Source organism: Pteronotus mesoamericanus, unplaced genomic scaffold, assembly GCF_021234165.1.
Source record: "Pteronotus mesoamericanus isolate MK-2021 breed Mesoamerican mustached bat unplaced genomic scaffold, CSHL_Meso_final contig_291, whole genome shotgun sequence".
In the NCBI taxonomy this organism is placed as follows: Eukaryota; Metazoa; Chordata; class Mammalia; order Chiroptera; family Mormoopidae; genus Pteronotus; species Pteronotus mesoamericanus.
The window spans coordinates 6103288-6247466 of record NW_026555124.1 but is presented as its reverse complement, the minus strand read 5'-3'; the positions used below and the strand labels follow the sequence as shown (position 1 = coordinate 6247466).

Sequence of the window (144179 nt, the reverse complement as noted above, 5' to 3'; positions counted from 1 at the left end):
GCTTTGCGCTTATTTCTTTCCTCTGGAATGCTCTCAGGCTGACACATAACAGCTCAGCACCTCACTTATTTCCTGTAGAATAATCATTTTATTAATTTGTTTATTTGTTGTGGTCTGGCATAGCCATCAGTGAATACAAAAGTATTAAGCAGATGAAATATTTAAGAAATTGTAAATTCATGAAACACTTGCATAAGTAAACAAATAGCTTAAGGCAAGTTCAGATTTAAGCTTATAATTATCTACCAAAATAGAACTAGCCCCTTTCAGGGTTACAATTTCTACTTTTTCATTGCATTACAAATTACAATGTGTTAGCAATTTTTTGTTTCTTATCTGCTTAAAGACACTACTAAAGAAGAAATTCATGCTACTAATTAACACATGCAATTTTTTTGGCCTCTTTTATATTGAACATTTCAGAATATAAATTTACACATGAATTTCACCAGAGATAGTCATTTAAAAAGCTGATTGTCTTATCTTTTGGTAATCTTATATGACTTGCCTGAAATAGTCCCATTAGGTAAATATTAGACATTTTGAACACTAAAGGATGAAATCAAGGAGTTTATCCATAACACCCACCAACTAATCCTACATAGGTTTGCCATTCTTAGAAACTGACATGTAAAGAAGTATAAAATAGAGTTGCACCTAAATGAATCTTCCAATCCATTCTTGAGACAAAACAAAGATGGGAGAAGGATGGATGAAGGAAAGAGTAGGGCCTCCAAAGGAGGAGAAGTCACCCTGGAGGGACTAGGTCAAAGCAGCCTTGGGTTGTATTTGGCTGAATGGGAAGGACTCAGGAGAAGAGGGAAAATGTTCTAAGGAGGGGAAATGGGGTGATCACAGGCGCTAAACACATGTGAGCACCATAAGCAGCTTAGTAGGACTGGAGCAGAGTTAAAACTAGAGAGAAATAGGAAGTCAAGAGAAGCTCAAGAGTATTTAGGGATGAAAAGTCAGATTTAGATGGCAACAGCTTACCGTGTTTTGGCCCTACAATATTGAAGAATTATGGAGGATTTTGGCAAAAAGAACAAATTAATGAGAAATGAAAGCTTCCATGTGTGAAGAGCTGCATTTACATAGTGGAAGAATGTTTCTTATTAAATCAGTAATCAGAATAAGTACATACCCTTTAACCTTCAAGCCAACTACAGTGCACTCATGCACATTCTTTATGAAATCTTTAATTTGCAAAATAAGAATTTTAGAAAATTGGCATGAAGCTTCATTCAGAATGAAGAAAAGTAGCCCAGAGAAAGCTGTACAATCATGTTGTGAAATAACAATCATATATGACTGAGTTCTGAAATAAACATGTATACATACGTGCTTCATCATTTATCTAACACTTCATTTTTCAACATAATTTATGGTTATTTAAACTTCAACATCTCCTGTCAAGCACAACTTCAGATTTTTAAATGAGAAAGAGGAATTAAGTGACGTGTTTAAGGTTACAAAAACAATGTAAACAAAGAGTGAGGACAAGAACTTTCTGAATTCCTGCTACTTGCTTTAGTCTCTGAACCATTTTACAAACAGTTGTTACAATCAGTGGTTATATGTGCAATGCAGAGACAAGTTTCTGGCCATATAACTACTAAACTTCTTAGATAAAGACAAAGGCCGAGAACATTCACAAGAGTAGGAACCCTAAACCAGCCCTCAGATGTGGGCCCTGGAGTAGATTTATACCTGTTCCATATCTCATAACCATCCTAGTTACTATATTTGTAACCAAAAGAAATGTAACCTTGATAGATCACATTTAATGTCTTGTTAAGATATCAAGACCTCAAAACTTTAATGTTATCTTTTGTGAAATGTAACCAGTAATCTCAAACATACTAATTGGTTGTCATGGGAAACTCTATTCAATGTAGTGTCTATAATGCCACAGAATATTCTTTTATTCCTTTGTTAGTTAGGAAGAGCCTCAAGTCTCTCTGCCTCATGTTTCCCTGCAGGCCTGATTGAAGTAAATAAATCAGTAGCTCTAATGCATGATTTTTAAGTAATGGCATATTAAAGATTTTACTTTTGTTAGTACATACACACAACCAGGCAGCTGAACAGAGGGTAGCAGAACAGAGTATTTTATTAGCTCTAGTTGATGTAACAAAAATACATAATTTGTGTGGCTGAAGCAATAGTTTTTTCTCATAGTTCTTGAGGCTGGGAAGTCCAAGGTCAAGGTGCCAGGAGATTCAAATCTTAGTAAGGGTTTTCTCCCTGGCTCTCTTGCTTTGTCCTCACATGGGGAAAAGAAAGTGTGTCTCCTCCTTTTCTTTTTTTAAGGGTACTCATCTCACCCTCATGACATTATCTAAACCTAATTATCTCCCAAAGGCCCAGCCTCCAAATACCGTCACATTGGGGATTAGGACTTCAACACATGAATTGGGGTCCAGGGGACACGGTCAGTCCTCACCAGCTAGCTAACCTCTGATAAATCACTTGCACTCTTCCAGTTCAGTCTCTGATTACCCAGCAGGTTCCCATCTCCTGGAGACCAAAGTGGGCAATTTACTAATACACACCCATCTTGTGCTGTAGTAGAAAGACCCTGGCCCCTCCCCACTGAGGACAGATTTAACAGTGGGGTTGGCCAGGTTCTATATGATGCACACTCTGTAAGCAGAGACAAAGAGCATTCATCGAGCTTGAAACAGGGAAAGGTATTCCCACAAAAGGTAATAAGGCCAGCACAGGATCCTTACCTCTTAGTAAGGAAGTGTTCTAAGCACAAGGCCAATCCTTATGCAACTGAATGCCCAAAAATGCATGCACAAGACTGCCTTCCCCAACACAGATCTTTGTCCACCCTGGTCTCTTGTGTACCTGCATAACAGATGTACCTATGTATAACATCCATGCCACTTTTATTGTACAAAGAAATGTCCCTAGGGAACAACATTCAAGTACTTTCAACATACATATATTTAAAAATACTATAAGTAGTTTCACAAGAAAAAGAAACACTTTATAAAAATACAGTATATTTTATATTAGAGTACTGAAAAGAGTATAAATTGGCCAATGGAAATTTATTGGTATCAGCAAATATTTAAGTAGAAAATTTTAGTAGAATAATCTACATGACCTTAATCAGTTAGCTATGTGGCCCTGAAGACTTGTTAATTTCTAGTGTATTTATCTGGTTTGGGAATCAGGATAATGCTGGCCTTGAAAAATAAGCTTGGTGTCTTCCCTTCCTCCCTCTTGAATCTTTTAGAACAGTGTGAGACGGAGAGGTGTTAGTTCTCCTTTGAATGCTTGTGAAATTCACCTGTGAAGGCATCCAGTGCAGAGCTTTTGTTTGTTAGGAGTTTTTTGATTACTGCTTCAATTTCATGGTTATAATTTGTCTGTTCAGATTTTCTGTTTCTTCTTGGTTCAGTCTTGGCAGATCGTATGTTTTTAGAAATGTATGCATTTCCTCCAGATTGTCCAATTTGTTGGCATATAATTGCTCACAACATTTTCTTGCAATCCTTTGAATTTCTGTGGTGTCAGTTGTCACTTCTGCTCTTTCATTTTTGATTTTATTGATTTGGGTCCTCTCTGGTTTTTTCTTGACAAGTCTAGTTAAAGGTTTATCAGTGCTGTTTTATCTTTTCAAAGAACCTGCTCTTGGTTTCATTGATCTTTTGTATTGTTTTTTTAGATTCTTTTTTCTTTTATTTCAGCTTCGATATTTCTTATTTCCTTTCTTCTACTCACTTTGGGAGTTGTCTCTTGTTCTTTTTCTCATTCACTTAGGTGTTAGTTTAGATTGTTTATGTAAGATTTTCCTTTTTTCTTCAGGTAGGCCTGTAGTGCTAGGAATTTTCTTAGGACTGCTTTCACAGTGTCCCATAGATTTTAGGTTATTGTGTTCCTATTTTCATTTGCCTCAAGAAATGTTTTGATTTCTTTGTTTATCTCATTGTTAACTCATTCATTATTTAGTAACATGTGTTTTAGCCTCTGGTGTTTGTATGTTTTCCAGTTTATTTTCCTTGTAATTAATTTCTAGTTTCATACCATTGTGGTCCAAGAAGATGCTTGATATGATTTCAGTCCTCTTAAATGTATTGATATTTGTTTTGTGGCCTAATATGTGGTCAATCCTGGAAAATGTTTCATGTGCACTTAAGAAGGATGTATATTCTACTGCTTTGGGATGAAATTTTCTGAAAATATCAATTAAATTCATATGATCTAATATATGATTAAAGGCACAGTTTCCTGGTTGATTTTCTGTCTAGAAGATCTATTTATTGATGTCAATGGGGTATTAAACTCTTCTACTATAACTGTATTACTGTTGTTCTCTCCCTTTATATCCATCAGTATTTGTTTCATATATTTAGGTGCTCTTATTTGAGGTATATAAATGTTTACAAGGGTTATATCTTCTTGTTGGATTGATCCCTTTATCATTATGTAATATCTTTTTCTCTCTCTTATTATAGCCTTTGTTTTAAAATCTATTTTGCATGATATAAGTATTGCTACCCCAGTTTTTTGTTCCATTTGCATGAAATATCTTTTCCCATCCTTTTACTTTCAGTGTGTGACCTTCAATCTGAATGGGTCTCTTGCAGACAGCACATATATGTCTCCTTTTCTTTTCCATTTAGCTACCCTATGTCTTTTGACAGGAGCTATGTCTTTTTCTTTTTTTTTTACCTATTGATAGGTACATAGTTATTGCCATTTTATTATTCAAATTTATGTTCTTTTTTTTTTTCTTCTTAAAGAAGTCCCTTTAACATTTCTTGTAATACTGGTTTCGTGGTAAACTCCTGTAGCTTTTTCTTATCTTTATTTCACCTTCAATTTTAAATGATAGCCTTGTGGGGTAGAGTAGTCACAGTAGTTGGTCCTTGCTTCTCATCACTTTGAATATTTTGTGTCAATTCCTTTTAGCCTAAATGTTTTTGTTGAGAAATCAGCCTTATGGGTGCTTCCTTTCTCTTGTTATTTTTAAGATTCTCTCTTTGTCTTTAACCTTTGCCATTTTAATTATGATGTGTCTTGGTGAGGGCTTCTTGGGGTTTATTTTGTTTGTAACTCTCTGCATTTCCTAGACGTGTGCGTCTCTTTCCTTCATCAGGTTAGGGACTTTTCAGTCATTATATCTTTAAACAGGTTCTCAGTATCTTGCTCTTTTTGTTCTCATTTCAACACCCCTATGATGTTGCTGTTGTTATACATGATGTTGTCCCACAGGTCCCTTAAACTATAGTCATTTTTTTAGAATTCTTTTTTTTTTTTTTTTTTGCTGCTGTTATTTGTTTTCTGCTACCTTGTCTTCCAAATAGCTGATTTGACTCTCTGCTCCATCTAATCTACTGTTAATTCCTCCTAGTGCATTTGTTATTTCAGTTATTGTGTTGTTCTTTTCTGACTAGTGTTTCACGGTTTCTATGTCCATTTTTAAGTTATTGAAGTTCTAAGTTCCTTTAGCATCCTTAAAACCATTGTTTTGAACTCTATATCTGGTAGATTGCTTGCCTTCATTTCATTCAGTTCTTCTTCTAGAGATTTCTCCTGTTTTTTTATTTGGGGCATGTTTCCTTTACCCTCCATTTTGGCTGCTTCTCTGTGTTTGTTTCTGTGTACCACGTGTAGGTAGATTGTTATGTCTCCCAGTCTTGGTAGGATGGCCTTATTTAGTAGATGTCCAGCAGGCCCAGTGGCACAGTATCCCTGACCACCTGAGCCAGGTGGTCCAGGAGTATCCCTTGTGTGGGCTATGTATGCTCTCCTAATGTAGGAGAGCCTTAATTGCTGTTGGCACAACCATGGGTGCTGTTGACCTTTAGACTGGCTGAGTGTGAGGCTTGGCCACAAAGACAGTGCACAAGGTGCTATGTGGGAGCTAACCCCATGAAATGGGATTTGCCCCAGTAGAGCTTAGGTGTGCCACTTGTGGAGCTAATTGGATCCTGCCCTGATGTTGTCTGTAGCTGGCCACTAGGTCTGTTGTTTCTGGGACCTCTTGGGAGGGACTCTGGTGTAGGTCAATATCAGGTGCTACCTGTGACTTGCCTTGGGTTACTGATTAGGAGCTACAAAATGATCCATAATTGGTAGCTGCCTGGACTGGGCCTCGGTGCACATGGGAGAGGCCAAGTTGTTTACCAAAGTCAGCCACCACTGGTATCTTGCTTGGGGCAGGTCAGCAAAAGACCCAGGGTACCTCAAGATCCATTGCTGCCAGACAGCTGCCTATTAGGATCAGCCACTGAAAGATCGTCAGGTGGTACAGAAGCTGTTTGAGACAGGTTCCCAGGGAAGTTGCCAGGTAAGGGCAAGCAGTGTTCACCAGGTTACAGACTCAAACTAGCTTCAGTTCTGGGTCTGAGGCCACTCAGCAAAAGTCTTAAAGTAACTAAGGCCAGCCACCAGCTGCCACCCACCTGGGGCCTGCAGAGTTTTCAGGGAGTAGGGTCTCGGAAAGTCGTCGGGGTGGAACTAGTAAGTTCATCATGTTAATGCAGACTAAGATTTGGCCACGTGGAGGAAGGGCACAGCACAGGAACAGTGGCACCTGTTGGGCCTATTGGAAGATGGCTCTCAACCTAAAGCCACACAACTCAGTTTACCCCTGTGTGTCTCTGCCACCACTCAACCTTGTCTAGATTTCCTTGAGAGTTTTTCAAGAAAGACTGCAGTGCACACCAAGGCTGACCAAGGGCAGAACCTACAGTCTGTGTGTTAGTTGAGTAGGGTGGGGCTCAGGGAGTCATCAAGGTGGCGCTAGTGTAGCTCCCCAGGCTAATGCTGTATGCGGAGAGTGCTCAACCCAGGAAAGACAATATCTATGTGCAGTGCAGGAGACAGACTCAACACAGGGACTTTGGTGACTCTTCCTTCAGCCCTCGCCCAGAAGCCACACAATTTAGTCTCTCCCTGTATGACTCCAGCACCCTCCAAGGCACTGCCCCTCTGGTGGAGCCAAGTGAGATTTTTTGTGTTGTCTCTTTAAGAGGGCACCGGGGTTTCTAGCAGCCTACTGTCTAACTGAGGCAGATGAAATCCTGGTTGATTTTCACTGCCAGATGTTATATGGCCTCCCTTTCTTGGCACTGGTGCTCTGGGCTGGGGAGCTCAGTGTGGGACCCCTTGCTCCTCACAGAGGCCTCTGCAGCTCAGATATGCCTCTGGATTCCCAACTGCCACACGTAGTTGTGGGGCTAGCAGTTTCGCATCTCTACCTTTCCTCCCAGAGTTGGTGTGGCTTCTCCCACATGACCTTAGTCATAAGACTTCTTTCCAGCTAGTCTTCAGATGGTTATCCAGTTGATTGTTCAATAATTTAATTGTAATTTTGATGGGACTGTGAAAGGAGGTGCGTGCAGCTTTCACCTGCTCTGCCGCCTTCGTCTCTCCCCTCAGGTTCCCACACTCTACACAAAATGTTTAATGACCAAGGCTCCAGAGCACTCAAGTACTATGCTGCTTTCCAAAGTGACTCTAAATGTGAGAAACAAATGGTACATCACTAAGTAAAGATGTTTGCTTCATGTGGACCAGGATAAGATTACATCCTTGCCAACAAATTAATTTGCAGTTTTTCCCTTCCTTCTGGCAGTTGTTTTTCTTAAAGGCTGTCCAATTCCTAACATAGGCACTTCCTCCTGCCACCCGCACAGTTCAGCTCTTCTCATCCTGCTCACTTGTGTCCTTGTCTGATTTCTTTGGCACACTGAAAATTCTTGGTGAAGTTGCTGCCCTCCAGGACCTTTAAACAGCCCACTGTGCAACTTATCACCAGGGAGAAATTATAGATATGTTCAATACACACAAGTATTCAATACAAATGGTGTTTTTCCGTAATTGTACTGGGTCATATGCTTTCTCCCTCCCAAACGAAGTTAAACTTTGGATATATTCAACATTCTGTGAATTACAATTCCCTGCTACCAAGTACTTTTACTTCCTATCCTATCCAATATCATATTTACCATGAATGTTCTTATATCTGCTTAATGTATCTACATTTCAATGTGTCTACAGATTCATTTGATCCGTCCTGAGGCTAAGCAAACTCACAATGTGCCTTTTGAATCATTCAAAATTAAAGCATATTCAATATTGTGTGATTTATTGTCTGATAAAAAAAACAGAAAACACAAATGGTTAAATTGAGCTTTTTCCATTAGGTATATTGGGTATATTTGGGTATATTGAGATATTTAGTTATAAAACTAAATATTAAAAAGTAAGTTAACTTTAACATGAATCATATTCTGATCAACTTTAAAATAAATATATCTCATATAATATATATACTAACCCAATGTTGGAATAAACAGAACATTTCTCTCCCAACTATACCCAATAGTAATTTATGGTACTACACCGTCAGTTAAGCAAAAAATATCATGGAAGTAAATACACAGTAATCATTTATTGAATGATCATTACAACTATCCTGTTACCTGGATCATAAATTATCTTTCAAGTGTGGCTCTCATCTACCCTTCCTAACAGTAACTTCTGGAAATAAGGAGCAATTGCCTCTTAACTCTCGATATCTTTCTCAAATCCCTCTGCCCTCATTATCTTCAATGTTGCTTTGAATTCACAACCCTCTTTCCAGACAAGCAGAGACCCAAGGGACTGAGGTCTGGCCCAGGAGAAAGAACCCAGGAGCTCGGGCAAGAGAGGTCTATCACTTACCCGTAGGCTACTGTGAGAGGCAGCATCTTGAAAAGGAGCTAAACCAAAATCCAGGCAGATAATCCACCTGATAGACCACTTTATTACAACATAAACAAAAATAAACTCCGAATAGATTAAAGACTCAAAAGACAGACCTGAAACCATAAAAAAGAATGAAATTTTTCTATTTTTGACAACAGGGATGGACTTAAGTGAAATCCAAAGAAGCTAAGTGTATAGACCAAGTGCCGGGGTGAAAAACAACAGAGCCAAATGAAATCTAAGGTCCTAACTGGGCAATGACGAGGACTACACCTGGAAAAATCTACTTATAAGAATACTACTGCTATGCCTATCTTTTTACAGGGTGCCAGTAGCTTTAGCTATGGAGGGAGATGAGAAAGTTACCAGCCTCACAAGGGTACTTTTCTTGCAATAAATGAAAGAAAAAGGAGGAGGGATTATTAGTTCTAGTTCTGTGAGAATACAAATGTCAGTTCTCACAGAACTAGAATAAATAATTCAAAAATTTTATGGAACTACAAAAGACCCCAAAGAGCCAAAGCAAACTTGAGAAAACAGAACAAAAAGGAGGTATCACACTCCCTGATTCTAAACTATACTACAAAGCTATAGTAATCAAAACAGTATGGTACAGGCACAAAAAAAGAAACATAGATCAATGGAACAGAATAGAGAGCCCAGAAAAAAATGCATGTTTATGTAGTCAATTAATCTGTAACAAAGGGGGCAAGAAAATACAATAGGGTAAAGTCAGTCTTTTCAATAACTGATGTTGGAAAAACTAGACAGACACATGCAAAAATGAAACTAGACCATTTTATTATGCTATAAACAAAAATAAAGTAAAAATGGATAAATGAATTAAATTTAAGGTCTGAAACCATAAAAAAGCATAAAACCTTGTTTTTGACAACATGGATGAACTTAGAGGGTACTATGCTAAATGAAATAAGTCAAAGAAAGACAAATTCTATATGATTTCACTTATATGTGGATTCTAAAAACCAAACAAAACAGAAACAAACTCATAGATACAGAGAATAGACTGATGGTTGCCAGATGGGAGGGAGAGTGGATGAAAAAGTTAAAGGATATTAAAAAGTATAATCTGTCATTATTCATAGAAACCAAGACATGAATACAACCTGTGTCCTTCAGTAGATGATTGGATACAGAAAATGTGGTACATACACAGATGACCAAAAGTAGGTTTACAGTTGTGAGTTTAAAAAAAGTTTATTACTGTATTTTTATTTATATTTGTATTTACTTATATTATTTGTCATTATTACTGTTATTATTTCATATTTTTACTTATCACTTATCTTTAGATAATGACAGCTGATGATTTAAACCTACTTTTGACCTACTTTTGAGCCTACTCTTGACAGAGGCTCAGGCCTCTGTGGAACAGGGGTCCCCCGCGGTGGCGGCAGCCTGGGGACTGCAAGAGCCTCTGCTCTCCGCAGACCTGGACTGGCAAGGAGACATTTCTAAGAGACCCAGACCAGCAAAGCCTTGTAGTCCTCGAGAATCGGAGTCAGTGGAAACTGCCAAAGACTACTTTTTTCCTTTTATCACTATTTATTAAAAGCTCCTTCCCAGCTCCCATGCCCCACAGCAGAAAAGACACCAACCCAGTGTGCAAACCTGAGCTCCGGCTGCAGGTGGACAGGGGCGGACACCTTCCTACAGGGATGGCGTGGGGAGAAGGCCCACACTGGCCAATGCCGGAGAGAGGAAAGGGGAGGAAAACGACAAGAGACCGAAGGAAAAAAATAAACTGAAAACAAGTCCCTACTACACACCACAACAGTTTTCCATACCCCAGTCGCTAGACTTGGAAGGACACCAGTCCCTCTAGCAAGAAACAATTCCTAAAACCGCCCCAACATGGCAACTCTAACTGTTCATAGAACCACACGCATATATGCCTGAAAGGAGCAATCCAGCAGAGAGCGGTACTCTTGGCAAGAGGCCAGGACCCCTGCAACCAGCCCCTGAGCAGCCGGGGACCTGCGGGCAGAGCAGGCTGCTGGGCACGGAGGACGCCCGGGGCCCCGCCAAGGAGCCCTGGGGTGCAGGGGCTGGCGTTCTTTAAGCCCCTGCCTAGTCGTCCCAAATGACTCCGCCACAGGAGGAAAAGGGTGTTTGCGTGACGTTCCCGAGCCTGGAGAGCAGGTGACAGGTGGAAGGACGGCAGATACAATGGATTACTATTCAGACATAAGAACAAATGAAATACTGCCATTTGCTACAACATAAATGGATTAGAGGGTATCATGCTAAGCAAAATTAAGTCAGATGGAAAAGAACAAGAACCATATGATTTCACTCGCATGTAGGATATAAAACAGAAAGCAACAAATCAACAAACTCATAGACAACAGTATGGAGGCAACTGGAAGGGAAGAGGAGTAGAGGGAGAAAAAAGAGGGTTAATGGAGCCATATATATGGTGACAGAGGGAGACTAGACTATGGGTGGTGAGCACACAATGCTCACAATTTATAGAATCGTGCACCTGAAACTTATATAATGTTATTAACTAGCATCACCCCAATATATTTAATTGAAAAATACAAACTAGCAGTTATAAAATGAGTCATGAGGATATAAGGTACAGTATAGGAAATACAGTCAGTATAATGTACAGTATAGGACATTATAATATCCTAATAACTATGTATAGTGATTAGACTTATCATGATGAGCATTGCATAAGGTATATAAATGTCTAATCACTATGTTGTACACCAGAAACTAATATACTGCACGTGAAGTATAATTTTAAAATAAACTTTTAAAAAAGAGGACAGAGAGCAAAACTTGAAATGCATTCTTTGCTTATGTACGTTTAGTGACAAAGAATAATGAATGAACCATACACTTTTGCATAGTTTGGTTGGTTGAAAAAAAATAAACACGATTATAGTTCCTCTTCCAGGTTTTTCTGAACTAAGTGGAAACTGGAATTTCCAGCTTAGTTTGCATATGAGCCTCTTGATGGACATCCTGGGTAGAACTCAGTGTAAGAAAATGATTGGAAGTGACAAGGCCCTTTGTGCAATTCTTTTTAAGGGACCATCCTTTTCCTGGTAGGAAGGGGAGTCAGCAACCAGCAATGCTGTACCAACTATTTAAATTAGGGTCTTCTAATAAGGAGCCTCAGGTTTATGAGTTTAGAATGGCTCTTCAAATGCCAAGCATCGCCACTGGCAACCTCATACACTGTGCTGCACTGGCACCTTCAACAGAGCTCCTAGTTAGTTTATGTACAACAGCAGGGATTCAGGATTCCCAGTACTTGATATAGCCATATTATTCTCCCTAATAAACTTAGGCGCTCCTTCAGCTTCTAAATCATTTCCTCTAAGCCAGAGGGGGAAAAGTTATTGAGAAGGGAGCTGTTCCTGCCACTTCTTTTGTACAGGTGTAGTGATGTTGGCTTATTGCTTAAGTCATTAATTCCCCATCATTTTCCAATGAGACTTTCATTTCATTAAAGATAATAATAGTTGAAATCCCTTATGCCCTGGATTATTATTGCTATATTTTTCTATGGAGTATAAAAATAAAATATATACACTGCCATCCATCATCAACTCAAAGCGAGCTGCTCAAGAATTTTATTATCCAATGGAATAATCTGTAGGGAGCTGTATTTCCCTTTTTGGGCATTCTAATGCTTCAAGTGCCCAGGAGAGGAGAATCAGCAGCATGTTGTTCCAAAGTTCACCCCTATTACTTCAAACAAATGGAGTGCTGGTGCAGTTGGAACTCATAAAGCTCCAAGTCAGAGCAGAGGAAACATCTTTTCTCTGAGATCCTGCTGGACCCTGTTAGATAGAACAGTCAATTGAGGGCCTCACAGTAGCAGAGAATAAATCAAATTCTTTTAGGGCAGTGAGGCCAGGAGGGGAGTAACTGCTTATTTGTTGATCCTGGGCAAGCTACTTACATTCTCTGAACCTGTTTTCCCGATTAAAAATAGTAAAGATTACAATACCTACCTCCAACCACTTACCCCATTATCTGGTATATAGTTCAAGGCTTAATAAACACTAGTTGCTATTATTGTTTATTATTATTTCCTGTAAAAGAGGATTGCATGAGATTAAATTAGCTCAGGACTCAGAACTCCAAATTTTTCAGGTGGCAATGTGTCTATCCCCAGGTGACAAATAATATTCTAAAAAAAAAAAAGATAGGGACAAATCTCATTGAATCCTGAATACCATGCTGAGGAGTCTGATTTCAGATGTCAAGAAGAAATCAGAAAATACTTTAATAGCAGGAGTGACATGATCATATCTGAGTATTAAAATAAAACAGAATCAAATCCTGATAAAGATTAATATAAATATGGATATAGATTAAAATTGTTTAATTTCTATTTTGTCCTTTTCTCAAATGGCTCAAAGCCATTTGATTATATCCTTCATTGATGTAATCAACTCTTTGCCTTAAATACCACAAAATGTCAATATTGCCAACTTATTTTTTCTGGTAATATAATGCTAATGGCCCGAACAGGCAGGGGTTTTATCAGTCAGTCTTTTAATCAAAAATCTCCTGTAACAGGTATTAGACAATATTATTAATTCTTAATAATTAATTCTCAATAATCAAGTGGCTCTAAACCTGACTGTATTTGCATGTCTTTTCAACTGGGTAAGTTATCTTAGAACACCTAGATCTACAGTAGGGAAAAAAACCCCCCACAAATTTGCAATAAATTTTTTAAATGTTAATTTAATATATAACATAAGCTGTTTTCAAAAAGGGAAACCTTTAATATTTTTAAAACTACCATATTGGCAAAGATTCCTAAAAAGATAATATGCACTGTTGAAGAGAATACACATACACAAAAATCACATCCCTCTACTATGATAGAAGTATAAACTTGACATCACCTTTGTGGAAGATAATTTACCAATAAGTATAAAGTTTTACATGAATAACCTTTGCTCCAATACTTTTATTTTTAAGAATTTGTCCTCAACAGTGATCTTAAGTAGGTACATAGATTTAGTTACCAAGATGTTAATCTAAGCATTAATTAAAATACTAAAAATATGGAACTATCTGCATGTCTTTCTAGAAATAACAATAAACTAAACTACAGCCCACAGACCAAATCTAGCCTATCACCTTTTTCATATCCAGCCTGCAAGCTAAGAATAGTTTCAACATTTTTAAATGATTGAAATACATCAAAAGAATATTTTATGACAGAAGAACTATATGAAATTCAAGTTTCAGTGCCCGTTAACAAAATTTACTGTGATACAGCCACACCCACACTCAGTGACATTATTTATGGCAGCTTTCACACTGTGATGGCAAAGGTGGATAGTGGCAACAGACTGTATGGCTCCCAATCCTAAACATTTACAATTTTTCTTTTTACATAAAACGTTTGTAATTCTCTGGATTAAATAAACCATGGCCTTAATCATAGCATAAATTTATGCAGCCATTTAAAGCAGTATAGAAGATTATGTACCATCTTGAAAGAAGGCCCAAGAAATTAAATGAGGTAGTTTATAAAAGAGTGTATCAAGCTATGACCACATTTTTGTTAATTTTCATAATATGTAAAAAACAGACTGGAAGAATCTGTACTAAAATATTAATAGTTTTTATTCCTGGGTAGTAGGATTGTGGGGGGTTTAAAACTTATCCATACTGCTTACATTATCTGAAAGAACATATCTTTCAATATTCATAAAATAATATTGTAGCAGACACTCTAAAATAGCCTCAAATTGTATTCACCTCCTGGTAGTCACACTTTGTGTAATCTTCTCCCATTTAGTATGGATATAAACTGTGACTTGCTTCTAGAAAACAGAAGATGGCAAAGGTTGTCACTCCCATGACTAAGTTACATAATAGTGACTTTCACCTTGCTAGAAGACTCTCTCTATTGCTTTCTTGCCTTGCACACTTTGATGAAGTCAGCAACCATGTTAGAGACACCATGTGGCAAGGAACTCAGTGTGGCCTCTGGCCAATAGCAAGAAACTGAGGCTCTCAGCCCAATAGGCTGCAAGGAACTAGTGCTTGCCAACAACCACGTGCAGTTGGAAACATATCCTTCTCTAGTCAAGCTACCAGATGAGACCCTAGTCCTCACTGACACCTTAATTGCAAACTCACTGAAAACTCTGAAGCAAAAGACCCAGCTAATCTGTGTCCAGATTTCGGACAAACAAAAATTTGAGATAATAAATGTGTATTGTTTTAAGGTACTAAATTTGTAGCACTTTGTTATGCAGCAATAACTAACACAAATATAAATGTTGCTTACATTGAACAATATATAAAGAAAAAATAACAACTGTGAATAGCTAAGCAATTTCAATTTGGGGGGTGGGGACATGTGTTGTGGATAAGGCATTAGAAAAGTGAACAGAACAAACTAATGCGTCAGCCAAATTCTGCCCTGTGGATAAACTTAAGGTGCCCTCCAGCAAGTGCGTGGGTTGCCCCAGATTCTCTAGGGATTCACATTTGAACTCAAAAGATTCTGGAAAGAAGTTTCTACTATTCAACTCATCCCTGGATACGCTATTACTTAGGTTTGACAAGAAATGGTAATTTGACTCCCCATTCTCTGGAATTCTGCACCCACTGCCTCCACACCAACCCCGTCTAAAGCACCCTACTTGAACAATATGCAAAGAGAAGCTTTACCATAAATAACTGCTCTGAAATTGCAGCCACCACCAATATCTAAAACTTCCCAAGGCTCATAATATATAAAAAGAATAATATAGGCATGCCCTCTTACAGTTTTTATTAAAAACAAGTTATTCATTTTAACTTGATCAACAGAAATAATTACATGTGTAAACCTCCCATTCTAACTCCAAAATTGTCTTTAAATAAATTTCATGCCATTTTTATGTCTAACAAGACATTACTTTTTATTACTAAAGCAGTAATAGCAGTTTATTAGATTTTTTTAAATGCCTTATTGGTCATTGAAGGTCTTTCTCCCTCCTCAAGTAGCTCTTAAATGACAAAAGTCATTGTCCATCATGATTACTAAGTATTAGTCACAGGTCATAAATATCCCCTATTTCATGCAGTGCATCTTTAGGGGATTAAAATAGAAGAAAATGAATAAACTGCCCTCTGAACCAGTTAAAAGCATCTTGTTTCGATTTCTAAATATTCTGGATAGTCAAAGGATTAAGAAGGATATTATTTGCATTTTTTGCAAACAGGGACCAAAAAAAGCTTAGTTCTGATCTTATGTGGCCAAAAAAATTGCACCACTAATACTGAATGGGCAAAAATTCCTCCTGCTGAGGTTTCCTCCTCTCTGCCTGAATTACAAACATATTTATGGTTACTCTCTTATACTTAAACTGCTCCTCAGTGGTTTTTGAGTTTGTGCGGCAAATTATCTTAGGAGCCTTAGTAGATGAAGAACTAAAGACTGTAAGAATGAAAGTTCGAATTGGCAGCAAGGATTAATGCTAACCTCAGATTGGTTGTTCTAAGGGAAATCATGAAAAACGCAGATATTTTATTCCTTTGGCTCAGTAGCCTTGCGATCAGTGAAGTCCTTTGGAACCTGGTGGAGGTTTCCTTCTTTGTCTGTCTGCTTCCTGCCCTGCGTAGCCCTCTCTGTACACCGCAGCCATTGTGACCTGAAGATGATAAAAGTATCCTTTTCTTTTGCTCAAATCTCCCAACAATTTATTCACCTAACTTTTATCACATCATACGTTTATAGTCTTTGTGTATGCATAGCTTTCTCCTACTAAGTAATTTAAGGCTATCTTCCTTTACAAACTTCATAGCCCTTGTACAAAGTAGGTCCTTTAAAATGTTGGGAAGGCCTATAGATTTCTTTTTTTTTTTTTGTCCTATAGATTTTTAAAGAGACTAAGAGACACATTAACTCATTGCAATATGTGAAATTTAATCAGACCCTGATTGAAACAAAATAACTTGTTTAAAAATTGACAAAATAAGGGCAACTTGAATGTTAATTAGATATTTGATAATATTAAGGAATTGTTAAGTGTAATAAAGGCATTGTGTTTATGTTGTTTTTAAAAAGTGTTTGTGTATATATGTACATAAGAGAAGAAATGGTATGAGGGCTAGAGTCTGCTTAATATTAGTTGGGAAGTGGATGAAGTTATAACTGAAAAAATATTACGTGTAAATTGAATGAGGTGATGGGCACTTCCTAATGTTAGGTATTATCATTTTAAAAATCACCCCAATTTAGTAGATTAAAAAGAATGACAGCATTTATTTTGCTCACAAATTTGCAATTTGAGTAGGTTTTAGTGAGGATAACTGAAATCTATTCCACTTGTCACCAGCAAGAATACCACAAAAGTTGAATCAGTTGTATGCCCAGGAGTATGGATTCTTTCCTCTATAAAGGAAACAAGGAAAAAACTGATAAAAGTAGTCAGAATTAAGTTTTTTTTTTCAAAACTGTGGAGATTAACCAAAAGCTTATAGGAAACTGGGGTGCATTTACTCAAGAAAAATGGATGAATCTCAGCAAGATCAGCTTGCTTTATGGCATTTTGGTTTGCCCTAACCACATCCCACCCTCCGGCTCTGCTGTAACCCTGAAAAATAGAGGAGTCCACACTCCTGGAAACACCCACCAGGCTGGCAAGAACCAGAAGGAGCAGAACATGAGCTTTATTCCAAAATTGTCATTGTTTGACTAATCTCATGGTTCCCTGAAACACCTCACTTGCAAGGATGTCTGTATTTGACCTGACTCAGAGCTCTTCCATTGTGAAAGCCTTTTTAGCAGGGGGTGGCTTGTCAATAACAACAAAAAAATTACAGGCAAGTATTTAACTCTGAAGCTGTCTGAGGTGGTGGATAAAAGTTGGGCTAATAATAGACTAACCAAAAAGCTTCAAAGGAAATTCTGGGGAATAACATACACACAGAGACTTTTTAAAAGCTCTGACATATACCTGGCCGTTTAGGAAGTCACATATATGTATAGCTTGTGCGCATGCCCAGGGTTGTGTACATGCTCAGAAAAGACCAGAAAGGCTCTAATCTCTCATCTCAGCTGACACTCTATACAACAGGAAGTGAAGGCTAATCTGGAGTTGTCAATGCATGTATGCGTGTTGAAAGAATGTCCCAACATGCTCACGGTGCCTATCAGAAAAGACCAGGAAGCTTATTGGTTCCATGTGGATTAAAAAAAAAAAAATCTCTGTTCAATCATTAGCTGATCACTAAGCTAACCAAACAGACTTCAGTGGCCACGCACAACAAAAAATACAGACTTTACAAAATTAGATAAGAAAAGTCACTAAACAAATAATTACAAAAAGCAGCAACAAAATCTTTGGGGAAGGTGGAGAATTTAATCTCCAGAGCCACATTATATTATCTAAATGTCTAGTTTTCAACAAAAATTGAGATTGACAAAGAAGACAGAAAGTATGGCCTAAAACAGGGGGGAAAAAAACTATAGAAATCATCCCAAATACAGATGTCGATGTTAACCTTATTAGATAAAGACTTATTGTTTTAAATTGGTCAAAAAACTAAAAGAAACCATGGCTGAAGAACTAAAAGAAAGTATGAGAATGTCTCACCAAATAGGGAATACCGTTAAAGAGGAAGGTATCTAAAATAGAACCAAACAGAAATTCTGAGTTTAAAAGCATAGAAACAAAATGAAAAATTCACTAGAAGTGTTCAATAGCAGATTTGAGCGGGCAGAGAAAAGAATTGGCAAGGGGCTGTGGGGGAAGAATCGGTGAATTGAAATTGGCTAGTCTGAAGAACAGAAAGAAAAAAAGGAATGAAGACAGATAAACAGAGCCTCAGTGACATGTGGGACACCATTAAACATGCCACCATACATTTATATTAGCTTGCTGCTGTAACAAAGTACCACAAACTGAGTGGTTTAGACAACAGAAATGTATCGTCTTACAGTTCTGAAGTTGGAAGTCTGAGATTAAGGTGTCTGTAGGATATGTTCTGTCTGAGGAGAGTGAGGGCAGGCTCTGTTTGAGGTCTCTCTCCTGGACTTGTAAATGGCTGTGTTCTATCTCATCACATTGCCTTCCCTATGTGTCTGCCTCTATAACCTAATTTCCTCCTTTTTATAAGGACCCCAGTTGAATTAAATTATGGCCCTCCCTAGTGATCTCACCTTAACTAATTACATCTGCAACTGAGGCCTTCCAAATGAGGCCATATTCTGAGGTACTGGGAGCTGGAATTTCAACATATGAATTTTGGGGGAATGCAATTCAACCCATAACATGTATAATGAGTCTCAGAAAGAGTGGAACAGAGGGAAGACCAAATATTTTAAGAAATAAGCCCTGGCTGGTGTGGCTCAGTGGATTGAGTGCCAGCCTGCGAACCAGAGGGTCACTGGTTCGATTCCCAGTCAGGGCACATGCCTGGGTTGCAGGCCAGAACCCGAGCAGGGGGCGCACAAGAGGCAACCACACATTGATGTTCCGCTCCCTCTCTTTCTCTGCCCCTTCTCCTCTAAAAATAAATAAAATCTTTAAGAAAAAAGAAATAAAAGCCAAAATGTTTCCAATTAAAAAAAATAATCTACACACCCAGGAAGCTCAACAAACTCATAAACTTAGAGATCCACACCTTTACACATTATGATCAAACTGTTGAAAGATGAAGATAAAGAGAGAATCTTGAAAGCAGCAAGAGAAGGAACTCATCACATACAAAGAATCCTCAATATCAACAGCTGATTTCCCATCAGAAACCATGGAGCCAGAAGGCAGTGTGATGACTTATTCAAATTACTGAAGATGAAAAACAAACAAACAAACATATAAACCCAGAATTTAATCTGGCCAAACTATTCTTCAAAAATGAAGGAGAAATTTAAGTCATTCCCAGATAAACAAATACTGCAAGAAACAGTTGTTAAGCTTTGCTCTACAGGAAATACCAAAGGGAATCCTTCAAGCTGAAATGAATCCTCACAAACAGATGAGGGGAGACAAGATGGCAGAGGAGTGAATGGAAGTCACACTAACCTCCTCCCAGGATCAATCTGAAATTACAACTAAATTGTGGAGAAATCACCTGGAACAAACAACTGAACATTAGCAAGAGAGGAGCCTTATTACTTCAGACAGACAGAACAATCAGCTTTAGCACAACCTAGCTGGTAAGGAGTGCGGTACTCAAGAGGGTGGGCAGGGCACCCATGGGCAGCAGCATCAGAAACATATTGAAACAGCCAGCTGGATCCCCTAGAGAAGAGTGGGGTCTAAACCATAAGTGCGGATCTCCACCCTATAGCAATGGAGCTCAAAAAGTACATGGAGAGCAGCCAACTGCAAAAAGCGGCAGGGTTGCTTTCTGCCAGAGACAGGTGGCTGGAGGTGCAAAGAGCCATTTTTTAGGGCCAATACATAAATTTTTATTTGCAGCCACTTACCCTGGTCTCTGGCAAAGGCAGGGGCAGAGTGAGCTAGAGACACCTGAGAGACTGGGGACAGAGACTTTGGGGAGAGAACTGAGAGTAGCCAGCAGGATCCCAGTGCTGACTCCTCCCCTATGAGGCAGCAGCCATCTTGCTCAGGGAGACCACTCCCTGGAGCAGCAGAAGTGTGAGAAGACACAATAGCCCCGCCGCCAGGAGGGATTCTGCCCCGGCCTGGTGGTGCTTAAGCCTGACTGCTGAGCACAGAGTGGCAGCCACAGATAGTAGATCCCTGGTTAAAGGGGGCTCAGAATGGGCTAGAGGAACTTGAGGAGAGACTGGGGACAGAGGCTTTGGGGAGAGAACTGAGTGGCCAGCGGGATCCCGGTGCTGACTCCTCCCCCATACAGCAGCAGCCATCTGGCTCAGGCAGACAACTCCCCTCTGAGCAGCCTGAGGGGAAAACGATAGCACCAAACCCAGGAGGCATCCTGCCCTGCCCTGTGGTGCCTAAGCCTGAGACTGCTGAGTGCAGAGTGACTAGATTAACTGAAGGAGACAGCCATAGACAGTAGATTCCTGGAAGTCTCAGACTGCCTATATCAGACAGGGTCAACGTCTGACATCACTAGAAGCAGATCCAGAAAGAAAAAACAGTGGTAAATACTAGAGAATACCAAGATGAAATCCACTGTGGTCTTCTCCACGATTTGCATTATTTTCTTTACTACATAGCTTTTTAATGTTCATTTCAGGTCCTTCAAGTTTGTGCATATTAATTCATTAGTTTTTATACTAATAGTTTATTTCTCTTTCTTATAATAGTCTTAATCTCTTTATAGCCTTACTAATACTTGTTCATTTGATGTTGATAGTGGAGGAAGTTATTTTTGCAGATGTAGGTTTGTTTCCCCGGCTTTGTGTTTTTGTTTTGGCAGCACCTGCACAAAAACACCTAAGACATGGTGGGCAGAGTGAACTTCAGCCAACCAGCTGGAGGGTAGGACCCACCAAAGAACGACCAAACAAGAAATTAAAACCCAATTACCTTCAGAAAGCCAACATAAATGGCATAAAAGGCATCCAAAGAACATCAAGTTCAGGAGATAAGGGAGACTGTACCACTGAACCTCACAGGTCTCTTACCATAGAAGTTCACACCACAAAGTCAGGAAGTCAAAAAAGATCAACTTAAGAAGCAGAAGCAAAAAAGAGTCTCACAAATAATAGGAAGACAAAGAAACAACCCCCAATAGAAACAAAAGGAGGAATCCCCAGAAAGAGAACTAAATGAAATAGAGGCAAATAAACCATCAGATGTTGAGTTCAAAGTACTGGTTATAAGGAAGCTCAGTGAGCTCAGTGAGCTCAGAGAGAATTACAAAAAACTACAGGGAAACTATGAGGAACTTACTGCAAACTATATCAGCAGGAAAAAGGACATAGACCCTATCAACAAGAGGCAAGAGGAAATGAAGAATACAATTCTGAATTGAAGAACACAGTAGAAGGAATCAAAAGCTGGCTAGGTAAAGCAGAGGATCAAATCAGTGAGGTGGAGAACAAGGTAGAAAAAAAGCTCCCAGAAAGAGCAAGAAAATGAAAAAAGACTCAAAAAGAATGAAGAGGTATTTAGGGAAATGCAGGACACTCTGAAATGTAATATCTGTATAACAGGGATACCAGAAGGAGAAGAGGAGGAGGAAGGGATAGGAAACCTATTTGAAAAAGTAATGATGGAAAACTTCTCTAATTTGAGGAGAGAAAAAGTCACACAAGTCCAGGAATCCCAGAGGGTCCCATCAAGAGGAATCCAGTAAGGTCCACTCTAAGACACATCATAATTAAAATGGCAAATATCAAAGACAAACAGAATCCTAAAGGCAGCAAGGGAGAAACAGGTAGTAACATACAAGGGAGCACCGATACAGCTAGCAGCTAACTTCTCAACAGAAACACTACAAGCCAGAATGAAATCGCAAGAAATATTCCAAGTACTGAAAAGCAAAGGCCTGCAGCCAAGACTGCTCTACCCAGCAAGGCTCTCAATTAAAATGGAAGGCGAAATAAGGAGTTTCCCAAACAAAAGGTTAAAAGAATACACCTCCACCAAACCAGCACTGCAAGATATGCTAAAGGGACTGCTTTAAGATGAAGAAAAAGAGTCAGAAAGAGAGGAACACAGGTACAAAGGGAAAAAATGAGTAAGTACCTATCAATAATTTTAAATGTAAATGTAATTGATTTACAATCAATTATGTCTTTTGATTGTAAATGCTCCAATTAAAACACATAATTGAATGGATAAGAAAACATGACCCGCACATATGCTACCTACAAGAGACCCCCCTCAGAACAAAGGACCTACACAGATTGAAAGTAAAATTCAAAGAAACAGTGTTCAGGTTACCACTACTACATCAAATGATCACCGAAAGATATCCTGACATGAAATGGTCACAAAAAGATATCCTGAACAGGAAGGATAAGCAGGAAATATAATTAAAAGATAATATCCAATTCAAGGAATGGTGAACTCTTGGCAACTGTCATTATATCTGATTTGTGACCTGCTCTGGTAAAATGTTCCACCATTAGAGAATTACTGTATGGGGTTCTTCATTGGGCTCACTGTTAACTTTAAACAGTAGTAAAGTACCACTGTGCATGTAAGGCAGAGCCTAAAGGTCGTACAAACTAGATGTATCACTTTGATCATAAACTGTAACTAAAACTCACCAACCTTTAGGTACTTTTAGATTAGATTTCTCACTGACTCCTTGCTACAGGTCATAAAACTCATAAATATTTTATTATAAAATTATCTAAAAGGTATATTATACATAGTAAGTAAAATCATTTGTTTCCTACCAAGGGCTTTTAAATATCCCTGAAATATTAATTTTCAGATTTTTAAGAATGACTCCAATGTTAAGTTATGGATAGTTGAATTTTTATTATATATTTGAACATGAACAAAAACACATGAAAAGACTCACACTCAAATATTAACATTTTATGTACATTTGACCCTAACAAAAAACTGATTATGCTAAAAATCACAGACTTAGGGTTTGGGAAAATAAAGATTAGGACATTTTGAAAATACTACATAGTACATACATTCTTGGAATTTTACTAAGTATCAGAATTTCCATCTGGTTTTCCATATCTACTTTATTTCTGCCTGCGTACCCACATTCAGACTCTATCTCTCCTCCACAGGCAGTAACTACAGCTCTAACTAGCTCTGAGTTCAGTCCAGGCCTTTAACAATGCCTCCATCATTTGGTCTGCCTTCATTATTGCGTTCATCAAACAGCCAAGGACTATCGGAGATGGACCTGGCTGACGCACTCCATCTGTTTTAAGCCACAGGATCCCAATAAGACAGAAGACATGCCCTCCTTTGGACCCTATCTCTAGGTGTCTATCATGACAGTGATGGTTCTGTAACTTTTCTTTCAAGGTTGGTCTCCAGAGCCTCTTATCATAGCTCATTTGATCCAGTGTTTAGTCCTCTCTGACTCTAGATTCAGACTGAGCAATTGTAAAATCAATGAGGCGGTGTCTCATTAACCTAGGACTCTGAGGTCTCAATTTCATGGACTATTTGATAACCTATGTAGATAATAAAAAAGAAAAACACTATAATATTAATAGAAATAGCAATCTTGCTTCATAGGATCAAAGCTGCCCTCTGATTTGGAGGCGGAATGGAGCTTGAATGTTTGTTTTTGATATTAAGTACCTCAGGAATACATACCTTTTTGCCCCTTCCAAGTCTCCCGATTAGTATTCTAAATGGGACAAAATGTTCATTTATCCCAATACCAACCTAATTTTTTTTCAACTGAGAATACCTTTGAGATTAGGTCTGTTCTTGCCTTTTCAGAAACATGGTCTTTTTTAGCCAAAGAGAATATCAAGGAACTGAAAAAGAAACAACAGCAAAACAATTCATTTTCTATATTCTTTTTTTAAAGGAATTCTCCTGAGTTTACCCATGAAAAGCCAATGAATGCCAATTCTTCATAAAAGTGACTAAATTAAGAAATAAGAACAAAATATAAAATAATTCTTTTACAAACATAAAGATATTCAACCTCAAATGAAATAATGATAATAATAGATTTAACCCCACTGTGTGTCCACTTCCAGTCAAGTTTTATGTGGTCCGCCCTAAGCCCCCCCTAGATAAACACAGAGTCATAGGTGGAAATATGCCATGTGCAGCACTAGAAGCAGCACCATAGTTCATTAATAGAATAAAGAAAAATTGTTAGGTAAATAAATATCACAACAAAAAGTGTACTGATGATGAAACTGTAATAAAGTAATGTAAGTTGGGTTTACAGTATTTTTATCAGGAAGTCTCCAGTTGCATTAAACTAATGCCTCCCAAAAAACACCTAACCAACCACTCAAACAAAAATCATCTTTTGTAACTATAAAATCATGAAGACTCTGTACTCCATGGCTCTTAGTCTTGGTGGTTTTCAGAGTAAGACACAAGGTGCATTAAGCAGTATCACTGATTTCTCCATCTTGAATAACTGCCAGTTCGGGAACTTCATTCATCCTCAGAACCTCTGAATAGAGCAAATAATTATGTAGGCTTCTGGGAAGCGGCAACTGGCAGATAAAACTGTCAGATCGTAGGTGTTCCGGTTTTAGACTGGACCGAATTTCCAAGCGACAAAGGTGGGTCAGGGATGGAACAGCAGCTGGAGAAACAAACCAGAAAAAGATGAAAAATTTTAAACATTGAGGTAAATGCCTTTTTATCCCCATCTCTATGTAGTAAAAGAGAAGTGGTATGTTACTTAGACTTACTTTTGAAAGACTACTTGGGCCAGGATGACCCTCAATAAACTTTATTTGTTCTATAGCCTTCATCTGGTTCCTCTCCCTCCCCTTGCTGGTCACACATGCAAAGTCAATACCCAGGACCATGTAAAATTAAATGTTCAAATTCTAAAGATCTGGAAATACCAGTTGTTGCTTAAGAAATGGATGAGCTAACATTAGAAATGATAGCTCACAGTAACATATGTTACATCCCTCTTTTCTCTGTTTCTTTGCCAATGGTCTCCAGACCTACCACATTAAGTAAATAAATGTGTAGCTTACAAAAGTTTTCTTCTTCTTATCCATGACATAAAATAAAATTTTAAAATTAACACAGAAAGGAAAGTGACTACCATGCCATATGCCCATACACTTCACATACATTCTCTTTTCAACCTCATTACCCTATGACGTATATATTGCCATGCTCTTATAGAGATAAGGAAACAGAGGTTTAAAAACAGGCTTAAGTAACTTTCCAAAAGTCATACATCTAGTACGTGGTAAAGCCAGGACTCAAACTCAAGTGCCTCTGACCCCAAAGCATATGTGTGTGCTTGCACACCCTAAAATAACTGCTGCCAAAAGCTAATTACCAATTAAAGGACAGTCCGCATACACTTAATTAAGAATCATGCAATAGTAGTTTCATTTTCCACCATGAAAAGTGTTAACTAAAGAAGTTAATGTCCATGGAAATTGAGACTACTCAAAACAGCTAGTGATTTTATATGAATGAAATGTAACGCCTTTTCTTAGTCCAAGAAATCTTGTATAAATCCCCATGAAATGTAACATAATTAACAGACCAGGATCACAGCAACAAAGACAAACAGTATGAAGAGCCCAACTGATACCGTATCAGCCAGTCTGACCCCAAGTCTAGGATTCCTAAACTTTAATACCTCATAACGCTTGAGACATACTAATTCTCTAACATCTTGAACACCTTCTAAATCACTGAAGTTAATCCATCATCTTACAATTTAGTTTAAGCATACTGGCTTAAGTTTAGTTTATTCAGAGTCTGAAAAGCTCCTCAAACCACAGTTTTCAAAATTCCAGATAAGGAAGGCATAAGAATTGTCTGATTTCGTACAGAAACCTGAGTCTAACAAAAGATAAGTATTCTCTTAAACCATGACTCCCCAAAGTAAACAACACTACAGCATCTATAATGGATAGCACATTTTTCAATGTTTTCATATTCATATGTTTAAATTTTACCGTTCTGTAAACTTAAAAGAATCATCATTCTCGCTTCTAAGATGGGAAAACACAGGTAAAGGGAGCTCCGGAGGGATTAGCAGGAACACACATGGCGAGCACACCCGGACTGCAATGCCCCCACCTCCAGTTTTCCAAAGGAGTAAGCAGGTTCAACTTCAACAAGCAGGTCGACTAGGTTCAACTAATACATATAAAGAAGCCTTCTTACCCAATATGATCAGGAACAATAACTGGCCCTAATGTCACTGAGTATGCACAAATGTAATAAAAATTTTGGAATGAGCATAACTGATTCTTGATAAGTATACAACTAAATTGGTAGGGGAGAAGAGTATGTTGTCATAGGAGAAGGTAGCCTATCAGCTGCAAACACTAGCATGTCAAGGGCACGGCCAAGTGGAACTGATAGAGGAACTGACAAGACAAGTGCATGGGTGAAAGTGAGGCTGGCTAACAGAATTTTTACTTATGTTCAAGTGGAGTTTAATAGGCATCTCGTTCAACTGACATCTTCTCATTCTGCACATTCTTGTTAATAAAAGAATTATTAGACGGCTATGCAACCCAGGGAAGAGCTGCTCACTCAGGAATAAGGGGTCCTTAATGGTCCTCTGGCTTCTCCAATTTGACAGACTATGCTGACTTACAAACTCCTCAGGCTGACTAAGGAGAGTTCCTACGGCTGCCCCACAGCCTTCCAAAGTGCTGACAAGCCTTTCCAGGCTATCTGACTACACCACTGTAGCCTTATCTTTAAAGCTAAATAAACCATTTGTTTGTTTGCTAATACACGTGCAGAAGCTTAATCATTTGCAATCAAGCCAAACTGGACCAGTACACATTTGTTATGGGAAGCTTAAGTGACCAGCCCATGTTGACACTGTCCATCACAACGTAACTGATACCAGATCTAAGTGATCTGACTCCAAGTCTTAGGTTCTTTAAACCATGGGTCCCCAACCTCTGGGCCTGTTAGGAACCAGGTTGCACAGCAGGAGGTGAGCTTGAATGCAGGGTACTTGAATCATCCCAAAACCATCCTCCCTCTTTCCCTGTCTGTGGAAAAACTGTCTTCCATGAAACCAGTCCCTGATGCCAGAAAGGTTGGTGACTGCTGCTTTAAACTGTGATAAGCCAAAATAATTCTCTAACATCTGAAACGCTGAAACTTTCAGATCTTTCCATTTAATAATAATAATAAAGAAAGAGTACAGTTATTTCAGACATTGGTTTCAACTTTAATCGCACCATTTTTATTTCCTCCCAAGCACAACAGATCACTGGACTGATGAATAATTACAGGTAAGAAACTTACTCATTTGAACTGAAGAAGTCTTTCATCTGTAGATTAACACAGACAACAATATACCCATCAGCACCATCTTAGTTTATTATGCTAGTGAATCTAAGAGAATTTTATAAGCATATATGCAGTATTTCAAAGCATACAAAATCCCCATGAAAGTTTTAGTGCTGCGCAGGTAGTATTTCCAGATGTGTTGCCACGAGGCTAAGAGAAGATCAAGCCATGCCCTGAATTTAGAATATGAAAAAGCCCAGAAGCCGTGGGTAAAACACTTTCATGGAAACCTGTTAAAACCAGATTTCAATTTGTTAAATAAATCTCTCTTCTTGGATTGTAGCACTGATCATAGCTTAGAAAATGATGTCTGAAACCATGCTATACTTTTAAGTTACCTTCTGACCCAATCATTTTCAATTGAGTATGTTACACCTGCCTGTTTTATCTATAGATCTATTAGCAGACAAGCAATCTTTAACTCTCATTCTTATATAGAGCTCTTCAATTTTGTTCACTCTGTTGTATGTACTGACAGAACAATCCAAATAGGCTACTTGTTATAGGAAGTTTTATTGAAGCCAAAACAATAACCCCTCAATTTTTTTGGAAATTAAACTCCTTTATCATATTTTTTTCCCATTATCATTTAGTTTCCTTATAACACTCTCCAACCGCTTACCAGCACTCACCACACTGCTGTCCATTTAACTCCAACTTCAGTGCAGCACAGAACTCCAGGTCCATCACACACACCCACCGTGTATATTTTCCACAACCAGGCATTTCTAGCCCGCCCTCCTGCCAACATTCAAATGATCTATCTGCCTGAACTGTATTACTATGATTCCTTTGCATGGCTTTCCACATCAAATTTATTCATTTGGATTATGGGCCATCTACTGCAATTGATATCTTAATCATTAATATACTGTCTTTCTGGCCAGCTTCCATCCTTTTGTTCCTAACCTTTCTTAATTTACTTGTGCAGCCTCTCTCTCCAACTGATTGCAAGTAGAAACTCTAGACAAAATACAAAAAGCAACTACCTGAGGACTCAAAACTATATAATAGGTTAGAGCAAGAAATCAAAAGCTGAAGAATGATGGTAGAACAGCAGCAAATGGAATATATGGAAAGAACACCACCCAGTAATAAGACCTGTGCTGGAGTTGAGGAGCCACTACTAGCTAATTGTGTGACATTGGGCAAGTCGCTTAAATACGCTGACCCTCGGTTCCTCCGCTGTAGGACGGGCATGACTCCCCTCTGCAGCAAAAGGTTCTTGATGAGGTTCAAGCTAGAATACATTAACAAAAGCATTTTATAAACTATAAAATATCATACAGAATTAAATCATTAGATAATGCAGTGATCTCTGAATGTTTTGACAGCATATGCAATTAGTGAAAAGTCTTTGAGTACAAAATCCAATGTGTAAATAACTTCACTAATTTATTAAAGGTATAAAAAGCCCTTTTTGCTTTTAGTAAAAATATTAATAATATCTTAACAAGAGCAAGGTGATTGAATAAAGCTTTATTAATTTAAATCTCAGTGATCTGGCAATTCCAAGATTTGGTTCGAGGTCCAGTTCATTTTGATACTTGGTTATAAGGACTGATACAGTTGAAAAAAATATCTTACAAAGGCATTTAGATCCAAATGGGAGGAGTATATCATGGCTTAGCTGAACTAAGCAGGATACTATCCTATCCCATCTATCAATTATGCAAAAGTTTTCATCAAAATTCATCTGATAAATTTCTATTTTTCCTGCTATCAATAAGCTTATAAGCTATTAAGAAAGTTTATCTGTTTAGATTTTTAAGAAAAGCATTCAAAACCTATAAACTGTTCCCAAGTGTTTTAAATGTGTCAATATGAGAGTTTTTCTAGGTGACACACATTGTTTTTGGCAAGAGAATAACAGTAACAGTAGAAATATTTCCCAGCGCCTGATTTCAAAATCATATCCTCATAGCAAAGCTGTTTTCCAAAATCAGTTAAAATATCATCCTTACCTTGAATCAACAAAATCTTTCGAAAATATTTACTAGGTTTCTTATTACTGATAGTTGTTCAGCACCAAGCAAGAAAAGGTTAAGATAATTGAAACGACTGTATTTTCATAAAAGAAAAGTACATAATCCATCTTTTTAAGTTCAAGGACTCTTTTATATATTATATCACAAGATAATGAGCAAGCCTCTGTATGTATGTATAAACAGTCACTCCCATCTGATTATAAAGTACTCCAAAGACTAATATATTTTAAAGGTCATGTTTTTATAAAATTATTTACAGCATTATTATTTCATGCAATTCTGGTTTTAACTCCTCTGGTTTCCTGTATTAGCCTATTAATGATGCAATAAACTCATTTGATGCATGATGTTATAGCCATTTCCTTACATTTCTGAAGTGTCATTCTTACACAGCTTTTCCAAAAAACATTCTTCTATGAAGTTGTAACTGTAGCAAATGTATCTTTTCTAATACATATTTCCTTTAGTAGCCCTCAGAAAAGTAACTATTTTCTTATTGAAACAGAATCTTAATACCCTAACCTGAGATGTTATAAGTATTACATCTTCTTCCAAATTAGTATACCATAATTTCTACCTGCAGAGTTTTTTTTAACTGTTTTATTTAACTCTTCAGCAATGTTTTCCATGCTTCTTTCAACAATTATTTGCTTACAAGCAAGTTATTTTACCTTGCCCTCATATTATTTCAGCCAGTTTTACTGCTGCAGCAAAAATATGTTTCCCCAATGGTACCTGACTTTTTGTCTTTTCACTATTGAATAAAAAAAACTTATGAATTCTTGAGTTCTAAGCACTTATCATTACACTTAGGAAATTTTGTAAAAATAATGAATTGTGCATCATATGACTTAAATATTGATGGAAAAGTCACAGAGTTTGTTTTCATGTTCTGGATGCTTAGATTACAGTGTTTGCTGATTATGATTTTTTTCATTACCGGATATCTCAAGACACACCACATCTTGAGGTCAGGTTCACTGTTAACACCAGTAAAGGTGAACTATATTTTAAATATTTTTCTCAATACTTTTAAACTTCTTGTCTGCTCAGATTAGTTGGTTGTCATTTTTAGCACATAACGTGGCTATCTGATAAAGAACAGGAGTGCAGCTCTATGACTATTTTGTTGGTTCAGCTGTACTTGTACCCTAAGTATTATCTGCACAAAACACTATTTCTTTGCAGAAATCTTTTTCAGCCACTTTACCAATTTTTGAGAATTACTTAAGATAAAACTGGGTGACAGAATCATAGGTCCACTGAACAATCACACTGAATTTCAAGACACTAAAGCACACCACAAGTGCGACTGTATGATCAACTTCCATGCACCCCACTTTGGGAAGCACTGACCTAACCCATATGGACACGTAGGTACAAGGTATGTTTGTTACATGGTGGTGAGAAAGGAAGAAAGCGCAATTCTTAAAACTACAGCCTCACTGTTAAAGAGAGATCAAATGAAAGGTAACTTAATCACTGATAAGTAATATCATCTTCCTCTCTCCCACCTTTAGGATGCCTCTCTAAAGTCTGGAATATTTAAAAATTATGTAAAATCATCTAGCATAAGCATTTCCTGTGATTATCAAATGAAATAATAAATCATGGTCTCAGAATCTCTCAGAAAATAAAAATCTATTTTTCATTTTCCTAACTTGTTTAGGGAACTAAAGCATGGCAGTCTGATAGGAAAAAATCAAGTTCAGTATTATAAAACAAATTTAACTCCCTCTAAAACCTTTCCATAAAGTTCTCAAAAACCCCTACTCTACCATTAACAAATTTGCCTACATACAGAGCACTGTACAGAACGCACTCTCTCCACCTCTTATCCTCACAGAAGCCTGATCTTCCCAAGGAAACTACTTCCCTGACGAATTATTAAATAAAATTTCTCATCCTCCCCCACATTTCCATACCTCTCACAGGTCTAAGGCGGCAATTTCAGTGTTCTCAGAGACCTTGTGCACCACCTTCGGACCCATGTTTTTCTGTCTTTAAATTCCAACATATATTACTTCCTATCCTGCCAGACTCTGCCCTCCTTTACTGCCACTACACACAATCTTTAACCTCATTTAGACCTCAGGCTCCCTGACTCCTCCTGCCATCCGGTCTATCAGATGCCTTTCCTTTCTCATGTCTTTTCCTAACCAGATGGAACTCTATGGGCCCATGATTTCTGTTGTTTTGCTTTATCATCTCAATTCTGCACCTGCTCTGACAACCCCCAGAATCAACCTAACCATTTTCCTTCTGCACCCCAATACAGAGAAAGCAAAGGAATGCTGGGGAAAAAAGTGACCATATAACCACATAAACCAGTACCACTTACCATCTCTACCAGGCCCACAGGGTTGCTCAGCAAATCTTTTCACTGGTTCCCAATTCATTTCCCAAAACGACCACTCTAAATCACCAAGGCCCTCACCCAACTCTCATTTCAACCTCCTTCTAAGCAAGATTTTACCTCCTACTTCAAAGTAAAAACTGAAGGTATTCTGGGATCTTTCTCTGAGCTTCAAATTCTCAAACTATAAACCTACCTATACCCACTCATCCTCACCTCTCTTCTCCTTCTAAAAGGAATGGACCTATTTGAGGTTATTCACATCTCCCTCTGACCTGTCTGAAGTTTCATGGCATGAATTATTGCTTTTATCTCCAAATCTTTTTTCATTTTTTTTTTCTTTTATTGATGCTAGAGAGAGGGGAAGGGAGGAAGAAAGAGAGGGAGAAAAAACATCAGTATGAGAGAGAAATACCAATTGGATGCCTCTTGCACACACCCTGGCTGGGGGCCAAACCTGCAACCCAGCCATGCGATCTGACCAGGAAAGAACCTGGGACTTTGGATTTGCAGAATTATGCCCAACCAACTGAGCCACACTGGCTAGGGTTATCTCCAAATCTTTTCTTTTCCTTTTTTTTTTTTTTTTTTGGTAAAGATTCCATTTTATTTGTTTTTAGAGAGAGGGGAAGGAAGAAAAACATCAACCAAATGCCTCTCAGAGCACGCCCCAACCAAGGACCACCACAACCCAGGCATGTGCCCTGAGTGAAAATCGAACCCAGTGACCTTTTGATTAGCAGGCCAACGCCCAACCCACCGAGCCATGCCAGTCAGGGCCTAGCTCCAAATATGTAATCTAATGTTTGTGTGTGTGTGTTGGGTTATTTATTTATTTATTTATTTACTTATTTATTTACAAACTGAGGCTCTTTGATCTATGACACATGTTCAGCCTCCCTTATCCTAAAAAGAAAAAGAAATTTCTGCCCTAACGCTGCATCATTCCCTTTTAGCCACTGCACTGGTTAAAGAGCTACATACACTTTTTCACTCATAGACTCTAAATCAGTATCTGATACATAGCTGACATGTAATTAAAGAATCTACTCACTGAAAAATTTATGGATATAAACATCTAGATTAATAAATGCCCACCTACAGAAATACTTACATGATAGCTTCTGTTTACTGAAACTTCAGCCTGTGGTCTACATTTAGAACTAAAATTTTAGACTGTGGGTTAAATGTCCTCAAATAAAGTTCTCAGAAGCCAATGCTCTGTCCTCATTGCCTTCCCACCTTAAAATAGATATTTAGGATACGGAAAATAGTTGTCTTTTGTTTTGATTGGGATATAGCTGTCCCAGGGGTCTGCCAGAACACATATCCAATACAGTACATATCTGGGAAGAATAAGACGTGCTTTCAAATAATATTGGCAACCTAATAGTTAGGAGACTTTTAAAAATTGTTTTAATTTCTAGGGCAACAAACTCTCCTCTCTTAGCTTACCAACAGACTGCTGACAACATAAAAACAGTTTGAACTGCAAAATGTCCTAGCAAATGTGCATGCAACCTACCAGTTCCTAGATTAGTACTGATTTCCCCACCACCACCACAATCACCAAAAAACCAAACAAAGAAACAAACAAACAGAAACAGGATAAGTAAGAGACTGTGTGAAGCTAAAATTACAAATGGGCAGATGAAACCTTAATAAAATGTTAAGTATAAATTTTTCATTAAAAAAATAAAACTAAGTCTGGCTCTTTAATAATAAGGGCAGTCTACAGGACTCTATTAATGAGAGCATGATTCTGCTGAAGTTGTGAAAGCCTAGAGCATGACTGGCATCTGAGAGGTCAAAAGCTTCCTCCTTGCTCTGACTGGCATTGCTCACTTGGTAGAGTGTCATCCTGCAAAGAAAAAGGTCGCTGGTTCAATTCCTATTGAGGCAGGCACCTGGATTGAGGCACGCACCTGGACTGAGGCATGTGTGAGAAGCAAGCAATTGATATTTTTTTTCTTTTCTTTTTTAAAGTAGGTTTGCTTATTTATTTACTTAAAAATTTTATTTATTTACTTTTAGAGAGAGGGAAAGGGAGGGAGAAAGAGGAAGAAAAACATCAATGTATGGTTGTCTCTCACACACCACCACCCCCACACCGGGAACCTGGTCCGCAACCCAGGCATGCGCTCTGACTGGGAACAGAACCAGCAACCTTTTGATTCACAGGCCAGTGCTCAATCCGCTGAGCCACATCATCCAGGGCTACCAGAAATTATTATAGATCAACTACTCCTAAACCTAAATTTATTTCCTGGTAGGTATTCCCTAATCATCAACTATAAATATAACAATCTCATAAAGTAAGTTGCCATGTGAAGTTAGCTTCGTGTACTTACCAAAACAGGTTTATCTTGGAGAGTACTTGAGGGAGGAGCATTGCTCAAAACTAGGAGCACTACTCAAAATTTCAAAGGAAACCATGGTTCAAACTGTGGATACTTGCTCGGTCCATCAAATTTAAAGAGTCCTTGTAATGTTCCTTAGGTTTCACAACAGAATATTCAGCCTAAGACAGATAAACCTCTATTTTTCACTTTTATTTTGCTTCTACTTTTAAAATCAACTATCTCTTAAAAATATGTTCTCAACTCAATCTGCAACACAAAATAGCTGCACTCTGAACCATTTCCGGTAGTATAATTCTGAACTCACTTCTTGACTACCATTGTTAAAAATTGAGTTGAGATAGACAGTCTTAGAGAGAACTGCTCAGAAGGCACACAAGCTATCCGTTCCTCCCAGTGTTATAAATCTAGCCCTGGTAAAGCTGGAGCCACAGAGTCCTGAGTACCTGGACCACACTGTACTGACCGCTTAAGAACGGTTTTTACTGAATTATACACTTTGATATGACAGCAACACTCCACATACACTGAAAATGGGTGAAATAAAGCCCCAAGAACCATGGCCACTACCAAAATATTATGTAGGAAATTGTTCTTTACAACATCCAAGAATATCCTTACTTCTGAGCAATGACATTGTTTTATCTCATGAACTCTGTAACCTACTATCAATGACTAGAGAGCTCACTTAGAGCCAAACTTACAGCCTAACAAGTTTCAGATTAACATGCTATGCTTTCTCTGACCCCATTTTATGTCAATCCCCACCTTTATTTTTCATTTGCTTCCACTTTTAACTTGTTTTACTTTTTTATGATAGTCTACATTACAAACTGTCTTAAATTCTTTTTAGAACAAAGCAGAGGAACGCTGATATGAATAGATCAAGAGTTTCCTAGGGCACTTTTAGGGTCCTTTGTAGAATCCACAGCCATATAATACTACTGATAGAATTGTACATAGTTGATCATTAAAGATTCAAGATGAATTAAAGCCCAGTGTTTTTATCCATAAGAATTAAATTATTCAGACTTGATCTTGGATAAGCAAGTTGCTTGGATAAGCAACTGGCAAGATTTTTTTTTTTTATTAAGTCAACTACTATGTGGTAGTTAAACTGATGTTTTTAAGAGGTATACACAAGGCACATGATAAAAAAAAAATGTAATTAAATATGCTGTGTACCAGAAACTATTACAAAAAAATCTGAATGTCAAGCGAATTGGGAAAAAAAATTGCTATTAAAGCTGTAACCAGTCAATATATTTTACCTGGTACACATTTCCTTTCTGATGCAAGAAAAGTTTTTGAAGGAAAAAGGACTCATGGACACAGACAGCAGTGTGGTGATTTGGGGGGAGGGGGGTCGTAAAGGGGACTAAATGGTAATGGAAAAAATACAATAAAGATTAATTTTTTTTTAAAAAGAAAATTTAAGTTTCTTTTAAGTTAAAAATTAAGTTTGTTTTTGAAGACAAACTTGATTCCTCCCATCCTTACTAAAATCCAACACTGTAATTGCTCCCATAATCTGCAAAAGAGGAGCCACTAAAGGATACCCTGAAACACCAATATAAGTAGGAAGAAAGCACACACTTTTCCTAAGTAATTGGCAGTAAGAACACAGCTAAAAAGTCTTTCCAGGGTAGGAATAAGAGACCTCGAGACTGGACAAGTGTGGATCAGGATTTCTCAACCTTGACACTATTGACATTTGAAGCCGGATAATTCGTTGTTGTCAAGGGCTGTTTGGCAGCATGTCTGGCCTCCACACTCTAGACAACAATAGCACCACTACCAATTGTGACACCAAAAAATGTTTGCAGACATTGTTAAATATCAATTTTGGGGAGGGGATCAAGTCACCCTTGTTGAACACCACTGCTATGGATAAAACAAATAGACAGCTGCCAGGGATAACTCACTTTCTTAGTAAATAGCACCCCCAAGTCATCTCACCTCCTGAACCAGAAAACAGAAGTATGAGCAGGCATCGTAGGAAAAAGGACAAGTTCAAATTTTGGATATATCAAAATGTGGGAAATACTAAGCGGAAGTATCCAAAAGCCAGTTGGATATGTGGGACTGGAACCAAGAAGAGAAGTCTTGGTTAGAGAAATAGACCAGAAAAGCACTGGCTACATTAAGACCTCTGAGAAAGGCTTTTGCAAATCTTCAGCCAAAATAAAATTCTCTTTATGATGTCCAGCCAAGATGGAGGCGTAGGTAGATACACTTTACTTCCTCTCACAACAAAAGAAGGAAAACAACATATTTAAAAACAAAAAAACAGAACTGCCAGAAAATTGAACTGTATAGAAGTCCGACAACCAAGGAGTTAAAGAAAAAACATTCATCCAGACTGGTAGGAAAGGTGGAGATGGGCAACCAGGGCGCAGAAGACCTCTGACAAGGTGGCGGACCAGGCTGTTCAGGCAGCAGCTGGCAGAAAAGGCGGTCCCACATTTGCATGCAGATAAGCCGAGAGGAACAACTAACTGGGGATCGAGACAGACGGAGCAACCCAAGGTTCCAGTGAGGGGAAAGAAAGCCTCAAAACCTCCAGCTATAAAAACTGGTGGGGGTTGCAGCAGCAGGGGAAACTCCCCTCCTCACAGGAGAGTTCGTTGGAGAGATCCACGGGGTCCTAGAATGTACACAGGCCTACCCACCTGGGAATCAGCACAAGGAGGGCACAATTTGTTTGTGGATAGTGGGGGAAGTGACTGAAAGCAGGGTAAGAGCTGAGCAAGCAGCACTGTTCCCTCTTTGACCTCTCCCCTCACACAGCATCACAACCCAGTGACCCGGGTTGCCCCTGCCCTGGCAAATACCTAATGCTCCACCCCTTACAACGTAACAGGCCTGCCTAGACAAAGAAATATGGCCCAAATGAAAGAACAGATCAAAGCTCCAGAAAATGAACTAAGCAATAAGGAGATAGCCAACCTATCAGATGCAGAGTTCAAAACACTGGTAATAAGGATGCTCAGAGAAATGGTTGAGTGCAGTTACAAAATAGAGGAAGAAGTGAAGACTATGCAAAGTGAAATAAAGGAAAATATACAGGGAACCAACAGTAAAGGGAAGGAAACCAGGACTCAGATCAACGATTTGGAGCAGAAGGAAGACATATACATCCAACCGGAACAGAATGAAGAAACAAGAATTCAAAAAAATGAGGAGAGGCTCAGGAGCCTTTGGGACAACTTTAATCACTGCAACATCTGAATCACAGGGGTGCCAGAAGAAGAAGAAGAGGAAGAGCAAGGAATTGAAAACTTATTTGAAAAAATAATGAAGGAAAACTTCCCCAATCTGGCCAAGGAAAGAGACTTCCAGGAAGTCCAGGAAGCTCAGAGAGTCCCAAAGAAACTGGACCCAAGAAGCAACACACCAAGGCACATCATAATTAAGTTACCCAAGATTAAAGATAAGGAGAGAATCTTAAAAGCATCAGGAGAAACGGAGACAGCTATCTACAAAGGAGTTCCCATAAGACCCTCAGCTGATTTCTCAAAAGAAATCAAATCTTGCCAGCCCATTTGAAGGCAAGAAGGGGCTGGAAAGAAGTATTCAAAGGCATAAAAGCTAAGGATCTTCATCCAAGATTACTCTATCCAGCAAAGCTATCATTTAGAATGGAAGGGCAGATAAAGTGCTTCCCAGATAAGGTAAAGTTGAAGGAGTTCACCATCTCCAAGCCCTTATTTTATGAAATGTTAAAGGGACTTATCTAAGAAAAAGATCAAACTATGAAGAGTAAAATGACAACAAACTCATGACTATCAATCACTGAACCTAAAAAACAAAAACAAAAACTAAGCAAACTAGAACAGAAGCAGAATCACAGAAATGGAGATCACATGGAGGGTTATCGGCAGGGAGGGGAAGCGAGGAGAATGGGGGGAAAAGTACAGGGAATAAGAAGCATAATTGGTAGGTACAAAATAGACAGGGAGAAGTTAAGAATAGCATAGGGAAAGGAGCAGCCAAAGAACTTACTATGTATGACCCATGGACATGAACTAAAGGGGGGTGAATGCTGGTGGGAGGGAGGGTGCAGGGCAGAGGGGGATAAAAGGTGGAAACAAAATGGAACAACTGTAAAAGCATAATCAATAAAATATACTTAAAGAAAAGAGAGATGATAATTATCACCCTACACAAGCTCTACCTAGTGACTAATTAAACAAGAAGCCCCTGATGGAGTCAGTCTGTTGCAGGGTAATGCACTCGTGCACAATTTTTACCTTCATCTGGACAAATCTGCTGTATGTTATAAGTCTTCAGAGTAAATTCTCACATGTCTTTTACTAATTGATACTCTGCAGTAATTTTTCCATTTGGCATATGCTCCCTCTTCTGACTTTTTGCTCCCAAGCCCACTGTCCCATATTCTATCTGTTCTGAATAGAAAATCATTCTCTACTGCTGCAGATACATGATTAGTAAAAACAGGTGCAATTCTCAACGTTAAGAATTACATGTAAGTGAGTTTTCCAACAAAATTCTATACTAAAAGGCTCGGAGACTCCAAGTTATTCTTTTCTTCAATATTAACCTCTCTAACCGTTTGCATAAGCATCAGTTCAAGAGCATACTTTCCTTAATGCCTGCTTTTGATTGAGAAAATTTACTTAAATGTAATTTTCCTAGAAGTAAGACATTTCTACATATGCATAAATATACTTGTTAAAAGCTTATTCAACATGTATTATGCAGAGTTACATTTAATGTAAAAGTAGCAGTGAAGAAACAATTTTCTTAAGACACGTAATCTGGTTAACAAAATGTAGTTAAAAATAAATCTGAATAACACAATAGGAATACTTTGCATATATTTAGTTTAAACTAGTTTTCCTGTGTAAAACCTTCGACTGAATGCTCTTTAATTTTTTTAATTAGCTTAAAAGCTTTTTAGTGAGAGTAAGTTGAGAATTTGTTTTAAAATAGTCATATATAATATCAATCAATTCACAGAATTTCCACCCAGCTCACCTCCAGAGATATATTATACCAACACATCAGCACACATTCAGTAAGCACAGGTAAAATAAAGCATGGTAATACTTCCCTTTAGAACTGATAAAATACTTAAGAGAGAACACAAATACAAACACACCATGAAAAGGAAAATTAAGTTTAGCATTCTTCTGACAAACTAAATATTCACTAACAAGATTTTTAGAACTCAGTTTTGTTTATATAATAGTTACTAAAAATAAAAGGATATCATTAAATAAAAATATCAGCAAATACATCCTTTTCTTTATATGGTCCTTGGGCTAAACTTATAAAATCAGATATGATTTTTGTGGCAGGAAATTACTGTGATCCCTCTTCAGAGTCCCATCCTTTTTCCACACAGAGAAAATGCAAATGATGCCCAATTCAGTACATTTGCTGACAACTCTTATACTTAAAATTACAACATAGCTAGAGAAGGAAGAGAAGAAAAAGTAGTGAAGTGTGTTTAAAAATTGTACTTTCTTACCAATATGCTGCTGTAGGGCCCAAGAGGAGTTTGAGGCCCGAGCAGAGAGCATCTTGTCAACAGCTGGAGGAAGTCTCCTCCAATTAGTAAACTCCAAAGTGAAGATAAGGGTGTCATCACTGACGGCTTCAATCCTGTATTAGCAAGATGTTAACACATCATTAGACACAATATACATCGGGATTTGTCCTAAAAACAAACACTACATATCTATTCTGACAACACCTTAATATGGAAGGCAGACAAAAACCTGGCACATAGAAAATATTCATGTTACTGGAGACAAGCTCAGGGGATATGAATAATCATCTACAGGTTCCTACAGGAAACTGAACTGACTCTGTGTGTAGCTGTCCCATAAATGACAAGAGGAGTCTCTACCCTTAAAAAGGGTAGGAACTTTCCTTGCCATTCCCCACCAGCATAGTCAAGAAAAGACAGAGACAGCACCAGTGTCATCAGTGAATTCACCATTATCTCCTCCCAACTGGACAATCTTGCTTGAACAGTCCCAAAAGGATAAAGTCTAACTACCCCAATCCATCCCTAAAATAAATATATGGGAGAGGTGGCTTGTTTCTGCTCAACTCCCAGGAATGTACAACTGTTCTCCTCTAAGAACCTTCTGCATTATAGAGTCAGCTCTAAACGATGTACCAGAATCAGTTTCGTCTCTAAGGTCTGAAAGGAGGTGTTCAAGCCAAACAGTTCTCCCTCTATTTTTACAAAATAATTTCAGATTTCCTACCAATCTACCCAAAAGAGACCTCCCCAAACTGTATAAGCACTTGAATCCTCATGAAAAACACTAGTTAAAGAAAAGTTCTGATTTCTAATACTACCTCCTCTTACAAACATGTTGCTGAAATTCTTTAAGCCCTTGATCCTGGTCCTCTAAACTGAGAATAATACTTAACCAGCCAATTTCAGGGGACTAACTGTAAAAACAATATGAAAAAAATATAGTAAACATACTTTAAAACTATAAAGTATTATATAAATGTTTGGTATTACTACAACTGGTTTGGAATTTTCAGCGGGCCTGATGACATGGCTTAAAGAAAACAACACATTCTAACAAGATTACCCATCTTGTGCTCAATTAGATGCTCCCTACCATCACATTATCTGAAAAAGAAAACGACTACAGCCTCTAGTAATTACTACAAAAAAAAATTCTTTCCAAGGTTGTTTTTGTTTGTTTGTTTGTTTGTTTGTTTTTTGGACACATTAATGAGCAAGGACAAAAGATGGGTAAAAAAAACAGAAGGGAAAAAAAGAAACTGAATAATATTCATCTCAAAGACAAATTACTTTTTGTAATTCAGGGTCAAAAAATTCTTGAAATGATTGATTAGCATATAAAAATTATTTCCCAAATTCTTAATTCTCTAATATGCAAACTTCTATGTAACAAATGAACTTGGTGTTGCACAATGCCTTAAGAAAACATTTTACTTCTCAAGAAGCTTCTGATGAAATTGCAACTTATCAGGAAATACTGAGAACAAATGAAATGATAAAGTATATTCAAAAACAAAAAAAATCTCCTTGACTTTCTAGGAAGCCACACCCAAGGTTATTTGGTTCTGATCCTTATTTCTTTTTTAATGGTTTCATTTTTCTGCATTAGTGTGCTTTAGATCTCACTGAAACCAAATACAAAGTCATTTTTATGCAGTTATCTAAACACACACACAAGAAATAAATCTGTTTACACTATTTTATATAACTAATTTTACCAATGCTGATAATAATGCCACTAAAAATGTATTGTTATTGTACTACATTGACCATTATGTTGTACAGAGCAGTTGCAGAATCATAAATGAGAGACAGTTAATCAATTAAGTGAACAGATGACACTTACTTTCTATTGCTTATCTGGATTTTGCCATGTATAATGCGCACTTTTTTTGCCCAAATTTTTGAGGGAAAAATAAGGATGTGCATTATACACAGCTAGCAACTGAAATACCTTGTATCTGTTCTTGTGTTTTGTAATTATTTGTTACATAAATTTTCTTGTACCATAATATGTTCAAAAATAAATGCTAAAATCCCTTTATAATACAAAAAACAAGTATGTAATTATAAATAAGTAAAAAATTGAAATAAAAGATTTTCTCCTGAAAGTTTGAGCCAAAAACATAGGTGTGCATTATACACAGCAGAACACTACTCATTACATTCAGTAGGGGCACCTAGCCTTGCATTTAAAGTTGAAAAAGCGTTTCAGCTCTGTAGATTATACTGTGATAGGCAAATTATTCAGCCTGATATATTTTTAAAGAACATTCAAGACCAAAAAAGCAGTGAAAGACATTTATAATTTACATGACAAAGATTAAGCAACAGACTTACATGTGATATAAATAAGATATAACCAAAACCCACTTTAACAGGACATTGCATTTTTATGGGAGAATTTTTCTTATAACAGCTCTATGAATGTAAATTTGATCAAAAAAATCATATTCGGTGTAAACAGTGGCTTTGTCCATTCAATAAAAGAACAGTGAACAAAAATTTGACCATGTTAAGCATATTGCTAAAGTGAAATTTTCTAGTGTATTTTTCTAATGAATATAAAGTGACTAAAGTTACCCCTTCTGAATAAACTATATACAGTTGGCATTCTCAATCCAGGGAGCTGTAAGTTTTACAATTTACTTCAAAATAATTTGTAGTTTATTGGTTCTTAACTCTCTTCTACCCTAATCCATCCAATAAATATAGCTCACACTATATTTAGTGGCTTATGACCACAAAAAATTCTCAAATGAGCTACTCACATTGGGGGAGGAAGGTCTCTATCAGAACTTGTATGGGAGAGTAAATTTTCCAAAGCCTTCTAGGAGAATAAAGCTAAATAATTCCCCTTATTTCCAGCAATCTATATAATTGGCTGAAGAGGAATGGAAAAAAGGCAATGTTTAATTTTTTTCCCTGCATAGGTTCTTCATTTAAGAGTAGAAAAGAGCAAGGTAAATTGGCACAGATCATCAGGTTAGGCAAGGGATTAAGATACCCAAAATTAAGTGATACAACTATATAGCACAGTGGTTAGAAAGATAGATTTGAGCCACACTACAGGATAACTTGTGTTCAAATTTAAGTTCCAGTATTAACTGTGTGAGCTTGGGCAAGTATGTTAATCACTATGCCTCAATTTCCTCTTCTGTAAAATAAAAATAATAGTATCTAGTGTATTTTTTAGTAAATAAATTAATACAGTAAAGAACTTAAAATATCGCCTAACATATGTCAGGTAGGATTCTAAGTGTTGGTTAAAGAAATAAACTAGAAACCAGAAATAGATATACTTGAAACCAAAAAACTGAAAGCAATGGGCCAGTAATATGGAGCTGAGTGAGTAGCTTCAACAGAGGAACACAAAGAGTGAGGCTGAGAAGAAAGTGGCTTGAGGACAAGCACCAAGCGAGGTAACAGAGGGAAGGGAACACACTGTCAAGGCTGCCACCAGCGACCCAACGCGTTGGGCTGGATTTCCAGCTGCAGTCAGTGAGTGAATCCTAGAACGGTGAGGAGCAACTGCTGCTAGCTGTCAGGAGCCCAGACACAACAATAAAATTCACTAAGGAAAACATTAGGGGAATTACATAGCTTTATTAATAGCTAGATGTGGCATTCATTAGTGAGTGTTTATATCTCAGTTGTGTGTGTGTATCTGTTAAGATGAATATACATATACAAATAACTTTTAAAAATCAGAGATTTCTCAATAAACTGTCAATAATCTTTACATTTCATTCAATTATCTTGAAAATACAATGTTTTTGTCAAAACTTATTAAAAAGGTATAGAGGAAATGGCAACAATGAGCATTTAACAGATAACTATGTATTAATCAGCTTCCAGAGAAATGGGTAAATATAATCAGGGACTCACCCTGTTGTACACACACACAAAAAACTGAAGTGGAAATGAGACAGTGTATCTAAACTTTGCCTTTACTTCTATACTCCTCAAATCACCTACCACAGCCCTAAGTATAAAACCTCTGCTTAGTGAAAATTGCTCAATTATTTATAACAGCAGACATGATAAAAAGGTGAAATGCTGGGACACTGCCAAATAAAGACTGTTCTTCACATACAGACGGAGAGGCCACCAGGTGGAAATGGCGTCTCCAGCAACCCAAACTGAATTCACAAGCAGGGACCATCCTGTCACCTGCACGAACCCCAAGAGGATCTCATTTGAAAAAATAAATAACGTACCAAAGCACTTTTCTGCTGACACACAAAATCTCAGTATTTGTCTAAATATTATTTTAGTAAATGGTAGATTTTGAGGCACAAAAATTAAGCCTTCTATAATGACTTACTGAAATTTTATAAAATACCCTGTCCTCTATTTTCCTGGAGACTTTTATTCTATTTTCTCACTTACTTGAATTATCTAGCCAACAGAGTTCTCTTACTGCTACAATTACCTTCTCAGCCCCAACTAGACACTAACAACTTTTGCAAAGGCCTGGGACTATAGAAACAGTTTTCCTCTTCTTGCCCCCCCCCAAAAAAAATCCTAACGCAGCTTTCAATATAATCACTCATAGAGGTTACCCTTCTAAGAAACTATGTGAAGTAAACAAGTTATATCCTCAGCCACTTCAGAAATTAGTATTTGTTAAGGGAGACAAAGTTCAAATAAACAAAATGCTGTAGAACAGAAGTGCTCAATCTAATTGACTAAGGGATAACAGAAATCTCCAAAGCAGCTACCACCATTCTGTCAGAGACATTTTAACAGGAGCATGACAGATGGCGTAAGTAAAAGATACACCTCTCAGAAGAGTTTATGAGCATCTATCCCTTTCTACTTCCTTCCAGTTACCTCATGCCTTTTGGCAAGAATCTGTCCTTATATTCAATTTCACTATTAGCAGTCCCCAATCCAGCCATCACAGTCTAATACACACACACACACACAAACACACACACACACTCACTCACTCTCTCTCCCCCCGCCCCCATCCCAAAATGAGGTCTCAAGAAATTGGGGGAACTTAAAGGTACTAGTATATTCACTTAAAAAGGTAAGGTCCACTATTGTAGCATTTCTTACCAGGAATTGCATAGAAGATTCAGTGGGTCAAATCCAGCAAGTAGGAGAGATGGCAACCATTCCTTATATTTTCCCTGTGCTTTAACTGCATGATTTATAAATTCAGATATATGGTTCCATGACGCCAATGGACAGCCTTTCTTCAAAAAGTATCGAAATACTGAAAACTTCTCATACTTCAGGCAGTATGCCAAATGAAGTTCATTTAGCTGGACTCCATATTTCAAAAGAATATTCACAATTCCAAAGAATTCACAGCTGCACCACAAAAAAAAAAAAACGTTAGACTTTTACATAAAGAATAAATATTACAAATAATTAATAGCAGTTACAGCTGGAAAATAAGAACAGCAAATGGGACAGTGGATGGTTTTTACATTTCTAGTGGATTTGAAATCAGGGGACGAGGAGAAAGGGAGGGTTTTACTTTTTTTCTTTTTTTCTTTTTTTTTTTTGACTTTCAGAAAGAGAGAAACAGCAACATCAGTATGTTGCTCCACTTATTTATGCATTCACTGGCTGACTCTTGCACATGCCCGTAGCGGGGTGAGGGTGGGGATCAATCACAACCTTAGCACACCAAACACCACTCCAACCAACCGAGCTCCCGCCAGGGCAGCGGGTTTTGCTTTTTAATTTACACTCTCCAGCATGGTTTTTAATTTTCAACTATGAACGGGGAGGGCCCTTAGAATTCTAAACATTTATCCTAAGTAATTTTTAAAATTATCATTGACATAGAAAACTCTTCTCAAAATTGTCATATTTTTGTACAATCAAGTGTCTCTACTAAGTTATTAAACAATGTGATTTGTCTGCAAAGACAGATGACTCATTCTAGGAATCTCCAAAATCTCCTTTAGTAATAACCTTAGTCAATATCCCCTTTACTTTCAAATTTCTAATGGTAAAAAATAATCATATAGAAAAGCTTTTTAAAAAAAAATTAGCTAATAGCTTTATTTCTAAATTAATCTACTTTCTCAAGTACTTTTATAGTATAAAAGTATATCATTTATAACTATTAAACTATTTTTTTAATATTTTATCATTCAATATTGGTAAATTGTGGTTAAACTGGTTAAAAAAAATGCAATCCTTTTTTGAGAGAGCTAACTGGCAAGATGTTTCAAAAAAAGTATCACCACAAAGCTGTGAGAGCACAAGCCCTGGAGCCGGCCTGCTCAGCCACTTACTAGCTATGTGACCCGACAAGTTAGTTCACCTTGGCCAGTTACCCCATGAGTAACTGGCACGCAGAATTAGCACTCTGTAAGTTCTTGTAAAATAAATGGTATGAGAAGTAAAGTACTACATAAACTACAATAAAATATAAACATAAACCATGGGACTTTATCCAGGAGAAAAAATTTTTGTAAATTATATTTTATTTGCGCCAATGTTAATCACAGTATTATCTGTAACGAACTTTAAAAAGAAATTGCCCAAATATTCAATAATAGAAGAGCAGATAAGTACAAAATATGATATACTCATCAAAAATTGCAATTATGATGGCCATATGACCATTTTTAAAAAATTATTTATGATATTTTAACAGTAACAAAGCCCAATAAATACATGTTTACTATATACACAACGGTGAAAGAAATATATAAGAATAAAATTATTCTCCTTTTGAAACTGACATGAATGCTATTTTAAACAAAAATATTTAATTGACCATAATGTTAGAGAATCTAAATAAAAGGCACTATAGATAAAACCAATGTAACATGTTTAAACCATTCTCAAGTGAGACCAGCTACTTCTAAGGACTTACTAAAGAACTTTAAACAAAGGTTTTGAAGCAGTTAAAACACTGTATACATTAGTAAAATCTCGCTTAACCCATACATATTTTTATAAATCTATTTCATTTATATGCTGATTTGTGATTCTTTAGTTAAAAGATTAAACAATATTTTCTTTACCTTTATCTTCACAGCAATTTAAAAATTTATATTCTAAAACTTCTTTATAAAAAGTAATAACTTTGATGTCTGTCTACTATCTTACTATTTGCCCCTGATAAGAAATCCATCATTCAGATCACTGTTCTTGAAAACAGCCCTGTACGTTTTTATTTTCTTTCCTCTGGCTGTTTTCAGACACTGGAAAGCTGAGGGAATTTGTTGCCAGCAGTCCTGCACTGCAAGAAATGTTAAAGGATATACTTCTGACTTACGGTTCTAAACAGTTATCACCAATTTATTTCAACCATTTCAACCCTATTTAACTAGGTTCTCATTATTTTGCCTACAGTTATTATTACATGCTGGATCCACTAGAGAACAGAGAAGCTACATATGGACTGTTGAACATGTTTCAAAAAATATGCAGGCAAACCATGAGAAAAGCTAAAGTTACCTCATTACAAATGTGATATATAATTCTCAAGAAGCCTGGCAATTTTCAAGGCATGTGTGTTTACATGTACAGTTCAGGGACTGGCTAAATTCTTCCCCCTGAAGCCATCTGCAGCACCTTGAAACCATCAAGAGCTCTTAAAGAGAGCATACTTTTGCTACAGAATACAAAGGTAAAGGTGAGCCATAAATACACCCTGTCAGATTAAGTGCTACAGATTTTCTGTTTAGGAAAAAACCTACAAAACCAAGAGCCTTTCTTATGAAAATTTTAATATAGCATCCAGACATGTAGCTCATGCTAACAAAATTTTAAGAACAAGGCCAAAAGATAAACCATCCATCTCTAAAATGTGAGAGGAACATATACAAATATAATTCCCTAAAACAAACTTTCAGTATTTATTCTGTACCAGGCACCATGTTGAATCTTTTACATAGAAGATGTGCCTTAATCCTCACAATAACCCTAAGAATTAAGTCTTATTATTATCTCCATTCTAGATGCAAACATTAAAGAAAGCTTAGTTACAATATTAGCAACTAGTAGATTTGTAATAATAATAATGTCAAACCAAAATCTAACTGAATATAACACATCAAATATGTGAAATATTTCCCCTCGTTATGAAAACTGAACACTTTCATGAAGTAGTCAAATTGAGGAATATTTTAAAGCCAGACCTATGTTTCCCAAAGTATGTAGCATGAAACACTAGTCCCTGAAAATGATCCATATAAAAAAGGTTCCAAAGTGAAAATATTTGAGAAACCCTGTAGTATAGAGTCTGAAAAAGAAAATATAGGATAAACATATTTTTAAACAGTATGCTAGTACATATTCAAATTATATGCTAAAACATTTTTCTTCAACCTCCAGACACCTCTGAGAAGTAGGTTTAAAATTAAAGCAAAGAATCCAATCATTAACCTGAAATAAGCATAATATAGAGTGTAAAATGCCCAAAAAGTCTACAAGCATGGGAACAAATAGTTTAAATATAGTAAACGTAAGTTCATCCTATGTTCCCAAACTTCTCAAACTTTTGTAGATTATTTCCTTCTTAGTAATTCATAAACCACCACCATTAAAAAAATTCTTAGAAGCCCTTCAAGAAGAAACCTATTTAACATTACTTAACACTATGCTTTCCAAACTTAATTAACTATTTCATCCCATGTAATATCTATTAACAATCTACAGAGTTAGTATTCTATAAAAACACACTTTGGAAAACCCAGCTGTAAACTTCTTCCAATTAGCCCTATGTTAGAAAAGATAAAAGCACTCTCCTAAAAGACTTTAAAACTGCCTAGTGCTATAATATTAATCCATTTCCAACAAAACGACCTATTATATGGTGAATAATAAACATAAAATAAACTAGAGAATCATAAAACTCTGTTGGCATGCCCTGAACTTATGGGAAGGCTGAAGGTACATGTGCAAGCTCCAAAAACACAAGCAGCTTCAGTGCTCTATATGATAATGCATGTTATTGAGCAATAGTAGACCCTCGGGCTTAGATAACCTTTGGTTAAATGATAAATTGCATGAACATATGTATGCATTTCTCCTAAGACTTAAAACAAATTCTCTCCTCAAGAAACAAATTTTCTTTTATACCATGATGAAGAACTGAAAAAAATCTTCAAGTCCCAAAGTTAAAAAAGAAACAGTGCATCCTATTTAACCAGTGCAGGACATTTGGTCCTGTCCAAAACATTCAGAGAGACGCATGATCCTTGATATTCGGTCCTGTACCAAAACATCCAACAAGCCCTGGCTGGTGTGGCTCAGTGGATTGAGCACTGGCCTGTGAACCAACAGGTCGCTGGTTCAATTCCCAGTCAAGGCCTGGGCTGTGGGCCAAGGTCCCCAGTGGGAGGAGTGTGAAAAGCAACCACACATTCGTGTTCATCTCCCTGTCCTTTACCCTCTCTTCCCTTCTGTCTAAAAATACGTAAATAAAAATAAGATATAAAAGTCTTAGGAAAAAAAATCCAAAGACATATTTGGTCCATGCCAAAAGGTCCTTGATATAATTGGACCTGTACCAAAATGCCCAAAGAGATATTTGACCCACGCCCACCTATCTACCAAACCCCATGAGCCATTACCAGCTAGGTTACCAGGGTTAATATGGACAATACCACCACAACACAGTAAAACATGGTAGTATTTTTTATGTCTGAAACCTAAAGTAAAAATAAACATTATGGGCTAGCTGAACCCACCGATGTTTTCTAATTATGGACATTTTGGACAGGACCAAAAGTCTGCTGACCTATTTAATGTAATATCAATAACTAAATGTGACACATTAGAGACTGAATGCTATATAAACAGTGAAAATCACCAGATACTGAGAAAGGGGAAAGGTTTAAAACCTAAAAAACATGTCTAGACTTTATCTTTGGGCCTGTACATTTTTCCTTACTCTGCTCTTTTAAGTTTAAAAAAGTGCACAGAAACAGTGTTCAGATTAAAAGAGGCACAGTAAAAGAAAATCCAACAAGATTTATCAAATGTAACAAGATTTATTTTAAATAAATAGAAATGGGCAAACATCTGGAGCATTTGTGTTTAATTAGCGAATAAAATACCTAACCAATCTATTAGTTGAATGATCAAAGGCCATATACTAAGTTTTACTGAATGGCTTTCAGCCATTTGTTGAAAACAAATAAAGACATTAGGTCTTACCAGATGTACCAATGTGTGATATGATGAGAAGAAAAAACACAACAATTTCTACAAAACTAATATGCTAACAATGATTGGTATCAATTCAAAATACAAAATCAGGTCAGTTAAGCCACGAGCTCTTTCTGCAGTCATATATAAAAGGCATTAATATTTGTTCAAGTTGTCCTGAAATTTCTCATCTTCCCTCCTCTTTCACATATTTCAGTTAAAGGAGTCTTTTTCTTGTATTTTCTCATTTCAGTTGAATTACTCAACTGTGCCCCTGAAAGACTGGCTTTCACATCATGGTAGCTGTTAACTTTTTAGCCTCAAGGGAAAGACTGCTTTTGTCCAGTGGTGAAGGAGACACCTTTCCGTCACGCCTCCGAGTGGTGAGAGGAGCTGAAGGTCTCTGCTTCAAATGGAAGCTCATCCTCTCAAAGGGATACCCAGCAAAAATGGTTTAGAATGCCAGTTCTGAGTTAAAAAGTTAAATCAGCTCAATAAAACAATGAAGAAGGAAAAGTGTAAAACCCAGAGCCATTATTTATACTAATTATTTTTATTACTGTTTGATATTAATTGTAGCATTTATAAAAGCAGATAAGAAGTTCACTAGAACACAACAGGCCAATAGCGCAAGAAGAACCATAAATATTAAAAATCTAGGTCTCAGAGAAGCACTGAAAAACACAAATGAGAAAACAAAAGTTTTTAACTCATTAACACCTAAAGTCAGATAAATGTTGATTAAATCATTTAATACAACAATCTCATACCAAAATAAAATTACTGTAATAACATGCTGTTATAAAAATAACATACTGTTGCTATAAAAATTTCAACATTTGTATCACTAAACTTATCTCATCTATTACCGATTCTCTAATTTGACTAATAATTAATTTTGAAAACTGGCATCTTTCAATTTCCCCAGTACCATTATTATGACCAAGACTCAATTCCTCATTAAAAATTACTAAATGGAATATAGAAAATTCATACACTGTTTCATTAAGGAGCAATAGCACATGATAGTTATTTTAAATAAAAGTTATATTAAATTATCCTTGCTTTTTTTAAAAGATTTTATTTATTTATTTTTAGACAGAGGGGAAGGGAGGAAGAAAGAGAGGGAGAGAAACTTAATGTGTGGTTGCTTCTCATGCGCCCCCTACTGGGGGGACCTGGCCGGCAACTCAGACATGTGCCCTGACTGGGAATCAAACCGGCAACCCTTCAGTCTGCATGCCGGGGTTCAATCCACTGAGCCACAACAGCCAGGGCTATCCTTGCTTTTCAAATGGGATCTAGTTAATTTAATTAATTTAGGTATGTCACTGTTGAGCAGCAATTTTCAACCAGTGTGAAACAAGAATTTTTAAAACATGCAATACCTGACTATTTAATCAGGGGCACTGACCGCTTTTCCCTTAGATTGTCAAATAAAAAAAAAAAAAATGACAACAGCCAAGACAACAACAGCCATCTGATGTGAATGAACCAAAATTATACTTAATTTTTTTGTCAGATCAGCAAAAAATAGAATATATTTTTCAGTAAGCTGCAGAATTTTATTAATTAGTTTATGTGTGCCATTAGATGAAAAGGTTGAAAATCACTGCTGTAAAGAATTCAAAACTTAAGAGACACACTTATTTTTAAAAAAAACAAAAATTTAATAAACTTTTCAATTTTGATTTTTTTCCCCAGACACCCAGCTATATTACCCTCTTGGTATACTGAACAAAACCTTGAAAGAGACTGTCAGTTTTCTCCCTTGACCAGCAAAGTTTTATACAGAGTCCCAAAAATAATCAAATTATTTTTACATTGCACATACAGTGACCCAATGCAAATAGCCAGACATTAGTTAATATGAATATAGTATAGACACTAAAATTTTAATTTATAGTTTCCTAGATAAACAAAGGATGGTAGAAAGAATAAAATTAACCTTGATATTTTTCTACTATGTGTCGGAAATTGTGCCATGTACTATACTTATGTCAACTCCTTTATATATACACATGAAATGCAAGCACATGTGATTATGATACTACCATCTTTTAGATTTAGCCCTTGGGAAAGATTTCTCTTCAATTAAATTCCCACAAAGTAGGTAACAAATGGCAAAGATGTATAAAAATTAAGTCTACTGCCATGGGTCCCAGGCAAATGAAAAGTCAATTAGAAAGACTAGGAGAAGGTATCCTCAGGAAACAGGTATTTTGATGTTTTAGCTTTTCCCCCACAGGCTAACAAATAATATCTTCCAATGATTTCTGAAAAACTGAAAAACTACCTTACTAATTAAGAATACATTTGGTCCAATTACAAGTTCCCACAAGGAAGAAAAGAGCTGATAAGCCCTTTTAAAGCCAACAAACCAGATTTCAATTATGTTCTATAGGGCCACTTCACAGAGCAAAATTTCCAAGAACAGCAAAAAACAAAGCTTGTTAGCTCCTGTCCATGACCAAGGACTGCTATATACCACATTGCTGCTTCTTTACTTTTGGTTTTCAAGAGTTTGATTATTTTGAACATCTTTTCTTTGGCTTCATCCTGCATTAGTCTGGCAAGCTTCCTCAATCTGTAAGTTTATGTCTTCATTCAGTGTTGGGAAGTTTTTGGACATTAGTAGTTCACATAATTTTTCTGTGCCAGTCTTTCTCTTCTCCTTCTGGACTTGAATGACATTAATGTCAACCCATTCATATTGTCCCTCAGATCTCTAAGGCCTCTTTCTGTTTTTGTTTTGGTTTGTTTTTCCAATATTTTTTTCTCTCTGTTCTCCAGTTTGGATAATTTTATTGGTCTATCTTCAAGTTAACTGATTGTCAATTCTACTGTGGTATGGAGCTAATGCAAAAAACTTTACGTTTTAGTTATTTTTCATTTGTAAAACTGTTGTTTGATTCTTTTTTTATAGTTTTTATTTCTCAGCTGAGAATTTCTATCTTCCTATTTCAAATGTGTTTACATCATAAAGCACAATTTTAATAGTTGTTTTCAATATTTGATATTTCCAACATCCAGATCATCTCAGGATTGGCACCTACTAATTGTCTCATCCCTTGGGAACTGGTCATATTTTACTAGTTCTTCATACATCAAGTAATTTTAGAATGTATCCTGGACATTGTGAATGTTGATGTTGTACAGACTCTGGGTCCTGTTATAACCCTTTGAAGAATATTGATTTTTGTTGGTTTATTTATTTGAGCAGGCATATAACTTAGTTAGGTTCACACTGCAATTATCTTTTATAGAAACCACTTTATTTCCATCAACTTTACTTCCATTTTGTTTATGAGTTTATGGAAGCACAGCTAGACCACTCAGTGGTTATCCGTACCCATTCAGTGGCATGATCATGGAGTGGGGGCGACAACTAGTCTTCAGTGGCAGGCTGAGCACTCTAGTGTTCAGTAGGAAACTGCTGAATAGGCAGAGGGCATCTGCAAGCCTTCTGACCAGTCTGAGAACTCAGGTTGAATAGCAATAAATGCAGAAGCTGGAGCTGTCCATTCACCCTGAAATTCCTCCTTGGTCACAGCCTTGTCAGCATCAGCCTGCTGTTATTTTTCGATCTCTTCAGGATCTCTATAGAAGCAGAGATCAGGCATGACCTCCCATGGGTGCTCATAGATGATACCATGCATGCACAGAACTTCCTGAGCCAGCATCCCTTGAGAAACCCACTGAGTGAGCCCCTCATTGTTGCATGGGATGGCAGTGTCCACACAGAGCAGAGGAGAGTCTGTGTCACACAGAGAAGAGTAGGCAGATCAACATTTAATGTCTCTGTGAGAGGGTGGTGATCAGCCCTGGGATCAGTAACCACCAGAAGTCTCGGCTCCCAGAAGGCTGCCTGGATCTGGTTAGGGAAGGTTCCAGAAGCAAAACAGTGGCTCCAGTGACAGCAGCAAACTTCAGCACAGTTTTCACTGATAAGTTCTTCTGGATGATTAGGCACTGACATATGCCAGATTTTCAATGGCAACAATGGCACAGCCTGCCTGCAGAAGCTTCTCCCAGATTCTCTTAAAATCTATGATACAGATGCCATCACTTTTCCTTTGGTAAATGTACTGTTCCATTTTTAAGTCCAGGTTCATGCCACCTAAGTCGGCTCCCAAACCAAGGAATTTGAGGACACCCTGCCTTCTTCAGTTGCAGGATATTAAGGGCTCCGGACATGGTGAAGTTTCCCTCTAAGTTATGACAGGAACCCACAACAATGTTCTGTGGACCCCACTGTAGGTAGCGCAGAAAGGCCAGACTGCAGTTTCTGTTTCACCTTCTGTAGACAGTGATTCCAATGTCAGTTCGGTTCTTATAAAGACTTTGCTATGCTGTCCTGGATCTGGTCCCAAGAAGTATGCCACTCAGAGGGTTAACCTGAGACTTGGGTGGCAGTTTAAAACTTGTTTGCAACAATTTGGGTCTGTGCATTCAAAGCTTGGCATGAGCTTGGGACATATGCAGGTTCTTACACAGAATCAGAGGATGACTTCCTCCAGCCCTCTTCTTCTCCCGGGTCCCCTGCACATTCTCTGCCCCACGTGGTTGTCTTCACCTGATTCCTCAGGCCAGAAAAACATTAATTTTAAGGTGCTTCAGGGTTAACAGGAGCACTGTATTATATGTTATCTTATACTCTAGTAAAATGATGAGGCATGAGATTAGCTGCTGTGACCAGAAAGACTAATAATATCATTCCTCCAAAAGGTAAGATGAAGGTCAAAAAAAAAAACCCAAAAACCAAACTATCATTACATTGCACACACACACAAACTATCCAAAATCATTATGTTTTTACCTAACTTTTAAAAGTTCAGTTCAACTGACCAAATAATAAACTATAAGGGGAATTAGATATGAATGGAGAAAAACAACTGAAACAACTAAAGTCATCAATGCAGCCTTACCGAAGATAAACTAAAGTGTTTAGAAAGACAAAACTTGCAACAAACTTCTATGAAATCATGAAAGTTATGCACAGAGTAGGTCTCAGAGACTCAGATTAAGCAAAACCCCAAATATTCAGACTAAAAAATATACTTAGAAACTTAAATTCAAACTATTTTACATAGCAAATTGTTAAAAGACGGTAGACTCAAAAGCTTGGTAAGTTTCTGTTAAATATTTAAATTAAATCATGGATAACAAATAGTGATTTCAGGGAAGCCAATGAAATCTGAGGTATGACTGTAACCTCTTTTGTGTCATTAAAAACAATAGTGTCTATCTGCACAACTTATTGGATGAACCATAGATATTATTTGACATTACACATAGATATTATTTTCTTACACATAGCCTTATTCTTACTGTATATTTTAAAACTTCAGGAGTCTTAATATACAAGCATTGGCCAGAAGCTAATAAAACAGCAATAATTCATTTCTTCTACTTCATAGAATCATGGCAGGTCGTCAAATATTTTTAAGAACTTTTAATTATTTTGATTCACATAGAAAATGTTCCATAACAAATAATATCTACAAAAGCTATTTTTAGGTTTATAGCAAGTCTTATAAATATAAATTTCAGTTAGTAAATAATCTGAAATATAGTCAATGCCTTATTTAATAAAGTCACTTTCAATTCTTTTCCCCCCCAGCTTTATCTGGAGTATAATTGAAAAATAAGACTGACAGATATTTAAAGTATATAAAATGATGATTTCATAATGTATACATTGTGAAAAAATTCCCTCCACTGAATTAACACATACATCGCCTCACATATTATTTACTTTTGGGGGCAAGGGGAGAGAACTTAAGTTCTAGTCTCTTAGCAAATTTCAGTTTTACAATACAGTGTTATCACCTATAAGTCACCATGTTATACATTAGGCCCTCAGACCTTATTCATCACACAACTGGAAGTTTGTTTTAATTCATAAATTGCTTTGGAGACCAAGGATATCAGCGAATTCCTGCATTTATTAAATACAGTGAAAGTATCCTTTAAAATTGCTACACTAAAAATATTATCCAGCCCTGGCTGGTGTGGCTCAGTGGACTGAGCGCTGGCCTGCAAACCGAAGGGTCACCAGTTTGATCCCCAGTCAGGGCAGATGCCCGAGTTGTGGGCCAGGTCCCCAGACTGGAGTGTGAAAGAGACAACAAACTGATGTGTCCTTCCCTCTCTTTCTCCCTCCCTTTCCCTCTTGCTAAAAATAAATAAATAAAACTCGGGGGCGGGTATGTGTGTGTGAAGGGAAAAACTCGGGGGCGGGGGTGGGTGGGGGTGTGTGTGTGTGTGTGTGTGTGTGTGTAAAAAATCTGACATTATCACCTCATTTTTACTGTACTTTGACTGAACAAAGTACATCATAGAGGGTTTCTTTTGTCTGTTTTTTGTTTTTAAGTTAACAGTTTAGCACTAAGAGACATTAAGCTCCATCATCATAAAAGGAAGTCAGGGATGGAAATATATCTCCATATAGAAAAAAAGAGTAAAAATACAGCAAATATACATACTCCTTTTGGAAAGCCATGCACAGCGGAGAACTAAATCCAAAGACTAGGCACATCTGGGCATCTGGGCTGTAGCCATGCCGGAGTAACATTTCCAGGCAGTCTTCATGTCCTCCAAACACTGCTGAGTAGACAGGGCTCACTTTGTCTGGCCCAGTGTCACAGATCCGGTTAGTAAGTGGTATTAGCAAGTCCAAGATTCTGCAAGTACACGAATATAAAAGCACTTAATGTGTTTATATGCACATAAGTATAGACAACATTTCTACAGCATACATTTAAAGAGTCACCTATTGATATATGCATAATAAAAGTCTGTCTTCAGCATAGCTTCTACAGGCTCTGTACTCCAAAATGTTACACTTATTACTGTTGCTCAAAAAGATCTTTAAATTGATCCTAAACAGAATTAAATAGTGTTCTTATAAATAAATAGGTAACAGGGTGTTCTTTCTTATTTTTTTAGTAATTATTTACCTTATCATCATGACCCTACTCCCCAAGATTCAAATTTTATGTTAGATATTTTAGGATCTAATCAATTATTTCAAACTTCATTGTAGTAAATACAAACTTGTATCAAGAAGTAAGTTATTTTCCTTCTTACAGTACAAACTAAAGTGTTACTTTTCTAATTAATAAGAATTTTTTTAAATGGTAAGTAACATGAAATGAATAGTATTTTCATCAGGAAGAAATCAGAAATTCTGCTTAAATATTCTGTTCCCTCAAAAAGAATATGAGCTCTTTAAACACTGAGGGAGATTTACAAAGAAGTTGACTGGTAAGCAGAGAAAGTTCTTAAGAAAATCACTAAAACAGAAGTCCTTCTATTATTTGTGAACTTACCTCCAGCACTCAGCTGGAGAAAAAGGACGAGTCTACATTTCTAAAATTAAAAATAAAACTAGAAATAATGAAAGCTAGGAAATCCTCCCTTTCTGGGAAAAGAAAGGCAGGACTACTCCAAAGCACATTCTTTCTCTCTGATACTTGTCCTTATATAAGGCAGGCCTAAGATGATAACAGTATTAAAGCAGAGTTTACACTGACAAAACTTACCTTAGAAGTAGTATATGAAAGAAATCATCAGTGACAAACAGAATTCTCAAAATTGAGAATGAATGAGGACAAATTCCCAAGAGCTCAGAGTATAATTCCTAAGATTTATATTTAAATAAACAATTAAGAATTAAGGAAAATACTAAATTTTAAAGCCCAAATACTGTGTTAAAATAATTTGTTTAAACGTCTTAAACTTAACAAAGGTGTTTAATTTTTTTAAATTTTATTTATTTATTTTTAGAAAGGGGGAGGGAGGGAGAAAGAGAAGGAGAGAAACATCAGTGTGTGGTTGCCTCTCCCACACCCCCTACTGGGTACCTGGCCGGCAACCCAGGCATGTGCCTTGACTGGGAATCGAACTAGCGACCCTTTGATTCACAGGCCGGCACTCAGTCCACTGAGCCACACCAAACAGGGCTAATTTTTTTTAACGGTTTAGAGAAATACTCTTCCAGGAAGCAAAAACAGGCTTATACAAGTATCTTTACAAAAATAGTAAAATACCATGCCACCTAGTGGCATAGTAACCAAATTGCAGAGTCTGCTTTCCTACTAAGCACACTGACAATTTCACTATAATTTTTTAATAAAATAGCTATAAAGTTATTATTGTAAAATTGTGACTCTAAAGACTTTAATCATACATTTTAAAAACCCACTCACTGCCAATTTATGTTACGATAAACCACTGTATTCTTATAGGTATAACCAAATTAGCTTCCAAGATTCCTGGAACACCCAATTTCAAGGAGTTTCCAACCATCTTCTCTCTCTCTCTCTCTCTCTCTCTCTCACGCACACACATGCGCACATGCACATGCACACGCACAATACCAAAAATTTCATAAGAACTTTTGGCTAAGGAAAAAGAAAGAGTAATATAAGCAGGGTCAAGCACTGGTTTGGACTTGAGATTAGATAGATAAACAGAAGTGTAATCAAAGGGTTCAAAATGGCAGAACTACACAGACCACACAAAAGAAAGACTGGACTCCAACAAGGATCACACTCAAAAGCTTTCTGGATCACGGAGATAAGGTAAATAAGCAATAAGGTCATCAGATAGCTAACTAGAGATGCCTGGGATAAAACTGGAGAATGGTCTAAGAGTATGGCCATAGCTTGGGAAACGAGGGGAAAGACCTAACACCCTGAGAAAGCCCCTGGGGTTGTCGCATTCCCAGACGCTGCACCTGCCTTACACTAGAGCAGTGCATGACTAAGAGGATGTGGGGATAGCATCGGGGACAGATCTACTGTGGAGGTGGATCTACTCACTCAGCAATTTGGTAGAGGGGGCAATATCAAGGATTTTCTCTGGAAGTAATAGGTCTGGCCCAGAAGACTTATTCCTCATTACTTTCCAATTATGAGACTATTTTTACTTTCCATTTTTAACACTTACTCTGTATGGCCCATCTGTGCAGCTGCATGAATAGGTAACTGCCAATTGTCCTCATTACAGTAGAGATTAGGATCTGCCCCACTGGACAGCAAAAGCTCCACACATTCTGTGTGGCCCTCTTGAGCAGCAATGAACAAGGGAGTAGCTTTGTCCAAGGCTTGACAATTGACATTTGCACCTAATACAAAATAAAACATTTAACAGATGACTCTTATGTATGGGGTTTAAAAAAACATAATAATGAACATAAATTTCAAAGCAACTCCCTTAAAAGGGTTTCATAGTACAGGTGACCCTTGAACAATACGGGTTTGAACTGCATGGATCCAATTATATGTGGATTTTTTTCCATCTTGTAAACAGATGACATGAAGTTACAATATCAATAAATACCCAGGATGGTCAATATATTTTCTCTTTTGATTTTCTTAATAACCTTTCTTTTCTCTAGCTTAGTTTATTGTAAGAATACAGTGTATAATACATAAAACAAAAAACATATTAATTGACTTAATGTTATCAGAAGGCTGTCGGCCAATAATAGGCTATTAGGAGTTAAGTTTTGCGGGAGTTAAAGTTAAATGCAAATTTTCAACTCTGTGTGGAGGAGGCTGGTGTTAGAGCCCCTAATCCCCACATTGTTCAAGGGTCAACTGTGCAAAAGTTTCCTCTCCTCAGTGGATACTGTTGTATAAACATATTGATTTACCTAACTTGCTGGTAATTATTTAAATTGTTTTTGCTTTTTTGTTGGCAAGAAAACAAGTTATTAATATTTGAGAAATCATTTTTAAGTTAAAACAAACATCTTAGCCAATGAAGGATTCATTTCATTCTAATCCCTCCTCCAACAAGCATTCTGTGGTTCCAATAAATAATCGTTTAAAAAGGTAAAAAGCAAACCATCAAATATGGATAACATTTCTGATAATTACTGAAAAAGATAAGAAAAAACTTAAATTATGAATCTTCGTAGATGCCACTAATCAATTCAGGCTAAGTTTTATGAAAAAAATCCAGTAGATATGACATACATGGGGGCTGTGCCTTAAAACTACTATTGACTATTACATTCTTTTCTTTATGGCCAATGCATGATAAAGCCTACAATAAAAGGAAAAAAAGTCTACTTAAATGGGGTCTGAGCTGATTTTTTAAAGCACAAATTGAATCAATTATTTAGATATCAGTATATAAATTATTTAGACACCAGTATATAAAGATATGAAGAAATTGAAAGTGACCTCAATATTTGTAAAAGCTTTCAAAATAGCAGAAAGACTTGCCCAAACTTTTCTGACAATTAATGTGTTAAATATGCTAACTATGATGATATTACACAATAGTGAGAATTTTAAAATTTCTGAAATATATCTTAGTGGGAAAATCACTGTTATCAAGGGGGAAAAAATGATTTTTTATTTAAAAGGATGTTCCATAAAAACCTTTAACAAGCCAAAGCCATGAGATGGGTAAAAACTATGCAAAACATAAATGTGTTTATGGACCCTTCAGGTTCTCTAACTGGACATTCAACATGTCTAGATGGACAGAATCTTAATATAAAGTGGATGCTTCACCTACTACCAGCCTCAGAAAGAAGTAGACACTATTACTGAGGAAAGATTGAGTCAAGAAAAAAGCCTATTTAACTTTCTTTTTGAAGAAATGTTTCATTTTAATTGACAATTTCAAAGTCTCAGAGAATAAGGAACCAGTCCCTATAAGATTACAGGTAGAAAAGTTGGGAAAAATGACAGATAATTCACTGACAGTAAAGTCATTTTAAGGGGTGAGAAACATTAAAATTCACATTATAAACATACTTACATATCTTTTTTCAACTTGCTGTTCATAACTATTCAGAGAGAAGGGGGGAAAAAAAAAAAGAACAAAGCAAAACAATAGGTGCTTAACATCCCAGGAGGCAGGCTTGGCATGAGGAGAGCCACCAAGGTGCAGTTTAACCTATTTTCTTCTAAATATTAGTTACACACTAATAATTGGAATTGTGGCACTGGAAGCCATAAAATGAATTAGCATAGTCCTCAGGAAGGTATAATGGAGGAGAAGGAAGATGAAGAGTTGGAAGGCCTGGGTCCAAGTCCTGATTCTGCCAAGAGATATTTTTCAGATCTTTGGCAAGACACTTAAACACTCAGAACCTGGGATTCCTAATATAAAAACACATGTTTAAATAAGTGATTTTGAAGATTCCTCTCAAAAAAAGATATACAGGCTCATCTCTTTAACAGAAATCTTAATTTGACACTTAATGACCAGTTGTTTCTTTTGCTTCCTACTTCAACTTGAGTATTTGAAGGTTTGTAAAGAGAAATTAAAAATAAGGAAATACATGCCCTGCTGTGTAAATACTTTCTTTTATGTATTTAGAGGTAATTTAGTAAAAGCCTAGGTATTACAGGAGGTATATGAAAAGCATAGGTATTTAAAAATTTTATACTGAATGTAATTGAAAAAAATTTTTTTAATTTGTCTGATGGTAAAGCTGGTGTATTTCCCTTCTGCTCTTAACTACCCATGCTTCATCAGGTTAGCACTCATGAGGGCATATGAGGTGTTTGGACAAATTTAAAAGCCCTTACGTAACAAATGTTCTGGTCCCAAATGTCACACAGTATAAGAATGCCACCTCAATTCCATTTTCTCTGAAAATGCTGAAGGGATAATGGTTGTCATGAAGAAACCTTTAGCAGGTTTATGCTGCTATTAACATAAAAAGGTATAAACATTCTTTGAAATAAACCCATTTAAACAATCATACAATCGATCAAAACATATAACTCAAAGGCTTATCTAATAAATTAATCAATCCTAAAATAGCTTTCTGCCGTACAAAATTGGAACTACTCAGGTCCCTCTAAGAAAAGACAGCCCCATCATTCAGCCTCAAACAAATATGCTTTAGTGATACACCATTATGTTTCTCTTCAGATAAATTAGCAGCTGTACATTGCATTATGCTAGTAATAGACACTTTGTAACCAGACTTATAAATTAACTTGTATGTACTCTTATTTACCACCAACATAAAACCATAAATTTCACAACCTGATTTACATCTGGTCAAGAATTCTTCCTCCAAGGAGGATACACAGTTAACATTCATGATCTTAACAGTGCAAAGGCTAATGGATTAATCTTACCCGATGAAATAAGTATGCTCAAACTTTCTAGTTTGCCATACTGAGCAGCCACAAATAAAGGTGTGATTCCGAAGTCATCCTGGCATTCCTTGTTTGCTCCTCTTTTAAGGAGCAACTTTATGATTTCAGCATTTTCCTAAAGCACAGATTCATGTTTTAATAAGAGAAAATAGAAGGTATCTCTTTTCTTATCACTGTGTTTTGTTTTGTTTTTCATCCTCACTAAAGGAAAACCTTTTTTAAAAAGTTGACGGGTTGGAAGTATTGGATTGGCCAAAAAGTCCATTACATTTTTTTCCATACATGGCTCTAGTAGCACTTAGTTGTCTTTAACTTCATTTGAAACAATTTTGTTAAATTGTATTGTGACAGCTGTCATATCAGCATCCATTTAAAAAAACTTTTCAAAATTGGTGAATTTTTTGCAGCTATTTTAATATTGAAGATGGAAAAAAATACACAAGATTTTTGATGTATTATGCTTCATTATTTCAAGAAAGGTAAAAACACAACTGAAATGCAAAAAAAGACTTGTGCAGTGTATGCAGAACATACTGTGACTAACTGAATGTATCAAAAATGGTATGAGAAGTTTCTTGGTACTACTGACCAAGAATTATTTTGGCCAAATAATTCTTTGCTGCGGGGCTGTCTTATGCATGGGAAGATGTTTAGCAACACCCCTGGCCTTTACCCACCAGAAGCCAATAGCAGGAGATAAATGACATACTCATAATATCCAAATCAATAAAGTTATTGGTGAAATTGAATAATGTGTCTTTTAAGGAAAAAACTAAATGAACTTTTTGGCCAATCTAATATTAAACGATCAGATTATTATACACCTTTAGCAAGCCCATTAAACAGATCTCTAGGAAATATAATCCTTATAAAATCCTGTAAAATTAGCTTGCTAGCCCAAGCACTAAAAGTTATCACAGTTTCTAAACACACTGTTCTATTTAAAATAAGCCAGTGCTCCTTATCAATTTATATCCCAAGGGTTCTGATGGTCTCTTAACTATGCTATCAACATTTGAAAAACTTAGATAATCTGTGTCCCAAAGCTGCTGAAACTACTAGAGCAGTTGGCTTATTCAGAATGATCATTAGCATTTAGACTGCCTTTTCTGCACTGTAGTAACCATCATAAATCACAGGCAAGTAGGAAGCAAAAACTGTATAGAACTGTCATTTTAAAAGGGTAAAACACACAATTTACAGGAAGATGAAATAATAAATTCTGAAGTTACCTGAAAAGTAGCCTGGTGCAAGGCATTCCATCCACACATAGAATGGGACCCATTAACATTTGCTCCATGTCGAAGCAACAGCCTTAACACATCTATCCGTCCATTTTCAACAGCTGCAACACAGCAGTCAAAAAAAATTATTGTCAGTAGAAAGGCATATTTGTAGGACTAGATACTTTGGTGATGTTCTCATCACTTACTCACCTTGAAATTCACAATGCTGTGATCATTCCTATCAACAAATCAAAACACATACTCCCTATGCAATGCCAAAACATTTATCACAATTTTCTTAGCCCAAACCCATTAATATATACATCCTTTCTGTGCACATGCAGGTTATTTACAATTGTGTTTTAAAAGATAGAGGAAACAAAAGCAAGAAGCAAACATTTATTCTCTCTGATAATGGAGACAATATGTTTCTATTTCGTTAAAAATGCAATTGAGAGGAGAATGGGGCAAACAGGTTAGAAGAAAGTCTCCAAATGATTGAAAGGTTTCCTATCGTTATCATTCGATCAAAAATGACAATAGTCACTGGCAACTGAATGAGAAATAACTGAAAGTTCTGCACATTGGGTATTTTTTGCCATCATACACAGCAATCATTGTTAAAAATAAAAATAAAGCTTTTTCGCATCAGGTTTACCACCAGAACACAGGTGTCGCAAAAACTGCCACTAAATCAAAGCCAAAATGGGAAAGGAGAAGACTCAAATCAACACTGTGGTCACTGGACACATAGATTCTGGCAAGTCTACCGCTACTGGCCGTCTGATCTACAAATGTGGTGGGTCCAACAACAGAACCATTGAAAAATGTGAGAAGGCTGCTGAGATGGGGAAGGGCTCCCTCAAGCACACCTGGATCTTGGATAAACTGAAAGCTGAACACGAGTGTGGTATCACCATTGATATCTCCCTGTGGAAATTTAAGACCAGCATTATGTGACCATCATAGATGCCCCAGGACATGGAGGCTTTATCAAAAACATGATTACAGGCACATCTCAGGCTGACTGTGCTGTCCCGATTGTTGCTGCTGGTATTGGTGAATTTGAAGCAGGGATTTCCAAGAATGGGGAGGCCCAAAAGCATGTCCTTTTGGCTTACACACTGGGTGTGAAATAGCTGATTGTTACCAAAATGGATTCCCCTGAGCTGCCCTGCAGCCAGAAGAGAATGAGGAAATTGTTAAAGAAATCAGCACCTACATTAACGAAATTAGCTAGAACCCTGACACAGTAGCATTTGTGCCAATTTTTGGTTGGAATGGCAACAACACGCTGAAGCCAATTGCAAACATGCCTTGGTTCAAGGGATGGAAAGTCACCCATAAAGATGACAATGCCAGTGGAACCACACTGCTTGACACTAATTGCATCCTGCCACCAACTTGTCCAACCAACAAGCGCCTGTGTCTGCCCCTCCAGGACGTCTACAAAATTGGTGGTATTGGTACTATCCCTGTGGGCCGAGTGGAGACTGGTGTTCTCAAACCCGGCATGGTTGGTGCTGGTCACCTTTGCTCCAGTCAACATTACAACTGAAATAAAGTCTATTGAAATGCACCACGAAGCTTTGAGTGAAGCTCTTCCTGGCAACAATGTGGGCTTCAATGTCAAGAACTTATCTGTCAAAGATATTCATTGTGGCAATGTGGCTGCTGACAGCAAAAATGACCCACCAATGGAAGCAGCTGGCTTCACAGCTCAGGTGATCATCATGAACTATCCAGGCCGAATCAGTGCTGGATATGCACCTGTTCTGGATCACACAGCTCACACTGCTTGCAAATTTGCTGAGCTGAAGAAGATTCATCATCATTCTGGGGGAAAGCTGGAAGATGACCCAAAGTTTTTGAAACCTGGTGATGCTGAGATCACTGATATGGTTCCTGGCAAGCCCATGTGTGTTGAGAGCTTCTCTGATTTTCCTCCTCTGCTCCACTTGGCTGTTTATGACATGAGACAGACAGCTGCTGTTGGTGTCATCAAAAGCGGTAGACAAGAAGGCTGCTGGAACTGGCATAGTCACCAAGTCTGCCCAGAAAGCTCAGAAGGCTAAATGAGTATTATTTCCAACACCTGCCACCCCAGTCTTAATCAGTGGTCAGAGAACAGTCTCAGAACTGTTTGTCTCAACTGGCCATTTAAGTTTAATAGTAAAAGACTGGTAAATGATTACCATGCATCATAAAACCTTCAGAAGGAAAGGAATGTTTTGTGGACCATTTGGGTTTTTTGTGGGTGGCAGCTTTTTAAGATAGTTTTTTTAAATCAGTACCTTTTAATGGAACAAAACTGACCAAAAATCCATCACAGAATTTTAAGACCTATTAAAACAAAATTTAATGAAAAAAAAAATTAAACTTCACTTATTTGAACTTAAAGGGGACTCCGGATAAAGAGTGTTGCTAAAGAAATGCATTTAACTTAACTACAGTGACTGAATCTAATGACTCACTTTTGAAACAATATGGCAGTTCCTCCAAAAATTAAGAATAGAGCCACCATGTGACCCAACAACCCTCTTCAGGGTATGTACCCCAAAAATTTGAAAACTTTTATTCATAAGGATATATAAGGTCTGTCTGGAAAAAAATGTACATTGTTAATATAACAAGAACAGTTTGCACGACATCAATGTAACCTGACAGCCAAGGAGAATGGACTGGAACACACATGTGAACAATGATGATTTCACCGTACTAGTCATTGGGGGGCGGTAGAGGCCATTGAGTGAGCATTTATACTGTGTGGTCATTGCATTTAAAATGACTGAGTGAGCAGAGCAACAAATCTGCATCAAATTTTGTGTTAAGCTTGAACATTCCTCTGCAGAAATTGTTTGGATGATTCAGAAGGCCACAGCTATGAGCAACTGGTGATTGGCAGCTTCATCACAACAACATGGCCGCTCATGCATCACGTCTTGTGCAGTTTTTTGGCGAAACATTAAATCACCCTGGTGACTCAGCACCCCTAAAGCCCAAATCTGGTGCCCTGCAATTTCTGGCTTTTCCCAAAATTAAAATCAAATTTGAAAAGGAAGAGATTTCAGGCCATCAATGAGATTCAGGAAAATATGACAGGGCAACAGATGGCAATTGGGAGAACTATGTGAGGTCCCAAAGTACCTACTTTGATGGGGACTGAGGCATCATTGTTCTATGTACAATGTTTCTTGTATCTTGCATCTTCTTCAATAAATGTCTCTATTTTTCATATTGCATGGCTCAGTACCTTCTGGACAGACATCGTATGCACCCCTATGTTCACTGCAGCATTATGCATGGTAGCCAAGAGATAGAAACAACCCAATTATCTTTCGATGGATGACTGGATAAAGAGGGTGTGGTACATATAAACAACGGAATATTACTCAGCCATAAGAAAGGGTGAAATACTTCCATTTGCAACAACATGGATGGATCTTGAGAGCATCATGCTTAGCAAAATAAAATGGAAAAGGGCAAGAACCATGTTAATTTCACTCAAATATAGGCTTTAAAACAGAAAGCAACAAACTCAAACAGAGATAATGGAAGGGTGGTTACCAGAGGAGGGGAAATAAGGTGGGTAAAAGGGGTAAAAACTTATGGTGATGGAGGGACACTAGACTTTGGGTGGTGAGCACACAATGCAATATACAGATGATGTACTATTATTGAATTATATACTTGAAACTATGTAATGTTACTAACCAATGTCACCCCACCCAATACACTTAATAAAAAAAGTAAAATACATTTCTAAAAAAACTAATGGCTCCCAAGTTGCTGGTAAAGTAGGTCCTTCAAAGGATAGTTTGCATGCCTATAGATACCTAAACATCATGTGCCCTTTTACAAATTTCACCGAATTATTCTTTCTTTTTCATATATCTAATTTAACATTAGCACAAGATATGTGTAGTTTAATATCATGTACATATAACAATTTCTAAATCCTACCTAGTGAAGGTGAACATAGGTATAATGCTATTAAGTTAATAGAACAAACAAGTAGGGCTAAACTTTCCAGAATGTTATCTACTATAAAACTTTCTGCTATGAAGATGGCAGCAAGCCTGGAGGAGTTAATGAAAAAAATAATAATAATGCCAGAAGAGAGATGCACAGTACTTAATTAAATAAGTATACATACACACATATTCCATTAAGTACATAAGGTATACTGTGGATGCTATAGGTGTGAGGCTATAACAATGACTTCTCAGAATTACAAGTTTGGGTAAATATCAGCATCTATAAAAGAAAGAGAGCAGAGATGTGTATAAAGTCTAATTTCATGTGCTTGGTAATGGAAAGGAAAAAAAATAAGATTTTAAATTTTACTCTAAGCATAGTTATTCTACATCTTCTACTGTAGTAGGAAGCAGGAATCAAGAACTCTCAATCAGAAATTAGAAAGTTACTAAATATTTGGCCACACTTAAAAAATGCTAGTATAGATATAACAATAGGAAAATAAAATATCGCATTTTGCCATGTATAATGTGCAATTTTTTCCCCAAATTTTTGAGGGAAAAATAAGGATGCTCATTATACGTGTATAGTACTAATTCTGTATCTACATAATGTTTTTAATTCTTTTATTTATGCTTATGTGTTAAAAGTGTAAGTCTAGAAAGCAATAATGACATTCGTATGCAAAATAATACCCTGGAATATGATAATTGGTTTTGTTTTAAATATAAATAATTAATTAATTAATTAATTAATTAAAACAAAAGTTTTTTTTTTTTCCTGAAAGTTTGGGCCAGAAACGTGGGTGCACAGCAAAATACGGCACTTAAAAGTATAAAATAAGAAACAATAAATGTACTCATTATTATTAAAGACGGTAACATGTCTTTGATATCTATTAGTTTTGTATATTGAATTTACACTAAAGCTTATTTTCCCCATAAGAATCGTACCCTGGCCTGGTGTGGCTCAGTGGGTTGAGCACTGGCCTGCAAACCAAAGTGTTGAGAGTTCGATTCCCAGTCATGCCTGGGTTGCGGGCCAGGTTACCAATAGGGGGCGCGTGAGAGGCAACCACACAATAATGTTTCCTTCCCTTTCTCCCTTCCTTCTCCCCTCTATAAAAGTAAATAAATAAGATTTTTAAAAAAGAAAGAATTTTCAGAACTTCTTTAATGAAGAATTCTCTTACACTGGGAGGTTTCAGAAATTTAACCACCATGGTTGAGATAGTACCACTACAGAATAAGTTTAATAAATCGTATTTCTAAGTTAACATTCAAGGGCATTTTACTAGGGAAAAAACAACAGTTTTTCAAGCAGTTGTTTTTCTATAATCAATCTAAATTCAATCTAATTTTTGGATAGAGGTCATGATAGAAAAGGAAGAAAATCTGTTTCATACTCAATTCATATATCATTATCAGTGATTGCTGGCAAAAATTATTCTACAGCCAGACCCTGAGTTGAAGATTATCAGGTTGTCAGAAGTGATATATGAAGCAGAGTGAAGGTAAGTTTGTTTTTCATAAGTTAGGCTGACCTTATAAAAGTGAAAGTTGAAAAAACTTGTTTTGATTATTAAATACACTATAGAAGTCAGAGACAAAAATTATTTTCCCTTTTAATATCATAAATACATTAAAATATATGAATTCTGCACCACTAGTGAAATCATACATAAGCCAATAAATAACATTTTATAGCTCTTGCTAATTATTTCAAAATAGTGCTAATTTAGCCCTGGTTGGTGTGGCTCAGTGGATTGAGTGCCAGCCTGAGAACCAAAGGGTAGTCGGTCTGATTCCCAGTCAGGACACATGCCTGGGTTGCAGGCCAGATCCCCGTTGAAGGGTGCATGAGAGGCAACCACACACTGTTTCTCTCTCTCTCCTTCTCCCTCCTTTCCCCTCTCCCTAAAGATAAATAAATAAAATCTTTAAAAAAATAATGCAAATTTAATGGTTAATAATTAAGAAATAGTGGTTTACCAAAGTGTATTAAGAGCTTACATCTACTGCCAAAGCCTCTCCTTTGGAAAAGGTGGATTAACCTACTTTGTCCATATATAAAAAGTTGGAGGGAGAAGGAGGAACCATACAATAACAATGTATGTTCTGCATCAATAAAAGTTTATTTAAAAAAAAAAATAGACTCAAACTTTGTATCTGCTGGCCACCTAATCTACTAAGAAGTATGACACTTGGGGAAAGAAACCCTTATATGCCCAGTGCCAATCACAAACACAAGACGGGCAATAATCGTTGACTGGATGAATGGAAAAAAACAGTCTAAAAGAAAATAAGATTTCTTTCTTTTTAAAAATACACTCCCTCTCTAAACTGAATAGGCTTTGGAATTACACTGCTGGGTATAACAATATAACTAGCCATCCCACCATAAACTATCATAAGAGTGCACAAAAAAATAGAGAGAGACAACTTTTTCTGGCATCAAACAACAGGCAGGAGACTGATTCCTGAGAGAAGGAAAACGTATAAGGTGAGCCCCATGATCGTCTCACCTGTCTGCCTGGTGATATTTCTTTGATTATGGTGTAGTGAGCTAACTCTAAGCAGAGCAAGTATAAGGCTGAAGAAAGTACTTCAAGCAGAGGAAATAGTCCAAGCAGAGTCCAGCAGTCCACTGAAGTAAGGAAGCAGAGATTAGAGTTTAAGCAGTTGAAATCTGTTGGGCAAGGCCCCAGAGAAAACAGAACTATACAGAGGGGAGGGTCCCAGTGTGGAAGTTCCACAAAAATCCTTGGCTGTGATCCAGGCTGCACATGTGTAATGCAGAATGGAAGCCTACAAGAGAACTGCTAAAGCATTCAAAACACACACCATGTGATCTCACCTATAAGCGGAACCTAACCAACAATGCAAAGAAGCAAGGAAAATATGACCAGCAACACTGAAAGGAAAAGAAATCAACAGAGACAAGAGGGAAGGGGGGGGCAGGGAAAGGGAAGGGAAGGGGAAAGTCAAGGGACATATAGCAAGGACTCATGGACAAAACCAAAGGGGAAGAGCTGAGGGAGGGAAGGTGGGAGGGGGCAAGGGAAAGAGGTGGGGGGGAGGCAGAGACAAATGTATTTTAAAAGTAAATAAATTAAAAGAAAAAAAGTGAAAAAAAAACATACACAATTTATCTAGGCGGTCAAGTATTATTTTACTTTATTGTCACAATTATGTGCTTTGTTGTATTAATCCTCCACAATTTACTAATAAATTCTATTAAGAAAACTACTTTTTAAAATGGAAAAAAAAAAAAAAAAGAAGCATTCAAAACAAACCAGAACTAACTAGAGGTCAAACAGTGCTTGGAGGCAATGGCACTTTGAGAAGCTCTGTCCAGGTCAGAGTAGTGAAACCACAGTATGTCAGGAACACCCTGGGCATCCAGCTGTGACACCTGAAAGGCAGAGCCCTAGAAATAAGGACCGCATCCGAGGGTAAAGCCAACTCTAGATCCGCTCTAAGCCTAAAAGATCAGGAGAGAGGCAGAGGTTGAGAATTGAGTCCTGCCAAAATAAATAGGCTTGGGAACCTTTGGCTCTCCACAGATCTAGTCTAACAAAGCATAAAACTGAACCCAAACAATTTCAAGGTGATAAAATAGTAAATTATATACCTGTTAAGAAAAAAAGAATCAACATTTCTCAGATGAACATGATGGAATTCAAGTCTCTATATATCCACAATATCTATTATGTAAGTCAGAAAATAGTCAAAAGAAATTGACCCCAAAATGGCCCATATATTGGATTTAGCAGATTAACTAAAGCAGCTATTATAAATATGCTTTAAAATTTGAAGGAAAATATGTTCAAATTTTTTATTTCTAATATATATGGTTTAAAGACAGGTAAACATTGAGAATCTCAACAGAGAAGTGAAGCTATATTTTTAAAAGAACCAAATGAAAATTCTAGAATTGAAAAAAATGAAATGATAGGCTTAAAAGAAAATTAGAGATTGTAAGAGTCCATGAAGTTAAAGGCATCAATATAAATCATCCTATCTAAAGAACTGAGAGGAAAAAAGTCTAAAGGAAAATAGCAATTGTTCAGACCTTTGGTACAGCATCAAATAATCCAACACACATACAATCCAAATTTCAGAAGGAGAAGAGTAAGAATAGGACAGAAAAAATATGTATCTGAAGAAATAATGGCTGGAATTTTCTAAAATTTGATTTTAGAAACAAAAAACAAAAGCCATATTGACTTAAAGATCCAAGATAATCAGTGAACCGCAGTGGTTTTGTTATCAGTATATAGATAATTATTAATGAGAATGGAGAAAAATGGGGAGCAAAAGGGAATTAAACACTGAATATATTAAATTAATATTAAACATTTAATAAATTGGGTAGCATAAGTCTGCTTGCTTCACCAGGAAACTATAGCTTTTCACACTCCAGGGAACCACAGCATTGTGCTCTGCCTAGGGGATTAACACTCCTCCCTTCCCAACTACTCTGGTACCAGATTGTTGGCGGGCACAGAGGAGGGTCCTGAACCACAGAGGTCTGTCAGTCTAACGAAGGGACATGAACCCATCTAAAGCTAGTGCAAGTTTAGGAAGTTGATTGGTTCTTTTGAAAAAGCACTTGGTATCTTTGTTTTTGTTTTTAAATCTTGCCCTGGCCAATGTGGCTCAGTTGATTGGAGCATCATCCAGTGACCAAAGAGCTGAGGGTTTGATTCCTGGTCAGGGCACAAACCTAGGTTGCAGGTTTGATCCCCAATTCAGGTGCATCCAGGAGGCAACCAATCGATGCTTCTCTTATGGCATCAATCTTTCTTTCTCTCTTCCTCTTTCTCTAAAATCGATGAAAAAATGTCCTCGGGTGAGGATGAAAAAAAATTTTTTTTTAAACATCTGTATCCTTTGTAGAGACATACAAAAATATTTATATTTTAAATATTTAAGTATGGTAAATGGGGTTTTCCTTCAAAATAATGAGTGGAGCCCTGGCTCAGTGGATTGAGCGCCAGCTTGCAAACCAACAGGTCACTAGTTTGATTCCCAGTCAAGGCATATACCTGGCCTGGGTTTGGGGCCAGGTCCCCAGCAGGGGGCATGTGAGAGGCAAACACACATAGATGTTTCCCTCCCTCTTCTTCTCCTTCCCTTCCCCTCAGTCTAAAAATAAATAAGTAAAATCTTTTTTTTTTTAAATGGGTGGAAATATGTAATATGTTTTTTTTTTCCCACCCATTTAAAAAAAATAAAATAAAAAAATAAATAAATGGGTGGAGATAGTAGATAGAACTATAACTGAAATAACACTGGCCCTGAGTGTTAGGTACGTGGTGATTTATTACATCTTTCTCTATACTTTCAAATTGTCAGTTAGTATTAAAAAGAAAAAAGAAAGGCTACCACCAATTCTGAAGAGAATTTCAAATAGGAATTCCAAAAACACTGTGCATCTGAAATATTCCTCAAGTGTATAAATGTGAATTTTAAAAAACATATCAGAATAAAAAATCTAACTGGACACTGTCCTACTTTCTTAACATAGTATTTTAACATTACATTTTATATATTAATTAAAAATGTTTTAAAACCTAAAGAAACAGGGAGAGGGAGAAGTGACAAGGAAGTAGATGAATCTACACAGAAAAATAAAGTAATTAGAACAGACTAACCTTCATAAAACTTTGTGCATTTTATGGTACTTACAGTTTGCCTTGAATGAGTTATTATACTATCCCCAACTAGACAGGAAGCCCTTGAAAGCAGTAATAAAGGGCAGAACCCTTAGGATCACCTAATCAGTTGCAGATGCAAATTAAGCAGCAACTTCTACCATCCCATTGATAAGCAAAGCTGATTGGCTAAGCTGGTGGTTTTTTGCTCCCTTGTTTTTCTTTGTGGGACCCACATAGTATTACATGCTAGACCCAGGAGACACATGCTCCAAAGGTAGAAGAGGACAAGTGCACGATTGAAGATGCATGAAGAGCTGCACTCACCAACAGAGAAGTAACTAATCACATGTGGCTATTTAAATTTAAATTAATTAAAATTAAATAAAATTAAAGTTTTACTACCTCAATCAAACTAGCCATATTTAAATTACTCAAGAGCCAAACATGACTAATGACTATCATACTGGACAGTGTAGATGTAGGACATCTCCAAGGTCTATTGGACAGCACTGGCCTAGAGTTTAAAAGTGAACTAAATTGGAATTTAATGTAGAATCCTAGGCATATCTACCTCCATGCTTCTTGCCTGGCAGCAGTAACAGGGAGCCAGGCCATTAGTTGTAGCTCCTATGGCTTCAGACAAGTGTTCAAGGAAATAACAAAAATGAGTAAGGCTAGAACCTAGAAAAGTATTGTGGATTTCCAGAGAGAAAAAGAAACCATAATCATAGGATCTGGTATTATACTGGCATTCAATGGACCCCAGAGCCCAAGGATAAGAATAAGAATGAAATAGAAATACCCCTTTTGGAAGGCAGATCTTAAAGTGTCTTATACACAAAGAGGGATGAGAGAAAGGCTTTCTTCCCTTCAATCCAAACATGTACTGTCTATAAGACTCCAGCTAAGACAACAGAAAAGAAATATCAGTGAGTAAGGACAAGGGGCACTGCCTCTCTCACAATGGTCATTAATATGATGTAACCTGAAAGCAAAAATCTAAGATAGCAAGAATTACATGAGAATATCCTGTAATAATTTATAGAGAGATATTTTATATTTTTGAAGAAACAAGTTTTTCCGTTCCCTGAATTAGAGGGGAAAAGAAAAAAGCAAAAAAAAAGAAAAGTAATCTGGGAAAACATATTGTAACAAAATATTTTTGAAAAGAAATTTAAAAAACTAGAAACAGCCTTTGACCCACACGAAACTTCTAACCAAAAATCTAACCGAGTGGAGGCATGTAACATATTGAGTAGTCAAAAGGCCCACATGAAGACTTCATAAAGGCATGCACTCAATGTAGGATTTTCATCTGGGACAAATATGGTGGACCTATACATATATGTAAGTGATAAACCTAACTAGGAATAGTAAACAATTATTATTTAATGGCACATTCATTAAAAAATATTTTTTTAAAACAGAGATTTTTAAAAATGTAATCCTACTGAATATTCTTTTGGAAAAATGCCTAATGTGACTATGCGTTCTGTAGATAACTACTGTAGATAAGTTTTGTACTGAATGCAAATCACGTGAGCTGAGGTTTACATCTATAAGCTAGAAACACACTCATTTTGAGGCTTAGATTTTGATAGCAATTCTAATGACAAACATCACAGCTACTGAGGCAGTAGCAAACAGTGTAACCATAGGCTGTTCAACAGCTCTAGTTATAGCAGCCAGTTGCTGATTTTGCTGAGTGTCAGAGATCACCAACATAATCAATTAGTATTTGATTTAAATATGAATGTTTAATTATATCTATGTTTTTCTAAGTTCTACATGTATTCTATTTTCCATTATGCTTTTAATTTTTCTATACAATTTAACAATAAAATCATCTTTGCACTGTATACCTAACTTGTATAAAACTTTTTTCCCTACCTCTTTCATGAAGCAGAAAGAATGTTCATAAGCCATTTATCTATAGCAATACTTCCCTGGTACTGTGGTTATACTGACATCTGGTGGCACTAGAAAAGAAAACAGACTACAAAAAAATGGATTTTTTTTAATAGTGTTGCTAATGTGACTTCAGAGTTTATATTTTTCTAAGCCTTTACCTATACCCAAGACAGCAGAACTATTAAAGTACCATATTAACTCCACTGACAGAATGCATTAGTTGCAACCCTTCACTTTGGCAATATGACTAGCAAGGATATAGAATTATTTTTAAAATGTCACTAGGTATGTAGGGCTGTCCACAGTTATTCACTTCAAAATTAAAGTTTATGATCAGAATGGTTATAAAGTAGAGCTTTTCCACCAATGATACATATGTAATTTCAAACCATTCTATATATTCAGATAGATTCCTATAATGAATCTTGGCCATGAATCTTTAATCAAAAATATAGTATTTTTATTGTTATTTAAGTTTTCTAAGATTATAATAAAAAGTTACATTTCTTTCTTATAAAGTACCTCATGTCTGTCCAATTACTAACAACCTTTATCTTGAAGATGTACACTGATAGGAAAAACCGTGATCCTGTGTCCAAAATTCATTATGACAGGAATGTAACAAAAAGGTGTGGTGAATACCTGAATCCAATTCTACATGTTGCCACAGACAATATGGCATGCATGACTCATGGTTTCTGACAGAGAAAAGTCTAATGGCCAATTAGACATCAGAAACCATATCCAGAAAAACATATCCTTCAATCTCATAGAAGTCTTGAAAGACAAAAGGCTAATCAATATCTTATTATTTATTGATTTTTTTCCATGTCTCCCCAACAACAGAGTCAAGAGAAATATTTGATTTAGATAGCACAACCTTAAACTTACAACTTCTAGAGCTATGAGACTGAATTCTACCACTTTCTGTAATTATCCAATTCCCACTTTTGAAGCATTCACATAGCAGTATTCTCTTAATAGGAGCCACCTCAGTAGGTATGATCCCCATAGTATGACTTACAGACATAAATGATTATACTGAGGAATCCCTATCAGAGCAGAAGTACATGGCAAATTATCCTTCACCCCAAGGACTCCTATTTAAGTAAGAATATTTCTATTTCAGCCATACTAACCAATGATGATCACATAATTGGCTGACAGCAATAATTATTATGAATGAAGAGACAACTGAATTAACTATGCAATGATCCAGTTTGATAGCCACACATATTGTACAGCAGAACTACTCAGTATCGTTCATAGACTGGCTGTCAATCTGCAAACTGTTACTAGTCCTCAATGAGGTAAGAAGTTTTGAACAGAAAGTAAATCAATTATGTCCCTGAGCACACTGTTTAGTTCAGCTGACATTTTTCTTGAAACATGACTTCTTTGATGAAGGAAGCAGTACACTGATTTATATTCTGGCTCAAGCCCCTATATCAATACACTGACATTTTAAGTAACGCTGCTCTATGATACCTAACGAGAACAAGGATTACACTCTATTGGCAGGGCGGTGGTGAGAAGGAGCTCATCTAGGTCTATTTCTACCATATACTAGAATATTAAATTATTGTAAAATACTGAGATCAAGAATCTTTGTTTTACTTTAAAAATTAATATGGCTACCAATTTTAATATTGTGGCATAAACTAAGCATTCCCCCATATTCTTCTTAGAAAGAATCCAAAAGCAATGAATCCAAAATCAGCAAAGAAGAAATAAAAACATACTCTCCATTACTAGCAAAAGTACGATCCAGCTAAAACTACAGATCAAAAATAAGTAAGAAAAATTCCTAAAGGAATGGAGGTCAATCCTGGGTACTTGAGGGAGGAAGGGGAGAGATGTCTCAGTTGGATGTCTTGGAAACAGGTAGCAAAGTAAACTTCTCAAAGGTGAGAGGCTCCCTCTGAGATGTAAAACTAAAGTTCTCAGCAAAAGGTAAATTCTTGGGCTGACAGCAGGACTTCTCTGGACAAGCCCTGGCTGGGGTGGCTCAGTGGATTGACTACCGGCCTGTGAATCAAAGAGTCACTGGTTCGATTCCCAGTCAGGGCACATGCCTGGGTTGCAGGCGAGGTCCCCAGTTGGGAGCGTGCAAAAGGCAACCACACATCAATGTTTCTCTCCCTCGCTTCCCCTCTCTCTATAAATAAATAAATAAAATCTTTAAAAAAAGACAATGTAGAACTTCCCCAGACCCAATTTTAGTCTCCAAGTCAGAAGAGCAGGCTCTAAACAAAGAATTGCACAAAGAAGCTATATTTGCAAGAGCAGTTGATCTCTGCTACTACAGAAGTGAAGCTGCACTGCAAAACCCACAGCTGCCTTGCCCACTGACTGGTGAAAGACAACAGCTAAATAAACTCACATGCAAAAATCCTGAGCCAAAAGGAAAACTAGCTAGTCAGGAATATGGCTTTAGCTCCCTACCATTTACAATCTGAAAATAGCCCTGGCCAGAGTGGCTCAATTGATTGAAGCATCTTCCTGAAAACCAAAAGGTCACAGGTTCGATTCTTGGTCAAGGCACACATACCTAGATTGCGGGTTCAGTCCCCAGTCTCTCACATGGATGTTATGAAGATACGTCTTCAGGCGAAGATATAAATAAATAAATAAATAATCAATCAATCTGAAAATAGCTGATTGAGCACAAACTCATGTTTCCAGGTGAGTTATCACAAAGGAACAAGTATGAATCTATACAAAGGTACAAAAAGGAGGGAGAAAGTTATAGGAAAAACTATCAGTACACCCCCAAAAACCTCTTTTCTCAGAAATATTGCCACAAAGGGAATAAAAATCATGGCTAAACCTTCTGTTATACATTTTTAAAAGAAAAATACTAAGTTACTGAAAAAAAGCACAACACTGGGATATATAAGTGCTCAAGTAACAGTTAACTAGATGATAGAAAACAGTGGACAACTTAAGACAGACCTGGAAAAAACATAACCACCACAGGAATGCAGTCCGAACTGGAAGAAATTCTAGAGAGAACAGGCATGCCTGAAAACAAACATAGAAGAGTTTTAAAAAACAAGAAAGTAAAGTGAAAATAAAGACAAAGAAGATTAGAGAAAAATAGTAGACATGAAAAACAGAAAAGATATCCAACATACAAATTAACTAGAGGCTAAGAAAATCCTCATGATAATAGAACAAATATTTAAAGATAAAATTCCAGAAAGATTTCGTAAAATACAGAAAACCTCAATCTATATATTGAAAGGGTGTTGTACCATGTCTCAGAAAAAACTGATAAAGAACAGACATAAAAAAATACTGTCACAAGAAAAGAAGCAAATAAGGTTGGCCTTAAACTTTAGAATAAAATATATTATTAAAAATTATATACCTAATCAAACTGCTATCCAAATATAAAATCATTATTCAATTATAAATAGGCAAGAACTCAGGGAATATTATTTCCACAGGTCCTTTTAGAGATCTCTATTAAAGGAAGAATTTAGTTAACCAAGCAAGACTGGAAAAACCATGGCAAAATAAATAGTGGTAAACTTCTGGGTTATTTAACCACACAACTAAGAATAAAATGAAAAGAAGGAATTAAAATGCCAGAATAGGATGTCAAATGTTACCTCCACAGACAATGCAAATATGACATAACTAACAGAAGTGGGGAAGAGAGGAAGAATAAGAATCAGATAACAACATAATACTGATTTTCTCATCTTTAAAAGCTAGAAGTTTAAACCTATCAATCTAATAAAATGATAGATTATATAAATCTATTTAATTGTATGAAGGTAAATATAAGAAAGACAGTAAGTATCTTAGTGTCCTAACTGCTTACATTAAGGACCAAAAAGATAGTCTTAAAACATTGAAGAGTATAATATAAAAAAGTAAAAAGTTACATCAAGAAACATAAAGCCATATAAAAGAGAAAAAAGTAAACAAAACATAAAATTAACATTTTTTAAATATAACTTTTTAGTGAATGCTATACTTTTGGTCTGGGAAAACTCAAACCCATATTTTCAAGAGCTAATATGACCTCAAGTAAAAAGCTTATGTTACAACCCTTGAGGAAGATGATTTATCATTCCACTGAAAATCTAAAATTAAATCATTCCAAAGGCAACATTTAATTGATATTATATATTAAGTATAGGAATGCTAAACCCCACACTCTAAGTGATTGTTTTACCAGAAAATAGTGAAAAGTAGAATAGATGGTGGTCTGTTCACTTCTGGAATACATCAACAGAGTCAAAGGATATGCCACATGAGCTGAATGAAGTATAACACATTTTTACAGCTAAATACTGAAATAGGCAGTCTCATATAACACTGTTTATAAAACACTTTGTTCTTATTAAACATCACTGCTATGTTTAACATTGAAGGTTACACAGAATAAGCAGAGACTCAGAAGAACAAAAAATGAAAAATAATCCATCAAAAGCCAGAACTGCAAGCTGTGCAGTTCCCACAGAAATTGTTTTATGAAGTCACATTGAGTTGGATTTGAGTCTCCAATTTATCAGTGTTGTTTTATATACAGCAAAATAAAGAGAAAACCTATTTCCTATATAATTAACTGGATTTTCACTTAGAGTCTGCTATATTTATAAATAAGAATATTCTTATTTCCAAAGCAATTTTACAAATCTATCCTTAGAATATTTACTATATATGCATTTATGAGACAAGGAAAAGAAAGTGGGGAAAGGAGGAGACAAGGGCAAAATAAATAAGGGGGTAGGCTCCTTATTAAAGCATAAATTTTAAATTGCATGCTAACCAAAATATGTGCTGGAAGGATAATTTTCACGTGGAAAAATAAGAAGCAGTTTCCTGAAGTTCCCTTTTCTTGTGGGGTTTTCTAATTTCTTACTGACATCAAACTAAAGTGTTCCCCTCTGAACTCATTTTTATGAAAATCCTGATGAGTTGTGTATAGAAAAATGTCCCAATTATAAACCGTGGAATAGCGAACGTTTTAACTCTCTGCATCTAACCTTCAGTTCAATCATAATCACGCATCACTGACATCAATGACTCTTCCAGTCATCTAGCAAGTTTCCACAGTTTTGTAATCGTTTCCTATCCCTTGAACCTCTGGTTTTATATTTATAGCTTCTAGCAACAGTCTAGGTAACTGGGCCATCAGAACAGATACTATAACATGCATGGGAATATAGCTTTCCTTGGGGAAAGGAGACAGCGTAGACCAAAGTTGCAGCAAAGAAGGTATCTACAGATGGGGAAGGAAGCTATCCTAGCTGGGCAGTTTCCCTTTCTCATTTTAAGTCCACTTGGTTCAGCCACTCTTTCTCATCTAGAGATTATCATCTACAATTTGTTGCAAACATTGAAGTGTTTTGGATTTTGTTCTAATAAAAAACTCTCTTCCATTATAGATTAAAACATGGATCACTGTGGTTGTTTAAAACAACACAGGTAAGCAAAGCAAATGGCTAAAGCTTGCCATATTATTTATGGACAGAGCAGACACCGGAGCCCAGGTCACCTAACTAAAAAGTCATTATGTCTATTTTCTGGCATTATGTTCTTGCGAAAACTAAGACAGTACTTTTTCTTTTTAAAAAATACCCTGATCTACTTCCAAACAAGGACCTGATATAACTGATGCAATACTTGTGCTTGTAAAAGTACTACATGACTACATCTCCTTGGGTTTAAACACCCTGCTTGAGTTAAATTATTTTTTGTTATTTAACCAATGCAAAACATAACTAGAATGGTAAGCTTGCTGCCAATGAAATAAAGAAATCATATTATTGAAAATAAATAATAAAAGGTCATTCATAGGTTTGAATTATCTTAGCAACTCCTCCTTAACATAAAAAAATTACAACTATATTATAAAATGTAAATCACTAAAAACTGCATCTCTCATTTCTTCCAAATACCTATTTAAGTAAGCACAACACTAAATTTCATAAAAGGGACTATTATATGTTGAAACTATAAAATAAGTGACCAAAGTAGCATTTCTCAAACGGTCCCATGAAATATTACTGTTCTTTGTGTTCAACAAAGAAAAACAAGTTATGGTCAAATACATTTCAAAACACTGGGTTAAAGTCAATGCAAGTGTTGTTTTATTTTTTTTTTAATTTTTTTTTGACATGTTGTTTTATAAGAGGTCTCTTCAGAGACCTTCGTTCTTTCATTCAACAGATAATTTACTGAATGTCTACCACATACCAGGCACTGATCTGGGTTTGAGAGTTATGACACTGAGTAAAATAAATAAAATGCTTGTTCTCATGGAACATTCTGTCTAGTGGAAGGGACAATCAATAAACAAAAAAGCTAATATGTAAAAATAACTGCAGTCAGTGATAAGAGCTATGAAAATACTAACATAAGACAACATAGAGTACAGAAGATACTTCAGACTGGGTGAACACATTAAACTACATGTCTAACGTTTTTGTTTTCCTACATTAGTGAATATAGTACCTAGTACTTTCTAACATATGTTCATCAAAAACCCTTTTATCAACCAACATCTATTAGTAGCTCAGTGAATCAATTCAGGAAATGCTATTCTAAATAATACACAGATAATAGCAGGACCAAGACTCAAATACACCTTTTCTGATCCTAAATACAGTGTTTTTACAATTCGCTCCATCTGTAAAAGTGGAAATAGTAAGAGTATATATCTCATAGATTCATGGTGAAAATTAAATGAGCTAATTCATGTAAAATTCCTGACACAGGGCTTGGTATACATTCTGCTCAATAACCATTATTGTTACAATTAATACAGCACTCTAGAGGCACATGATGTCTTCCTCTGTCATCCACGGTGACTTATTTTTCCCTCTTTTAATACCTTGAACACTTTACTTCTATTCCTTTTTACATGACTTGGTTCATTTTATTCACTCTTCTCTTGATTCCTTAAAGACAGCAACTAGAATAGAGATTGCACATAACTGGGCCTCAATGAAAATTTACTCTGTTGTTGTACAGAATATCCAGAGTGGGTTAAATGTGGATGTGGGTAAAAAAGAAACTTTATATAAAAACGCAATCTCCCCTGTGGAAAACTCAAACCATATTACATTAAAGCTTCTACGAAACAGCTTCATAAAGATACATTTCACATATTAAAAATACTTTTATATATTAATATTATCAGTAATGGGTCATATTCTTCCTGATAAGATGAACTAAGATACCATTTTACTTCTGTGGTATTCCTGCCAGGAATGCATAACTTTAACTCTATCAAGAAAAAAACATTAGAAAACCCAAATTGAAAGACATTCTAAAAATAAGTGGCCTGAACTCTTCAAAATATTTTAAATTATAAAAGATAAAAACTGAAAAACTTTCAAATTACAGTAGGCTACAGAGACATAAGAACTAAATTTAACAAGTGATCATGGATAGGATCCTGAATAATGTCCTTTTGCTATAAAGGACATTAGTGGAATAATTAGCAAAACTGCATAAGACATGTAGATTAAACAACACTTTATCAATGTTAACTTCCTGATTTTGATCATGACAGTTATATAAGAGGATTTCATTACTTTTATGAAGCTCACATAGAAGTATTTGTGGGTAGAGATGAATTATGCCTACAGTTTAATCTCAAAGGGTTAAATATTATATGGATAAACAGGATAGGGAAAAAAGGTGATAAAGTGAAAATGGTAAAAGAACAATATTTGGTTAAAAGGTAAACTAAGTATCCTTAGAACTATTATTGAACATTTCCATATATCTGAAATTATTTCAAAACAAAATGTCTAAACACAAGACTAATTGGGGAGAAAAGGAAGGATAGCAAATAAATCACATGAAAAGATGTTCAACATCATTAGAAATCAGGAAAAATCATATTAAAACCACAATGATGCAACATTCGTGTAAATCTAAAATTATCTAAAAGTTTTATTTTAAATTTTTTAAAAACCCATAATGAAATACCACTTAATTAAATCCCTATTAAAAAATTAAAATGTAAAAGCAAAGACGAAAAATTTGTCAATACCAAGTGTTGGTGAAAATGTGGGACAACTGAAACCCTAAAACATTACTGGAGGGAATATAAAATGATGAAGTCGCTTTACAAAAAACTTCCAAGCGGCAGCGCCACTGCCCTGTCTTCTGGAGCCAGGGTGAATGCCCTGCAGCGCTCTGTGGAGCAGCTCAAGCCGGAGTCTGCCACAGAGAGGACCAAGGTCTCAAAGGCAGCTGCATGCAGAATGCCTGCCAGGGTGCCAGGCTGGCGGGCGTGCCAGCAGGAAGCAACCCCTTCAGGGAGTCCAGATCCTGTGCTTCACTCTAAACACTGGAAAGAAGTTCGCCAAGGAATGCCTTCAGGCACAAAATGACAAATGACTGCTTCTGAGTCTCAAGAAAACATTCTTCTTGATGTTGTCTTGATTTTTGTAAGCGAGAAGGTTTTTTATTTTTAACACTATATAGAGAAGAGGTTTCTTACCAAACTTGTTAGGTAAGATGAATGTGTCATGTATTAGATCTCCCCATTCTGTGTGTGGACCAGATCTGATCTTTGTCTTCTTAAGTTCCTCTATTTTATAATTGTGGTTGTACTTTTAAATAAATACATTATTTCATGTCTTTGAAAAACTTTTAAAATGACTTACAGAACATTGCAAATGATTAAAAACAAAGTAATGTGAAAATCTTAACACCTAAATGAATTCTTAATATCATGTTTTAGTTTGATGATGTAGTTTTGATATATTTTTTTACTTTTTTTAATATATTTGATTATGCTATTACACTCATCCCATTTTTTTCCTCCCCTTTATTCCCCTCCACCCTGCACCGCCCCATGCAGCAGCATTCCCTCCCACCCTTAGTTCATGTCCATGGGTTTTACATACAAGTTCCTTGGCTTCTCCATTTCCTATACTATTCTTAACCTTCCCCTGCCTATTTTTTACCTACTCTTTATGCTGCTTATTCCCTGTACTTTTTCCTATATTCTTCGCCCCCACCCCATTTTACCATTCATAGTTTTTGATCTTCTTTTTCTTAGGTAAGTCCCTTTAACATTTCATATAATAAGGGCTTGGTGATGATGAACTCCTTTAACTTTACCTTATTGGGGAAGCACTTTATCTGCCCTTCCATTCTAAATGATAGCTTTGCTGGATAGAGTAACCTTGGAAGTAGATCCTTGCCTTTCATGAATTTGAATACTTCTTTCCAGCCCCTTCTTGCCTGCAAGGTTTCTTTTGAGAAATCAGCTGAGAGTCTTATGGGAACTCCTTTGTAGGTAACTGTTCCCTTTTCTCTTGCTGCTTTTAAGATTCTCTCCTTATCTTTTATCTTGGGTAACTTAATTATGATGTGCCTTTGTGTGTGTTTTCTTGGGTCCAACTTCTTTGGGACTCTCTGAGCTTCCTGGACTTGTTGAAAGTCTATCTCTTTTGCCAAACAGAGGAAGTTTTCTTGCACTATTCTTTCACGTAAGTTTTCAATTTCTTTCTCTTTCTCTTCTCCTCCTGGCACCCCTATGATTCCAATGTTGGAACATTTAAAGTTGTCCCAGAGGTTCCTAAGCCTCTACTCAGTTTTTTGAATTGTTTCTTCATTCTGTTCTGGTTGAATGTTCATCTCTTCCTTCTGCTCCAAATCGTTGATTTGAGCCCCACTTTCCTCCCCTTTACTGTTGGTTCCCTGTATATTTTTCTTTATTTGACCTTGCGTAGCCTTCGTTTTTTCCTCCACTTTGCGACCATATTCAACTGTTTCTGTGAGCATGCTGATTTACCAGTGTTTTGAACTGTGCCTCAGATAGACTGGCTATCTGTTCATTGCTTAGTTCTATTTTTGGAGCTTTGATCTGTTCTTTTATTTGGACCATATTTCTTTGTCTCAGTGCATCTGTTACGTTGGGAGGGGCGGGGCCTTAGGTATTCACCAGGATGGGGCAACCCAGGTCACTGCATTGTAACGCTGTATGTGGGGGGAGAGGTCCGAAAGGGAACAATGCAGCTTGCTCAGCTCTCCGCCAGCTTTCAGTCACTTCTCCCACTACCCACCAGCAAACTAGGCCCTTCTAGTGCTGATTCCCAGGTGAGTGGGTTTGTGTACATTCTAGGACCCCGTGGGTCTCTCCAACAAGGCTGGGAGTTTCTCCTGCCACAGCAACCCCCAGAAGTTTTTACCGCCAGAGGTTCTGAGGCTTTCTTTTCCTGCACTAGAACCCTGAATTGCGCAGTCTGTCTTGCTCCCCAGCTGTTCCTCACGGTTTATCCGTACGCAAATGTGGGACCACCTGCTCTGCCAGCCGCCACCTTGCTGCGTGTCCTCTCTGGCCTGGCTGCCTGTCTCCACCCCTCCTACTAGTCTGGATGAATGGTTCTTCTTTAGCTCCTTGGTTGTCAGACTTCTATACAGTTTGATTTTCTGGCAGTTCTGGTTATTTTTTTTTTAATTTGTTGTTGTCTTTTCTTTTGGTTGTGTCAGGAGGCAAAGTATATCTACCTATGCCTCCATCTTGACTGGAAATCTACCATCTTGAATACTATTGTGCATGTGCCTGCCTTCCCCAAGTCCCACCACAGTCTAGTCGCATCTTTAATTTAATTCGGAAAACTTTTAAAAGGATACTTTACTTGTGTTTGTAATAATCTTCCAAGAGCTTGGAAATAAAATTTCTGCTTAAAAAAAACTTCCAAATTGTTTTCCAAAGTTAAACACACACTTACCACATGACCTGACAATCCTAATTATTAATCCAAAGGAAATGACAACTTATATTCAAATAAAACCTACGTTCGAATGTTTCTAGTAATTTACTCATAATCACCAAACACTGATAATTCAAATGTCCATCACCTAGTAAATCAGTGATATATAGAAGGTGAATGTTGAAAGCATTATGAAAGTGAAAGAAGTTAGACTCAAGGATTACATGTCATAATATCCCACATATACTTATGACATTCTGCAAAAAAATCAAATGACAGGAATAAAAACAGACAAGTAGTTGTCAAGGGTACAGGGGGCGGGGCACAGGAAAGATTGATGGAAAATAGGCAGCATGATAGAATTTGGGGGTTGATGTAATTGTTCTGGGTCTTGATTGCTCTGCCTTTACACAATTTTATACATACATAAAAACCATATAACTGTACACTAAAAAGAATAAAGTTCACTGTGCATAAATTTCAAGAATCTATATTTTTAAGTTTATAAAGAAAAAAATACTTTCATAGACATCTCATTTTATTATCAACCAAACAAAGACTAAGTAGGTACTATTAGTCTCATTTTATAAGTGAGGAAATTGAAGCATTCAGGAAATAAATGAACATAGAAATTTCATGTGGCAGGACTAAAACCAGTTCAGATATACTAATTCTTAACAAATATTTTATTCTCCTAATTTTCTCATCTTCCATTAAACTTAATGCCCCTGAAGACAAGATTAAAGGGAGGGAAGGGAAAAAAGAGACAGGTATTGGAACTGTGCCCTTTAGGACTTAGCTTTTGTCCTCAAGGAATCAAAAATATAGTCCATAATTGAAGAAGTCTGAATAGTGATCCATATAAGCAACAAATTAACTGGCATTAAAGGATTAGTTGGTAATTTCTTTCATAAAATCTTCTTAACACCTTAATGCAAACATAAAATATTCTACCTGGTCTTCTGAACAACATTGAGTACAACAATGGTAACAATTCAGAAAAGATTCTACAACGTTAAATAAACATTTAAAAATATTCCTAGATGCTTTCACCCAAGGGTAAAAAACAAGGACATAGCCTTTAAAAATACCTTTTTGATCTCTGAATCAAAGAAGTGGCAGCATAATATTTGCCAAAGAACATACTTTAAGTACAATAGCGTGGTCAGGGGTAGGGGGGTGGCATTAAGCTTAGTTCTTTCAGCAAAAGAAAAATTAAAAATAAAAAGTTGCATCTGTAACATAAACAGTATATCTCACCTAAAAACAGTGGCGTGGTTTCCTCTAAAGTGGTTGCATTAGGATCTGCCCCAGCTTCTAAAAGAATCTGTACAATCTTCCAATGTCCTCGACTTGCAGCAAAATGCAATGCAGAGAAGCCCTCAAAAGTCTTTGTCCTAATGTAGTCTTCAGATGAATCTATGAAAGAATAAAAAACCTTATCAATTAGAAGATGTCAATTCTATTTCTTGGAATTAAAAAGCAAAGATTTCAAGAAATATTCAGGCATAATTATAAATGGGAGGTCTCGTAGTTTAAAACTATCTGAAAAATCAAAAAAAGTTCTGCAGAGGTCAAGGTGTGAACGGCTCTCCGTTACCCTTAACATAAAAGTTTTGCCCACACACTCATTTCCTCTTCTCTAATTTTTGGAGGGCAAGGGAAGGGAAGTGGCAGGAGCTGAAAGGTAACACAAAAGCAAAATCTGAAGAGGATGCGGCATCAAAGATTTGCTTAAACAGGATTTACTGAAGTATTAACAAATTTTACTTTTTCATTTCTAAATTTCCATGACAGAAATGCTCCCATCTCTAACATTACTTCTTGCTATTCAACTAGTATCAGTAAGGTAGTTTAAAATACTCTACTTCTGGGTATTTATCCAAAGAAAACAAAAACATTAATTCAAAAAATATATGCACCCCTATGTGCACTGCAGCATATTTACAACAGCCAAGCTATCCACTGAACATAAACAACCCAAGTGTCCATTGAATAGATAATGAAGATGCAGTATATATGTACACACACATACACACATACAATGTAATACCACTCAGCCATTAAAAAGAATGACATCTTGCTAGCTGTGATAACATGGACAGACCTTGAGGGTATTAGGCTAAGTGAAATAAGTCAGACAGAGAAATGACATAGGATGTGACTTACAAGTGAAATCTTAAAAACAAAACTTATGAATACAAAGAACAGATTACTGATTGCCTGAGGCGAGAGGAATTGGAGGTAGGCAAAACAGATAAGGGGCTCAAGATACACAAACTTCCAGTTATGAAATAAGTAAGTCAGGAGGATGTAATGGAAAAAACAAAATATAACCAAAAAAACTTCCTTGTCTAACATAAGACTACAGTCTAACAGTTAATGAAGACTGTATTTCTAAAATAATAAAATGCACTCCAAAGAAATCAAACAGCATATATAATTTACAAGGAACTTAAAATTCATTTACTTTAAAGTTTCTGAGGTTTGTTACTAAAAATCTCAAAGTTCTGGTAGCTTTCAAATTATATAAATAATGTCTGCATTAAAATTTTGTAACTCCACAGCAAAAGATAATACTGAGAAGTGACTTTATCTTTACTTCCAAAACAATAAAACCCTATATCAACAATAGAAGGATGGGGTGTAAGGTGAACAGTGAAGGCATTCCTGAGAGTTGTAACAAACAAAAAAACAAAAAAAAATTTTTAATACTTTAAATAATACTTTCTGGACTACCATAATTAAAACTATGTTCCTAGGTATTACACAACCTGATTTCAAACTACACAACAAGGCCACAGTAATCAAAACAGCATTAAAACAGACATACTGGTCAATGAAATAGAATAAAGAACTTACAAAAAACCTACACCTATATGGTCAATTAATATTTGACAAAGGAGGCAAGAACATACGATGCGATAAAGACAGTCTATTCAATAAATGGTGCTGGGAAAACTGGACAGATGCATGCAAAAAAATGAATTAGACCATCTTCTTACACCATATACAATAAACTCGAAGTGGATTAAAGACTTAACTGTAAGACTCAAACCATAAAACTCCTAGCAAACACAGGCAGTAAAATCTCAGGCATCTCTCACAGCAACATTTTTTCTGATAAATCTCCCCACACAAGGCAAAACAAAAGAAAAAATATACAAATGGGACAAAATCAAATCAAACTAAATAGTTTTTGCACAGCAAAGGAAATCATCAACAAAATGAAAAGACAACCCACTGAATGGGAGAACATATTCACCAATACATCTGATAAGGGGTTAATTTCCAAAATTTATAAAAAACTTAAACACAACTCAACACCAAAAGCAAAATCCAATTAAAAAATAGGCTAAGGACCTGCACAGACCCTTTTCCAAAGAGGACATACAGAGGGCCAACAAACATATGAAAAGAATCTCAATGTCACTAATCATTAGAGAAAGGCAAATTAAAACCCCAATGAGATACCGCTTCATACCTGCCAAAATGGTTATCATCAATAAATCAACAAACAAGCATCAGCAAAGATGTAAAGAACACGGAACCCTCATGCACTGTTGGTGAAAACGCAGACTGGTGCAGCCACAATGGAAAACAGTATGGAGGGTCCTCAAAAAATTCAAAATGGAACTGCCTTCTTACCCAATGATACCACTTCTGGATGTATGTCCAAAGAAACCCAAAACACTAACTCAAAACAATGTATGTAACCCTATGTGCACTGTAGCATTATTTACAATAGCCAAGTATGGAAGCAACCCAAGTGCCCATCAATAGGACGAGTGGAAAAAGTGATGGTACATACATAACAATGGAATATTACTCAGTCAGAAAAAAAGAATGAAATCTTACCATCTGCAAAAGCATGAACGGACCAAGTGAGTATTATGCTAAGTGAAATGTTAGTCAGAGAAAAACAAATACGATTTGATTTCTCTTATATGTGGAATCTAAAGAACATAATAAATGAAGAAACAAAATTGAAACGGACTTATAGATACAGTGAACAAAGACTGATGGTTGCTGGGGTAGGAGAAGGACTTGGGGGACAGGGTAAAAAAAAGTAAAGGAATTAAAAAGTATAAACTGGTAGTTACAAATAGCTGCAGGGATGTAAAGTACAGCATAGGGAACATAGTTCATAATATTGTAATAACAATGCATGGTGCCCAGTGGGTGCTGGCAATATCAGGGAAAACACTTTGTAAAGTATGTAATTTTCTAATGCTATACATCTGACACTAATACAAAATAATATAGAACGTAACTGTAATTGAAAATTAAATTTTAAAAAATAATAAAATAAAACCAATGCTCCTGACTAAAATAATCATCTGTTTTCAAGTAACTCTTGCCATTATAACTCATTGATAAAATTGGCAGACAAGCCATAATAATATTCAAATAACATCTTGCAAGCATAAGTACTCAAAGATAAAAGCTTCACACTACAGAATACAGGACTAAATGACAAGCTAGGGAGTTACGTTTTTAAAGTTCATATCATAAAACAACGTTTCCCAAATTAGTCAGAAGCTGACCTTCATTCAGATGTCCACAAAACTTTAAGATTCAACCAGAAGAGAGCAGAGGGGGGTTCTAGGAGAGAATACAAGCTGACAAAAGCATCTAACTGGATTATAAGATACAACATAACCACACTGAGAGAGTGCAGAAAAAATTTATTGGCCTAAGTAACTTTGAAAAATGATGTTATATGAATAGGAAGAGTAAGGCTAATGACAAAAGGATCTATATACAAACACTATAGACTACTTGGTGAAGTTGTTTCTTATAAGGGTACAGGTTAACAATTCTGAAACCACTATATATGTACAATAAGACCATGAATCAGTAAGTGGATGATTGATAGTAAGAGCCAGGTTTATCACTGTTGGAGAGGGAGGTTACAAAGGAAGATGGAAGACTACAATGAACTGTATGATACTGGATTAGAGTCGAGATATCAGTATGAACTTGTGTTTACCTTTAATACACATGCAGATGGATAGGTACAGAAGTACTAACAGGTATGTGTATACACAGGGGTTATAATACATATTTCCTAGCACTGTCCGCTGAAAGACTTAAAAGCAATAACATGTCAGTATAAATGAGCACACCCAGTGTCCAGATGTTGGTTTTGAATACCATTCTCCAATAAAAGGAGCAAGGGCTCGTAGGAGAATGGCTGATTCTAGGGCCAGCACAGAGAATATACAAAATGAGCCTTGAGTGTCTTGTAGGTCCAGAAAATTAAACAGTGCTCAAAAAACAAACAATGGAGGCATGTCAAAGAAACACAGGGGCCAATATGAGCACCCAATGACTAAGGTAGAACAGTGTGAGCAATAAAATAAATAGCATTATATTGGATCATCACCCAACATACAAAATACCCGTAAGTCCATGCAGATAAAAAATGAGTGAATAAATAAATGGAAGAGAAGATATATTCCAAATATCAGAAAAATTCCAAATAACTTATGTAGTAGATATTACCCCTCGAGGATGGATGCTTAATTCCCACCTCAGCAAGGGGCCACTCTAAGTGATGTGCACACACACATATTAGGAAAGGGAAACAAAACCTCCTGTGTAATTATCCATGAAGTAAAGAAAAGAAAAGGCACTTCTCACCTGGAATGAAAAACATTAAAAGCAATTTACTACTATTTAATTGAGATATTAAAAGATATTACCTCTACAAAAAATAGATACATTTACCTAACTCTAAAACCACTGTACTAGGAAGGTAATGTGGTTTAGCAAAAGCAAAGGATTTGGATTTGGAAGATCTGGGCTACACTTCTGGCTCTGCCTGTCATTATTCAGATTACCCTTTGGGTAGCTTACTTAAATTCTCTGAGATGCAGGTTCCTTAACAGTAAAACAAGGGTAAACTAGCTGGTCCAACCCTTAAAGAGGTTCAATAGAATTATAATATTTATGTACTGTCACAGTCGTTACAAATTTGGAAAAGTCTCTCAAATACCATTTTAAGAAAGTTTTCAGGACCAAATATAAATTGGTTTTGCAGGTTCCAATGATAAACTGCCCTCCTTAATTAACATGTGGGAAACAAAGAGACCTTATCTATCATATACTGGCCCATCAACTACCACCCGCTCAATTCCGTTTCCTACAAGAGGGCATGTATAGGAGGCAACCAACTGAAGTCTCTCTCTCACTTTGATGTCCCCCCTCCTTCCTCTCTCTCTAAAATCAATAAACATATCCTCAGGTGAGAATTTTTTTAAAGCACTATGAATTAATATATTTGCCAAATTGAAATATTTGTTAGTGATATGCTGTAATTAATTACCAGATTTTAAGTGACATTTAGTTAGCAAAGTTTAATAATGAATGGCATGATTAACGTCCACTGAAGATTATTTCTGTCCTCCAACACAGTAAGTTTCTTGAAATCTCAGTTATTACACCAAATTTCCCATAAAAAAGACAAGCAAATTTTTTTGCACTAATATTTTAAACAAAGCTAAAGTGAATAAAATACAAGCTATAGAATTAGCTTCAAATTATGAAAACATATTTAAGCTTTTAAAATGTGAGGCATAGATTCTATTTTTCTAATATCTTTCTAACATTCTAATCTTTCTAACATTCAACGGTCATAGATTTCTAGAACATGTGACTTAAAAAAACAGCAGTCATGACAAATTTCCTGTATTATGATTTGAGGAATTTAGCCTTGCCATTCCTCATCCATTAAAACAGAACAAAAGCAAAAACAAAAAAACCCCACACCACTCTTTTCCTCCCTGGCTTCTTGGAGACTGGATGCCATCATAAACAAACAGCACATAACTATCTGCACCTGAAAGTTCATGGCCAAAAGAGTACTTCAGCCAAAACAAATGGTCATTGCCATCCTTCACCCTGGGAAGGCAACAGTACTTAAGACAGAAATCTAGGAAAAACTAGCCAAGATGTACAAGACCACCCCAGATATCAGCTCTGTATTTGGATTCAGAACCCATTTTGATGGTAGCAAGATAACTGGCTTTGGCATGATTTATGATTCTTTACATTATGCAAAGAGAAATAAACCTAAACACAGACTAGTAAGACATGGCCAGTATGAGCCCTGGACAGTGTGGCTGAGTGGACTGAGTGCTAGCCTGTGAACCAAAGGGTCACTGGATATATTCCCAGTCAGAGAACGTATCTCAGTTGCAGGCCAGTCCCCCCCAGTAGGGGGCGCTCAAGAGGCAACCACACAACCACACATTGATGTTTCTCTCCCTCTCTCCTCCCTCCTTTCCCTTTTCTCTATAAATAAATAAATAAATAAAATGTCTAAAAAAAAAAAAGACATAGTCAGTATGAGAAGAAGAAGACCTCAAGAAAACAGCAAAAGGAAGGCAAGAACAAGATGACTGCAAAGGTTATTGTTGGTGCTGGCAAAAAGTGAGCTGGAGATGAAACAATAGAAGGAGTAAAGATTCTTCAGTGACTTTATCTGTGGTGATTGTGAAGATTTTTTGCAAAAGGATTAATAAATTAAGAAATTTAAACAAAAACTACACTAAAAATAATGTAAGGATCATTTCCTTTCCCATGCATGAAGTAAGGAATTAGTAATTCTGATAAGCTATGGCCCCCAAAGTCTAAAATTCGAGTAGTTATACCTGGTGGTAGACAGAGAAGTATGCAGAGAAGAAATCTGAATTTCCATGACCAATGAAATCTACATAAATGTTTCACTGAGGGTTATTACAGAGTTCAACCTCAGTTTAAATTAACCAAATTATGAAAATGTTTACTTTGATAAAATGTTTGGAAACATGCTACAGTGAAAAAAACAAAAATAAAAACACATGGCTGTAGAGTCAGAGAGAAATGGGTTCAAATCAAATATCCTCGTTTATTATATGACCTATGACAAGTCAACTTCTCTGAGCCTTGGTTTTTTTCACCAATAAAATGAGAATAATATTGCCTCAATAACAGTTTTGTATGTATTAGGTAAATAATGAAAATCAAGACTATTACAAAGCAGTGCTCAATCACCACCATTAATTCTCTTCCCATCCTGTCTCCTGAGTGTCAGAATCTCCCATTTAGACTCATTTACTGAGCCCTTCACTCAGTAGTGTGCTGGTAAACATGTAACTGGCTCCAGAAAAGGGGGGGAAGCCCAGTTACAGCACTGGTTTGTAGCACTGGCTGATTTCTGTATTGTAAATACTCCCATATAACTTATCTCTAGTTACAAGCAAGAAGTCAACTTGGAAATGTGCAGTAGCACATGAGGGCTCTTTGTCCCATTACTCTGTTTTATCTGTTTTCCACAACACTTTTACCTTTTGAAATTATCTTGGTTAACTGTGTAGGTATTTACTGTCTGTTTTCCTGAAAGGAATAAAAGCACCATAAAAGCCGGGAACTTGTCCATCAGGTTTTCTAATTGCGCTCAGCAAATACAAAGTCAAAGTAATTGGAAAGATTCCCCAAATTAAGGACACTGTAAAGTATTTCAAAAAAAGAAAAGATTGATTCAAGCAAAATACTCACACTCTCAATATCAGTTAACACTGCTCCTTTTGTTTAGAAAAAAGAATAACCATGGCCAGTAACTACCGAATGCTTAAACCTAGCTCAGATAATAAAAATGTGTCAGGCACAAGCACTTCCGTATAAAAGACAACATTTATAGATTTCCAGTTGGAACACATACAACCCGAGGCAAGCAATCCTATCATTCTTAATAATGCACAGGCAGTTATTTTATGGTTATAGAAAGGCAAACAAGTAGGTCATGTATTACCACTGGTTTATGATATTAATCCAGCTAGGAGGCTCACCCTCCCACACCCTGAATTTACTTTACCTGTATGAATTAACATCCGCAAACATTCTACAGAGTTGTGATAAGCTGCTTCATGAATTGGCATCCATCCCCTATTATCAGCAACATCAACGCTCAGTCCCTTTTTGAGCAGTTTTCTTAAGACTTTAACATTGCCTTCCCTGGCAGCAAGTCCAACCATGGAGCATGTGTCAGAGTAAGCCTCTGTAAAATCCATTCTTTTGACCAGTCTACAAAACAAGGCAGAAAGAAAACACCAGAGTCAATAAAATAACACTAAACTCCTAGAGATTAGCAGAACGAAGTGGGCCCATCTCGCATCTCTCACACATAACTGCTGAGGAAGAGCCTGAGAAGAAGAAATAGACCTGTCATGCCTCAGCCTCTGCCTCTAACCCAGAAAGTCTCTCTGGGGAACTGAAATTCCTTGAAATGTTCTTATCAAACACATCAAGGAATTTTAAATGTTCTATCATTCTTTCTCTGGCAATGTTGTCTGAGCAGCTCCTTCCTGCAGGCTTCTGCTCCTACTCATACCCCACAGAAATGTACTCACTAGAACTCTGTTGATGAGAGAGCTAAATGCCTCCAATTAATCCCAAATGCATACAGAGATGGTCATTTAATGACCAGCAATGCTCAGCCTCAAGAATTAATTTATAGCCCTTTACAGCAAAAAGCTAAACTCAATAAGGCTATAAAAGAAATGAGGGACATTTATGGAAAGAACAAAGATAACCTTGGTTCGGTGGGTCATTTGGTTAGAGCATCATCCCCATTCAGCAAAAAGACTATGGTTCAATCTGTGATCAGGATACATACCTAGGTTTCAGATTCAATCCCCAGTCAGGGCACCTGTGGGAGGCAACCAATAAATGTTTCTCTTTCTCTCTCCCTCTCCCTCTCTATCTCCCTCTTCCTGTCTCTCTAAAATCAAAAAACATATCCTCAGGTAAGAATTTTTAAAAAAGAACAAAGGTAAGTAGCAAATTTAGTTTTCGTGCCCCAGGTGGTCTTTTCCAGAAGGGGCTAAACACTCAGGTTCTCTTTCTTTGACAAAACAGTCACACGAACAGAATATATTAAAACTCTTAAAGAACATCATAAATAGATGTGTCCACTTTTCCTACATCAGCCCAGAAATTTCTTCACAGCATATTGCCCTCTTCCTCATCATCTCCCTTAAAAGTTTATTTCAAGTAAGTGTACAATGTAACTCTCAGTATATGATTCTCAAAGAGACAGTTTCTGGTTAGTCTCACTGTGAGGTGGGTCGGGCTAAGATTCAGGATTCTCAGAATAGTTAGTTCCCAAGGGCTGGTCCCTCTCAGTAGCATTCTGATCTCATCCTTCCTCTTAGTTTTTCTAATCATCATAGGAGGTAATTCAAAAAATACCAACATGTCTAGTCTGATACAGGGGAAAAACTTTATAGAACCACATTATAAATAATTTATCCAGAAAAGGAAGGTTTGAGAGAATAGGTTTTAAACAAGCACAAAGTACTTCCCATATAAAATTGAAACTTACATTTAAATATAAAGCTGTAACTGCAGAAGTTGATTGTACAATGAGTCAAACAGCTAAGGTAGCAATGGATTAATTTGATCAAATCTACTAGGCCATTATTAGGAAAGTAAAGATATTTATTACAAAACATTTAATTATTCAGCCCTGGCTGATGTGGCTCAGTGGATTGAGTGCTGGCCTGTGAACCAAAGGGTCACTAGTTCAATTCCGAGCCTGGGCACATGACTAGGTTGTGGGCCAGCTCCCTGGTTGGGGGCATGTGAAAGGCAACCATACATTGATGTTTCTCTCCCTTTCTTTCTTTCTCCCTCCCTTCCCCTCTTGCTAAAAATAAATAAATATAATCTTTAAAATAATTTAATTATTCAGTTATTTACTGAGCACAAACTAAATGATTAGCAATAGAGAGGATATAAATATATGATTCTATCTCGTTATGTACAGTCTCATAAAAATGATAAGTACACGTGATTCAAAGTAAAAAAGCACAAAGTGCCGTAAGAGAAGTATAAAGAACCATGGCAGTCAAAAAAGAGAGAACTACTTCAATTCAGTGAGGGATATGAGCTGGGCTAAGAGAAAGACAGGGAGGGTTTCACGATGGGCAGAAGGAAAGACAGAACCAAACTCACAGAAATGAACAAGCAAGGGTGAGTAAAGGAAAGGACGGTAGATGACGGGAACAATTATTTCACTTTGTAAGGAGGATTAGGTAAACAAAAAACAACAGGAAAATGAGATTATAGAGATAACTGAAGCCAAACTGTGGAGAATCTTAAATGTTAAACTATACTTTTTTGAACCATGCTAATTTCTCATTACATCCAAGTTACACAAACACATGCACACAAACACACACACTTTAAGGCAATTTATAAGCATATTCATCTAATATAAGAAAAAAACATTTCCTACATAGAAAAAACAGACACAAACAATAACCCTATTCCAAAGACATTAAAAACAACATTCAAGTAAAAACAGGTATGCATCTTTTTCCAAATTTTACTGACTTTTCTCACAATTAGGAACAATATTAATGGATCTAGATTAACAGTCAATAATCTGGAAAAAAATATCACAACTGGGCAATATCTTTGAGCTTCTTAGTGGAAGGAGAAGTCAAAAGTAATGGCCTATAATAGCAGGATCATCCCCTTCAATCCTTAGTACCAACTAGTTAAGATGAATAAAGTGTTTATAAGATCTCCTTTTAGAAAAACTTTCCTATGTGCTAAACTAAAAGAGTACAACCACATGTGATGTGTAAACCTCAAATGGATCCTGGATTGGTGGGGGAAAAAAACTACAAAAGCAATTTTGAGATAATTATGGAAATCAGGATATAAAATAGATATTTGATGATGTAATTAGTTAATTTCCTTAGATGTGATCATGAATGGCACTGTGGTTATTAGGATAATGTCTTTATTCTTGTAAGTATTTAGCAGTGAAAAATCATACCACATACAACTTACCTCAAATATTTTAGATTAAACAGTATATACAGAGAAAAAAAATAAAACTGTGGCAAACATGTTATTGGATCCCCATTGAGGGTATACGAAAGATCACTACGCTTTTTTTTTTCCTCCAACTTTTCTGTATGTTTGAAAGTTTTTAAATTTTTTTTGTATTTTTTCCATTACCATTTAACCCCTTATAGCCTCCTCCCCGCTGCAATCACCACACTCTTTTCCATGACCCTGAGTGCTTTCTCCTTTTTACTAGATCCCTCCACCCCCTAACCTCCAATTTTTCTGTATGTCTGAAATTTTTCAAAAAAGTTTGGCGGGGAGGGGGAAGTGGAGGGAAACTAACCATCTCAGGCAATGTAAAAATACAACTTAAGACAAAATATAAAACCAATGTTATTCTTAAATTCAGTTTTTCATTGTAGAAGTTTCCTGGTGATTTCTTAAGAGCACAAGTAATACTCTTTGAACCTGAGTGTTTTAGTCTTTTTTATAAAGCTAAAGACCATGAAATAGTTAGAAATCCTCAGGAAAGAACAATCATTTGATAACTCTTTTACTTTCACACACAGAAACACAGCCGTGATATTAGCTCTAACCAGATTTTAACATTTTGTAGGATCCTTGACCTGTTGGGGAAACTCATGAAATCTAAAAAATCTCTTCTCAGAAAAATGCACGTAGCGCCCAAACGTTGTATACAATTTCAAGAGGTTCCCCAGATAGCTTCCAACGCCTCTACATGAGCTGAGAACCTTTGCCTACTCTTTTCTAAGAAAGCTACTGAGAATACTAAAGACGAATTAAGGTCGTTTTGCGTGTAAACTTTAAATACATAAGCAAACTTCGTTGCATTAATAACTTTCATAAGCATAAAACTTCTGTAATAAACTTCCTGTTTTTATTTGAAAGGCAGATGATTTTTAAAAGTGTGAATAAAGTCAAATACAGATTGCATTCCCAGCTTGCGTTCCTATGGCTGCTGTTACATGAGAAGAAATTCCGTTTTCAAAGCCGAACAAAATGTCCTTCTACGTGCTAACTGCCACACACATATCTCTCTTCTCGGTACCCAGACGACACCAGCCAGGACTCCTGTCCTTTCCCTTCTCCTTACCCTACCCCAGTTCGAAAAAAAGCAGACAGTTCCAACCTCAGAGCCACAAATCCCAGAAAAGGATTGTGGGTATTGCAGTCCTCTGCACACGCGCACCAGAGGAAGGTTAATGTGGTTTACGGAGGCTGCAGGAGAATCTTTGTTTAGCATTCTGAAGATCAATGCTTCTAAGCGAGAAAATAAAATAATGTTGACCAAGACAGAGCCGGAAAACGGACCTCGAACTTCAAGTCCCAGAGTATTTTGCGCCACCAGGTAACGCGCCTGCGCACTGCTCAGCCGGTAACTCGCCTCGGACAAGCGGCGGACCCGGCCGGCACTCCCGCCACTGTCCTGGTGAAGGTGCAGGCGAAAAATGTGGGTTTTTGGTTACGGGTCACTGATCTGGAAGGTGGATTTCCCATATCAGGACAAGCTGGTCGGATGCATCACAGGCTACAGCAGGCGCTTCTGGCAAGGAAGTACAGACCACCGTGGAGTCCCCGGCAAGGTGAGCCACAAGTCAGTGCCCTACACTTATTGTCCCCAGTGTGCTGTTCCCCACCGGCTGGCCCATCTCTGTGGGACCCACACCCTAAAGCTTCCCAGCGCCAAGTATGTCAGTTAGGGATAATGTTGTTACATCTGTGCAAGGTCTTCCTCAGCTACGGGACTCCCACCTCTCCCAAACCTGGGGTACTCCTTCAATATCCTCTTGAGACTGTAGCGGTTAGTTTCTTGAGCAGGCAGGAAACGCAGGGACAAGCACACAAGCTCACACAAGGCTGAAAGGCTGCCAAGGGGCCCCCTATCTTGGGTACCTCTGCCAAAAAAAAAAAAAAAAAAAAAAACAACCTGGCGGGGATATCAACATTTGAGTCACCACGGAGTCGAAATACTAATGTCAACTTGCAAATTCAGCTTTTTGGCAATTAAATTTGTTGACACTTCTGCATTTTGGCAGATTCTGACTGGTTTGAATTTAAACGTGTGTTATTTCTGGGTTTTCTTTAATGTCTTCCCAAAGGCTTATTTTATGACACCTGCGGTCAGAGAAGAACTAGTTTCCAAAATTACTCGGGTTATTAAAGAGCTTACTTTGATCACTTTGGTTGTCAAGTACTGTACTAGCAAAGTTACAGTAAATCAGTTCCCAATTTGTTACTTGAGTAACACAGTATCCATTACTATATCCACCATTATTTTAATGTTTCTCGATGGTTCTCTAAATTACAAATATGAAATGTAAGTCCTTTGATCCATTTTTCAGTCAGTCACCCAAAGACATCCATCTCAATATATTTGTACAGAAAATTAGTCGCAGCTCACTGCGTATGGAAATCAGCCTTGTACTGGCTGTAAAACAAATAAGCCATAAATAATATTTAGTTTGGGGTAACTATTCAGACAACTCGAACACTTGTTTTAATTAGTTTAAACTTTTGGAAGAGTTTAACATTTTTTATTGCTTAAGTTCTCTAAAATACTCTGAAAGTTATATGAGTTCAATTGCTGTTTTTTAAAAAGATTAATACTGGCCCAAAAGCACAAATCTAAAATGCTAGAAATTTGTTGTAGAGAGAAATTAGGGTCAATTCCAAAGAAACACCTGCAGTAGTGGAAAGAGGAAGAGAGAAAGGCCATACAGTAGTTTGCACCTGCTCATAAGAGACATGGGATTAAAATCTCAAAAAGAACCTGAGTTAGAAGCCATTCTATCTCAACTAGAGTTGATTAAGAATTTGGCTTTAAGGTAAATAGAAGACTTGAAAACAGAGGAGTGAGTTAGAGCAAATGCACATTTATAGGTCTGTACACTTACAGAGAAACTTCAAAGTATCTCTAAGAATGTTTATAAAATAATATTTAAGACTTTAAGGAACCAAGTTAAATAAAATGCCTTTTGAGTTGTCAGCTATGAACAATTAATACTGCCATTCTGAAAAGAAAAGCCTTAGCCAAGCCTCCAGTTTTAATGATTTTTTTTAAGATTTTATTTACTTATTCATTTTAAGAACAAGGGAAAGGGAGAGAGAGAAACATCAATCAGTTGCCTCTAGTACAAGCCCCCGGGACCAGCTCACAACTAAGGCATGTATGTGGCCTGACAGAACTTACCCTTCACTTTGCAGGACAGTGCACAACCGAGTCACTCAGATCAGGGCTTAATGACCAAGTATTAAATATCTATGAATAAGGTTATAATAGCATATTTTACTACTCTAGTCTCAACCAAAATGTACACATTTGCTATTCAGTACATTGAGATATGTACACTGTGAGAACAGACTGATAAGAAATTGTCAAGTCAATATAACATGGTTCTTTAAAAGAAAGGAGCTATAAAAGCCAGTATCTCTCTTTTCACTTATGTTTACTAAAAGATAAAGCAGGAAAGTTGGGGGGGACTGCAATAGTTTTTAACTGTAATACCTTTACACCTACTGTTATTTAAATAATCCATCATAGCAAATTAAAGAAAAGTCTAAATACCAAACATTTTCTAAGTATAATAGCCTGTTTAAAAAAAAAAACTGGAAAAAACATTATTTACTTCACATTTTTCATTATAATGGATCACCAACCTTAGGTAAATATTAACTGTCTGACAAACAAGAATGCAAAAGCCTACAGAAATATCCTGCAAATTAAAAGAATGACATAGACGCTATATAGGACTATGTTTTTTACAGCAACATATGCTCCTAGTAAGTTAGTCATTATTATGTATGAAAGATAATATTATTAAACAAACTGTAAACTTATTTCCACATACTGCAATGTGCTATTTGTAGGAAAAATACCAAACCTACTTGCTTTATTAACTTATGCTTTCTTTCTGGCTTCATTAAACTTTAATTTTTCACTGCTTCATCAAGCATCTCATTTATATATAACAAACTGGCAATTTCTCATCAAATTAAAGATTTATTTAAATGTGAAAATTTTTTTACATCAGAGAAAATATAAATTTCCATTTCAAAAAAGAGGAAATATTTTAACACAAGATAATCATGAACATTTACTAAATCTCTAACTTTTCTAGATCAGAAACATTACTCATTACCCAAGGAAAGCACCCTCATGACCCATATGACACGTCCTCCAATTCCATTCAGCTGGAAAGACCCCTCCTTCAGTCTCAATCCTCCCCAAAAAGCATTTAAGTAGATTTACAAATTTACATTGTTTCTCTATAACATATATTTACATTTTAGGGACAAACAAGTTTTAGAAAATATTTCCTAGTAAATATGTCAGTATTGCCAGCAGTCTATGTCTTTCATCCATAGCAGTAACAAGGATTCATTAATTTTTCCCTTAAGAGGACTCTCTATATAATCTGCTTTCTGTTTCAACTGCCACCACCTAAATCCAAGACTTTATTACCCCTCCTCCTCCTTTCAACAATTACTACTGAGCACTTACATATAAGGGGACACCTATGCAAAGAACAATGCTTGGTAAGTACTCTAATGGAAATTAATAAAAGATACGATGAGAGTTTAGGAGAAGAGCTACTGTTGCAGTCACCTGGGGAGTCACCCAAGCCTTAATGGAGAATGTGGCAGAAGAATATCACAGAAATATAAAAGAAGAAAGGGCATTCCACACTGGGACCAGTACATCCAAAGATACAAATGTTTGTAAACGTTATAAATGATTCGGTACAGTTTGAGGAGAAAAGTGGTAAGAAATTAGGTTTGTGGTTAAGTCATGCTAAGGGATCTTTTTTATCCTGTAGAATATAACCCTGAAAAATTCAAAGCACAGGAATGGCCCAATTTTTGCACAGAAAGTTATTCTAGGCCCAAGTAGAGAACAGACTGAAGGGGAGCAAAACTAGAAGCAGGCAGTGAGATCCCTCAGAAAGCCACTGAAGGATGAAGGGGAACCAGATGCAAAAGAGAATCAGAAGACAGGGCTATCAAAAATTGGTGACTTGGCCGGATGTAAAAGGGAGGCAAAGAAGGGTGCAGTACAGAACTTGTCACCTGGACCACTAACATTTCTTACTGAGAATCCACCTCCTTCCCACTCTACTCTGCAGTACTATACACTTTACCACAATGATCTTCCCAAAACACTGCTTTTATCATGCCAATCACCTACTCATATTCTAGAGTAGCTGCATATTTCCTATTTCTCCCAAATTTCAGCAGCTTATTTCCCACTGTCCCCCAATTTCAACTCCACTCTTTGGCTTTTCAAAGCTGACTTCTGTCCTATTTCTCCAATTATCTTTCTGAATCATCTTCTCTACATAGGGGACCCTTTGCTAAAGTCAGACACGTGACGTGGTAGAATTCTGCCTCTAGGCCCTCACTCCGGAATTGCAGTGCCTTTTTGCCAGAATTTTATGTTCCATTCTAACCACTCAAGACCCAAAATTCTTATTGCACTTAATACCATACATCTTAGCCATTAAGTATTCTCTATCTATTCACATGTGAACTTATTCCAGAATTACAGTATCTCTTGGAAGTAAGAATCAAAGTTTTATCTTCTCTACAACACAGAGTATATATTCAGTAAATAGCTAATTCACTTGGAAATTGTAAGTATTATGGCAATACCCACATGACCCACACCACTATATAAATTCTCATTGTAGCATTATCTTAAGTAGAAAACAAATCAAATCTATATGTCCTAATATAAACACAGGAATGTTTATACTTCATTGATTATAGAATATTATGCAACTATTAAAATGTATGAGAAGACTAACAGGAAAATAAACAAAATCCAAAAATCCCTTATATTCCATGATTCCATTTTCAGCAAATTACCTACACAAGTAGACAAACGCTAGAAGGAAACAGCAACAAGGATGATATCAATAATCATCCTTGCACAATATGCATCAAGTAAGTAAAACTGTGGTTTACAACTCAACATTCTCACTAACGATGTTAACATGCACATACATATAACCTTTGGCACCAGGTAGGAATGATTCAGGTCAGAAACTCTCAGAGTGTGACCTAACAATGTGTTTATCAAGCCCTCAAACAATGTGTTTATCAAGCCCTCCAAGTAATTTTGACCTTGAGTTTAAGAACCACTTCCCTATAAAAATGTTCCCAAAAAGCCATCTTGGAGTGCCATGTTTTCTTCTCTAATAAACTTTCTGTGTTATTATTTTCCTAAGGAGAAAAATGACCAAAACTTTTATTTATAACTGCTTCTTCCTTCTGCCTTTCATTTCAGATGAGCCTTAGTCACAGGTGTGTTTTTTAATATATCCATTTAAGTCAATATAGTATCTACCTAATACATACAAGTTGAAGGAAATGGCTTAGAAAGGCCAAGATAAAGTGGATTCTTTTACTTAATTCACCTTAGAAGTTATTGTAAAACGTTTAAAAGCTTTTAGTATGAGCAAATGAAGTTAAAATATTCCATGTCAATTGCTAATGTTTGGTTAGTTGATGAACTTTGATTCAGAAAACAACAACAAAAAAAAATTATTATTTTTTTTTTTTACTTTTTTTAAAACAGCCTGGAAGAGTTGTGACTCTTGTTGAAGATCCTGGGGTATGGTATAAATTTTTTATAGTCTTTAATCATATAAGTTGTTGAGATGCTTCTCAGTTTTAATAAATGAAATTGTATTAAGTCATTAGAGATGATTTGAACTGCACTAGATCTAGAATACCTCTCTGTATTCACCTGTTAGAAAAAGTTGGAATGTAGAAGAACAAAAGAAGAGCAAATGGCATGTAGTCTCATTTATTTTTCTTAATGAGTTTATTGATTGAGTATTTTGTAGTCCTCTTTGACATGAATGGATCCAGCCCAGGTACCACTAAGAATCAAATGGAACCCTTAAAGCTCTCCACACATTTGCTAGGAGTCTAATATTTTCAGCAAAACTCCCAGGCAGGAAAGATTACCTTCTTTATTGTCTAAATTTATCAATAGCACAACAGGTTTTTTAACAGGTTTGAAGCACTAGAAAAGTTTTATTTACTCCATAGTTCTCTGTTTCTTAAATATTTTCAGTCATTTAATTGAGGTATAGATTCAAAGTTTTATACTGAAAAGTTAAAGATTTAACTTTAGAAAGGATTTTGATATACAAAAATCAGCAGCTAGTAACAGCAGATGATTAATGGTAAAATTATGAAATGCTTCCATAATTTACATTAGGAAAAGCATCTATAAAAATGGCTTTAAACTAGTAACTATAACTCTTAACTAAAAAGCTAATAAGTGGCACTCTATTTCTACAGAATGTTAATTCATTCAAGAAGACAATAGCAATGTAAAGTTTAATAAGTAAAGGTTGTCAAGAAACTAGAAACTATGTATTACAAACTGTAAATCTTGCTTATATCAGATATTTTTATTTTTTAATTACATTTTATGGGTTATGCTATTACTGTTGTCCCAATTTTTCTCCCTTTGCCCCCCTCCACCCAACATCCTCCATTCCCTCGGCAATTCCCCCACTGTTGTTCATGTACATGGGCCATGTGTGTTAAGTTCTTTGGCTACTCTGTGTCCTATGCTCTACTTTACATCCCCATAGCTATTGTGTAAATACATTTGTACTTCTTAATCCCCTCACCTCTTCAGCCATTCCCCCATACCCACCTGCCATTTGGCAATCAAAACACTCTCCACATCCATGATTCTGTCTCTGTTCTTGTTTGCTTAGTTTGATTTTTAGATTCAATTGTTGATAGATATGTATTTATTGCCATTTTATTGTTCATAGTTTTGATCTTTTTCTGAAATAATTTCCTTTAACATTTCATAGAATAATGGTTTGGTGATGATAAATACCTTTAGTTTTTTCTTGCCTGGGATGCTCTTTAACTGCCCTTCAATTCTAAATATCTTTGCAGGGTAGAGCAATCTTAGCTGTAGGTCCCTTCTCTTCATGACTTTGATTATTTCTTGCCAATCCCTTCTAGCCTACAGCTTCTTTTGAGAAATCAGCTCACAGTCTTATGAGAACTTCCCTGTAGGTAACTGCTTTTCTCTTTCTGCTTTTAAGATTCTCTCTTTAACCTTTGGCATTTTAATTATGATGCATCTTGGAGTGAGCCTCTGTATCCATCTTGTTTGGCACTCACTATTCTTCCTGTACTTGCATGTCTATTTCCGTCACCAAATAATTTCATTATTCTTTTAAAATAGATTTCCAATTTCTTACTTTCTCTTCTCTTTTTGGTACTCCTATGATGTAAATGTTTGAACACCTGAAGTTGCCCCTGAGGCTGCTTATAGTATCCTCGTTTCTTTGTATTCTTTTTTCTTCTTCTTGTTCTGATTGCTTGTTTTCTGTTTCCTTATGTTCCAAATCATTGATTTAATTCTCAGTTTCATCCACTGTACTGTTATTTCCCCGTAAATTGTTCTTTATTTCATTAGTGTATTCTTCATTTCTGACTGGATCTTTTTTATGCTGTTGAGTTCCTCACTAAGTTCCTTGACCATCCTTATGTTTTGAACTCTGCGTCTGATAGATTGCTTATCTCCATTTTGTTTAGTTTTTTTCCTGGAGTTTTGATCTGTTCTTTCATTTGTGCTATGTTTCTTTGCCTCCTCATTTTGGCTGCCTCGCTGTGTTTGTTTCCGTGTATTAGGTAGAGCTGCTATGACTCCCTGTCTTGGTAGCATTGCCTAATGTAGCAGGTGTCCTGTACAGTCCAGTGGCACCACCTCCCCTATCACCCAAGTTGGGTACTCAAGGTGCACTCTTCGTGTGGTCTGAGTACACCCTCCTCTTGTAGTTGAGCCTTGAGTGCTGTTTTCAGGTCAAGGGAGGATTTACCCAGGCCAGTCAGCTGCAAGGACTGCCTGTGACCACTGACCACCAACCTCCACCCTCCTTGGATGATCAGCAGGGGCAGGGTGGTGGTGCTCTGATGTGGTTTATAGCTGTCCACTGGCTGGGCTGTGCAAGCCCTGGGGTTTCCCAGGTGGTGCAGGCCAAGGTCAGCCCGCACCTGTGTTCTGCCTGGGGTCACCCTGCATGAGCTATAAAACAACCTGAGATGGCTGCCACTTGTGCTGTGCTTAGAGATCCCCAGGTGAAGCCAAGCTGTGAATCTAGGCTGGCTGCTGCTAGTGTAGTGCCTGGGGCCACACAGCAAGAGGTATGGAGGCTGGGGGCTCACTTAGGCAAGCTGTTGCTTGTTTGATAGGATTTTGGAAGTTGTAAAGCATAAGCCAAGACCAGCCATTCATATGGAAAAGTCACTATTAACAGCTTGGGTGGCCCCTTAAGTTGAGTGGGAACGGAATCTCAGGGGATCTCCAGGGCGGGGCAGACAGTGTTAGCCAGGTTGATGGACTCTCAGATATGGCACCGACCTGTTTACTCTGTGGCTCTGTGTGGGGAGGGTTCAGAAAAGGGACAATGGTTTCTGCCTGCCTTTATGTCTAGGACAAAGTTGTTCCCTAGCTCTTGCCTTGATGCCAGACACTTCAGTTCCTCCCTGTATGCCACTGGTGCCTTTCAAACTGCTACCTTGTTGCTGGAGCTCAGAGGGAATGAGCCTAGCCCCTTGTGTAGGTTCTTTAAGGAGAACTGCTTGGGACTCCAGGAGTTTCTCCCACCCACTCAATCCCTGCTGGTTTTTGCAGGTAGAAGTTATGAGACTTATCTTCCTGGTACTAGAACTTTGGGCTGGGGGACCTGGTATGGGTCTGGGACTCCTTGTTCCCAAGATATCCCTCCTGAATTTTTATCCACCACACATGGGTGTGAGACCAGCCCATTCCATGTCTCTGCCCCACTACCAGTCTTAATGGATGTGATTTCTTTAATTCTGTACTTGTCAGACTTACACTGAACTTGATTTCTGATGGTTCTGAGTGATGGCTGTTCTATATTTTACTTGTAATTTTTATATGGTTTGTTTCTCTGTATTAGTTAGAGCTGCTATGACTCCCTGTCTTGGTAGCATTGCCTAATGTAGCAGGTGTGTGCCGTGTTTACCTATGCCATCTTGATTCTATCAGCTTTTCATCTTTCCACAGATATTTTATTATTACTAAAAAAAATATTTGCAGCTGAAGTACATTATTTTTACAGACACTTTGTTCTTGGGCTCCCTTGACAAAGAAAGGTTGTCATGTAGTATTCTGGGTGGAGATATTTACAAAGGATATTTCAAAGTTTAGGCAGTGAGGAGAGGAACAAATAATATGGCCTTAAGTAGTTTATTACTTTACTACAGAGCTTTTAAAACATAGAACCCTTTCTGAAAAAAAAAAAGTAATACGTAATACATGAAAAGATAAGTGATGCTCAGCTCCTAGCTGTAGGGAGGGGGTTGGGGTGTCCAAACCCTCCATGCCAGCACCCCAACAGTCATATCCAGAAAGCCTTTGAGGTAAACTCCAGGGTGGCTGTAACACTCGAATGCAGCAATTTGGAAACTACTGCCCTTTACCATTAGTAAAATGCTGATGGATTTAAATTTTTAGAACTATAGTTTTAATGACCAAATAAAGACCTATTATTTTTTTCAATTCCATCTCATTAAATACAATGCATACTTTCAAAAATTTAAAAAACAAAGATAATTATCCTGCTGTGCAAGGAAATAATTTTTTCATGTTGAAGAATTTAAGATGATTTCCTTTATTGTGTAGTATGTATCTCTTCAATGCACTAAGTAAAGGAAATTGCATTGATTTCTAAGAATATACATGATATTTTCTTAGATCACACATACTTTTACCTGCTTTAGCCTTGTAAATCATAAATAATATATTATTTTCATTTTTCAATAGGGTTGTGTATGGGGTGTTGCTTACAAACTGCCAGTAGGAAAGGAAGAAGAAGTAAAAGCATACCTTGACTTCAGAGAGAAAGGAGGCTACAGGACCACAACAGTCATTTTTTACCCAAAAGATCCCACTACAAAACCATTCACTGTGTTGCTATATATTGGAACATGTGATAATCCTAATTATCTTGGTCCTGCACCTCTGGAAGATATTGCTGAACAAATTTTTAATGCCGCTGGTCCAAGTGGAAGAAATACAGAATACCTTTTTGAACTTGCAAATTCTATTAGGAACCTTGTGCCAGAAGAAGCAGACGAGCATCTTTTCTCTTTGGAAAAATTAGTAAAAGAACGTTTAGAAGGAGAACAGAACCTCAACTGCTTATAAAGACCTAATCATTGACTTTTCCAAAGAAGCAGAACTTTCAGTCTTCAGAGAACAGTTTCACTGTGCAATGACAATATGATTTGGAAATGTATTTACTTGGAAGATCTCATTTATTTTTAATTTCATAGTCAAAATATCATCACAATTTGTAAGTTAGTTGCAAGTGTCCTGAAACACATATGTATTCAAAATATTAGGGTATAGTTTAAGAAAAAATTCAAGTTTTAATAATATAATGATTTCCTAACTATATGATATTGAACACTTGTAAGAGGTGCGTTCTTTAAAAAAAAAAAACAACAACAACAATGAAAGATTCAGTTCACAGCTTGGTTTTTTATCAGAATAAAAACAGTTTTGTTGTTTCATATCACGATACTATTTTGAAATTAGAGAATTACACCAAAAGTCCAATACAAATAATAAGGTATATACATTTAATATATTCCTGTACAATAATTCTGTAACCATGATTTAAAATATACAAGCTTAAAATAATGTGTAATTAGAAATATATAGTAATATGGGTAAGATTTTAGTCTTGATTATGAATTTCCTTGTTGGGGTATTAAATAAACCCTTTCCAATTTAAGCCAAACAATTAGCATTTTTAATATAAAAATGTCCTTGAAATTATAAAGTACTGTACCTCTCCTATTTTGAATAAATACATTTTACTACATGGGGAAAAACTCATTCAGCTAAAAAAGCACAAATTAAATAATACAAATCCACTAACAATGCAGTTTGTCATTTACTTTGTAGTAATCTTATACTGAAATATTTTAAAAAGATAGGTTTTCTGATATTACAAATTAACAAACATATATAAAGTGAAGGTTTGGTATTTGAAATGGCTTTTAGAATTGTAAATTATTTCAAGTAAGAAATGGTATTACCTGATCATGTGCTAGATCATTTGCTACATAGCTTTTTTTTCCCTCCTGGCTTGTAATCTAGACAAAGATATCCACTGAATAGTGTTGATGATGCCATTCAAGCAGAAACTATCCGTATACGTTATTAATTCATGTAGAATTAGCCTTGATTCAAACTAATCAGATTATTTCCAATTGTAAGTGATTCTCTCAAATAGGATATAGTCTCTCTAAAAGTCTTTCAATATGAAAAGAATTTCAGTGTCACATAAATCTAATATGAAACTTAATAAAAATTCTTCAAACCCAGGCATAACTAAATAAAGAATAAAAATAAGACTGTCCTACACAGTAGGAACGGTAGTCTTTTTCATGTTTTTCCATTTATTAACACCTTACTTTGGAATTTACTCAGCTATATAGCTTTTTAAATATTTTCCAACATTTTCAATATTAGTTTTCCAGAAGACATTTCACTTGTCCTTTGCAACAAGAAAGGTACTAATATTCATTAATGAATATCTCATAAGGATATTCCAGGCACTTTACATATGGAAGCATTTTTTCCATAACGCCTGTAAGCTTGTTTCCATAGTAACGTGCATACAGTTACTAATAAGTAGCAGAAATCCAGGTTTCTCTGACTCAAGCACAAGATCTTTCTACAACATATTTCAAAAACCACTTGACCTTAACCATCTTCACTACCCTGCATCTTCAAGGGGTATAAAAGATAAATGTTTTAGCTAATGAAACAGTGCATAATTGGTTACACAAAGATGTTAACTATGATAGCTACTTCCTCAAGTATAACGGGCCTATCCAAGATTCACATGCTATAGTTCACAATCACATAAGTGAATTCAAAGATTTAGCCTTTTATTTTACAAACAAACCTAGGTCTAAAGGAGTTTGTGACTCCCCAGTGATCCTTCTACCATTTACTATATAACTTAACAAAATATCAAGGGGAAGAGATTACTTTGTGATCCCTATTTATATGTCTTTCTAGCTTTCAGTTATAAGTTAGACAAGAAAATATGTGAACATAATGTGGTATACCATCAACATTTATAGGGAGGCCCTGTTCCAAGAGGCCCTGTTCCAAAAAGCCCAGGAACATGAATATTTATTTTCACTGAGATGGGGAAAAACATGACTAAAATGGAGAAGTTAAACAGTACTAAATTAGAGAAGCTAGGATTTGCAACCTCCAAAACAGAATCACAACAAAGGAACCGAGTAACCTAGGGCCTACTTTCGTTAGCAAAAACTCTCTCTTTACAGCCCTTGGAACTCACTTTCAAAACATTTTCCCTCATTGTGACCTAACAACACACAGAACTCAGGCTCTCATTTCTCAGAACATTAAATAGACCAAAAAGTCCGTTACATTTTTTTTTTCATACGATGGCTCTAATAGTGCTTAGCTGTCTTTAACTTTATTCAACCAAGTTCGTTAAATTGTATTGTGACAACTGTCATAACAGTGTGTATTAAAAAAAAATCAGCCTTAGCTGGTGTGGGTCAGTGGATTGAGCGCCTACCTGCAAACCAAAAGGTGAACTTCGGATTCCCAGTGTAGGGCACATACCTGCGTTGCAGGCCAGGTCCCCAGCAGGGGGCCCATGAAATGCACCCACAGACTAATGTATCTCTCCCTCTCTTTCTCCCTCTCTTACCCTCTCTAAAAATGAATAAGTAAAATCATTTTTTAAAAAATCAAAATTGGTGAATTTTTGTGCAGCCATTTTAATATTGAAGATAGAAAATCTGTAGCATTTGCAGCATATTATGCTTTATTATTTGAGGAAAGGTAAAAATGCAACTGAAATGCAGAAAAAGATTTGTGCAGTGTATGGAGAAGGTGCTGTGACTGATTAAACATGTCAAAAGTGGTTTGGGAAGTTTCTTGGTACTATTGGCATTTTGGCAGAATAATTCTTTGCTGTGGGGCTGTCTTATGCATTGAAGATTTTTAGCAGCATCCCAGCCTCTACCCACAGCCTCTACATTTGTCTCCCAATAAAGGGAGATAATCAACATACTCAAAGTCAATAAAGTTAGTGGTGAAAATGAAAAATGTGTCTTTTATTTTATGGGAACCCAACCCAAATAGTTAGGCTCTACGTATTAAGAATTCAAGTGTGTGTGCAAACCTTACATTGAGAAAAAGCACTTGTAATATAAATCTCTACTGGAGAACGGAAAAAAGAGAAACATAGACTTGTTCTACTCATTTCATTCATGCATTCATTGGTTGATTCTTGTAGGTGCCTTGACCAGATCTAACCCGCAACCTTGTCATATCCAGATGCTGCTCTAACCAGCTGAGCTACCCCCACACGGGTAACAATGGAATTTTTTATAAAAGATGGAGAACGGAATCCAGAACTTTGTGTCCTATTTTGAATGCAGGCAGATGTGCCAACTTCACGTGATTCATAACCTCACATTCACCGGGCCCTGAACCTCACAGAAGGAAACTAAGTTTCTTTGACAAAACAATCTAACAATTCATCTCTGAGATGAAGGAAAAGCCCCACGGGGGGTAAAAGTGTGGGGACAGTGATACCTAACTACCCTCCCCGATGAGAAGAGGCTCCATCAATGCCAACATCAGAAAATTACAGTATTCTTACATTATGACAGGTTTCCTCAGCTCAGGCATCCCCTAACCCAGGGCTGCTGAGACTAAGCAAACTGCCCTTGTTAGTCCGTAGGTGTTAAGTACAGACATAATCACCGCCACCCAAGGCAGAAGGGGCGGAAAGATGCTTCTGGCCAGAAGTATGAAGCGTGCAAATGCTAGATGCAGAGAGCGGGGAAAAGCAAGGTGCGAGAGTGAAGAGCAGTCAGGAACACTGTCACTTCTCACTTACTGCTACTTCAAATTTTCTCGCCTAAAGATCAGCACCTGCCCCACTCACATTCTCTCGGTTCTAGTGCGGGTAAAATTGTTGCCCACCCGCTGGAGAGCCGCGCGGGAGGCGGGAGGGCGCGGCCACCGCCTCCCGGACTCACCGGCTCTTTGTGCCACAACTTCTCTGCCGAAGAGACTGGTCCGACGCCGGGTCTAAAGGATTCCCCTCGCGGGAGGCAGCGACGTCCAGTTTCCCGGAGAAACTGCACTTGTGGGGAAACTAGCAAAGCTCGGCCTGTGTCGCGGCTTCCGTAGGCGGGCGGCTCGGCGGCCCCGGATGTTGATATGCCGCCTGCCCCGGAAACTGTGGCGGGTGGCCCAGCGGGGCAGGGGCGGTGTTGCCGGGCTCTCCGGAAGGAGACGTGGCGGCGGTTGAGCCCCGGCTTGCCTGGGCGTTTTAGTAGTCCCGCCGCCTCCTCCTCCTCCTCCCCCTCCTCTCCGCTGTGGCAGAGGAGCTTGTGTCGGTGGCTGGAGAAATCGGCGGTGGAGGATGGAGGAAGGAGGCGGCGGCGCGCGGAGTCTGGTCCCAGGCGGACCGGTGTTATTGGTCCTCTGCGGCCTCCTAGAGGCGTCCGGCGGCGGCCGAGCGCTCCCCCAACTCAGCGATGACATCCCTTTCCGAGTCAACTGGCCCGGCACCGAGTTCTCTCTGGTCAGTGCCCTCGCAAACCCCGTAGCCATCTCTTTCCCTGCACTAAGGGTTCGGCCCTTTCCTTCGGTATTTAACGCTTTCCCCCCACCCTGGAACCATCTCTGCAGACGGGTGTCTCCTTCCCCACTCCAACACTTCATTTACCTCGCGTTCATTCATTCATACAGCAAGTGTTTATCGAACACAATACGTGGAGATGCCCTGATGTTAAGCATTGGGAATCCAGCGGTCACCTGCTTTCCCTACCCCCTTTTTAAATGTCTCACTAGACTTGCTTACCAGCACTCCTTCCCTGTGGAGGAAGTTTTCTTAGAACCACGTTAGGAGTGCACTTTTATCTTTGGGAAGTCAGCTGCGGCTCTTCTACCACCTGCAGCCTTCCCTTTCAGTATTACACACCGCCCTGCCCACACACACACACCGGGTGTGTGTGTGGGCAGGGCAGATATGAGTTCCGTCTCTCCTCGTATTCGTTCCGTCTCTCTTGGATACGCACACGTAACCCGTATGCCCTGCTCTTCTCCCTCAGAAGTTGTTTTTGAGATGGCTATTTGGCCTGAGATGTCAACGACGCTCTATGCAGAATATCCTTTACAGTTCTGATGTACGGTTAGGACCCCAGAACGTGAGATTTTATGATCAGTTTTTCTACAGTGAGGAACATTTATAACCTCAGAGTAAGGAAAATCCGCAGTCCTCTTTGGGCAGTCGACTGCTGAAAAGTTTCCCTATCCACTATAGGCCAGTAAAAATTGTAGCCTTACATGATAGTTACCGTGTAGTGATTAATTCATTTGTTTCAAATTGAAGTCCTGGAGAATCAAAACTTTTTTAAAATTCTCATTCCAGTTACTTATTGTCATTTCATTTGAGACTATCTCAGTATGTTGTTCTATTACTATGTCATTGAAACATGAATAAGTGGTACCATCATGTGAAAACAAGATATACCAGGATAAAGGTTGCATCATAACCACTTTCTATTTGCAAATGCTAATTTTTGCTAATACTTCACACCTGGTTTGTTTCTCCACCACCTCTGCTTTCAGTTCTCCTATTCTGGTAGTTCAGATTTATCTAAGTAAATATTTCTCTGAGAAGCCCGGTTTATGTTTGGGTCAGTGCCATGAAATGTTGATAATACATTTAAATACTTATATAATAGCTGTAAGTCAGATATAACTTTAGCAGGGCTGGGGTTACTGTTTCCGAAGAGCACACTTGGAATGAATATGGTAAATGTTTAAAGAATATGATGATTAAAATTTTTCCTCTTGTGCCTGTGTTGTTTTTTTTTTCCTTTAAAAACTTATGCTGATATACAGCCCTGCAAACTTACTAACCTATAAATGGATGGCTTAAACCAGCCTTTTTAGAGGTTACTACCAAATTATTGTTCAGGGTTTTTTTCCTGGCACTTCTGCTTGCTGGCTAAAGAAGTTGTGCTATACCAACTTTTCACATATACGTCAATTTTATTTTGGAATTTGTTTTTTAATTACTTCTCTTTGGCAATACACCATAATCTAAGGTGGGCTCATTTGAAGATTTGGAGAGAGCTTTTTTTCTTTTTAACTTTGAGGTACTTCCAGAAAAATCTAGAGACATTTTTCTAAGAGTTGGCAAAAGATCTGTGGCCCTCAGGCCAAAAATAAGCCCCTAGAGACATAATTGGTCTTTGGATTTTTAAAAAATATTTTTATACTCTTAAGGCTTCCTTTCATACTATGTAATTGAAACTACAGTCCTCTTCTCCTGGTACTGTCATTTTTTTTTTTTTTATGGACCAGTTGGTTGCACATTTGTATAAAACTAAGCTGTATGAACTAGGGAGAGGGCCTTTACCTCTCTGCCATCTAAAGTTGGAAGGGACTAGATTAAATCTATTTTTTAGGTTTAAAATTCTTTGGTGCTTTAAATCATCTTCACATTCATATATGTCAAAAAATACATAATCGTTACAATTTTGCTTTCAAATATATTTAAAAAAAATATTAAGCACCAAAAATGTGTAAGGTTTAAAATGTTTAATTAAGGGTTATATTCTTTACTGGGTTTTAGCATTAAAATTTGTTTTTATGTGTATACTTTCTGAAATATTATTTTTAGGTCATTAAAGTATTCAGTTATTCATTACTTCACAGAGTTCATGGATTTCACCAAAATAAAACTGCAAAATAAGTCTAATTCTCTCTACTTCTGTTGTTAATATAGAAATGTATTCCCACTCAAAAACTTTCCCTAAACACTACACTTGGGAAGAGTAGTGACCAACTCCGTGGTTCCAAGCATGTTACATATTTTGACATGGTGCGCCACTGAGTTTGCTTTACCGTCTTCCAGGATTTGTTTCTCATCCTCTATCTTAATTCCTCCAGACTCATGTCAAACATTAGGATTTTCTCTGCTGCCAAGATATTTGTAAAGTTTCTTAACCTAAAAGTACCAAACCCCCTTTGTTTAGTGTCATTATATTAAAATTTGATTTTTACCAAATCACTAATATTACCTCTTATACTTTAAACACTTTAAGGTTTATCTTATGTAAAACAAGTTTTTTACACTAATTCTGTACACTCAGAATTTATTATATTTCATTTTCTTACAGTAAGAAACTTTCACAAAATCAGAAGAAAGCATGTTAGTAGTAGATCAAAAAAAATTTTTTTTACCTTAGAAAATCACAAAAGGTTAATAAAAAGGTTACTTTTTCCCAGTAATTTCTATTACAAAAAAGGGTAAAGTTTGTTACAAAATTTTATTACAAAAATTCTGTTAATAAAAATTTACCCTATTCTAATACAGTAGGGTAAAATTTGATCCCAATACATGACTCGCTATTTCAGTGTTTTCAGATAGAAGAATTTCTATTTGGTGTCTTTTATTGATGAGGAAAGCATCCCTTCCTAAACTAATGAAAGCCAAATCTTGTCAGCTTCACACAGAAATAATGGTGACTTCTGTTTCTTGTTACCCTTTACCTAAACCTTAAAAACAATAGGCAGAGAAATGAGTTTTCTTTATCATATAAAACCTAAGAGTAGTTTTTATTATAAAAAAAGAATTGTTTTCTCTTTGCTGTGGTTCCAGTCAAGCTGTTCCTTTTTTCATTGTTAACATAGTGGTGAACATGTTGGCAAATAAGTTGATATTGCTAGAGAATTCAACTTTAAACATTAGAGTTACATCTACTAAACAAATAGGGATGAATACATATAAGTACTAGTGTCTGCCTTAACTACAGGACAGCAATGATTTTACAAGACTTCAGACCATCCATTGATAAGTGAATGTGAGTCATGTTTTGCAGAATTCACTGTCATGTATTTTGAATATATCTGAAAACATTAAAAGGCATTATAATAGTTATAGCAATTTAGCGGCTCAACAAAATAAATGTTTCTAAGGATTCCTTTATCATAAATTTGACATTGCAACTCTCACTTTCAAATCTTTTTGATTCCCCTCTTCACTTTTAGTAGTCTTTTAAAAAAGGATCCTTGGGCTGGTATTAAAGGGTAAAGTAGGCCAAATATATGGTGACAGATGATTTGACTTTGGGTGGTGGGCACACACTGCAATATACAGATGATGTATCAGAAATGTGCACTTGAAACCTATATGATCTTATTAACCAATGTCACCCCAATAAATGCAGTTTTTTTTTAAAAAAGGATCATTGGCCGTAACCCAGGAATCTATAATCCAAGAAAATGTTAACAAAAGCTGGGTCAAGGCTTGTTATAACAGCAGTGTGCTTAGTTTCGTGTCTGGGCTGTGCTGCTCTTCTAACTGTTACCTTCAACAAGTTATTTGAACTCTGGCTTTTAGTTTCCTTTCCTATAGGTTGGATAGGATACTTTTTTTTAAGGATCAATGAATTAATAAAATGTAAAGGACTTAGAATGGTACTTTGGTGTAGTTAAAAGGGCTTAGAATGGTACTTTGGTGTTTTGATTTATGGTCTTGGGAAAACATTGTCCTAATTTGCATTTGTGTTTAAGAGGACATTGGTGTCAAGTAGTACTAGTTTTATTATGGTTAAAAGTTGTTTTTGGAAATTCAGAGAAGAACAAAGGTACTTAATAGGAATGGTTCCTTCCTTGCTAGGGATAGCCAAATAGTATAGTGGTTTCATAGTACTGTAAGAAAAGAAAAGATAAAATTGAATTATCACCGAACACATATTATAAACTGTGAAATTTCTGCCTTAGTAGTTAGTAACACATTTGCTATCACAGAGATACCTTTTTAAATAATATCAGTTATATTAATTGAAATGTTTATTTGAATTACATTGGTTTGTATGTGATTTGTGAATTTGTCTGCCTTCACAGTATAGAAAGCTTTAAGGACGGTTTTATTGGTATATACCAGGAGTTGGCAATTCATACTTTTGGGCTGGCCCACCAGCTGTTTTTGTAAAGAAAATTTTTTTGTAATATAGTCATTCCTGTTTGCTTATATATTGCCTATGCACTTTCTTACTACAGTGGCAGAGTTGAGTAGTGGCAACAGACAGAGATCATACAGCCCACAAAGTCTAAAATATTTTATTATTTGACCCTTTAATAGAAAAGGTTTGCTGACCCATGATATATACTAAAAAAAAATTAACTCGGCACAGACGATCCATAGTGACTTCTCTTTTAGAAGTAATTTTTCCATATGTTATCCAAATATGAAAAATTGTGTCCCATCCAACACAGTTGGGAGTTCATTTGTAAACTGCTGTAGACTCTTGCATTTAGGTGGTAATTGTTAGTAGGAGTAATAAGTATTCAGTGATGGTGTATTCATTAACATTTATTGCCTCTTAATGCTTTTTAATCCATATTTCAACTTTAATATATTGCATTACTACTTTTTTTATACTCCAAACTTTATTTTTACTTTTTTCTGTTATAATACCAGGAAGAAGTTTGTCATCTTAATTTTGTCATTAAAAAATATGTATTCTTTTCCCTTTTCCTTTGAAAATGTGTTTAAAAATCCTCTGTTAAAGTGATGAATTAGTTTGACTTAGGACTGTAAGTTATGCAATGTAATACAATTTAACCAGAGAAAGTAATGTGTATTTTTTTGTTCTATCTCTAGCCTACAACTGGAGTCTTGTATAAAGAGGATAATTATGTCATCATGACAACCACACATAAAGAAAAATATAAATGCATTCTTCCCCTTGTGACAGGTGGGGATGAGGTATGTTTTTATAAGTATATTGATAACTTCTGTCACCGAAGACATTTATTTAAAACATGTCAACTACATACTTTAAAATAAAATTGAATGACAGGTTTTCAATAATGCTGTTTTACCATAAAAATAGTAATCACTATTATCCTGAAGTCCTTGATTTTAAAGTTCAACTGGAAAAAATTAGCAACCAATTATTGATGTCTTGAATGAAAATGTAACTCCATTCTTGCTTTCTTTTATAGAAGTGAGAGTTTTGGCCCTAGCTGGTGTGGCTCAGTGGATTGAGCGCTGGCCTGTGAACCGAAAAGTCACTGGGTCGCTTCCCAGTCAGGGCACATGCCTGGGTTGCAGGCCAGATCCCCAGATGAGGGCATGTGGGAAACATCTGCTCAATGTATCTCTCATACACATCAGCACATCAATGTTTCTCTCCCTTTCTTTCCCCCTCCTTTCCCCTCTCTTTAAAATTAAATTAAAAAAATTTTTTTTTAAACCCACAATTCTCAATGAAGAATTATACTGCCACTTAAAAAAAAAGAAACGAGAGTTTTGACACAAGAAATAATTTTTAAATGTATACATGACATGTTTAATAAAGAATTGCTAATAAATCTATAGGTACCTTATGCTTTCTCAGTGCCTTAGCTCATGCCCATTTTTTCCTCCTAAAATGCCCTTACTAACTGCCTCTTATCCATCCTTTAAGGCAATGACTGCTTTCAAGATGAAACAGGAGAGGCAGCATGGTAAAATGGAAAGGACATCAGCCTAGGAGCCAGGAGGCTGAGGTATAGGCTATAGTTAGCTACGGAACCTTGAAAAAATTTTTGAAACTCATTTCCTCCACTCAAGAAATGTATTGAGCTAATTATGTAATATTTTTATGACCTATGAAATGGAAATATAAAACTCAGTGAGTGCTTCCTTAGTTTTTCTTCAGATTTGAAATCTGTGAAAGACAGCTATTCAATTTTGTTTGAAAGCTACTTAAGACACAAACCACCCGCACACAATCACATACATATGAATATATTTGGCATTCAAGTCTGAAATGTGAAAATATGTAGAAAACTAAGAAGTACCTTAAAATTTTCCAATACATGCTACAAGATTCAACTATTCTGAGGCTTTTATAGCTAGAATTTGTATGCAAGCATTTAAAAATTCTGAAATAGGTTTATAAAAAGTGTTCAGGAAACTTAATACTCAAAAACCTTTTCGTAAGAGAAGAAAGAATGGATGATTATTCTATGGCTCCACATTTTTTACTTCAACTCTTTTGAAAGAAGTGGTGTACCATAGATTATTATTAAAGGTTTTGACTTTTCCCCCCTCTTTTTATTTCCAAGCATTTGTGATTTGACCAATGAGATAATAACCGAACAGCACAGTTGGGTGAAGTTCTAGAAAAATTGTAAGTATTAAACTCTAGTTCTTTCATAGGAAGAAGAAAAGGATTATAAAGGCCCAAATCCAAGAGAGCTGTTGGAGCCACTATTTAAACAAAGCAGTTGTTCCTACAGAGTATGTATTTTATGTTCACTTGATAACTAGAAAGTAAATTTCCAGCAGCCAGTAGACCATTGAAAATAATTCTGCATTTCTTTTATGTTGTATCAAAATTTTAGTTGTCAATCTAAGCAGTTGCTTAATAGTATTTTGTTAATTTAAATTCCTGTATGGTATATGTAGCAAATACCCAGTGATACCAGTATAAAATAATATCACTCACCAAACTGTTTTGAATGTTTTTCAGATCAAAAGAAGTTATATACAGTTTTAATTTAAAATGCTAATTATTATTTTTAAGCTATGTGGAAAATGACCCCTAAGTTAGGTGATTATTCTAGACCTATTCACAGAGTTTTCACATACAGCTAAGTAGTGAAAACAATGAACAGACTTCAGAAATTTCATATTTTTCTGAGGCATAATATAAGTTTCATTTATTGAAAGCTTACTCTAAATCTTGGGGGAAATCTACTCATCTACCTAAAGCATCAAAAAGTAACTCAGTTGAGTTAGGCAGCTTTTGTATATTTAAATATCTCTATCTTTCTTAGATTGAGTCTTATTGGACTTACGAAGTATGTCATGGAAAACATATTCGGCAGTACCATGAAGAGAAAGAAAGTGGTCAGGTATGTTTTTCTTCAAAATACAAAGTATGGAACATTATAAAATGAGAACACTAATAATGAGATTAATGGTATTAAATTTATGTTCTTGAAAAATGTATTTGCAAAATGCTCAACTATACTTTTATTTTCTTTTTAAATATAGAAAGTAAATATTCATGAGTACTACCTTGGGAATATGTTGGCAAAGAACCTTCTATCTGAAAAAGGTTTGTTTCTATAGTGACTTGATTGTAACGCTGGAATTTGATATAAAGTATATGTTCAAAATGGAATTTAAAAAATTTTGTTGGAGACTACAGATTTTAAAACACTAAAATAAATTTCTGAACAATTTCTTAGAAAACTCTTTCAAAAAGATATTTCCATTATTTTCTGCTTTAACATGCTTTTTTGTAAACTCATTAACACATTTTTTTAAAGCTGAAAAGATATATGTTAGTATTATATAGTGTTAGTCTTGCTTTGTTTAAGCAAAGTTCTTATATATTGAAATAGACATGTAGATGTATCCCTCAAATTGTGAAATACTTTACAAATTTGTATTCAAGTTGATCAACTAAACTTTTCTCTGAGATAAAAATACTTCAAAAAACACTGTTGTGGCCAGAGTTTGTGTGTCAAATAGAGTATTTCCTAGGTAAAGATTAAATAATATAACTGTTCTTTCAAACAAAACCATTTCAAGGAAAACTTGCTGACTAGTAAGATTAAAAGTACATGCATTTTTTGGGTCTTCTTTAGAAAGAAGTTTAAGATTACAGAATTAATTGAAAACTTAGTCATTTGTTTCTTCTTTGTAAAATCACTGGTCATTCTTTACATTTACCTTACTCTTATCTCATAGAACAAGAAGCAGAAGAAAAGGAAAAATCAAAAGAGGCAAGTGACAGATGATTTTTCTCTTAACATCTAGTAGGCATGAATTTATGCAATTTAATTGATAGAATATAGATAGCCATGTATTCTTTAACTATATCAAATATCACAAAAGATTGTGTGAGAGAAATTTACATTCTGCTAGGTTTTTCTGAGGAAAGTTACACTATGATTTTAAAAGTTACTTTTAGATCATATAGAACTAAGCAACCTTACCAAGTCATGTCTGGAAAAGTTTCTGTAATAGCATTATATCACCTCTGTGCTTAGCAGTGCTTCCCTCTCTTTTACCAGGGAAACAATTACAACAGCTTTTGTTTGATCCCTGTCTCTTGTGGGTAAAAGAGATAAAACTATCTAGGTAAATAACAAACTACCAGACTTCAAGCATGTTAAAAGGAGGGACTGTCTTTTATATCTTTACCCCCTTCAGTGCAAAGCAGAGTGCCAGACATAACATAGACACTTCATAAATGTTCATTGAATGTGAATTCATAACTTACTGACTGAATAGGAGTATCTAAAAAGAATGATTCCTTAGGATGTTTAATCACAATTCTTAAATGACCCTGTAGTTCAAGGAATGCTTGAATCTTAAGAATTTCCAGAATTAAGTAAGTTATTGATAGAGGATAGTTCTCTAAATGGCTTCATATCAGAATGATACTTCTATTAGAAGTAAAGTGAAATGGGAAGAGGCCTTAAAATATTACCTAAAAGGGATGCCTATAACTTAAAAGGGTGGCTGTGGTGGGGATTGATAAGGCTAATTATAGACACACATAGCATTGCTATTTTAAAAGATTTTAATTTTACAAACTATGAGATAAAATATTTATATACTGTGGCTCTGGAGGATAGCAAGATAGAATTTAAAGTGTGAAATGATAAAGGGGAGAGTAAGAAAAGGGTAAGGGAAGAAAACTAACATTTATTGAGCCCCATTTTATAAGCCAGTCGTTAGACCAGACATGTAACAAAACGTAATGCTTAATTCTCCCCACAACTTATGAGTATACAGGGTGAGGAAAAGGAGGTTTACAGTTGTGAGTACGCAAAACACAGAGTTTATTCTTGTATTATTATTTATTATTGTATTATTTTCCATATGAACAACTAATAATAATAGAAGAATATTATTATTCTATTTTTACAAATGACAAAAACTGAAATTTGGTCAAAGTTATAAGGGTAGTAAGTTCAAAGCTTGGGTTTGAACCCAGGACTTTCTAATTCCAGACACTAGCATGAAAATAGCATATAAGAAATCTCAAAATATTTATGCCTGTAAACATTTATTTATTGCCTGTTTGGATGTGCACTGACAGGGTACCAAAGTGATACAAGATGAGCTCCGTGCCTCCAAAGGGCTTGCTGGAAGATATTATTACTGATATTTTTTTAAAGCCCTTATATTGGGCTTTTCTTGTGTTTATATATAGTATGGAAACTAACTCTCCCAAACCATAATCCTTGTTTCTGAGGTGATCTCCTTTGTTCCCCCATTCTATGAAAATTTCTCTATTTGTCTTTTGCTGGTTTTAAATAGATTTATATGAGTTTATATGCTGAAAAATATGTCTGTTAATATTAATAACAGGGAAGAAGAAGAAGCAGATTAATGAACCAGTACAGTATTTAGATTCCTATTTTAGAAAATAGTATTTTATTATTTAACTCCACATTGTGACATATCAAACTTCAAACCTGTAGAATCTAAACTCTAACACAGTCATGCACTAAGAGTTTAGTGAAGAAAGCTTTGACCAGCTCAATATTGTAAGTTCCTACATTTTGTCTTAGTTCTTGCTTTAAAACTATTAAAAAATAAGTCATTAATTATGATGTTATATCCTTTTATATAAATGTATACTTAACATCTTAATTTTAATACTGAATAAAAATGTCTTTTTTTGCTGTATTAAACTAGCTCTGAAAATACGTGTTTGGTCAAATAAGAACACACTAGTCAAAAGGATATTAGAGGGAGAACTTACTACATAAATGTAACCTTTAGAAGTGTTAGTTTATAAATAAAATGTAGTTGTCTTCCTTTCAGAATAAGTGCTTCTCCCATCCTCAGTCCTACCCCTATTTCTAATGAAAAGTCTGTCTTATACTCTTTTTTTTTTTTTAAGATTCCCACTAAAAATATTGAAGGGCAGATGACACCCTACTATCCAGTAGGAATGGGAAATGGTACACCTTGTAGTCTGAAACAGAACCGGCCCAGATCAAGTACTGTGATGTACATATGTCATCCTGAATCTAAGCATGAAATTCTTTCAGTAGCTGAAGTTACAACTTGTGAATATGAAGTTGTCATTTTGACACCACTCTTGTGCAATCATCCTAAATATAGGTAGGATGTGGATTTCATATTTAAACATGAAATGCGCATGCTTTAAAGTTGCCATAGGCTTAGTTTTAATGCTTTGTTTTTATTGAACAGATTCAGAGCATCTCCTGTGAATGATATATTTTGCCAGTCACTGCCAGGATCACCATTTAAACCCCTCACCCTGAGACAGTTGGAACAGCAGGAAGAAATTCTAAGGGTGCCTTTTAGGAGAAATAAAGAGGTAGGAGAATTCTCTAACAGCATTTTCTCAGTGCTTTTCCAGTTTATAGAGTATATACCAATATTTTAGTGATTTCTTTAGTGTATTAGTAATTTATTTTCTGACTCAGAGTTTTAAATTTCAGTTCTTTTTTATTGATTTTAATTATTTTTCTTATTCTAGTACTTCTCAGAAACTATTTTAGCATTCTGGCCCTTCTAATTTTATAATAATTTAAAATTTGACATCCTGTTCATTCTAATTAAGTTTATTTTTTTTTACTAGTTGACTGGACTTCCCAGCTAAGCAAACTTCTTGAAATAATAGGCTATAACCCATCTCAGCATTCTTTTTGTTCTTACTCACTATGTATATACATAACTTCATCTCAGTAGCATAAAACACTGATTATGTGAAGCCTGAACTTTTTCATCTCCCTTTATTTCTGGTCTTTCTCTCTACTTGTCTCTGGTTCTTTTTTCCTGACAACTAGTTTTTTCCTGAGTACTAGTTTTTTCCTCTACTTCCTGTCCCTTAAAATGAAGTTCCACACAGTTCTATCCATAGTCTCCTTAAGTGAGCTCATTCATGCCTACTCTTTCAACTTTCTTTATATGCCATGAGTTCCAAATATACATCTTCTACACTGAGCTTCTTCCTGAACTCAAACCACAATCAATAATTAATATGTATGGAGTCTTAACAGCAATTTCCTCGTCCTCACAATAACCTATACTATTATTATCTTTCTTAACAGATTAGAGACCTGAGGTTTAAGGAGGGGAAGCGACAGGGGATGGATCACAGATTAAAATCAAAGCACTCTGATTCTAGAACCTGTTCTCTTTTTTTTTAAGATTTTATTTATTTTTAGATATAGTGGAAGGGAGGAAAAAAGAGAGAGAAACATCACTGTGTTGTTGCCTCTTGCATGCCCCCCACCGGGGACCTGGCCTAGCAACCCAGGTGTGTGCCCTAGACTGGAATCAAGCTGGTGACCCTTTGGTTCGCAGGCTGGCACTCAATCCACTGAGCCACACCGCCTAGGGCTAGAGCCTGTCCTCTTAACCACTCCTGTCTGCTGCTGCTTCTTTTTGATAGGCTATCCTCCCTTTTCATCTTCCTTAGGGGTGTAGCCATATATGTTTTCAAAAATCTCAAGTTCAAAATTCTCTTTCTCTTTCATACTGACCCTTTTCTTGTCTTCCCTGTTGCTTTTAAAGCACTGTGCTCTACCCACTTGTTAGGTCAAAAACCAAAGTTATTTTTCTTACCTATCTCTTGATTCATCTTCTATAACTCTAATTATTCACCAAGAACTATTTATGTTATCTTCTAAATGCTTTTCAAATCTGTCTTGTCATTAATTCAGGACTTTATCATTTCCTAGGACCAGAAACAAGTCTAACACAGCCCCTTTCTAATCCTTCCCATACAGCTGATGAAATGCTCTTTCTGTAATGAACATTTAATTATTTATTTAAACCTTTGGCAGTTAACGTGATCTATACCTCAGAATAAAATCATTGATTTTAAGATGACTTTATCAAAGGGGAATGCAAGCGCCTTTGTGATTAGGCTTCTGCCTCATCTCCCATCACCATTCCCTTTATCCTAGCTATTTTGAACAACTTAGAATTTTCTAAAAATACCACATTTCTCCTAACCTCCTTGCCTTTTGATATACTGTTTCCGTTCTTCTGTTGCCTTCTCCCCTCTCTCCCCTACACCTGATAGACTTATACTTCCTCAGCTTGAGGACATGCTCCCAGGGTCACTTCTTTGCAAACAAGCCAGGACTTTCTAATGTATTACTTCAGGAAGAGGTGGATGTTTCCTCTTCTGTGGTCTAGTATTTTATTTAATCTTCCATTGTAGCACTTACATGGCTAAAACTGATAACTTTTCATATAGTTCTTACATTAAAATGGATAGAAAATAAACTATGCTTTCATTCCTTTGGGCTTTCCAGCTCCTTGCATGATACCTATATGCTGTGAGTACTTAACAATGGTTTAATTAACTAACATTTAGCTGCAAGGCCTGTTGCCTCCCTTCCTCTTGAGTACTTATTACAGAAGTATTGTCAGACTCTTTGTGGATGTTGTGAACACTGCCGTTCTGATAGAAGAGGAAAATTAGCTTAACATTAATCTACATTTGATTTGAAGTGTTATATTAAAAGATTGGAAATGGAATTTTTTTCTAGTCTTCTCCTTGGTAGTGATTTAAATACTGACATGTACTTAAAAGTCAGATTGATCAAAGTGCTTCACAAATCCCAACTATAGTTACTCTTGAATGAAAAAGTGCCTATTTACTTTTCTTTAATGTGTTTAATCTTCCAGCTGAGAAAAACTATTTAAAAAGCTATAGATGATAATGGTTTCAAAACACTTAGGATCTTTAGAGTCCATGTTGTATATGAAAATCTTAGGTAATATTATAGGATAAGTAGGTACTTAAAGCCAATCATCTTTACTTCAGAACCATTTTTTTTTTTAAGATTTCTTATTTATTTTTAGAGAGGGGGAAGGGAGGGAGAAAGAGAGGGAGAGAAACATCAATGTGTGGTTGCCTCGCGCATGCCCTCTACTGGGGACCTGGCCCACAACTCAGGCATGTGCCCTTACTGGGAATCAAACCTGCGAGCCTTTGGTTCGTAAGCCAGTGCTCAGTCCACTGAGCCACACCAGCCAGGACCTTCTTTTTTTTTTAATAAATCAAGTGTATTACACATCTCTTTTCTTTTTAAAGTTATTATTTAGCTTATGGTTTGCCTTTTAAGTGTGGATCAGGCATTGTTATAAAGATAAATAATACTTTTTTAACAAAAATACAAATCTGGCTATCAGAATTTTGGTTTGATGTTCTGCCTATGTTATTAGATTACTTTAATTTGGAGATTACCAAATTAACCATTCCTGGTTTTACCATTCCAGGAATTACCATTCCTGGTTTGCAGGTTTGGTCCCCAGTCGGGGCATGTGCAAGAGGCGACTGATTGATGTTTCTCTTTCCCATCGATGTTTCTCTTTCCCATCAATGTTTCTCTCCCTCTCTCTCTCTCTCTCTCACTTCCCCTCTAAAATCAATAAATGTGTCCTCAGGTGAAGATTAAAAAAAATGACAGATGTTCTCTCCACAAGAAGCTATAATAGATGGCCATGCTTTTATTCTTCCTACTTCTTTATCTCAGTTTCAGTTTTCACTATACAGTATTACTGTTTTTCTTCACTAACTTCACGATAGGTCTCATGTATTTGAAGTAATTAGTTCAGTCTATTAGACCTTTGCTCCTTAGAAGCAGTTACTCTGTTTCACTTTTAATACTCGGCACTTAAAATAGTGCCAAGAGCACAGTAAGCTCTGAATTTAGGAAGAGATATACATAAAATTCAGGATCCTTTAAAAAAATAAGCCATCTTGGCAATCTTTGTTCTTAATGTTGGAGGAGAGTAAGAATAAGGTGATTAGCTTCTAGAGACTGTTCAGTGACTTCTCCAAGCTGAAGTAAAAAAGAACCACAGTTGGTCCACAGCACCTACAGCTGGTGGAAAAGGAAATATCATGCCCACTAAACATTTTCTTGGAACCTTTTACTTTTTATTTTTCTTAATTATTTTATTCAATTATAATTGGTATACTTGCTTCTTCAATTCTGGTCTAGATTCGTTTCCTCTTCACTGTCAGTACCCAGCTAACTACCAGACTCTGACTCATTAACCTCTTTCAAAACTATCCTCTTCTCTCCACCCCTCTTCTGTCATTCCCTTACTTTAAATTCTCTTTATCTCTGGCCTGGGTTATTGCATCTCCTAAGTTGACTCCCCACGTCCTGACTTATTAGTAATCCTTCTTCCCTGCCACTGCTCAGGTGATTACTTAAAAACCCAATCACTCCATCTTTGCCTGAAGTCTGCAAGATAAGGTCCAAACTTCTTAGTTTTTCACAACATGGTGCCTGCTTATCTCTTTAAGTATCGTACCTTTCTCACACATTTGCTCTTACATCCTCAGGTTTACATGCATATGCACACACACAAAACACATGCACAGACACTCACATAAATCACAAATTATTATTTATAGTTTATGAATTAAACAAGGCTTTTCTCTTTGTGAGGACTTTATGTTTCAATTCATTGTGTTTCAATTCATTGTCAGAGTCTATTTGAATCACCCCTACCTCTGTGAATCTGCTGGTCCCTGCATCCTTATTAGTTAGTGTCTTCCTTCACTAAACCGCAGGTTCCTCCAGGCCCTGCTACGTTTGAATAATTATAACTAAAACTCATATTTGCTCTCACTCAGTTTCTCTTTTCCCTGCTTGTTATCCTTTCTTTACCCATAGTAACTACATTTTTTAAAACTAAATATAGACACACAAAATCTAACAAGGAACAAAATACTTAAGAATAATAAGACAAAATATATGAAATGGAAATTATCTCTGCATGGGAAGACTGGTCACCATACCCCTAATGAGTAAATGGGACTATATTTTCCTAGAGCTTTTTCTATACTACTAAGCATTGCAAAATTCATTTTTTTTAAAAATATGTTACAGACAGGTTTTATTTTCCAAGTTTTCTACAGTGTAAAAATAATTTAGGTCATAACTGAAAAAATTAAGTGTGGTAAAGAAGGCCCTCAACATATATGTACTTAATTATAGGAAGATCTGCAATCAGCTAAAGAAGAGAGATTCCCAGCAATCCACAAACCCATTGCTGTTGGTTCTCAGCCAATGCTCACTGTTGGAACAACCCATATATCCAAATTGACAGATGACCAACTCATAAAAGAGTTTCTTAGTGGCTCCTACTGCTTTCACGGGGTGAGACGTGAACCTTCCATTTAAATATTTAGTTTACAGCTTTTACTTGTGTGTTATTTACTCAAGAGGCAGTAACAGCATTGAAAGAGGTTTTGGTCTTGAGACAAATGGCAAGATTCTGGAAGCCTCCCAATGGACATTTTCTCTCTGCTTCTTACTATACTCTAATCCATAGCCATTATTATTCTCTTTACTCACAAGCTAAAACTTGACCTTTATTTGACAGACAATATATATAACTAAGGCACATGTAATTCTAGTTGATTGCTGTAATGGGCTTCAGTGATTATATAGCAGTCACATTTAAAACTTGAGTTAACACCTACACAGGTAAATTCTTCCCTTGACTAATAGCTCCAGTGAGAAATACACTTACTTACAAATAGAATTTTTATTTTATTTTATCAAGGCAGTACAACAGTTGTTCTCTGTATTTGTCTGTTTTTTGTCAGTAATTTTTTATTTTAATTTTCAATCGTATTACTGCTATTACAGGTTTTTTTAATTACATATATTTCTATTGCTACTGTGTGGCAATATCGAGACAGGCCCCAGTCTCACCTTCTCTGTGTATAACTTGATCTGTTTCCTTTCCCATAGGGTGTTGGTTGGTGGAAATACGAATTCTGCTATGGCAAACACGTACATCAATACCATGAGGTATAGAACAGTATGTATACCAGTCTACCGCTAGATGGATTAAAGTTTTAAAAATCTTTTGTAGGAAAAAAAACGGGGGAGTTATTTAAATTGTGACATGACTTTCATATGGAAATACTCATTGAACTATCTAAATTCTGGAAAATATAAAACTTGGTGTTTAATTCAGTCAGTAATCTTAAAGTAACATTGTTTATTAACTACTCAGATTCTTATATTACTGTGAGCCTGGAGGAATAATAAGCTAGTATGGCTAACCTCTTTAGCTTTGACCGAGAAATTAATCATTGTTATAATTCATCTTTATCTTTTTTTCTTTTCAATCCAACTTTCCCTTTTGGGCATTCCTGTTACCTTTTCTCTCCTCACTAGCTGCTGGCTTCTAACATCCAAAATCATACTAATCTATTCTCTGATTCAGGTAACCTTTGCACTTAAGACCTTAAACTAAGTACCAGACCTGCCTTTCCACATTCAAAAATTAAGGCGATCTGCCAGATTAATAGCTCACTCTTCTAGTCTCCATCCTTTAACACTGGGAAAACCCCTAAACTGAGAGTTTGTTCTTTAGCGGGGGTTCCTCCAACACTAGTTCCTATAAAAAAAGAAGAAATCAGTGTTCTGTTTTGTAATTTTTTTATTTTATATTTTATTCCCTCCTCACCACCTCCCCTTTGGCTTGTTCTCTATGGGTCAGTTTCTGTTTTGTTTTTGTATATTCATTTTGTTTTCTTTAGATTCCACATATCAATGAGATCATACAGTATTTCTCTGTCTGACTTATTTCGCTTAGCATAATACCCTCTACCTTCTAGGTAAGAGATTTTCAACTGGTATGTCACAAGAGGCACACGAGTGTGCCACAAGACGTGCAATACCTGACTATTTAGTCAAGGACACTGATCTCTTTTTCCCTTCGATTGTCAAATAAAATAATGACAACAGCCAACCCAACAATAGCCATCTGGTGTGAATGAATTAAAATTATACTATTTTTTGTCGAATTGGAAAAAAATTTAACAGGTTTTTTGGTATGCTGCAGAATGGTAGTGATTAGTTTTTGTGCGCCATGAGATGAAAATGGTTGAAAATCACTGCTCTTGGTCCATCCACATTGTTGCAAATGGCCAAATTTCATTCTTTTTAGTTGCTGAAAAATTATTATTCAGCCATAATTCAGGTTTAATTTATGAAAGTGAGCAGTAAGATAGTTTATTACCACTAGACTTGTTAAGTAGGGTAATTATGGCAAGTTTCTCAGCCAAAAGAAGGCATCATATCATACCACATTTACAATAAAATAAGTTTTAAGATTACACTCATTGGCTTTTTATTCTTCCTTTTATTTATAATTTCATAAATTACCATATTCTCTCACACTTTACCCAAGGTGCTTAAATTCTGAAGTTTAAGCCCCAATAATTTAGTAATAGTTGTACTTTGATAAGTTAAACTACTAGATGTTGAAGACAAACACTAATAAATACTGACCTGGCTGTTTTTAAAAGGCTTTGCCTTGTTGAGATGTTTTAAGCCAATTTTAAACTCCAAGAGGATCGTACCAGGAAAGATAATTCAACTTAACTTGAACATTTAAATCATTCCAAATTTATGAGGCATCTGCAAACTAGGACATTTTTTTTTTCACTTCTACCTAAGAAGTTTAATTTCACTATTCTTTCCATTTATTCTTGCTGCTTTGTAGATGTTTTATTTTTACTAACATTCATACAGAAAAATGATAAAGTACATATACCATCTAACTGTAGTCCAGATAATACCCAAGAGCTTGTTTTTTTAATTAAAGGAATGAAAATATGCCAGAAATTTAGAATGAAAAGTAAAATTGTCCTCCACCATTGTTCCATTTCCCAAAAATAACTACTGTTAACTTTTTCTTAGTTAACCATAAGAAAAAAAATGCATATGCATAAATGTTGGTATAACCTTTTTATTTATGCAGAAAATATCTACTAAATATTCTACACTGCTCTGCACTTATTCTTTTCATTTAGTATCTTGGAGATCTTTCCTTGTCAGCAACAACTGATCTTTCCAGCAGGTACAGAGGATTATGTCTGTACCCACAATGTATTTAGCCCAGACCTGTACTGATGGACCTTTAAGTTGTTTCCAGTTTTGCTTTGATGGCATCTTAGTGAGCATTTTTAAATAGTTCTATTGTTGAACTTTTGTGAGTATATTCATGGGGCACATTTCTAGCCATGTATTTACTAGGGCAACATACATGCATTCTGAACAATTGCCTCCCAATGGGTTGAACCACTTTACATTCCCATTAACAATGTCTGTTTTCCCATATACTTGCCTAAACTAGGTTTTTATCAGCCTTGTTTTGGTCAAGGTCATATAACCTAGAACTTTCTGAGGAACTCTTCTGGAGCTTTGAGAAATATAAAAATAATGGCCGCTAACAAATATATTGCTCATTGTATATGGTCCATCCACATTGTTGCAAATGGCCAAATTTCATTCTTTTTTGTTGCTGAAAAATTATTATTCAGGCACTGTTCTAAGCACTTTACACATATTAACTCATTTAATGCTTGTTCACAACCCTAAAAAGTAAATATTGATATTCCAAGATGTGGAAACAAAAGCAAAGGTTTAGTAACTTGCCTAAAATCACGTAGGAAGTAAATGGTGAAACTAGAATTCAAACCCAGGCAGTCTTGCTCCATCTCCAGCCTCTTAATCCATGTCTTTCTATGAATTTACAGTCTGGTTGCTAAAAGAATGTTTAATGGCTGTCTCTTCCACTAGGCAGACAGCTCCACTAGCAGTCAGCTCCACTAGGGCAGTGACCATGCCTGTTTCATTTGCCACTATAAGGGTTTTTAATTCTAATCAGATGTATATTAGTGCCCAGCATGGTGCCTGGCATAAAATAGGAAGAAGGAAAAGAAGACAGGAAGGAAGGGGACTAGGAGAAGGAAAAGAAAGGAGAGGAAATGAAGTCCTCATGTAAGACAACATATAGTTGGTGTTTAAAAAAATAAAAGCACACAATGGCAAAGGGGGTTTCTGAACAGTCTTGATGCAGAAATGAGCGTGGTTTCAAATGAGTGGTATGAAGAGTAATATAATTTTAAGGTCTGCATTTAAAAGAGTAGAAATAAGATGAAGGTAGGCTGCGTATGACTACAGTGTGGTTCAGGGTAATAGAGGCCAAAGATTTCATTAAGAATCACAGTAGTATGTGGTTATGTCATCTAGGTATGAGAGATTAAACTCCTGGCTGGGGGATGAAATGTTGGCAGTGGAAATATAAAGGAAGAGTCCGAAGCTGAGAACATCTCCAGGAAAAAAATGACAGGACCAATAGATGTAGGAAAGGAAAGAAATAGAAGAGTTAAAAATAACTATGTCTGAAGCTAGTCTGACTAGAAAGTAGTTTCATTTTTTCAGAGAAGCAAGTTATAAGGAAGACAGCAAGCTCAAATTTCTACTAGTCAAGTTCAACTAAAGCATTATTTCCTCTAAACACAGATATCCAGTGTGTATATGAGGATAAGGACTGTAGCTTATAGGCCATTAGCATTAAAGTCTACTTGATATTGTCAAGTATGCATACCTTATCACAAATATTTTTTCATATATTAGGACAAGGATAACGGAAAAACTTCTGTGGTTGTCGGGACATGGAACCAAGAAGAGCATATTGAATGGGCTAAGAAGAATACTGCTAGAGCCTATCACCTGCAAGATGATGGTACCCAGATAGTCAGGTAGATTAACTTTGTTTGCCTTTGGATCTAATTAGTAGAATATTTGAAAATCAGAATATTTAAAAACAAAATTTAAACACGTATAATCTCTGGTCAGTTTTTTTCAGGGACACTAGGGTAGTTTTCTTTTTGTGGGGAAATAACTTAGTGTAATAGGTAAGGCAGCTCACTAAAGTCTACCACCCTGGATTCAAATTCTGGCTCTTTTCCTGGCCAGGTAGCTCAGGTGGTTAGAACATTGTCCCTATACACCAAGGTTGTAGGTTCGATTCCCAGTCAGAACACATACAATATGCAACCAATGAATGTATATACTATCTTGGGCAAGTTACATAATCTTAAGCCTCACTTTCCTTATCTAGTAGTATTTGCCTTATAGTATTATTGTGACGTTTAAATAAGGTATTCAGATAAAGCATAGTGCCTAGCAATAGCATGCAATATATTTTGGCTGCTGCCTTAAACAATGCGTGGCGGTATGGTAATGAGAGTGGTGGTGATGTTAGTTAACAGTGGCTCAGTTCCCAGGTATTAGGTCTGAGGCAATCATAAAGCATTTGCCTCTTTCGTGCATAATCTTTACCTCTTCAAGTTATTTAATTGTTTAAATATACTCTAACATTTCCCTTTGTTACTTAACTTTTGTGGGGTAATGGTTGAAAATAGTTAAACAGTGGCTTTTTAAAAAACTGTCTCATCCCTTTTGGGCTCTAGTGGTATATCTTGTTACAGCTGAAGTAAATTAATCATTCCCAAGAATAGCTAAGCTTTAGCTTTTCTAGTAACTATTGCCCAGTGAATTTTAAATTGTTCTTTTTTTCCCCCCTTCTTGGGTGTTAACTTGATTCTTCCTAACACAGATGTTATGAGGGACTGTTCCCAGAAGGTGCTGACTTCTTGGGCTAATCAAAATCAAAATTAGCGATATTAAGAGATTGGCATTTAAGTATTAGAAAAGTTAGAATATACTAAACAGAAGGATTTTTCTTATGTTTGTATATGTTTCATGTGAAAATAGTTCATGGAGAAATGGTTCATTTTAAAAGAACAATGTTGTTAAAAGCAATTTAGTCTTAACTATTCATATGCAAATAAATAATAAGCAAGATGAAGATCATTATTATTAAACCACTACAAAGTATCTCAACTTTATATTCTCTCTATAAAATCTGAGACTCTCTCTGACATAGCCATAAAAATATGTATTTTTAAAGAATATTTTATAGCAGATTTTTTAACTAAAGCAGAACTGACCCTCTAACCATCATCTCTTCCTACCCATCACAATGAGTCTAAATTAGTGAAACTTTAGTTTGATAAAGCATCTGTGTTTTTCTGATTCAGGATGGTGTCACATTTTTATGGGAATGGAGATATTTGTGATATAACTGACAAACCAAGACAGGTGACTGTAAAACTAAAGTAAGTTGGACTATCAAATTGTGCTTTATGCCTTTCTCTTTAATCTGCTTCCTTTGGGCAAAAGTTTTTATAAATATACAATGTAATTATGAATAATTGTATTCATAATTTATTATAAGGTTATTTTATTCTAAGTTGTTAAAATTAATTTCAGTAATATAATTGTTACGTATTCGTGAGTTATGTATAATTATTAAATTATAAATACACAGGGTCACATGGAATTTTTATAGCTTAAGAGGAAAACAATTCAAAATAATTTTCTATGTTTTGGGCAGCACCTTAAAGTACTCTCTGTTGTAGGTGTAAAGAATCAGATTCTCCTCATGCTGTCACTGTATATATGCTAGAGCCTCACTCCTGTCAGTATATCCTTGGGGTAAGTAAAAAAATAATACTCAAGAATTCAGTTGGGGTCAACATTTTAATTTTTAGCATTAAGCCTGGAAAGACCTTCAGTAGTCTTTAAAATGGAATACTTCTATAAAAGCTGTTATCATTTTTTTAGGGTATCATAGGCATAAAATTAGATGCAAAGATCTTAAATGTTGAGTTTGATGAATTTTGACAGTTTCATATACCCATGTAACTCTCACCCAAAACAAGGTATCTGTCACTGCAGAAAATTTTCTTCTAACCCCTTCCCTGTCAATACTCCTGAATCCCCAAAGATACCCCTTTCTGATTTCTGATACCATAGAAGCAGTTCTGCCTCTTTTTTTATTTCATATGAATGGAATTATATAGCATATACATTTTTTTGTGCCTGGCCTCTAACTCAGCATGTCCTTCAGACTCAGTCATACTGTATGTATCAGTGCTTTCTTGTCTTTTTATAATTGAATAATATTCTTTTGTATAAGTATACCACATTTGCTTATCCATTCTTCTATAAATGGATATTTAGGCTCTTTCTCATTTTTGATTGTATGAGTAAGGCTGCTATGAACATTTTTTTACGAATCTTTTTGTGGCCCTATGTTTTCATTTCTTCTGTTAAGTACCTAGGCATGGAATTGCTGAATTATAGATTAAATATATGTTTAACTTTTACCAAACAGTTGTCCAGGTAGTTGTGCTGTTTCACATTTCTATCAGCAACATATAAGAGTTCAGTAGCTCCACATTCTCACTGTCAACATTTGGTATTGTCAGTCTTTTTATTTTAGCCATTTGAGTAGTTACAATTTGCATTTTCCATATGAAAATTGGTTTTGAGCACTTTTTCATATGATTATTTCATATATCCTCTTTTGTGAAGTGTGTAACCGAGTCAACCAAGTCTTTTTTTCCCCCAAAGTCAGTTCCCTTTATTAAATGTTAATTTTTTTCAGACCAGAAATACAAAATAAAAATAGAAATAGGTCCCAGTTAGAAGCTACAGGCCTGACCTCACCTGACCTCTCCTGACCTCTCCTGACCTCTGCTGCAGCAACTTGAACAGGACAAGAAACTGCTATATCCCTAAGGTTGGGAAACGGGGATGAGGATTTGGGTAACCAAGACTTTTTAAAGTAAAAATCATACACTTACTGAAACAGTAAGGCAGACTTATTCAGAACTTTGTAATAGGTGTCAAGACTGTCACAATAGGTGAGGGAGATCCAGCTCAACTCTAGATACAGTGGACAGCTGGGCATGTGTAGCCAACAAGCAGAGACAGGGAGGAGGAGGTGGGCTGGTGAATCGAAAATTACTAAAAGGAGACATTAGGGGAGGAGATTCATGCTAAACTGACTTAACAGGAATATTGCTGAAGGCAAGCCAGGATGATCAGATATCAAAGGTAAGAGATGAGGAATTTGACCAGTATGGAGTGTGCTTAGATATTAAGGGTGAGGGGTCCTCTCTAAACTGATGTATCGGGATTTTTTTGCTGCAGCTGCACTCAGCAGGCCCAGGATAGGGCCCAAGGACAAAACAGGGCCTAGTTGAAAAGAGGGCTCAGGGGAGCCTGCCTAACTATGGTGTTTTTGTCAAGAAGAGAGTTTTTGTCAGTCTTTTACCCGTTTTTATTTTGCTGTGTTACTATTTATTTCTAAGAATTCAAGTATATTCTGGACATGATTTCTTTGTATTTATATTGCACATTTTTTTTCCCCAATCTGTGGCTTGCCTATTCATTTGTTAATGTATTTTCATGAGCAAAAGTTTTTTGGATGAAGTTTCTTTCCTCAGTTTTTTCCCTTTTATTGCTAATGCTTTTTTTCCTAAGAAATTTTGCCACCTCAAAGTCACAAAGATATTTTCTTATATTTTCTTCTAGAAACTTTATACTTTGTCCTTTGATTATGTGATGCTTAGGGGTGGTTTTCTCTATATTCTAGTTAGAATTCACTGGACTTCTTGGATTTGTGGATTGATATAATTCATAAATTTTGGGAAAATTTTGCACATTATCTCCTCCCCACCCTTTTTCTCTCTATTTTTGGGATTCCAATTAAACATGTTAGTTTGAACTTGTCCCCAAATTTCAGATACTCTTTCTTTTATTCTCACTCTGTGTTTGCATTTGGGTCATTTCTTCTGAACTGCCTTCAAGTGCAGTGATTCTTTCCTATGCTGTATCCCATCCAGCTCTTTGACTGAATTTATTTCTGACATTTTTTTTTTTTTTATTTCTAGCATTTCCATTTAGCTTTTTATGGCATGCTTTTCTCTACTAAAATTCCCCATCTAGCCATACATGTTATTTTCCTTTCCCACTATTTCCTCCATCATATTTAGTATAACCCTCTTTAATTATTGTACTTTACTCCTTTTCTCTCTTCTCTCTTTTATTTATAGATTAAAAATATCTTCTCTACCTTTTTGGTGTTTTATATGGATGACAAAAGATTGTATTTCAAAAAGCTCAATTTATAGAAATAACATTGGATCATTTATCCAAAACAAGGACTTGTATACATTTAACACATTTATATGTATGTATTCATTCAGCAGAATAATACTGAATGAAGAAAGTATTCAGCTTAGCAACTTTTTAATGATTTTATTTGTGTTGTTCTTTAGGTAGAATCTCCAGTGATCTGTAAAATCTTAGATACAGCAGATGAAAATGGACTTCTTTCTCTCCCAAACTAAAGGATAATAAAGTTTGGGAAAAAGAAAAGATCATTGAAAGTCTTGATGATTTCTGTCTGACCATGTGTCATCTTATAGAGTTCACAGCCACTGGACCTCATCTGAAGGATCATATAAAAGGACTCTCAACCACTTTGTGAATATATATGTGTATATAAGAGGTTATTGATAAACTTCCAAGGCAGGCATTTGTGTCACATTTATCATTTCTGTTGTGTCTTATGAACTGATTGTGTTTTTTCTTTGCTTGGATAATGTGATTCCAAAATAAATATCCAAGCAATTTAGAGTCCAGCCTAATGAAATGCCATAATTGTTGTATCTATTGAAAGTTTTTAAATAATAGATTTATTATGTAAATTATAGTATATATGATGAGTTAATGAAGTAAAAATAATGAAGAAAGAAATTGATAGGAGGTTGTTTAAATGGGAGACCATGTAAAATATGTATTCTGGTGGCTGAAATCCTTTCAGCACATTTTTATTTTGCAACCACTCTCTACCAGGTATTGAAGTAAAAGCTTGGGCACATAGTAGAGCCTCACAGATAAGTGTTCTTCACCTCTGTTATTCCCAAGAAACTATTTGTAATAGGTTGCTTTTCTCTCAGAACTTTTACCTGTTTCTTTTTCCTTGATATAAATGTTTTCCCTCAGAATATCTTCCTAGTGTACGGTTGGCGATTTTCCTCTCTTGACTTGAATGATTTGCTCTAACAAAACATTCTCTGTTGCCCTCCTTCAGACTCACCTCCCGTGTACTACAGATTTTAGTTCTGGACAGTTTTACAGCACAATATTTATTTTACAGTGAATAAAATGTCCACAAGCAGTGTTGTCATGTAGTCAATGGCAGATTATTTAGTTTCTTTTCTCCACTATCCTGTGGCACACAAATTTTTCCTGTTGTATTTTAGACATTCATAGCTAAATAAGGATCAGAAAAGTAGCCATAAAATAACTTTTCCTCCTTTTCATTAATTCTTGCCAAAGATATTTTAGTTTGAGAAGAGGTTAATATAATTTGGCTATTGAAGGACTATTTGTAGATTTTAGTACAAAACAACACATATAGAAAAAACATGCACTTTGAATTCAAACCTAAGTCCAGATGTTGCCTTTAACTTACTAGCTGTGTGATCCTGGATAGATCAGTTAACCTCTTTGGGTCTCCCTCCCTCTTTTGTAGAGAGACTACTTACTTCATAAGGTGCTTGTATCAATGCATTAATTTTACTGTACATAAAAAACCTGGCTGGTGCGGCTCAGTGAGTTGGGTGTTGTCCTGCAGACCGAAAGGTTGCTAGTTCGACTCCTGGTCAGGACACATGACTGGGTCATAGGTCAGGTCCCCAGTTGGGAGAATGTGAGAGGCAACGGTTTCTCTCACACATCAGTATTTCTCTCCCCATCTTTCTCCCTCCCTTTCCCTCTCTCTAAAAATAAATAAAATCTTTAAAAAAAAAAAAAAAAAAGCCTAGCCCCAGTACTTGATTCCAGGTTCCCTGTAAGTGTCAGTTTATTTTCTAATACTGCCCTTGTCTCCTGTTAATAGGATAGGAGACCAAAGCCATGAAAATTTATTTAATAAATTATAGAATCATATTTGTTATATCAATGAATTAAGACAAATAGAATTACCCTCATGTTTAGATTATAGGTATAGGAGAGGAGGGAATTAGAATTGTGAAAGGTTAGTGCTAGCAGACACTGAAAATATTTAGGCCAAATGCTTTCTCATATAAGGGGGGAAATACCTAAACTGTATTAGAACAGTTTACCTCAGAAAATCTTGAAAATACAGATCATAATTATTTCAAAATAAAAAAGGTTTTTAAAAAAAGCCTTCTGTCTTGGCTAGTAGCTTCAACTTCTTTGAGGGGGGCTAGGCCAGCTATCTCCATATCCCTTCTAAATCTTGGATCCCCTATCAGTAGTCTATGAACTCTCATTTGATCTCTAAAATGTTTGCTGCTACCTTTAGTATGCAGCCATTCTGCTGGATACCTAAGTCAGCTGAACCCTGACAGGGGAAATAGCTCCGCTATAGTAAGTCTAATGCACTTTGAGAAGTCTTTTTCAAAGTGGAGACTATTAAGGTGGGTGCTATCCCAGACCTACTAAATTAGATTCTGTAGGGCAGAGCCTAGGAATCTGCATTTTTAATATGCTTCCTCAAGGATTCTCTTTGTTTTTAACAAATTCTTCAATTATTGCGAATCACTGACTTAGGACTTCACTTTTAACGGGTAATATCACACATATTCATCTTCCTGATTAGGGTTTCATGGAAATAAATAGCTCATATTTACAGGAAGATTGTGACATGAAACTTTTTTTAGCTTTACCTGCTTTTCTTCAAGATAACCACTAGATGGAGCCTATGGGCCAGCTCTAGTTTATATCCTTATGTCCTTGATTAAGCAGAATTTGGCAACAAGGACAAATTATCTCAGCTAAACTGAATAGGAAGCTTTGTGTACAGTCCCAGGTGAACTCTTCTTTTTAGTCAGTCTGGTCAATAAAGTCCTGACCTGATTTCTGACAATGCTTAAACTTCCTAGTATATAATTAGGCCAAATTATTGACACAGTACCACCAAAGATCTAACAAAAAGCCTTAGCTCAAGTGGGAATTTTTTTAATGATTTAAACTTTGAATGAGTGAGATTTGCAATCAGAGTTGAAAATGACAATGAAATATCAGCTATACTAGAATCTAACTTTAAAGTCTTTCTGGCTCTCCTTGGGTAATTTTATTTACTAGTGATTGATTTCCTTTTGAGCCTAGGAACAGCTATCTTTCATATATATGGATGCTATGTGTTATAATGAGCTCTTGAGGTAAAAGTTTTCAATATGTTGCCTTGGTGACATGGCTTAAAAGGAAATCCAGCTTTTCACAAAGACAGCGCCGAAAGCTAAGAAGGAAGCCCCTGCCCCTCCCAAAGCCGAAGCCAAGGCAACGGCTTTGAAAGCAAAGAAAGCAGTGCTAAAAGGCGTCCACAGCCACAAAAAAAAGAAGATCCGCACGTCTCCCACCTTCCAGAGGCCTAAGACACTCCGAAGGCAGCCTAAATATCCTCGGAAGAGCTCCCCCAGGAGAAACAAGCTTGACCACTATGCCTATCATCAAGTTCCCCTGACTACCAAGTCAGCCATGAAGAAGATAGAAGACAATAATACACTTGTGTTCATTGTGGATGTCAAGACCAACAAGCACCAGATCAAACAGGCTGTGAAAAAGCTGTATAACATTGATGTGGCCAAGGTCAACACTTCGATCAGGCCTGATGGGGAGAAGAAGGCATATGTTCGACTGGCTCCAGACTACGATGCTTTAGATGTTGCCAAAAAAATTGGGATCATCTAAACTGAGTCCAGCTGGCTAATTCTAAATATAAAAATTTTATACTAAAGAAAAAAAGGAAATCCATTTCTCAGTTTCTTTTTTTCAGTTGTTTGGCAGGGGTGGTAGAGATACCATGGACCACTACAAACCCAAGGGCGTGCTTTATTTTGCATGTCAATAGTCTCAAAGTAGGTTGTACAAGCAAAGTGATCCAGTGAATTGTGGGAAGAAAATATTTGAAATTCTACTAATTTTTCACCTGCAAAAGAGGAATTAAGTTTCACTAATATTTAATACGTAAATTGACACTGGTGCACACATTCATAAATCAGTTTTCATGTAATAAAACAACACAACAGCATGAGGGCAAGGGCGGGCATTACATGTGGAGAGGAGTTGATAGGGATGCCTTTGTTATTCTTCACTTTCACCACATTACAGCATTCACTGAATGCCTCCATCGCTTTCAGAAAATGGAATTGTCACTTTAAATATTAGCATCAAGAACAAACGTTATTGGGTATACGAGGTCTGTCCAGAAAAACCAGCCATTGTTAATACAACAAGAACTGTTTGCACAAAACTGATGTAACCTGGCAGCCAAGGAGAGGTAGACTGGAAGGCATATGCATGAACAATGACTCTCTGTACTTAGTGGGGGCAGTAGACACCATTGAGTGAACATGTGTACTGTGTGGATGCCACATTCAAAATGGTTGAGTGAGTAGTGCAATGAATCTACATCAAACTTTGCGTTAAGTTTGAACATTCCTCACGGAAACTATTTTCAGCTATGGGTAACCTGGTGATTGGCAGCTTCATCGCGATAGCACACCTGCTCTTGCATCATGCCTTGTGCAGTTTTTGGTAAAACATCCAGTTACCCAGGTGACTGAGCTTCCCTACAGCCAGCTCTGGCGCCCTGCGACTTCTGGCTTTTCCCAAAACTAAAATCACCTTTGAAAGGGAAGAGATCTCAGAATATCAATGAGATTCAGGAAAATGCAACAGAGCAGCTGATAATGACTGAGAGAACAGTGTGAGGTACCAAGGTGCCTACTTCAAAGGGGACTGAGGCATCATTGTCCTATGTACAATGTTTCTTATATCTTGGATCTTCAATAAATATATCTTTTTCATAGTGCATGGCTGGATACTTTCTGGACAGACCCTCAGCTAACTAGTCAGAATTAGGGGTAGAGGTTAATAGGTTACCTTCATCAGCCATGGCTCCATTCACTGTGAGCCTGGTATTGTTAGGCCTTCTCTATTGAAAATAATGGCAATTAGGAAGAATGAGCATGTTTTCTTCACTGACAATTAGAAAATACTACATTCAGAAGATGACTGGAATTACACTCTTTACCACTTAGAGAAAACAATGGTAGGCCTGACAGTCTCAAAACTTAAAATAAGAAAAAATATATATATAAATAAATGAAATACAGAGCTTGTAATGTTCGTCGCTACACCAGTTTGGATATTTTTAAGCATTTTAGTATTTTTTTATATTTGAAACAAAGGTGTTCACAAAAAGCAAATAAATCAAGCAAAACTGGAAATGGTAGCCATCTCAACTACCAAAGACATTTGTAAAATTAAAATAGTGCTGAACATCTCATATGTAAACATGATACTACATTATGTATCTCAAATCTATTCAGTTGCTTTCCAGGGCCTTTTGATAGGCTAAATTGTGCTTTGCCTTAAGTTTAAGCAAAAATGTAGCTTCTAGTATATTTTCCTGAAGCAGAAACATAATTTTCAATTTGTAAACATATAATAATACTAAAAATCAAATTTTCTTGAAAGTCCAGCAACTTAGGAGTTAAGACCCAGTAAATAAAATCTGTACTCAATTTACTCAGTAATATAGGTAAAAACAGTGAACTCTGTTTGGTTCTAACAGCCTCTCTGTCCTCAATAAAATACTAGTTTGCAAGTTAGTCACCAGTGGTCCTTAACTCCTAAATTAATGATAAAACTAATTCATTCATTTAAGAATTCTACTGTGGTTGGTGTGGCTCAGTAGATTGAGCACCAGCTTGCACACCAAAGGGTTGTTGGTTCGATTCCCAGTCAAGGCATATGCCTGGGTTGTGGGCCAGGTCCTTAGTGAGGGGCATGTAAGAGGCAACCACACATTGATGTTTCTTTCCCTCTCTTTCTCCTTCCCTTCCCCTCTCTCTAAAACTAAATAAAATCTTTAAAAAAAAAAAAAAGAATTCTACTACAGCTCCAAATATTATCCCATAGATTAGAACGTGTTAATAATTGGAAGTTGTTTTTCCCCTGGATTAGTTTTTCATTCTCATTAATATTCTTAAGCTATGCTGACAGAAATCACTTGTTGGAAAACCTCCAAGAAAGTATTTCAGCCCCAAATTTCAGGTGACAGGATGTCCCAGGCTCTGCTTTTGATATCTGCCACTTATTGAACATTTATTCGATACTAAGCACTATGCTAAACACTTCAGATACCCTATGGTCACAACCCTATGAGGAAGGCGTACTCTCTTTAACTCACAGATAAGGAAGATGAGTCTCAAAGAGTTGAATTAAACCACAGGTGGCTGAACCAGCCTTTAAATCGATTCAGATTCTAGAGTCCATGCTTGTAAATAATATACTATAGTGATTTCTGTTCACAGAAACATCTCCCACCCCATGAACCACTCTCTCTTGTCCTCTCTCACCTAAGAGGCCACACCAAAAGGCTCAGCAAAATGCCCTGTAAAATGAGGAAAATGATTGATTTTTGTCCTGGTAACATAGAATACGCATTTTTTGTCATATATTATTTTTATCATGTAACATCAGTCACTTTTCTCAACCTGGTAAATGGAAATTCACTGGTATGATTAAATTGCCACCTTGGGACTTCTGGCCTAGTTAAGTGCCATCAAACCCTCCTTTCCTTGATAATCCTTTTGTGATGGTGAACAATGCAAGTGCATTGGCCATTCTTCTAGATCCAGATTGTATTTATGACTTAATGAAAGAAATAATTCCTTCATCTTTTATTCATTGGAGTAAAGAATATATCTCATTTTTGTTTCTCCTCAGACCCCACATGAAATTGACACTCAACAAATATTTACTGAATAACTGCATGAACCCTCATCCTCTTTTACCCACACCTTATAAAATCTTCCCCAACTACCCCAATTTCCATGGGTTTCTTACCAGTCCTTATTTTTCA

The 144179-nt window shown here is 36.4% G+C and overlaps 4 protein-coding genes and 3 pseudogenes across 7 annotated transcripts; 5 read left to right on the top strand and 2 right to left on the bottom strand.

Annotated features, from left to right (window-relative positions):
- Positions 1-23140: 23140 nt before the first annotated feature.
- Positions 23141-112695, bottom strand: ASB3 (ankyrin repeat and SOCS box containing 3). 3 transcript variants are annotated; one of them, XM_054575448.1, is made up of 10 exons: positions 112543-112695; positions 94418-94626; positions 86818-86976; positions 63313-63425; positions 62060-62195; positions 58893-59070; positions 56426-56623; positions 44871-45128; positions 39780-39913; positions 23141-24864 (listed from the first exon to the last, which is right to left on the bottom strand). In XM_054575448.1, exons 2-10 carry the CDS (start codon positions 94611-94613, stop codon positions 24659-24661), a joined length of 1578 nt encoding a protein of 525 aa, XP_054431423.1. In that variant the 5' UTR covers positions 94614-94626; positions 112543-112695; the 3' UTR covers positions 23141-24658. The 3 variants fall into 3 exon arrangements, with proteins under 3 accessions (XP_054431423.1, XP_054431422.1, XP_054431424.1); XM_054575447.1 differs by lacking the exon at positions 112543-112695 and adding an exon at positions 98555-98719; XM_054575449.1 differs by lacking the exons at positions 44871-45128; positions 112543-112695 and adding an exon at positions 98555-98719.
- LOC129072060 (40S ribosomal protein SA-like) lies at positions 53326-54134 on the bottom strand (annotated as a pseudogene).
- Positions 82942-83177, top strand: LOC129072012 (guanine nucleotide-binding protein G(I)/G(S)/G(O) subunit gamma-10-like; annotated as a pseudogene).
- Positions 92394-92998, top strand: LOC129072062 (40S ribosomal protein S24-like; annotated as a pseudogene).
- On the top strand, positions 98811-109369 carry CHAC2 (ChaC glutathione specific gamma-glutamylcyclotransferase 2). Its single transcript, XM_054575452.1, has 3 exons — positions 98811-99008; positions 104003-104038; positions 108257-109369. Exons 1-3 carry the CDS (start codon positions 98874-98876, stop codon positions 108638-108640), a joined length of 555 nt encoding a protein of 184 aa, XP_054431427.1. The 5' UTR covers positions 98811-98873; the 3' UTR covers positions 108641-109369.
- Positions 112696-112765: 70 nt separating the features above from the next.
- Positions 112766-139446, top strand: ERLEC1 (endoplasmic reticulum lectin 1). Of its 2 annotated transcripts, XM_054575450.1 has the most exons (14): positions 112766-113093; positions 118191-118295; positions 119736-119816; positions 120356-120433; positions 120576-120639; positions 121278-121312; positions 123448-123671; positions 123762-123891; positions 128549-128710; positions 129311-129370; positions 132995-133119; positions 134464-134541; positions 134845-134920; positions 137554-139445. In XM_054575450.1, the coding sequence occupies exons 1-14, from the start codon at positions 112932-112934 to the stop codon at positions 137623-137625; spliced, it is 1452 nt and encodes a 483-aa protein (XP_054431425.1). In that variant the 5' UTR covers positions 112766-112931; the 3' UTR covers positions 137626-139445. The 2 variants fall into 2 exon arrangements, with proteins under 2 accessions (XP_054431425.1, XP_054431426.1); XM_054575451.1 differs by lacking the exons at positions 112766-113093; positions 118191-118295 and adding an exon at positions 119007-119080 and having other exon boundaries at positions 137554-139446.
- Positions 138054-141108, top strand: LOC129072021 (60S ribosomal protein L23a-like). Its single transcript, XM_054575397.1, has 2 exons — positions 138054-138065; positions 140513-141108. Exons 1-2 carry the CDS (start codon positions 138054-138056, stop codon positions 140996-140998), a joined length of 498 nt encoding a protein of 165 aa, XP_054431372.1. The 3' UTR covers positions 140999-141108.
- Positions 141109-144179: the final 3071 nt, after the last annotated feature.

What these genes read in the sequence shown, in the direction of transcription:
- ASB3 (XM_054575448.1), bottom strand. Translation starts at nt 94,613, where the DNA reads ATGGATTTTACAGAGGCTTACTCTGACACATGCTCCATGGTTGGACTT. An exon ending in GCGGATGTTAATTCATACAG is followed by an intron (nt 86,977 to 94,417) that starts GTAAAGTAAATT and finishes ATTCTTTCATAG; the next exon opens with ATTCATCTGAAGACTACATT. An exon ending in AATCTTCTATGCAATTCCTG is followed by an intron (nt 39,914 to 44,870) that starts GTAAGAAATGCT and finishes TTGCTAATACAG; the next exon opens with GATTGAAGCCGTCAGTGATG.
- CHAC2 (XM_054575452.1), top strand. Translation starts at nt 98,874, where the DNA reads ATGTGGGTTTTTGGTTACGGGTCACTGATCTGGAAGGTGGATTTCCCA. An exon ending in ACCGTGGAGTCCCCGGCAAG is followed by an intron (nt 99,009 to 104,002) that starts GTGAGCCACAAG and finishes TTTTTAAAACAG; the next exon opens with CCTGGAAGAGTTGTGACTCT. An exon ending in CTCTTGTTGAAGATCCTGGG is followed by an intron (nt 104,039 to 108,256) that starts GTATGGTATAAA and finishes ATTTTTCAATAG; the next exon opens with GGTTGTGTATGGGGTGTTGC.
- ERLEC1 (XM_054575450.1), top strand. Translation starts at nt 112,932, where the DNA reads ATGGAGGAAGGAGGCGGCGGCGCGCGGAGTCTGGTCCCAGGCGGACCG. An exon ending in AAAGCAGTTGTTCCTACAGA is followed by an intron (nt 119,817 to 120,355) that starts GTATGTATTTTA and finishes TATCTTTCTTAG; the next exon opens with ATTGAGTCTTATTGGACTTA. An exon ending in CCTGTCAGTATATCCTTGGG is followed by an intron (nt 134,921 to 137,553) that starts GTAAGTAAAAAA and finishes GTTGTTCTTTAG; the next exon opens with GTAGAATCTCCAGTGATCTG.